This window comes from Sminthopsis crassicaudata, chromosome 2 (assembly GCF_048593235.1).
Source record: "Sminthopsis crassicaudata isolate SCR6 chromosome 2, ASM4859323v1, whole genome shotgun sequence".
Taxonomy (NCBI): Eukaryota; Metazoa; Chordata; class Mammalia; order Dasyuromorphia; family Dasyuridae; genus Sminthopsis; species Sminthopsis crassicaudata.
In genome coordinates, this window is record NC_133618.1 from 674,037,478 (window position 1) to 674,145,268 (window position 107,791).

General features: G+C 53.3%; 2 protein-coding genes across 6 annotated transcripts in view; one reads left to right on the plus strand and one right to left on the minus strand.

Moving 5' to 3' along the window:
* Window positions 1-917, plus strand: part of LHPP (phospholysine phosphohistidine inorganic pyrophosphate phosphatase) — a 145,271-nt gene extending 144,354 nt beyond the window's left edge. Inside the window, exon 7 of the mRNA XM_074297121.1 lies at window positions 1-917. This exon is cut by the window's left edge and continues 305 nt beyond it. The gene's annotated coding sequence lies outside the window, so the exon portion shown is untranslated.
* A 5,007-nt stretch (window positions 918-5,924) lies between these two features.
* FAM53B (family with sequence similarity 53 member B) lies at window positions 5,925-92,955 on the minus strand. 5 transcript variants are annotated; one of them, XM_074297118.1, is made up of 5 exons: window positions 92,812-92,955; window positions 47,494-47,712; window positions 39,501-39,555; window positions 22,034-22,788; window positions 5,925-10,525 (listed from the first exon to the last, which is right to left on the minus strand). In XM_074297118.1, exons 2-5 carry the CDS (start codon window positions 47,572-47,574, stop codon window positions 10,163-10,165), a joined length of 1,254 nt encoding a protein of 417 aa, XP_074153219.1. In that variant the 5' UTR covers window positions 47,575-47,712; window positions 92,812-92,955; the 3' UTR covers window positions 5,925-10,162. The 5 variants fall into 5 exon arrangements, with proteins under 5 accessions (XP_074153219.1, XP_074153221.1, XP_074153218.1 ...); XM_074297120.1 differs by lacking the exon at window positions 92,812-92,955 and adding an exon at window positions 91,889-91,985; XM_074297117.1 differs by lacking the exon at window positions 92,812-92,955 and adding an exon at window positions 91,315-91,637.
* Between the last annotated feature and the right edge of the window lie 14,836 nt (window positions 92,956-107,791).

The following is a 107,791-nucleotide window of genomic DNA, read 5'->3' on the forward strand; positions in this document are numbered from 1 at the left end:
CACCCACCAGGGCTGTAGTCGGCATGGCAGAGATTGCTATTTGTCCTTGGCGGGCTTTTGGTTGTCTGCCCCCCCAACCTTAGGCTCTCCGGGGCCTTCTCCAGGAACTCTCCCTGAGACAGTCCACGGGCCCCTGGAGTCCAGGCCTAATGGGGGTGGGAAGCACTTCCCCCGTGCTCCCTGTCCTGGCCCCGATCCCATGAATCCTGGGAGGACCCACCCCCCACGCCATCAGATGCCCATGGTCCTCCCCTCCCCCCCAGCAATCATGGCCACAGGAGGGATCTACCCTCAAGCTCTGGGCTCCCAGGCCCTATTCTGGAGGCCCCGGGGGGGGGGGGGGGGCTGCGCGAGGGACGTGCTCCCTGGTGACCAGGCTTCCCCGGTGCTTCCAGGCCTCCCGGACAGGGCTGGCCTGGCCTTCAGAGGCCCTGCCAGGCCGCTAGGCCTGGGGCTCCAGGAGTCAGCCCAACTTGACCTTCGCTGACCGAACCAGCTCGGGCCGATGATTCCCTTGGGCGACTCCAGAGAAAACCAGGACCAATAAAAACCTCTTTGTGCTTCCTGCAGGCAGCTCCTAAACTGCTGGGATGGCTGCAGTGGAAATGGGGGTGCCATTCCCAGAGGGAGGGAGCTCGGGGGCCATGGGCCCCAGAAAATAGGGAAGAAACACCTTTATTACGGCGCGGACGCGGGCTCATGTTTGGAAAATAGGGCTCAAGCTGTGGGCAGCTTTGGGGCGCTGGGGGCCTGCTCCAGGTCCGCTGAGGCGGGAGCCTCGGGGAGGGTCTCGCTGCCCTTTCTTCTCTGAGGAAGGGGCCGCGCAGCAGGTGAGAGGCAGCGGGAAGAACCGCGCGACCTCTTGGATTTGCTCCTACCCGAGTCCCAAGTTCAAAAATAAAGCACCCGGATGATTATGGGATTGTTCTCTTTTTTCCAAAATCAGTTCATTTGCCACGGATAAATCCTGGGAGACAGCGCCTGATACAGGAGCCGGGGGCTCCGATAGCAGGATTTTCTCCGGACGGAGGCAGGCGGTGATCGGCTGGGGAGAGCCGGGAGTCCCTGGAAGACCCCGGGCCCACTGCCTCAGGCTGGCAGCTTGTTAACGAATGGGGGCCCACTCAGAAAGGTGCCCGCCAGGCTCCGTAACCAATGGGAGGCACGATTCCACCCGCCCGCTGTCATTGATCTCTGTTCTTCCTCTCTCTGTCCCTGTTTCTCTGTCTCTCTTTCTCTCTGTCTCTGTCTGCCCCTCTCCCTTTTCCTCCCTCCCTCTCCCTTTCCCTCTCTCCCCACTCTTTTCCTGTCTCTCCCACACTCTCAGATGGCATTTGCATCCAAGGGAAAGGCCCGGTTCGGCCTCAGATATGAAACACGACATCACTTCTTTCTTCCCGGGGTCCCCCAACTGCAGCTTCTTCACTGCCCGCTCACTGGCGCTGCCCCTCCCCCGGGCACCTCCCTGGAAGCTCTTCCTAGAAGAGGGCGAGCTGTGAAGAACCCACAGCTGTGGGCATCCATCACTCGTCAGTGACAAGGGGCCGCCGTCATCCCCAGACTCCTCAGTCTACAGACGAACGGACCGGGGCTCAGAGGGGAGGCTCTTCCCCAGTTTCCGGCCGGGGCACGCCCTGCAGGGGCTTTGGCCACCTCTGCGGGCGGGGAGGGCCCGGGGGCCGCCCCTGCCTCTGCTCGGTGACTTTGGGCCCATCTTGGCCTTTCTAGGTCCTCAGATGAGCCCCAAGACCCCCCCACTTCTAAATCTGAGCCCACGTGTGATGAGAACCTCTGAGCTGCCGGAGCCAGAGGGGTCCTGGGCCCTCTTCTCCCCCCGCTTGTGGTTAGGAAGACCTCTGACCCACGGGGAGTCCAAGATGGCAGACCAAGGGGTCAAGAGCAAATCGCTTTGTCTCAGGGACAGGCCATCCTCCGATTGGGTGGGGGCGGGGGAGCCCCTGAGGGGCTGTTAGACTGGGAAGGGCCCCCAGAGGTCACTTGTCCAACCCCTCAATGTCCATGCTCCCAGCACAAACGGTGCCCAAGTCATTAGGGAGGAAACTCACCCCCCCTTACAAGAGAGACAGCGCGGGTCAGGGGCCACAGCCCCCCACGTCCACCTCTCGAAGCGGCTCCTGAAGCCCCTTCTCCCCCCCAGGCAGCCCTCGGTCCCGAGTGCTTCCCCACCCCATGAGGTCACAGGTCAGTGTTTGAAGTACGGTCCTCCGGGAGGAGACCTCAGAGCGGGCCGCCCAGGCTCCGAGTGGCCAAGGTCCTTGCCCACGCCAGTGACCGTGAGGGCCGGGGTCGGAGCTCGCACCGGTGACCTCCCTGGCAGCTGAAGGCCTCCTGTTTCCTCTCCTCCCGACCTGAGATGATGGAGCCCAGCTGCCCCACCCCCATTCTCTCCTACTGGCCATTCACAGCCCCGACAGCAGCGTGAGGTCAGCCCTGCGGCTCCCCGGCTCTCCGTCCCTTCCTGCCCACTTGGGCAGCTCCTCCCAGACCCCAAGGAGAAAAGAACAGCTCCCTTTAAACCCCTGGAGCCTGCGAGGAGCCCCCGGGAGAGCCCAAGAACCAGGGCTGCCCCGGCCGGCACGCCTCGGAGAGTGTGGGCTGTCCCTTGGCTGGCGCTCCGGGGTTTCCCATCCAGAAGGGCCAGCGGGATGGCTCCGACAGGGCCCGGGGGCACCGAGGGACCCCTTTCAGGCCAGCATCACGGAGCCCTTCCCGCTTCCCGCCGTCCGCCGATGACCTCCAAGAAAGCTCCTGATGAAGAGGAGCAGAGATGCCAACTCACTAGATGGCCCCCATGGCTCGCCGCCGTGGCAACCAAACCGCCACGTTCCCACGACCTGGTTTCACAGCGGAGGCAAACACAAGGGGAGCGGGTCTCCCCAGCCCACGCAGCCACGGCTCCCTCGCACCCCAATCCCCTCTCCATCCTGCTCCTGACAGAAGTCCAGCGTGGCGCCCACGTTCTTGCCCTGAGTCCAAGTACTTCCGTGCAGAGAGGCAGCTGGTGCTATGGAGGGAGGGCTGGCTTAAAGCCTGATACTTGAGTTCAAGTCCCAGCCTTGTTTATTTTTAGACCTTCAGAGAGCACGTAAAAGGACAGGCCCACTGGGAGGAGATTCAGAGCCAGGATTCAGTGGGGAGACTCAAAGTCCGAAACCCACAAGCCCACTCTGGGAGGAGGAGTCGAGATTCATTCCCACTTCCACCTTTGTGCGGGCTGGAGACAAGAGCTCTCGGGAACCAAGGAGAGAGAGGGGCCTCTGCTGAAGCCCACCAGGCCCAGGAAAAGATTCAGGATTTTGAAGGACACAATAGAGGATCTGGACTTTAACTCCCGGCTGCATTTTGGGATTATGAACTGAACTAAAGCCAAGGCTGCCTCCAGACGTTCCCCAAGGGATCTGCTCACAGAGAACGAACCCAATCTAGAGAAACAGAACATTACAGAAAAGAAAGCTGGGAGAAACTTTGCAGCCAGGGGTTCTGATAAGGGCTCATTTCTAAAACTTGTAGAGAATGGACTCAAATTTATAATGACTTATACAAGTCATTCCCCAACTGATAAGTGGTCAAAGGATACAAACAATTCTCAGAGGATGAAATTTAGGCCGTCTATAGTCATGTGAAAAAAAAATGTTCCAAATCACTATTGACTGGAGAAATGAAAATTAAAACAACTCCGAGGTAGCACCTCCCGCCCGTCAGATTGGCTAAGATGTCAGGAGAAGACAATGACCAGTGTTGGAGGGGCCGTGGGAAAACTGGGACACTGGTGCATTGTTGGTGGAGTTGTGAACTGATCCAACCATTCTGGAGAGAAATTTGGAACTATGCTCAAAGGGCCATAAAACTGCATACTCTTTGATACAGCAGTGCCATTGCTGGGTCTGTATCCCAAGGGAATCATAAAGAAGGGAAAGGGACCTGTATGTGCAAGAATGTTTGTGGCAGCCCTCTTTGTGGTGGCCGGAAACTGGAACCTGAGTGGATGCCCGTCAACTGGAGAACGGCTGGATGAGTTATGGGATATGAATGACATGGAATGTTATTGTTCTATAAGACATGATGAACAAGCTGATTGTGGAAAGGCCTGGAAAGATTTACACGAGCTGATACTGAATGAAACGAGCAGAATCAGGAATACCTTGTACACAGTAACAGCCAAACTGTGCAATGATCAACTGTGAAAGACTCGGTTCTTCTCAGGGGTTTGGTGATCCAAGGCAACCCCAATAAATTCTGGATAGAAAAGGCCATCTGCAGCCAGAAAATAAAGCAACACGTGCTGTGTTCATTTTTATTTTTTTCTTGTTGTGCTTTTTCCCTTTTCTTTTGATTATTCTCTCCCAAAAAGACTCAAAAAGAAATGTGTATTTTAAAAGTTAATATTCTTGTTAAAAAATACATATGTGGATGAGGGAAGAGAAAAACGGGGGGCAGAAAGGAAAGATGTTATGAAAGGAGGAAATCAATAAGAATTGCCTACATCTCTTAACCTTTGTACCATCTGTATTTGGAGAACAGAGTTCGTGACCTCTCCCTCCATGGTTGCAAAGGGTGACCAGCTTCTCCCCATGTGTGATTCTTGGCCATGTTCCTCCACAGGCCCCGCAGAGAGGATCTTAACTGCATAGAAATTAGCTCTTGACGCCCACTTGGCCAGCGGGCTGAGGATCCGAGGTCCTCTTAGCCCGGCCTAGGGTTCACAAAGACAAATGTTTGGGGCTCGTGGCTCTCCCACAGTGGGGAAATTCGGACAACCAGCTCACACAAAACCAGTTTTCCACTTGGTCTTTGTGAGAGAGCAGGCTCGCCCCAGACTACTGGACATAGTGACATTCTGGGTCATTCCCCTGCCTTCTCCCCCCTCCCCTGCCAGGAGCACCCCCATCTTTGCCAGGATGCAGCCCCCAGGCATGGGGAGGGGTCAGCTTGTGTAGGAGGAGGGCAGCCCAGCTCTGCTCCCATGGTGCCCCTGGAGATGACCCGCAGACATGAGATACACAGAACCAGGGCAGGGCCTCAAGGGATTGAACCAGGAAGCTTTATTTACATAGTAAAAGTAACAAGCAAATTCCTGAGAGGCTGCTCTAGTGCAACCAAGGCAGAGAGAGCGTGAGTGGGGCCTTTCTGGCTCGCGGCCTTCCTGGCGAGGCTCCGTCTGACTCTGGGGCCGAGCGCCGAGTCCCACACCGGGCTTCTGAGTTTTCCCAAAGGCTTTGTGGCCTCCACACTCCTCCCAGTTCTTAAACATCAAGAAGCCTACGCCTGGCAAAGCTGCTGCCCCCTGAGAAGAGCCGCCCGGCTCCACCATCCCGCCCTACTCTGCCATCCCACTCCTCGCAATTCATAACTGAGGTGCCGAAAACAAGACTTCGTTTGCCAAATAGACTAGGCTAGAATGTGAAGAAATACAAATCTATCCTACAAATACTCGACTTGTGGGGTTTTCCCAATTTTTTCTTAAAAAAAAAAATAAAATAAAAGGACACACGGGTTTTAACCAGTGGCAATGCCAGCTTGAGGTTTCCCTTGGGATTTTAACTGTGGGAGAATCTGTCCCTTTAAGCATCTCCTTGGGTGGCCGTGCCCACCTTCAAGGGCTAGTGTGGGTGGGTGGATCCCAAGTGAAGCGGCGCCACTGTGTCATTCAGTAATAATCCCCCGCTGTCCTGGGTGACAAGGCAAAATTCCCAGAGTGTGTGTCTTGCCCCCTCCCTACCAGGGCTGGCCTTCGCTGTGTCAGGAAGTATCCCCAGAGGATGCAAAAGAAAAATGGGACTTGGAAGGAGGGACAAGCCTCCCCAGCCTTTCTTTGTGTAAGTTGGTGATTTCAACCCAACATTGCCATTTACCCCAAACACATAATTCCCAAAGCTGAGACCCATCTGCAACTTCAGCACGGATTTGTTTTCCTTCTTTATTAGCACATTTTCTTATATATATATATTCATATATATATACAAATTCATAAAAGTTACCAACTACAAAATTTTTTTTTGAAAAGTAAGGCTTTTGAAAACTGAAAATTGGTACACAAATCCCAAACGAGGAATGCCCCCCCCCTTGGCCCTGAAATCTCCATTTTTGTCACTGTGGTTTGGGGTCGTTGATGGAGCCCCCAGGCCAATGCCCATAGCGCCCGCTTTCTGAATAAGGCAAAAGGGTTCGTGGTATGTAAACTGGACATTCGGGTGATCTCATCCGGCAGGGCCGCTCTCCTCCTGCCTGGGGCCAGCCCCCTGGGGTGAAGGAACCCTTTTTCAGGTGTGTGAGTGTGTGTGTAAGTAAGTGTGTGTGTGTAAGAAGCCCTTTGGAATTCCAAGTGGATGATATGGAAAGATGATGTCTCTTTAACAGGAATCCCCCCCACAAAAAGCACCAGCGGCTTCTCCCAAGCTCTCCTAGGTGCTCTCTCCCCCAACAGGGAAGCCCCTGGCTGATTTTGTTTATGGGAAAGGAAAGGCCACGGCCAGGGGGAACTGGGGTCCCTCAGAGGGAAGCCCTCTCTCTAACCCCTGGCATTTGAGCTCCTCCCTGTGTGGGAAAGGGGATGGGGGCAAAGGAAGACCTGCCCCGGCTGTTTGAGTGGGTACATGCAGCCCCACCAGGGTAACGGGGCAGGGCATGGAGGACCCAACTTGTCAAAAGGTACACTGGGCAGGGGGTGGGGCCCTGGAGGGGACGGATGGGCTGGGACGGTGCTGGGAGCCAGCATGCAGACAGAGCAGCCTGTCTCTAGGCCCGCATGCTGGGCCCCTGATTCTGTTAGCCCAGATTATGCCCCTCTGCGTGCCAGGGAGATGCTCGGCGCCCACTGAGATGCCCTTGGACCTGGTTCACAAAACGCTTTCCCAGTGGCTGCTTTTTATCTCTTTAAAAAGGTCCAAAAGCCGCCTCATATCACGGGCATCATCTGGGAGAATCTTTCCCAGGCAAGGACATCCTGCCCTCACCGCCCGGCCTGTGGCCCAATGGCCGACTCCAAGTGCCCCACGGCTCCGCCAAATGCCCACCCTGGCCCAGTCCGGCCCGCCTCCCTTATCCCCTCACCCCCATCCTCTCAAGCACTTTCAGAAAAAAAAAATAACCTGTGAAGTTTGGAGGATGCCCTGGGACAGCCTAAAAGCAAAAAAGCTGAGCTAGCTGCGAAGGCCGAGGAGGACAAGGAGCAGGGCAGGGAGGAAGGAGGAGGGCTGGCCCCCAAGGAGGACAGAGGAGAGGGCCAGCCCTCAGGGAGGACCAAGGGGAGGGCCGGTCCCGGGAAGTTCAGTCCCATGCATAGGATCAGACCCTGCCGGCTCATGGCCACTTCTGAAGAAACCTTATCACCAGCAGAGCCCGAAAAAAGCCGGGCCGGGGGCAACAGAAAAGGCAACAGAGGACATGAGTGGACACTGCCAGCCGGTACTGAGCACGGGGCCTGGGAGACCCACCTCCTTCCCAGCCCTTTTGGACACTGAGCACGTGGCCTGGGTGGGGGGAACCCAGCCCTTCTGCTTGGTGAGAGCAAGATCAGGGGGGACCCATTCGCCAGCAAGGGGCAAGGGCTTTTCCAAATGGCCACATTCCCCCCACCCACAAGGCCTCAGGTCGGGACAATGGTCACCTTCCTCCCGGGACTGTCACAGGCCAAGTCCAGCTGGCGTACCTGCCCTTGAGGGTCTTGACTCCCTGAGCAAAGGCTGTTGGGCCCAGAGCCGGTGTCCCCCCCAAAGGTAGAGCTGGGAGGCCCGGACCAGCTGGTTCTGGAAGAGCCCCCACTGACTCTGAGCCCAGGAGGCCCTGGGGCCCTCATCCCCTGGGTGGAGTGGGAGTCCTGGCTCTGGGGAGGGGGGAATGCGACCCCTTGGCTTGTGTCCCCTTTCAAAAACCCCAATCTTCCGCCCTGACATTGCACTATTCTTCTGGCCCTGACAACACGGGTGGGTCGGCGATTCTTGCTTCCTGGCTGAGGGAGGTGAGCACCAGTCGGGGGGGGAGGGGGGGGTCCCCAGGTCCCTCCCAGCCACCAGCCTTTGCCACCCCTCAGGGCTTCCTCCTGGGCCAGGCCCCAGCCACTGACCCCCACAGCCCACCTGAGGGTCTGAGGAGACGGCGCCGGCCCAGCCCGAGTCCATCACAGTTGGCGACAAGAGCCAAGAGACTGGCACCTGCCACTGCACAAGCTTCCCAGAGCCAAGAGGAAGGGCAACCATGGGCACTCAACTGGGAAAAGGAGCCGTTCCCTCCTCGGGGAAGAAGGAAGCAAAACTGCTCCCAGGTACCTTCCTCAGGTGAGCAAAAACTGCTCCCAGGTGCCTTCCTCAGGTGAGCAGGAAGTCGGCCCCTCCTCTCAGGAGGAGAAAAGCCCATCCTCGGTGACATCACGCAGGGAATGCCAAACAGGAAGAGGAGGGGGGTGGGAAGAGGAGGAGAGACAGGGAGGATGAAGAGAGGAAGAAGAAAGAGGGAGGATGACGAGGAGGAAAAGAGGAGGAGCAGGGAGCATGGAGGGGGGGATGAAGAGGGGAAGAAGAAAGGGGGCAGATGAAATGAGGGAGAAAGAAGGAAAGAATAAATAGGGGGAGGAGGAAGAGGAGCAGAAGAATGGAAGGAGAGGAAGAGAAGGATGAGGAGTGGGGAAGATGAAGAGGGGGAGCATAATGAAGGGGAGAGAGGAAGAAAAGGAAGGGGAGGAGGAGGGAGGATGAAGAAAGGGAAAAGGGGGACACAGGGACTTGAGATTTTGGAAGACTGGGGGGCTTGAGTCCCTCCCCATCACTCACTGACTGGGGGGCTTGAGTCACATGGCCTGGGCACAGGGTCTGAGACTTCAGGCAGGGGCCGGAGCTTCCTCATCTCTAGAATGGGAACCTGCGGCCCAGATTGGCGCTGGACTCCAGGCCCCTGAAGCATCAGGCACCAAGTGCTCGTTACCATGGTTGCTAGGAGATGGAGAGGGAAGGGGGAGGGGGACAGGGGTGGGAGAGAGGGAGAGGGACATCCTGGGGCTGTCCAAGGCTGGGGGAGCAAGGGGCAGGCTGGCCCCCGTACGTGCAGGACCGAGGGCAGCCTCACAGGCCGGGCCGGGTGCCCCCAGCCCTCGCTTCCAGGAAGCGCACTTGGCAAACTCGGTAAGGAAAGCCACTGGGAGTTTCTGGCTGAAGGGAAGCTGCCTTTGAAACAAGATGGGGGCCCTGCTGGGGCCTGGGAGCAGCCAGGAAGCCAGGAGTGCTTTCTGATGCCCCCGGGGCTTGGATTTCCCGCCCTTACCCGGTGGTCCCGAGTTCCCCTTGTGCAGGCCAAGAGTTGCCATTCGGGCACAGTTGCTCAGGTCGGGGCTGGGAGCCGTCGGCCCCGAGGGGTCCTGTGCTGGCTGCTGGGGGCCTTGGCTGCTCTGCGGCCTGACCACCTGGCAGGATGGGAGCTGCTCAAGGCTGGCTTGGGCAAACCCCCTCGCCTGTGGGCACCATGGCCCCGCTGGGACTGGGAGCAGAGCTTTGTGAATGGGCCAAAGTCACTGGGACCCGACCTGGAGAACCAGGGCCCTCTGAGGGCCAACCCAGACACTTCCTAGAACTTCTTGTCACTGAACCGGACCCAGTGCCTCCCACGTGCTTCCTGACCCCGCCCGGCCCCTTCTGAAGCAAGAACTGGGAAACTTGTGCAGGGCGGACATCCCCAGAACCGCCGGCCCCCTGCCCCCCCCAGACTCACACTCAGGCTTCCTGCCCTTTCAAAGCCCGAGGTTCACCCTGGATCGGCCTCTCCTCTGGGGCTTGGGGGTGCTGACCAGTGCCTGGTGGCATTGACAGCGGGCACCCCCGGGCAGAGCTCCCGGTGGCCCTCACTTTTCAAGTCTCATGAGAAAATGAAGAGGAAAAATGAGCTGGTGTATGGCTACAGTAGTCAGACAGAACTCCGAGCTAGGAGGTGCCGGCCAAGGCTACCCACCCCAGCCGCCGCACGGGACTCGCCCACTGGCCGAGAAGGGCCCAGGGACGCCCAGGCCGCCAGCCGGCTCTTCCCGGAGGCTGGGGGAGGAGATCCAGGAAGTGGGGCCCAAAGGGGCACTTGGGAGCCCAGGGACACTGAGCACCCCTTCTAGGCCCATTCCCAAACCTGATGCAGGCGGGAGCTAAGTCATGTGGCCTGCACTCCCCTAGTTGTTTTCGATTTGTTCAATGTCCAGTTCTCCGTCCAGGGGGAAGATGCCGGCTCCGTCGGCCCCGGCGCTGCGCCAGGCCGAGGCCCGCTCCTCTTCCCGCCGGCCGCCCTCCTCGTCGGGCAGGCTGCAGTCCGGCTCCTCGAAGGACGGGTCTTCCTTACTGAGCGTACGTTCCTCGGAGGCGGGAGGGGGCTCCGGGCCGGGGGTCCCCGTGGGCTCCCCGCCTTCCGTGCCGGTGGAGGCCGAGAGCAGCGCTGTCCAGGACTTGGGGTTGTTCACGGCGGCAGCAAAGGGGCCCTGCTGACCACAGTCACCCCCTGTGCTAAGGCAGCTGAGGCTGTTGAAGGTCTGACAGTTCTGCAGAAAAAGAAAAGAAACAGATTGCTGCTGAGCCCACCATAGACTGGCAGTGAGGAGGACAGCCCCCGAGGAGGGACCACGGGCACCCGGGCCTTCTGGTGGGCAGCAGAGGCCGAGGACCTCTGGCTCCCACGTGACCCGGGGTCTGCTGCCCAGAGAAGAAGGGCACAAGCAGCCGGGCAGGGAAGGGCACAAGCAGCCGGGCAGGGAAGAGCAGGCCCAGGAGCCTGACAGGGGGTTGGGGGGGAAGATTATAAAGTAAAGCCACAAATAGGCCTGAGGCCTAGAAATCAGCTCTGCAAAACCCAGAGTCCGTGTAGAGACAAGGCCGGAAAAAGGAAGTAGTGGAAACATGGGTCAGCCTGCAGCCGGCCTCTGGGCAGGCCATGAGCCCCCATGCCCATGGCTGGCTGTGCCAAGGGTGCCCGCCCTACCTGTGGGCACCCCCTCTCCTGCCAGGCAGCCCAGAGCTTCCTGACAGGATGGTGTTTCTGGAAGTCTGCCGGCCTCCCTAGGAAGCCCTCTCTGGAGACCTCGTGGCCTTCCCTTTCCTGGCTGGGGACTCTGAGGGGCTGCTGACGAGGGGCCCGTCCAGAGAGGGCCTCAGGAAGACTGAGATATGTCAGAGCTGGGAGCCAGCGCCGAGACCTCCCCGGTACGATTCTAATGCCCATTCCCTCCTGCCCTTGCCACATCCCAGACATTTGGGACAGATCCGGGCTGACACAGGAACAGAAACTTAATTCAGAAATTCTATGCTCTAGTAAATTCTATGTATGCTCTGATTACCAGAAACAGAAACGGGGTCTTGTGGGCCTAAGGGAGCGGGAGCTCCCCAACATCTCCCCGACTGAACCCCAGCCACGTCAGACACACGGTTCTCCTCCCTGGGAGCCGGCGAGGGGGCCGCTGAGCTCCCTCTGCCCATAGCCCGCTCCCAGGAAGCAGATGTTCTCGTGTCTCCTGTGTCTGGAGCCAGGCCAGGGGATGACCTGGTTTTTCCATTTCCCCAATGGCTATTTTGATTTTTGCTCTCGTCCCCGTTTCCGGAGGATGGTTTGGACGCTCGGAGCCTGCTTGAGATTGCGGTCACCAGGCCCCATGGCCAGAAGCTCCCGGGCCTGGGAAGGTCAGCTCAGAGGCCCGGCCCAGGGAGCCTTTGTTCTCTGCAGTGTTGTGCCCAGGCAGGACCATCGCTGAGCCAACCACTAACGGGACAATACCCAGCAACCCAAGGTGTGTCCACTGGCTCCCAAGGGCCTCGCTGCTCTTTCGCAACTGAAAAACAAACACTGCGCCTTTGCGGCTGCATTCCGGCGAGAATCAGCCAGGAAGGGCCAGGGAGGGATGGCAGCTCTCCTCCCCAGCCCTCTCCCATCAATGGGACTCCACATCACAAAAGCCAGGGTACACGAGCTGCTGGCACGGGCCCAGGAGACCCAGCAGACTCAGGAGGCTCCCGTGGGCCAGGCTGCACAGGCCCAAGGCGGGCCCAGGACGGGCCCAGCAGAGCCAGGAGGCTCCCGTGGGCCAGGCTGCACAGGCCCAGGGCGGGCCCAGGACGGGCCCAGCAGAGCCAGGAGGCTCCCGTGGGCCAGGCTGCACAGGCCCAGGGCGGGCCCAGGACGGGCCCAGCAGAGCCAGGAGGCTCCCGTGGGCCAGGCTGCACAGGCCCAGGGCGGGCCCAGGACGGGCCCAGCAGAGCCAGGAGGCTCCCGTGGGCCAGGCTGCACAGGCCCAGGGCGGGCCCAGGACGGGCCCAGCAGAGTCAGGAGGCTCCCGTGGGCCAGGCTGCACAGGCCTAGAGAGGGCCCAGGACGGGCCCAGCAGAGTCAGGAGGCTCCCGTGGGCCAGGCTGCACAGGCCCAGGGCGGGCCCAGGACTGGCCCAGCAGAGTCGGGAGGCTCCCGTGGGCCAGGCTGCACAGGCCTAGAGAGGGCCCAGGACGGGCCCAGCAGAGTCAGGAGGCTCCCGTGGGCCAGGCTGCACAGGCCCAGGGCGGGCCCAGGACTGGCCCAGCAGAGTCGGGAGGCTCCCGTGGGCCAGGTGCACGGGCCCAGGACGGGCCCAGCAGAGCCAGGAGGCTCCCGTGGGCCAGGTGCACGGGCCCAGGACGGGCCCAGCAGAGCCAGGAGGCTCCCATGGGCCAGGCTGCACAGGCCTAGAGAGGGCCCAGGACGGGCCCAGCAGAGTCAGGAGGCTCCCGTGGGCCAGGCTGCACAGGCCCAGGGAGGGCCCAGGACGGGCCCAGCAGAGCCGGGAGGCTCCCGTGGGCCAGGCTGCACAGGCCCAGGGCGGGCCCAGGGCGGGCCCAGGACTGGCCCAGCAGAGTCGGGAGGCTCCCGTGGGCCAGGCTGCACAGGCCCAGGGTGGGCCCAGGACGGGCCCAGCAGAGCCGGGAGGCTCCCGTGGGCCAGACTGCCAGGGCAGGATGTTTTCTCCACCCGTGCTAACTGGACATGACTCCGGCTGCTGCCCTTTGGAAGCATTGGTCCAGCTCCCTGGTCTGAAAGGGATCTTAGAGATCCCCCAGCCTGGTCTCCTTGGACAGGTCTGCCGGCCAGCAGGGGCCCATCGAGGCTGGTGGGTCACGTGATCCCTTCAGTCCCATGTTCCAGCCAGAATCTCCCGTGACAGACGTGGCAGCCATCTTCCTCCCCTGTGGCTGGAGGCACCCCTCGCCCTCTCCCTGCTCCCGGGTACTCATGAGCCAGGAGCCATGTTACTGGACACTCTGGGGCAAGCGGGGCCCCAGGGCCAAAGTCTGGCTGAGGATCCTGCACTTCTCTCACAGGAGGGGGCAGCCCCCCAACTCCCACCCACAGGCTCTCGTTCTTGTCCGACTTCACTTTGGGATTCATTAGCGGTGACGGGGTCAGTGTAGCTCCAAGAAGAGCTAAATGTTTTATCTGGGGTTCACAAAAATGGGAGGGCGGCCGCCCCACCCCAGCCCCCCCACAATCATCGCCAAATGAAATTGGAGTTTCAGGGAAGCACCATGTGCAAACCCGTCAGGAAACAAACCCCCCAAAGTGGCAAACGGTCCGTCTGCCGAGCATCTCTACGGGGCCGGACAAACCCTCTGTGTGGCCATGGGGCCTTCCACGGAGTCGGGAGGGGGTGGGACATTCCCTGGGAAACACTTCCCTGATTGTGAGATGGCTACAAGGGCCACTTCAGAGTCCGGCTCAGGGGACTGGACCAAAGGGAACACGGCCTTAGAGGGACCCCCAAAGGAGCCGGGAGCCCCTCAGGCCCTGCGGGGCTGTTCCCGGGCCCGAGCCAGGGGAAGGAAGGGCGGGCTGCCCGGTGCCACGAAGCCCCGGTCCTGGGCCTGCCCAGCTCCTTGTGGTCGTGCATCGCAGACACCCGGGCTGGCTGGGGAGGGAGGTCCTGGCGAGGGGGGGTGTGTGAGTGAGAATGTGTGCATCTATGTACAAGGGTGCGAATGTGATTGAACGTGTCTGTGAGCTCCCTCGCCCGGGTTCCTTCTCCCTTGCCTGACTTGTCTCAGGGGAGTCCCAGGGAATCGCGAGGACCAGAACCCTCGGGCTGTACTTCGCACTCGAGCCCAGTGCCGAACAACCCGGGGCCTTGGGCCCAGAGCCTCACTGGGGTGTCGGGTGCGGGGCTTGGCCCCCGTTTGGGCAGCGGGTCTGAGCGGGGAGAGCCCAGCAGCACTCTCAGAGGAGAACCGCGTGGGGTCTGCGAGGATGAGCCCGCCTTTTCCTAATGCCCGCTGGAGCACAGAGAGCGCAGTGCAGGCCCCGCACCCTCCTCCGCCGTCCAGAGGAAGTTCTTCCCCCCAGCCCAGGCCCAGAAGTCAGAGCGAGAAACATCTCTCCCTTTCATGAGCTAATAAAATCGGGTCCAGGAGCGTGAGGTGCAGGCGATGGCCCTTGTTCAGCTTGTCTTTTGACAAAGTTCCCCTTGAGTCTGCTCGATCGCAGTGATTCAGAGAAGAAATGACCCCTGGAAAGTCCGAGGGCGCTGCCGGACACTCCCAGGGCATGCTGGGACAAAGCAGTCTTTCCTATTTTTCCCTCGGTCAGATGACCAGCTGACCTCCCTCCACGTCTCTGTGGGCCTTGCACACTCGGGGCTCTGATCAGCCCCGGGGGACAGAGAGTGACTGCATGTGCCTGGCGCGACTGCGCCAGAGCCACGCAAGTGCCCCATGGACTGTGCTCCCCTGCTCTGGGGAGGAAGGTTCTGAAAAGAAGGCGGTCGTGGGGAACGCGCAGGGTCCTCGGGGCCAGGGCCGCGGAAAGACGAGCCTGAAGGGCCCCGCTGGGCTGAAAGGGCCGGTTTTGTCTTTCTGAGCCAACAAAGACACTCTTCTTCTGCCTCTCATCTTTAGCTCGCGGGCACGCCTGGGCATGCCTGCCTGCCACAACTGTCCATGGGCCATTCTGTGCCCACGTGCTTGCCCTCACATTCTTGGGCAGGAACTGTGCCAGCTGGCCCCCAGGCCACAGTCCCACTGGATGCCACCCAAGAGGCTGCGGGGGCTGTGCCGGGAGCTCGCTGAGCCACCAGGGCTGAGCGTGAGGGAAGAGGGAGAAAGGTTCCCTGGAGCCCAGACATGGCGATGGGGCCTGGGCCTGGGCCTTGAGGAGCTGGGTTTATAAAGGTCACGCCCCAGACCCAGTCTGGACTCCCCGCCCAAGCTAGCACTTTGCTGGTGGACACTCGCTCCTCACCACTCCCGAGGGGACCCCTCATCTCCTCAGCCAGACCGGAAACTCCTGAAGCAGGGGCTCCTCCGTGCTGAGCTGGAGGGCCGAGCTCAGTGCTGGGCATGGGGAAGGAGCTGCGCCCAGCTCTCCTTAGCCACCTGGGACTGCTCAGGAGGGACAGATGGACTGATGGGGGAGATGGATGCTCGCCCTCGAGGAACGCGGAACAAGGGTGAACCGCCACCTTCCTCTGAGCAAATTGGTGCCAGATGAAAACAAAAAGCCCCACGGGCACGGGCCGGGGGAGAGGAAGGCGAGGGTTCGGAGGGACGCCCAGGCTGGGACAAAGCTCTCCCAGCCTTTGTCCATCACCCATCCGCCACGGCCCAAGGATATCGAGAAAAGGGAAGACTTACAACCCTAATGGCCTTAGAGCAAAAAACGAAAAATAACTCCCGGGCCCAATACCCAGGGACTGGCTGAAGGAAGGAGGGCGCCGGGCTGTGAAGGGCGCACAGTAACTGCGACATAACAAGAACTACGAGGAAGACGAGGAAATGCTGAAAGGGAGGCCTGTGAATAAAAAAGTCCCACATGGACCGCAGACGTGCCAGCTTCATAAACGCACAGAACAATTCAAGGGCACACCCGGAACATGTGCTTTTACTCCACTAAAATTCTACTTACTTTACTGATGAATTTCAATTTATGAATTTATAAATATAAGTTTTATCTACAAACACATAAGTAACACGTGACTTGACGTTATTTATTTTCTTTTGAATCAACATATAAATAGTTTAAAGATTCTTTTCTAGACTTGAATCTCTTTGTGTGGCTTATCTGTTAGTTTTTTTAAAGTTTATAATAATCTTAATATGTCATTCTGATACTAATATATAAATCTAGCACGTAATTCTAATATAATAAAAGAAGTGCACATGTTTAACGTCTATCGGATTCCTCACCATCTTAGGGAAGTGGGAAGGGGTGAGAGAGGGAGAAAAATCTGGACCACGAGGCTTTGCAAAGGTGAATGTTGAAAGCTATCTGTGTGTATTTGGTAAAACAAATAAAAACTTTCAAAAGAAAAAACTGTAATTCTATTCTTTAATGGACTTACAATTTCATCAGCGTAGATGCCCCCTCCAGTGACGATGAACATGCCGAACACGAACTCCGCTAAGTCCCGCACCCAGAGCCCCCAACATAAGGGCGACTTCCTCAAGATCTCCTGACATGAATGGGAATCGGGGCAGGAAGTTTGTTCTAAATTTCTTTCTTTCTTTCCAACTCGTAATATGTTTGTGGATGTCCGTGTGTGAGCGTGTATGCACGTGTGTGTTTGTGGATGTCCGCGTGTGAGCGTGTATGCACGTGTGTGTTTGTGGATGTCCGCGTGTGAGCGTGTATGCACGTGTGTGTTTGTGGATGTCCGCGTGTGAGCGTGTATGCACGTGTGTGTTTGTGGATGTCCGCGTGTGAGCGTGTATGCACGTGTGTGTTTGTGGATGTCCGCGTGTGAGCGTGTATGCACGTGTGTGTTTGTGGATGTCCGCGTGTGAGCGTGTATGCACGTGTGTGTTTGTGGATGTCCGCGTGTGAGCGTGTATGCACGTGTGTGTTTGTGGATGTCCGCGTGTGAGCGTGTATGCACGTGTGTGTTTGTGGATGTCCGCGTGTGAGCGTGTATGCACGTGTGTGTTTGTGGATGTCCGCGTGTGAGCGTGTATGCACGTGTGTGTTTGTGGATGTCCGCGTGTGAGCGTGTATGCACGTGTGTGTTTGTGGATGTCCGCGTGTGAGCGTGTATGCACGTGTGTGTTTGTGGATGTCCGCGTGTGAGCGTGTATGCACGTGTGTGTTTGTGGATGTCCGCGTGTGAGCGTGTATGCACGTGTGTGTTTGTGGATGTCCGCGTGTGAGCGTGTATGCACGTGTGTGTTTGTGGATGTCCGCGTGTGAGCGTGTATGCACGTGTGTGTTTGTGGATGTCCGCGTGTGAGCGTGTATGCACGTGTGTGTTTGTGGATGTCCGCGTGTGAGCGTGTATGCACGTGTGTGTTTGTGGATGTCCGCGTGTGAGCGTGTATGCACGTGTGTGTTTGTGGATGTCCGCGTGTGAGCGTGTATGCACGTGTGTGTTTGTGGATGTCCGCGTGTGAGCGTGTATGCACGTGTGTGTTTGTGGATGTCCGCGTGTGAGCGTGTATGCACGTGTGTGTTTGTGGATGTCCGCGTGTGAGCGTGTATGCACGTGTGTGTTTGTGGATGTCCGCGTGTGAGCGTGTATGCACGTGTGTGTTTGTGGATGTCCGCGTGTGAGCGTGTATGCACGTGTGTGTTTGTGGATGTCCGCGTGTGAGCGTGTATGCACGTGTGTGTTTGTGGATGTCCGCGTGTGAGCGTGCATGCACGTGTGTGTTTGTGGATGTCCGCGTGTGAGCGTGTATGCACGTGTGTGTTTGTGGATGTCCGCGTGTGAGCGTGTATGCACGTGTGTGTTTGTGGATGTCCGTGTGTGAGCGTGTATGCACGTGTGTGTTTGTGGATGTCCGCGTGTGTTCTCTCATAGATCTGGAAGCAAGGTGGGAAGTTTCACTGGGATTTATTTAAATGTCATTAAAAATGCGGGTGGGTGGCCGGGCGGCGGCAAGCTTAGCTGTCTTTCCCAGAAGAGATACTTCTCTGTTGGAGATCCGACTGAGTGGCAAGAGGCCGGCAGACCAGTCATTTCAGTAAAAGCGACTGGACCAAACTGGGGCGTGGTGAGCAGGGAGGGTCTAAGGGAGCTGAAGAATAAAAACTCATCATCGAATCGGTATTGAGCACTCTATTAACTCACTTTACCCTGGGAAGAACGTGCTATTACTGTCCCTATTTTACAGATAAGGAAATGGAGCCAGGGGTTAAATGACTTGTCCAAGATCACGCAGCCCACAAGTGCTACCTGAGGGCAGATTTGAATCCAGGTCTCCCTGATTCCGGGCCCAGAGCTCTGTGCACAGTCTAAAAACGTTACTGAGTTCTGCTCGTGACCAGCATCATGCTCGTTTACCTGGACAATGGAAAAACCATTGCTGGGCAAACTGATTTCCGAGAGCACCAGTCGTGGGGAGTCTCAGTCTCCCATGTGCACGTTCCTCTCGGCCCAACTGCCCCCCCCCCCACAAAATGAAAGGCCCGGGGTCCTTTCTCGCTCGTAAAATTCCACCTTCCTCTGAAGTGTGACCCCGAACGATCCTGCCCGGCTGGCTCTGGCCCGACCACACTCAGCTCTGAGAGGGCCTGGGAGGACCACAGCCCCTCCTCTTCCTTGGCTGGGCCCTGTCCTCCCCCGCTCCCACTCCTGTGGCCTTAACCGCCCTTCCCCGGCCAGAATTCTGGCGATTGCGGCATTCCTAAACTGCATGTCACTTACAGCACACACACGAAAGACACAGCAGGGCCCAAGATGGCGGAGCTCCCGGCGGCCAGGGCTCCCCGGGCGCGTGAAGGAGCCGCCATTCTCCTTCCGGGGCCCAAAGGAAGAACACACAGGGCTCCTTGGCCTGCAGCGTCACTTCCGGGCTCCGGGGTGTGCCCAGATGGCACCGAGACCCACCCCTCACTCATTCTGGCCGAGCCGCCCCCTTAGGCCACCCCTCTTCCCGTTAACAGCGTCCGGGGCTTTGGCTAAATCCGTTAGTCTCCCATTGACGTCTCCGTCACTGACCACAAAGGTCACTTCCCAAAGGTTCCCGAGCGGCTCTGGACGCTCTGCCCACTGGCGGATCCTACCTGGCAGTGACCCTTAGCTAGACCTGATGGGAGGAGGGGGAGAGTGAGGGGCAGGGAGTGTGGTCAGCTCGGTAGTGCTTCCTTCTATCCCAGGGAGCCCTCGTCTCCTCTCCCTGCAGGGAGGGCTAGACCTTCCAGGCTCCGTGCAATCCCTCCCCCTCCCTCATTATTCCCGGCCCCACAATGACTTTTCCAGACCCTTTATGGCCCCCCTCCCCAGTCAGAGTGAGATTAGAATGCACGCTGCTGGGGCTTGACTTGCTGGGGGCAAGAGTGGGAGGTGGGCCATTTCTGTGATGGGCCGGCTCTGAAGACTCAGTTTACAAGTCACCAACTATTTATGAAGTGCCTACTGTGCGCCCACACTAAGCCCTGGGACAGTCCCTGTGCTCGTGGGCGCGTCGCCTATTCTGCCAACAACTAGAATAAAGAGAATTTGGGGTAAGCGGAGCCCTCGCCCCGGGGGAGCCAGCAGCACTGGGGGCCCCCTTCCTGGCCTGTCCTTTCCCTCCTCCCTCCATCTCCTCCATGAGCCCCCAGGGCTCCGCCCTCCTTCTCCAGCTCTCCCAGCCTCCTCATCGGGCCCCACCAAAGCCAGGAGCGCTCGCCCGAGCCTGCCCCATCTTGCTGCTGCCTGACGCTCTTCCCGCCGACGCGCTCCTGCACTGGAGCAGGGACCCCGCCAGGGCTCTTCCCTCTGGGAAGAGAGCAAACCTCGGGACCACAGCCTGGACACGAGTCGGCACGCCGTCCCGGCACCTCGGGAAGCACTTCCCTATCTCAGAGACGAGGGGGTTGAGCCCCTCCGGGAGGACCACAACCTCTACGTCTCCTCCCTGGGCCCTCGGCCTCCAGAAGGCACAAGAGGAAGGTCTTCTTATTGTGTGGAGGTCCCAGAGTCACCTCAAAAGGCTCAGTCGGGCTCAGGTGAGGCTGACTGGGCGGCGGGGGAAGCCCAGAGCAGGCCTTCTGTCAGGAGCCAACAGGGAGACATAGCTGGTCCTGGAGAGCAGCCCCGAGGGAACAACAGCATTTCTGTGGGTCTGGAGAGGGAGAAACAGACTCACCCCAGACCCTCACAGACCCGAGGTCTGTTCTCACAGATGCTATCGGGAGAAATTTGAATCCAGAGCATTCTATCAACACTGCTGCCGAGAAAACGCTATTGGAAAAAGCGCTTCGGGGTCTGAGGGAAGGAAGAGGAAACGAATGGGGGACAAATAAAATACTAAATAATTAAAAAAAACATAAACCGAGGCCCCAAGCCAGGGGTTCCCAAACTACGGCCCACGGGCCAGATGTGGCCGCTGAGGACGTTCATGCGCCGGGCGGGTTATGGCCAATGGGCTGAGGGCGGAGACAGTGGGAGCTTTTGCTTTTACTCTAGTCCGGCCTCCAACAGTCTGAGGGACAGGGAGCTGGCCCCTATTTAGAAAGTTTGAGGACCACGGCCCTAGGTCACACGAGGCACCTAATAAATGCTTGTTGACTGACTGGCTGACTATGTGGCAGTCCTTGGTCCCGACTCAGAGGTGGCTCCAGAGTTAGGGCCTCCCCAGGCCTGAGGGTGGACAAGACAACGTCTCACCCAGGGGTTCTCTGAGGCTCCCGACTAGAGGCTCTGAGCCTCGGCCTTTCACTGGGAGGAGCCCAAGCTGCCGCACTGGCCACAGAGTGAGCCACACCTGGCACCGGAACTCGGCTCCAAGGGCAAGAGCAGGGAGCGTCCGATGGGAGCTCCCAGGGAGGCGCAGCCTCAGCAAGGGGGCAGCGGCCCTCCCACAGTGTGACACCGGGCCCAAAGGGGGCAGCGGCCCTCCCACAGTGTGACACCGGGCCCAAAGGGGGCAGCGGCCCTCCCACAGTGTGACACCGGGCCCAAAGGGGGCAGCGGCCCTCCCACAGTGTGACACCGGGCCCAGAGGGGGCAGCGGCCCTCACACAGTGTGACACCGGGCCCAGAGGGGGCAGCAGCCCTCCCACATTGTTATACCGGGCCCAAAGGGGGCAGCGGCCCTCCCACAGTGTGACACCGGGCCCAAAGGGGGCAGCGGCCCTCCCACAGTGTGACACCGGGCCCAAAGGGGGCAGCGGCCCTCCCACAGTGTTATAACAGGCCCAAAGAGAGCAGCGGCCCTCCCACAGTGTGACACCGGGCCCAAAGAGGGCAGCGGCCCTCCCACAGTGTGACACCGGGCCCAAAGAGGGCAGCGGCCCTCCCACAGTGTTATACCGGGCCCAAAGGGGGCAGCGGCCCTCCCACAGTGTGACACCGGGCCCAAAGGGGGCAGCGGCCCTCCCACAGTGTTATACCGGGCCCAGAGGAGGCAGCGGCCCTCCCACAGTGTCATACCGGGCCCAAAGGGGGCAGTGGCCCTCCCACAGTGTTATACCGGGCCCAAAGGGGGCAGCGGCCCTCACACAGTGTGACACCGGGCCCAAAGAGGGCAGCGGCCCTCCCACAGTGTTATACCGGGCCCAGAGGGAGCACGGCCCTCCCACAGTGTGACACCGGGCCCAGAGGGGGCAGCGGCCCTCCCACAGTGTGACACCGGGCCCAGAGGGGGCAGCGGCCCTCCCACAGTGTGATATCGGGCCCAAAGGGGGCAGCGGCCCTCCCACAGTGTGACACCGGGCCCAAAGGGGGCAGCGGCCCTCCCACAGTGTGACACCGGGCCCAAAGGGGGCAGCGGCCCTCCCACAGTGTGACACCGGGCCCAAAGGGGGCAGCGTCCCTCCCACACTGTTATACCGGGCCCAGAGGGGGCAGCGGCCCTCCCACAGTGTTATACCGGGCCCAAAGGGGGCAGCAGCCCTCCCACAGTGTGACACCGGGCCCAAAGGGGGCAGCGGCCCTCCCACAGTGTGACACCGGGCCCAGAGGGGGCAGCGGCCCTCCCACAGTGTGACACCGGGCCCAAAGGGGGCAGCATCCCCCTCTGTTTCAGGCCTGAGCCGTGGCAGCGGCCCCGGGGGAGCTTCCCGTGAGGGAGGCTCCTGGGGGCCGAGCTCTGGCCACTGACCGCCGGGGAGAAGGGGGCCTTACCTGGGTCATCTTGGCGAGGTCGAGGGAGGGCCGGAGCTCCTGGGGGTCCTCGGGCCGCCGGCGCTTCACGCCCACCTTCTTGTCGTTGAGGACGCAGGGCTGGGAGCGGCTCCGGGACAGGCCGCTGGAGCGTCGGGCCGGCTCGGGGGTGGAGGCGGGCGTGCTGCTGGCGGAGGGCGGCCAATACTCAGAGAAGGAGAACTGCTCGTGGGAGCACGAGAGCGAGCGCTGGATGTCCGCCCTGCGGCCCCCGGCAGCCCCCGAGTCGCCGGCCCAGAGGTCCCCCCCCGGGGGCCCGCAGCGGGGCTGCCCCGCCGATCTGCCCTGAGAGCCGGCCCGGTCGGGGGAGGAGGGGGAGGGGAGGGCGCTGGCGCGGGAGGGGAGGCTGAAGCTGGAGCTCCGCTGCATGGGGCAGGGGCCGCCCGAGAAGCGCTGCACGCTCCCGCCGCTGTAGCAGCGCCGCTTCTCCACGGGAGTCCAGACCTTGGAGCCCAGGGGCCTCCAGGCCGTCCGGAAGCTGGACATCTCGTCCGAGAAGGACAGGGAGCGGCACTGGCGCTTGCTGGGCGGGGCCGACGCGTGGCCGCTGCGGTCGCTGAGGCTGAGGTCCTTGATGAGGTTGGTGACGGCGCAGGCGGCGGCCTCGCGGGGCCACAGGGGCCCGTCCTGCTCGGGCAGGCAGTCCCAGATGCTGGCGCTCGGCTGCTCCAGCCGCAGGGGGCACTTCCCGTCCAGCTCTCTCCACCGGCCGTTCTCTGGTTCACAGACAGACAAACAGACGGGCGTTAAGGAGCGTCCTCCCCGGGGCCCACAACCCAACAGCCGCGGCCCTGAGGGAGAGTCCGGCTCGAGGACTTCACGCCCCGTGAGCCCGGGCACCCGGGAGGGTCACGGCGGGAACGCATGCGGCTCTCGGGGCAGAGATGCCCAAGGATCTGCCCCTCGGTCGCTTTGTGCCCCCTGAGCACATGCTCAGGACCTTAATGAGCGCCCGGGAAAGGCGAGCCCAGAGGCGCGAGGTGGGACCCCCTCCCAGAGCTGGCAAAGCTCCCCCGGCCCCTCAAGGCGGCTGCCTCAGCTCCCCCCCCCCGCCCCTCAGTGGCTGTGGCCAGCGCCCAGTCTGTGGGGCAGGAAGCTCCCGGGGGCCGGGGGGAGGAGGGAGAGGACTGGGAAAAGGGCTTCACAGGAACCGTGTCCAGCGGGGGACGCCTGGTCCTCAAGTCCGGGAAGGAAGCTCCAGCCCCCTCGGCACGGGCGGCGTTTACCGGCCAGGGAAGAAAAAGGGACCAGAGGCGGAGACGTGGAACACGCACGTACGAGAGTGCGGGGAAACTGAGGAACCGCGGCCTCCGCTCGGCCTCCGCTCGGGCTCCCGGGAACCGCGGCCTCCGCTCGGGCTCATCTCGTCAGATTCCCACTACCCCGGAGGTATCTGTGAAGTCCCTGGTTATCCAGCGGCCGGCCTGCTCTCGCCCTGGGGTCACTTGGCTTTACTTATTAATGCTCAGTCTGTGTCTCTATCACTCCAACACTCTCTCTGTCTCTCTCTCTGTCTCTTTCTCTGTCTCTGTCTCTCTCTCTGTCTCTGTCTCTGTCTCTGTCTCTCTCTCTCTCTGTCTCTCTCTCTCTCTGTCTCTGTCTCTCTCTCTGTCTCTGTCTCTGTCTCTCTCTCTGTCTCTCTCTGTCTCTCTCTCTCTCTCTCTTTCTCTCTCTGTCTCTGTCTCTCTCTCTCTCTGTCTCTCTGTCTCTGTCTCTCTGTCTCTCTCTGTCTCTCTCTCTGTCTTTCTGTCTCTGTCTCTGTCTCTGTCTCTGATCCCCAGCAGAATCCAAGCTTCCTGAGGGCACAGACCCATTTTGTCCCCAGCACTAGGCCCAGGCCCGCCATGGAACAGGAGCTTCCTAACTGTTTGCGGAAGCACCCCCGCTTACACACAGGGAAGCCAGGGCTCCCCCAGGCTGGGTCCTCGTGCCCCGCTCTCCCCGTTTTCTGGACGAGGGAAGAGGCTGGGGGCGTTCTGGTGACTACCCAAGATCACACCCGGATCACCCGGAGCTGGGACAGACCTCGGGGAGCACCGCGTGCAGGCTTCCCATTTTACAGAAGAACAAACCAAGGTCCACAGATCCCCAGCCTCGCCCGTGCTCACAAAGGCGGTCAGTGCGTGGGCAGGATTCTCGTGGGGCTCCCTAGGCCACAGAGGCCGTGTCCTTCCCGTTGCACCTCCCGAGATCCCCAAAGCCTGGGCCTGGGTCCCGCATGGAGAGCGAGCTTCCTGTTCTCCTCCGGGCCCTCTGGGAGACTTGGGCACCGGCCTCTCCTTCCCAGCCCCTCCTCAGCCTAGAAGGGGGAGCCGGAGCCGGCGGAGTCACAGCACCGGAGGCGAGGGGCCCGTGGGGACAGGCGGTGACCTCGGGCAGCGGCAGGAGGCCCTCGAGGGCCGGGACACGGGGTGGGGGGACCAGCCCAGCTGAGGGCGGGAGGTCACCCCCCAGGCCGAGTCGGGTCTCCGACATCCCCTCGTCTAATCCCTCCTTTTCCAGAGCAGGAAACTAGGGCCAAGGGGGGGGGGTGACTCTCCGGGTGAGAGGGAGAGGAGGCGACCACGCCGTGTCCAGCCACAAGGAAACGTTCACAAGGACAAGCCCCGGATCTCATGCTTCCCGCTGCGCTGTGGTAACGCACGGCCAACAAGGAGGCTGCGCACCCCGCGTCCGGACTCTCCGAGCCTTCCCCAAGCACCCCAGGCTGCCTCCAGGCCCCTCCTGCTGGCCCAGGGTCCTGAGTCACGGAGCTCAAGCACTCCCTTCTCCGGAGAAAACCCAGAGGGTCTCCGAGGCGAGACTAGAATCCAGGCTTCCCGACCCCCACGCAAGGCCTTTGGACACGGCCCCCCGTGCCTTTTGCCCCTCAGAACGTGAGCTCCCCCGAAGAGAAAGGATCGGGCCAGAGAGGGCTCGCTGACCGATAGCTGACCACCCGCCCACTCTGATGCAAGCTCCTCTCGGCCCTCTGGGCAGCCCGTCCCCCTCCCTCCTCAGCCCGGTTCTTCCTCCTTTTGGAAGCTGAGGCACCCCAGAAGGACGCCCGCTCTCCCTGCCAGGATCCCCCCAGCCGGTCCCCCCGCCCAGTCCTGTTATTAGGGTAATTTCTGGGAGCCTTTGGAAAGGAAAATCGTTGCCACGTGTGCAGCCTAACACTTTCGGTGTTTCTGTCTTTGTCTCGGGGGGCTCACAGTACAAGGCACAGACCGCGCCGGGTTCAGGCCGCCCGCACCCCCGCGCTTAGCGACCAGACAAGGATCTGCTGGCTCGGCCGCCAGACAAAAGAAACACAAATAGCACTGATGGGTAACGGCAAAGCGGCCTGACCCTCGGCCCAGACGCCATTGTCCGGAGGGCCTCGGGGGAGAGTGGGGACGCGGGCTCCCCCTGCCCTCCCAGAGGCCGGGCTGGCCCCGTGCGCCCCATGTCCCCACGGGGATGCCTTCCTGTCGGCCGGGGAGCCTGCGGGCTGCCCCGTCGCCCTCCTCTGTGACGGTAACGCCCGAGGTGGGTGGAGGGCACCTACTATGCACCACGGGCTTTTTACCGGGATCTAACAGCGCAGCTGGCAGGCCAGGGAGGAAGGCCACTAGACAAGGAATCTGGGGCCCGGCTGGGACACGGGGCTGCTGTTTGTCAGCCTTCCGAGCCCCGCCATCTGCTGCCACGGCTTCACTGTAGACAAAGTTACCCTGGGGAGCTAGAAGCTCAAAAGGGAGAAATGAGGCTCTTTGGGGTCCGGCAATCATCCCGCATGCTCCTCCATGCCGTTCGTTTTCCAGGGGCAGAGCCGGGGTCAAAGAGCAAGAGCGTTTCTGTCCCCCCGAGACCCCAGAGAGGCAGGGCCCTCTTTACAGATGAGGAAACTGAGGCCCAGAGAACGTCAGCGCCTTGCCTGCTGCCTGGGAGCGCGTCCCACAGAGGGCAGGACGTGGACCGAGCTCTTTCCGATAAGCGGCAGTCAGGGGTCCCCGTGGCGAGGGTCGCAACTACGCGATGCGTTTCTGGGGCGTTTTAAGGTTCGTGAGGAACTGTCCAATAGTAGCGGCTCCTCCCAAGATTCAGAACCAGCGGCCTGGATCTCTGGGACCTCCCAAAAGCAAGCCCCCGCCATCGAGATTCACTGACATCTAACAGACTCTGGGGCATCTCCGGGCCCTGCTGCCCATCGTCCACACGGAGGCTTGGAGTCCGCTCCGGGGCGCCAAGCAGGGGGTCTCCCCGGCCTCCTCCCCGCCGTCTGGACCCGGGGCTCACCTCTCTCCGCTCCTGTTTCTCCCTCTCTCTCGGGCCCACCTTCTCCCTAGGATCTCTCCATCCCCATCCTGCGGGCAGCAGCGCCCGGCGGTCTGGCTCGCGTCATGCTAACCAGGGCCACTTCACCCGCGGGTCTGTTCGTGTGACTTCATTTCTGGGCGAGGCTGTTGGGGGGCGAGGACCTGGGGGTCCTGGCTGCTCACGGGACCACCCAGCTGAGTCAGAGGCAGCCAGAGCCGGGACCCCGTCCGGCCTCTCTCCTCCGCTCCTCGCTCCGATCTGGGTTCTCTGGCACTCGGGTCCCCCCTCATGCAGCTTTCCTCAGCTTGCAGAATGAGCCAAAGGTGTGGCCGTGTCTTACGGATCTACATCTACACAGTCTGTATAAGGAGCGGGGAATATGCGCACCCACCGGAGAGAGGGAGCGGGACACAAAGGAAGAGCAAAACGGGGGCAAGAGGAAGAGGGGGGAGGGAGAGAAGAGCAAGATGCAACAAAGGGTGTTGGCTCTGACATCGGGGACCTCGGTCCTGGCCCTTCCCTCTCCGGGGGGGGACCTAAGGGCCCCATCCTGCCCTGCCCTATCCCCGGCATGCCTCCTGACCCCCGACCTCGGATCGCTGCCACCTTTGTAGAGAGACTCACACACCAAGTCCAGAGGAAAACTGAACGTCTCGACTGGGCCCTCCCTGCTGCTCGGCAGTCCTTGGCAACTCTCCCTCCCAGCCCAGAAACGCTTCGGAGCCTCGTCCTTCCTCAAACCTCCCAGGCTCCTCCTCCCCCCTCTCTCAGCTGAGAACTCAGAAGTTACAGAAAAAAACAGGGTTGTCCACCACAAGCCCCCCCCCCCCCATCCCTCCGGCCCTCTCCCTAACTTCCTCTCTTCTTCCAGGAAGGCTTACTCCTCCCGAGGCTACCCCCTCTGCCCCTCAAGCCCCTCCCCCGCTCCATCCGGGGTCCCCCAAGGTCTTCCCCGCTCTATTTTTACCCCCCACCCCCGGCTCATCCCTTCCGCCCTGCAAACACGCCCATGGCTCCAAAGCCCTCACTTGATCTCCCCCCCCCCCCAATCAGCCTGGGCTTCTTCTGCCCTTTGTGGATAAATGTCAAAAAAAGGGTGGGGGCCTCCATTCTGTTTCTCTCTCTCTGTCTCTGTCTCTCCCTAACTTTATCTCTGTTTCTCTGTCTCTGTCTCTCCCTATCTTATCTCTGTTTCTCTGTCTCTGTCTCTCCCTATCTTTATCTCTGTTTCTCTCTGTGTCTCTGTCTCTCCCTATCTTTATCTCTGTTTCTCTCTGTGTCTCTGTCTCTCCCTATCTTTATCTCTGTTTCTCTCTCTGTGTCTCTGTCTCTCCCTATCTTTATCTCTGTTTCTCTCTGTGTCTCTGTCTCTCCCTATCTTTATCTCTGTTTCTCTCTGTGTCTCTGTCTCTCCCTATCTTTATCTCTGTTTCTCTCTCTGTGTCTCTGTCTCTCCCTATCTTTATCTCTGTTTCTCTCTCTGTCTCTGTCTCTCCCTATCTTTATCTCTGTTTCTCTCTGTGTCTCTGTCTCTCCCTATCTTTATCTCTGTTTCTCTGTCTCTGTCTCTGTCTCTCCCTATCTTTATCTCTGTTTCTCTCTGTGTCTCTGTCTCTCCCTATCTTTATCTCTGTTTCTCTCTGTGTCTCTGTCTCTCCCTATCTTATCTCTGTTTCTCTGTCTCTGTCTCTCCCTATCTTTATCTCTGTTTCTCTCTGTGTCTCTGTCTCTCCCTATCTTTATCTCTGTTTCTCTGTCTCTGTCTCTGTCTCTCCCTATCTTATCTCTGTTTCTGTCTCTGTCTCTGTCTCTCCCTATCTTTATCTCTGTTTCTCTCTGTGTCTCTGTCTCTCCCTATCTTTATCTCTGTTTCTCTCTCTGTGTCTCTGTCTCTCCCTATCTTTATCTCTGTTTCTCTCTGTGTCTCTGTCTCTCCCTATCTTTATCTCTGTTTCTCTCTGTGTCTCTGTCTCTCCCTATCTTTATCTCTGTTTCTCTCTCTGTGTCTCTGTCTCTCCCTATCTTTATCTCTGTTTCTCTCTCTGTCTCTGTCTCTCCCTATCTTTATCTCTGTTTCTCTCTGTGTCTCTGTCTCTCCCTATCTTTATCTCTGTTTCTCTGTCTCTGTCTCTGTCTCTCCCTATCTTTATCTCTGTTTCTCTCTGTGTCTCTGTCTCTCCCTATCTTTATCTCTGTTTCTCTCTGTGTCTCTGTCTCTCCCTATCTTATCTCTGTTTCTCTGTCTCTGTCTCTCCCTATCTTTATCTCTGTTTCTCTCTGTGTCTCTGTCTCTCCCTATCTTTATCTCTGTTTCTCTCTCTGTGTCTCTGTCTCTCCCTATCTTTATCTCTGTTTCTCTCTCTGTCTCTGTCTCTCCCTATCTTTATCTCTGTTTCTCTCTGTGTCTCTGTCTCTCCCTATCTTTATCACTGTCTCTGTCTCTCCCTATCTTATCTCTGTTTCTCTGTCTCTGTTTCTCCCTATCTTTATCTCTGTTTCTCTCTCTGTGTCTCTGTCTCTCCCTATCTTATCTCTGTTTCTCTCTCTGTGTCTCTGTCTCTCCCTATCTTTATCTCTGTTTCTCTCTGTGTCTCTGTCTCTCCCTATCTTTATCACTGTCTCTGTCTCTCCCTATCTTATCTCTGTTTCTCTGTCTCTGTTTCTCCCTATCTTTATCTCTGTTTCTCTCTGTGTCTCTGTCTCTCCCTATCTTTATCTCTGTTTCTCTCTCTGTGTCTCTGTCTCTCCCTATCTTTATCTCTGTTTCTCTCTCTGTCTCTGTCTCTCCCTATCTTTATCTCTGTTTCTCTCTGTGTCTCTGTCTCTCCCTATCTTTATCACTGTCTCTGTCTCTCCCTATCTTTATCTCTGTTTCTCTCTCTGTCTCTGTCTCTCCCTATCTTTATCTCTGTTTCTCTCTGTGTCTCTGTCTCTCCCTATCTTTATCACTGTCTCTGTCTCTCCCTATCTTTATCTCTGTTTCTCTCTGTGTCTCTGTCTCTCCCTATCTTTATCTCTGTTTCTCTGTCTCTGTCTCTGTCTCTCCCTATCTTTATCTCTGTTTCTCTCTGTGTCTCTGTCTCTCCCTATCTTTATCTCTGTTTCTCTCTGTGTCTCTGTCTCTCCCTATCTTATCTCTGTTTCTCTGTCTCTGTCTCTCCCTATCTTTATCTCTGTTTCTCTCTGTGTCTCTGTCTGTCCCTATCTTTATCTCTGTTTCTCTCTCTGTGTCTCTGTCTCTCCCTATCTTTATCTCTGTTTCTCTCTCTGTCTCTGTCTCTCCCTATCTTTATCTCTGTTTCTCTCTGTGTCTCTGTCTCTCCCTATCTTTATCACTGTCTCTGTCTCTCCCTATCTTATCTCTGTTTCTCTGTCTCTGTTTCTCCCTATCTTTATCTCTGTTTCTCTCTCTGTGTCTCTGTCTCTCCCTATCTTTATCTCTGTTTCTCTCTCTGTGTCTCTGTCTCTCCCTATCTTTATCTCTGTTTCTCTCTGTGTCTCTGTCTCTCCCTATCTTTATCACTGTCTCTGTCTCTCCCTATCTTATCTCTGTTTCTCTCTGTGTCTCTGTCTCTCCCTATCTTTATCACTGTCTCTGTCTCTCCCTATCTTATCTCTGTTTCTCTGTCTCTGTTTCTCCCTATCTTTATCTCTGTTTCTCTCTGTGTCTCTGTCTCTCCCTATCTTTATCTCTGTTTCTCTCTCTGTGTCTCTGTCTCTCCCTATCTTTATCTCTGTTTCTCTCTGTGTCTCTGTCTCTCCCTATCTTTATCTCTGTTTCTCTCTGTGTCTCTGTCTCTCCCTATCTTTATCACTGTCTCTGTCTCTCCCTATCTTTATCTCTGTTTCTCTCTCTGTCTCTGTCTCTCCCTATCTTTATCTCTGTTTCTCTCTGTGTCTCTGTCTCTCCCTATCTTTATCACTGTCTCTGTCTCTCCCTATCTTATCTCTGTTTCTCTGTCTCTGTCTCTCCCTATCTTTATCTCTGTTTCTCTCTGTGTCTCTGTCTCTCCCTATCTTTATCTCTGTTTCTCTCTCTGTGTCTCTGTCTCTCCCTATCTTTATCTCTGTTTCTCTCTGTGTCTCTGTCTCTCCCTATCTTTATCTCTGTTTCTCTCTCTGTGTCTCTGTCTCTCCCTATCTTTATCTCTGTTTCTCTCTGTGTCTCTGTCTCTCCCTATCTTTATCTCTGTTTCTCTCTCTGTCTCTGTCTCTCCCTATCTTTATCTCTGTTTCTCTCTGTGTCTCTGTCTCTCCCTATCTTTATCACTGTCTCTGTCTCTCCCTATCTTATCTCTGTTTCTCTGTCTCTGTTTCTCCCTATCTTTATCTCTGTTTCTCTCTGTGTCTCTGTCTCTCCCTATCTTTATCACTGTCTCTGTCTCTCCCTATCTTATCTCTGTTTCTCTGTCTCTGTCTCTCCCTATCTTTATCTCTGTTTCTCTCTGTGTCTCTGTCTCTCCCTATCTTTATCACTGTCTCTGTCTCTCCCTATCTTTATCTCTGTTTCTCTGTCTCTGTCTCTCCCTATCTTTATCTCTGTTTCTCTCTGTGTCTCTGTCTCTCCCTATCTTTATCACTGTCTCTGTCTCTCCCTATCTTATCTCTGTTTCTCTGTCTCTGTCTCTCCCTATCTTTATCTCTGTTTCTCTCTGTGTCTCTGTCTCTCCCTATCTTTATCTCTGTTTCTCTCTCTCTGTCTCTGTCTCTCCCTATCTTTATCACTGTCTCTGTCTCTCCCTATCTTTATCTCTGTTTCTCTCTGTGTCTCTGTCTCTCCCTATCTTTATCTCTGTTTCTCTCTCTCTGTCTCTGTCTCTCCCTATCTTTATCACTGTCTCTGTCTCTCCCTATCTTTATCTCTGTTTCTCTCTGTCTCTGTCTCTCCCTATCTTTATCTCTGTTTCTCTCTCTCTGTCTCTGTCTCTCCCTATCTTTATCACTGTCTCTGTCTCTCCCTATCTTTATCTCTGTTTCTCTCTCTCTGTCTCTGTCTCTCCCTATCTTTATCTCTGTTTCTCTCTGTGTCTCTGTCTCTCCCTATCTTTATCTCTGTTTCTCTCTGTGTCTCTGTCTCTCCCTATCTTTATCTCTGTTTCTCTCTCTCTGTCTCTCCCTATCTTTATCACTGTCTCTGTCTCTCCCTATCTTTATCTCTGTTTCTCTCTCTGTCTCTGTCTCTCCCTGTCTTTATCTCTGTTTCTCTCTCTCTGTCTCTGTCTCTCCCTATCTTTATCTCTGTTTCTCTCTCTCTGTCTCTGTCTCTCCCTATCTTTATCTCTGTTTCTCTCTGTGTCTCTGTCTCTCCCTGTCTTTATCTCTGTTTCTCTCTGTGTCTCTGTCTCTCCCTATCTTTATCTCTGTTTCTCTCTCTCTGTCTCTCCCTATCTTTATCACTGTCTCTGTCTCTCCCTATCTTTATCTCTGTTTCTCTCTCTGTCTCTGTCTCTCCCTGTCTTTATCTCTGTTTCTCTCTCTCTGTCTCTGTCTCTCCCTATCTTTATCTCTGTTTCTCTCTCTCTGTCTCTGTCTCTCCCTATCTTTATCTCTGTTTCTCTCTGTGTCTCTGTCTCTCCCTATCTTTATCTCTGTTTCTCTCTGTGTCTCTGTCTCTCCCTATCTTTATCTCTGTTTCTCTCTGTGTCTCTGTCTCTCCCTATCTTTATCTCTGTTTCTCTCTCTCTGTCTCTCCCTATCTTTATCACTGTCTCTGTCTCTCCCTATCTTTATCTCTGTTTCTCTCTCTGTCTCTGTCTCTCCCTGTCTTTATCTCTGTTTCTCTCTCTCTGTCTCTGTCTCTCCCTATCTTTATCTCTGTTTCTCTCTCTCTGTCTCTGTCTCTCCCTATCTTTATCTCTGTTTCTCTCTGTGTCTCTGTCTCTCCCTATCTTTATCTCTGTTTCTCTCTGTTTCTCTGTCTCTCCCTATCTTTATCTCTGTTTCTCTCTGTGTCTCTGTCTCTCCCTATCTTTATCTCTGTTTCTCTCTGTGTCTCTGTCTCTCCCTATCTTTATCACTGTCTCTTTCTCTCCCTATCTTTATCTCTGTTTCTCTCTGTGTCTCTGTCTCTCCCTATCTTTATCTCTGTTTCTCTCTGTGTCTCTGTCTCTCCCTATCTTTATCACTGTCTCTTTCTCTCCCTATCTTTATCTCTGTTTCTCTCTCTCTGTCTCTCCCTATCTTTATCACTGTCTCTGTCTCTCCCTATCTTTATCTCTGTTTCTCTCTCTGTCTCTGTCTCTCCCTGTCTTTATCTCTGTTTCTCTCTCTCTGTCTCTGTCTCTCCCTATCTTTATCTCTGTTTCTCTCTCTCTGTCTCTGTCTCTCCCTATCTTTATCTCTGTTTCTCTCTGTGTCTCTGTCTCTCCCTATCTTTATCTCTGTTTCTCTCTGTTTCTCTGTCTCTCCCTATCTTTATCTCTGTTTCTCTCTGTGTCTCTGTCTCTCCCTATCTTTATCTCTGTTTCTCTCTGTGTCTCTGTCTCTCCCTATCTTTATCACTGTCTCTTTCTCTCCCTATCTTTATCTCTGTTTCTCTCTGTGTCTCTGTCTCTCCCTATCTTTATCACTGTCTCTTTCTCTCCCTATCTTTATCTCTGTTTCTCTCTGTGTCTCTGTCTCTCCCTATCTTTATCTCTGTTTCTCTCTGTGTCTCTGTCTCTCCCTATCTTTATCACTGTCTCTGTCTCTCCCTATCTTTATCTCTGTTTCTCTCTCTGTCTCTGTCTCTCCCTGTCTTTATCTCTGTTTCTCTCTCTCTGTCTCTGTCTCTCCCTATCTTTATCTCTGTTTCTCTCTCTCTGTCTCTGTCTCTCCCTATCTTTATCTCTGTTTCTCTCTGTGTCTCTGTCTCTCCCTATCTTTATCTCTGTTTCTCTCTGTGTCTCTGTCTCTCCCTATCTTTATCACTGTCTCTGTCTCTCTTTCTCTCTTTACCATCCAGCTTCTGACTTTTCTCATCCCGCCGAGTCCGCTCGGTCCACAGTGGCTCTTGACCTCTCGTGCCCTTTCTCTGGCCTTCAGTCCCCAGGACTCTCTGCCACCCACACCGTTGCTCCCGGTCTCCTCCTTGGTGCTCTCCTCTCTTGAAGAACACTAGGACCCCTCCCCCCCCAGTTCTTCCCCATCTCTCGGATGGCTCCTCCCTGGATCTTTTTCCACCTCACACCCTCTGGCCAGAGAGACTCTGCCCTGGACCCTTTTCTGTCCCCTTACTCGGTCACTTGCTGATCTCACCAGTTCTCGTGGATTTAATAATCATCTGCAGGAGAGGACAGAGGGGGCAGAATAAGATGGAAGGGGCAGGAGGGGTAGATGGGCAGGATGGGGCAGGAGGGGGCAGGATAGCAACGTAATAGTCTCCTCTCCTCCACCCCTTTCCAAAGAGCTATTTTTAACTGATCACACAAAAAGGGGGCGCCTAAGACGGCTGCATCAGGCCCAAGCAGAAGCTCTGCTGGGGACCCTTTTTGGGGACCGACCCCTCACTTTCTGGCTGGCTTAGATTCCGTCCCTGCAGCCCGTGGGGCTCCGACCTCGAGCAGACTGGCTGCAGGCCTCGGTGGGGCCCTCCCCGAGCCATCCCGCCCCCTCCCCACCTCTGCTTCCTGGCTTCCTCCAAGGCAGGAGGCCTTTCCCTTCTCCCCCGGCCCTCACGGCCTCTGCAGCGCGACCGAGTTCTTACCTTCCCTCCTGGACATGGTGGCCCCATCACAAAGGGAGCTCGGAAGGGCCCGGCTGTTCCTGCCTCTGTTATTCCCCACCTCCCTCCGCGCGGAGCTCCCACGTACTAAGCGCTTAATAAATGCTTGCTGGCTGACCCCCAAGCAGCCCATTCCTCCCGGGGAAGGCGCTGATGCCGAGGAGGAGCCGTCTCACTTTCCGACCCACTCTCGGCTGCTATTTCTGCCCTCTGCGGCCAACTGCAACGGGCCCCGACCCCTCCTCCGTCCCGAGTCGAGGTGGAAACAAAGTTCCGCGACGGCCATCCCCACGTCTCGCGCTATAAAAGAAACACTGAAATTTTCACTAATTCCGCTCAAATTGGAATCCCGCCACCTTCGGGGAGACCAAGAGAAGTAATCACCGAGGGGATGCTCACATTTAATTTCTCTTTGCAAACAGCAATTACGTGCGGTGTTAATTTTAATTGTTTCCATTTCTGTCTGGAGTGCAGGGGGGGGAGGAGGGGAAAGGCTTAAAATAGAGATATGCCCCAAGAAATCCTTCTAGCATAGGAGCTGGAGACAAACGCGACATGATTTTAAAGGCCTATTATTTTACCCCTTTGACTGAAAATGAGGCTCCTGCTAAGCAGTGAAATCGGGACAAATCTGAGCTCAAAAAGTCTCTCAACCAGGTTCCGTGCTCACATCAAAAAGCTGTCTGTCTCCTTGGGAAAATTCATGAATCATTCACTCCAAGAATCCACGAAAGGGAGGCCGGAAACTCGCTTTGGAAAAGGCCTCAGAAGTTCCAAATGGCAGAGTTGGTGCTGACCAGTGGTCCCCAAGGTGGGCCTGGGCCCTTCTCTGCCAGCTCCCAAAGGATGCTGGGTGATGGTCCCAAGCTGGACCTGAACCCTTCCTCTACCGGCTCCCGAAGGATGCTGGGTGATGGTCCCAAGCTGGACCTGAACCCTTCCTCTACCTGCTCCCGAAGGATGCTGGGTGATGGTCCCAAGCTGGACCTGAACCCTTCCTCTACCTGCTCCCAAAGGATGCTGGGTGATGGTCCCAAGCTGGACCTGAACCCTTCCTCTACCTGCTCCCGAAGGATGCTGGGTGATGGTCCCAAGCTGGACCTGAAGCCTTCCTCTACCGGCTCCCGAAGGATGCTGGGTGATGGTCCCAAGCTGGACCTGAACCCTTCCTCTACCTGCTCCCGAAGGATGCTGGGTGATGGTCCCAAGCTGGACCTGAACCCTTCCTCTACCTGCTCCCAAAGGATGCTGGGTGATGGTCCCAAGCTGGACCTGAACCCTTCCTCTACCTGCTCCCGAAGGATGCTGGGTGATGGTCCCAAGCTGGACCTGAACCCTTCCTCTACCTGCTCCCAAAGGATGCTGGGTGATGGTCCCAAGCTGGACCTGAACCCTTCCTCTGCCAGCTCCCAAAGGATGCTGGGTGATGGTCCTAAGCTGGACCTGAACCCTTCCTCTACCTGCTCCCGAAGGATGCTGGGTGATGGTCCCAAGCTGGACCTGAAGCCTTCCTCTACCTGCTCCCAAAGGATGCTGGGTGATGGTCCCAAGCTGGACCTGAACCCTTCCTCTACCTGCTCCCGAAGGATGCTGGGTGATGGTCCCAAGCTGGACCTGAACCCTTCCTCTACCTGCTCCCGAAGGATGCTGGGTGATGGTCCCAAGCTGGACCTGAAGCCTTCCTCTACCTGCTCCTGAAGGATGCTGGGTGATGGCCTCCAGGGTGGGCCGGGCCCTTCTTACCCACTTCCAACTGCTTTCCCTTCTAGAAACTAAGGCAGAAAGTGCCCCGAGGCCCAACTCCTTTTATACATGGAGAGTAGAATTTAACAACAAAGTAATTAAACACTGAAAATAAGAGTTTATAATTAAAATGCTGACACAAACTGAACCACAAATGGGCTGCTGTAATATTTTTACAGTCCCTTTTATACATAATGTATGATCCTTCTGCTCAAGTTTCCTCTATGTTCTTTTCCTGTGAAATAATTTACATTAATAAATAATTTATTACAGCAACTCCAAAGGTAATTATAGTTTTCCTCCTCCCCCTAACCTTTTTTTTTTTTTAAATATGAATTCTACTTTGTCCTCAGCCCTCTGCACTGCTGGGTGAGTTGCTGGGACTCAGTTTGCTGTTGCAGGCGGCCTTTCCCTTCCAGAGACGGGGCCCAAGGGGAAGGCCCCCCCCAGTCCCACTGTCCTCAGTGGCAAGGCCCAAATGGCACAATCCTCAGCGGCAGAACGCCTCCATTTGATTATATATATTTGAGGGAGTCCATGCCGTGGACCCAGGCCCCGGGCCTCCTTGGCAGTAGGCTCGTGAGCGGCTTCCAGGGGCTCGGGGATCCCGCAGCCTCAGCCACTTTTCTACCAGCTGAAAAGCTGAATGATGAGGGAAAGTAGGGGTTGAGCGGGGTAACGGGTGGGCAACGTAGGAGAAGCTGTTTTCGGAACAATATTTCCTGTCGCAAGAACACAATAATTAGTCATGTAAATGGAAGTGTGCAGAGGAAATTCCAGGGCAGAAATAGAAGGCGGGCTGCGGATGGGCCGGGAGAGGGAATGGAAAACAGAGGAGCAAAAGCCCTCGTCCCACCTCCCAAAGGATCAGGGCGGAGCGGCCCCTGGCTCCGGAAAGCTCTGGGTTCCAGCACGCAGAACCGGCAGGCCCGATCCCCCTCTGCTCTCTGGTTAGAGCCTCCCTAGCGCTCCCAAATGCAGCCCTGCCCAAAGGGACTGTGGGAAGCCGGCCGTGCGTAGGAGAGTTCTGAGTCCTGAGCGCTTACTTTTATTACTCACAAACTCTGACCAGTGGATCCAGGGGAGTGCCCCAGAACGCAGAGTCCACCGCCCCCCAATCTCTAGTGGGATTTTCTTAAAAGTATTTATGAAATTCGGACCCTCTTGGATCCCCGCTAGGACATTCATCCGGAGACTGAGCCAGAGTCACAGAGGGCCCCGCTGGCCCCAGTTCTCAGGAGGACCCCCCGGATTAGGAACAGAATGTGCCTCTTATTGCCAAGGGACGGGGGGGGGGGGGGGGGGGCTGGAGACGCTCATTACAGCACCATCTTTCCTCTGACCATCGTCCTTGGAAAGCCCTAAAAGCTCCTTGTAAAGGAAGCCCACCCAAGTATCCCCGAAACCCCGGTGCACCCAAGGTGCCGGCACCTAGCAGGGCACTCCGCGGTGCTCTGGGCCTTCGGGGAAATGGAGGAAACCATCCGGGGCTCAGCCCCAATGCCCCTGCCCGTTTGAGCTGCTCCAGGGGCACGACGGGGCCCGTCTGGAGACCGAGGGGGCTCGGGCCCCAGTCCTCACCGTGCGGGCCTGAAGGGGTACGGCTGGACGCTGGCCTTGCCCCGACACACACCCTGGGAGCCGTCCTTGGCAGAGAAACTCCTGCCATCCCGCCCCCTGCTCTCTCCTGACTCGCCCATTTCCTTGCCAAAAGCAAAAGAAGAGATACCGAGTTTGGTTAACAAGGGTCCCGGTCTCTCGGGCTGCTTAACCGAGCTCTTCCTGCATGAAGTCAGGACCATTTCCTCCCAGCTCAGGGAAGCCAAGAGACCAGGTACCCGCTGCAAAATGCCTCCCACTGACTCCTCCCTCTGCTCATCCACTCAGCGCCATTCGTGGGGAAACCAAAAAAGTCTAGGGGCCGGGCAGGAAAATGAGGAAAGAAGGAATCAATGGCCTCCCTATCCTTCCCTTCCTTCCTCCATGGGCAGGGCTGAGACCCAGGAGCCCTCCCCAGATGGCAGCTGCCCCCGGCTCCCTGAGGTCCGAGGCCCTGCATGGCGAGCCGGGCCGGGGAGGGCAGGAGCCCAGGGCCGGGGAGGGCAGGAGCCCAGGGCCAGGGAGGGCAGGAGCCCAGGGCCGGGGAGGGCAGGAGCCCAGGGCCGGGGAGGGCAGGAGCCCAGGGCCGGGGAGGGCAGGAGCCCAGGGCCGGGGAGGGCAGGAGCCCAGGGCCGGGGAGGGCAGGAGCCCAGGGCCGGGGAGGGCAGGAGCCCAGGGCCGGGGAGGGCAGGAGCCCAGGGCCGGGGAGGGCAGGAGCCCAGGGCCGGGGAGGGCAGGAGCCCAGGGCCGGGGAGGGCAGGAGCCCAGGGCCGGGGAGGGCAGGAGCCCAGGGCCGGGGAGGGCAGGAGCCCAGGGCCGGGGAGGGCAGGAGCCCAGGGCCGGGGAGGGCAGGAGCCCAGGGCCGGGGAGGGCAGGAGCCCAGGGCCGGGGAGGGCAGGAGCCCAGGGCCGGGGAGGGCAGGAGCCCAGGGCCGGGGAGGGCAGGAGCCCCAGGGCCGGGGAGGGCAGGAGCCCAGGGCCGGGGAGGGCAGGAGCCCCAGGGCCTTGTCCTGGGCTGGGAGGGCCTCCTGGAGGCTCGAGATCCCATGTCCAAGCTCCGAGGTGGGAGGCCTCCCCCAGTCAGGCTGCTCTGCCCCAATCTGGAGCCGTTTCCTCAAAATCCAAGACTGGCACCCAGGAAGGAGTAATGGCTCTCGGCTCCTGCCCCTCCCAAAGGAAACTGAGGCGGCCCTCTGTGTTTGTCCAGGCAGGGAGCCGGTGCCCGGGAGAGCCGGACTGCCTCCAACAGGCTGAGAGGAGTCCAACAGGGCGACCTGTGGGGCCTGGCACTGGCCACTCCTCGGGGAGCTCCTGGAGGGAGACAACTCCGATTTAAAGTCCTGCTCGTTGCTGCGCTTCCTTAAAACAAAGAACCCGCTGAAGGCTAAGTGGGCTGATGACCGGCCCGGTCCGGAGGGCCAATGACCCCACACCAGCCCCCAAACCAAAGAGAAAGGAAAAAGCCGAGCCCCAGCTGGCAGGGGCACGAAGACTGACGCTTCCTGAACGGGGAGGACAGAGGGGCCGAGGTTCCTTGAGAAAGGGCCCAGGGGCTGCCACAGCACACTCAGGCCCCAGCCAGTCTCTCGGAGCACCGGGACCCCCAGCCACGCCCTCCCTCGAGGCTCGGGGGCTGTGGGCCCTTCCCCTGTTGCCCGAGTTCCCAAGTCAGGGAAGGTGACCCTCTGAATGCATGAGCCCTTTCTACCCAGAGGGGCAGTCCACTTGTCCAAGGGCCGGGGGATAAGGGGCAGAGACTAGTGCTCTCCACACACGCCACGCCCTCTCCCCCAGAAGGGGCTTTCCTAAAGCAGCTCTGCATCTCCCAGCAGAGTGGGCGCTCGCCAGCCCCAGGCGCGAGACCTTCCCACGGAGACGTTCAGGCTGAGGGAACGCCTGCCCACGAGAACCCCGCCTCCCGTGCCCAACAGGAAGCAGAATGCTTTGCATGCCCATCCCATCCCTGGCAGCCCTGGGGGGCAGGAAACTCCCCCCAGCAGCAGAAGCACTGACAACTACGCCCACTGCTGTGCCCACCCGCCTCGCGCCTCCGGGGCATCCCCGTGCACACACCCTGCCCAGGGCAGACGTCTCTGTCACTTACCCATCATGCCGCAGGAGAACAGCGTGGGTCCTTGACTCATCTTCCTTGGAGTGTGCTGAAAACAACCAGAGAAGCGGAGGATGTCTCACGGCCTGAGGAGAGCCCCTCTCCCCAGCCCCCGCTGGCCCTGCCCCGCGGGGACGGCCTTCCGCAGCCCGAGCCCTCCGAGGGCATCAGGGCAGGGCGCGCTGCCCGGCACCTCCCGGGAGCCGGGGACTCCATCCTTTCACCGGGCTTAGAAAAGCCGCGTGACCTCTCTCATGAGGGGATTTTTCCATGTGAGGATGTGGAGGAGGGCGAGGGAGGAGGTGGGAGAGGAAGCAGCTCTGCAGTGGGCCCGGGGGCCGGCCGAGGGGGGCAGGGCCCCGCTGGACAAGGGACCCGTGCCCCCGGCCCGGAGGGGCCTCTGCCCACCTTCCTCCGCGGGAACACCCCACAAAGTGGGCCCAGCCCGGCTGCGCTATTCCTGTCCTTCAGGACTGCGCTACCCAGTCCCGTTCAGGGTCCGAGCCGGGAAAACCAAAGGTCTGGTGCAGAAGCCCCGAGCTCCCTGGCTCGGGCACCCCCGGCCTCCCCCGCCGCCAGGCTTCCCCTTGGACCCCAACCGTTCCCGTCGCCCCCCCACCTGCCGGGCTCCTGAGATCCCAGGCCAGGAAGGACCTTCCTCCTCCGAGCCCCAGATCTATGGGGAGCAGACTCTGGAGCTCCAGAGGCCGTGGGGGCTAGCACAGGCCCCCACGCAGAAGCAGCAGAGCGGGCCCGGAACCCGGGCCCCGCTGACTCAGGAGAGTCCTAGGCAGCCGTCCCAGGCGGGTCAGCCCGCCTCTCTGAGCCTCGGTTTGCTCACGGACCCAGGGGCCTGCGCCGGGGCCGGGGACCCCCAGGGGCTCCTCAGGTGACGTGCGCCTCAGAAGCCGAACTGGCGAAGGACGACCCTGTCACTCCTCTTGCCCTCCTCGGACGGCTTCAGACACACACGGTCCTTGGGAAGGACCCTCGCGGAGCGGCGCCGTTCCGGCAGGGAGCCCCGGCAGAGGGGAAGCCCGAGGCTCCAGTCCCGGCTTCTGCCGCCCCCCGCTTGGTGAGGAGGGCGGCCGTCCGTGGGACACCCGCCTCCTGCCCTTGGCGTTAGGGTGCTGTGATTCCCGGCTAGTCTCACTCCCCAGACCGAGGCGTCAGCGGGTTCCAGGCCTCAGGTCTGAACGAGGCCGCGGGGACCCAGACCCCGACTCCACCGGGCGGCTGGGGGGCTGAGCCGAAGCAAAGGGAAGCTCCCGGACCCCTGGGAAGCCCGCCCCCACTCCCCCCCTCCCCCACCTCGCAGAGCCACGCTTCCCCCCCCGGGCCCGGAGGCTGCGTTTCCATGCACCTGTTCCTCTCCGGAGCCCCTTTCTGGGGCTGCCCACTTAAGGGACAATAGCGCCGACTGCCAACAGCCCACTTCAGCCACCTAATGAGACGGAGGCCGATAAATACGCAGCGCCGGCAGGCGCGAGGGCGGCCGGCAGCTGTGCCGAGGAAGGGGGCCGGGCCGGGCGATGCTCCGGGCCTCAGTGTCCCCAGAAGCCCCCGATCGAGGCCCCCAAGGGCCCGGACAGACCCCGCCGCGCCCAGAGGATCCCCCAGACACCACAGATCGGGCCCTGGATCAGCCCCGGCCTTGGGGAGAACTGAGAGGCAAATAAATGAGCCAGAGCAAGGTCACCCTCAGAACCAGGTCCCCCAGCACCTGAGGGCAGCGGGGGTCACTCCGAGGGGGGCTCAAAGAGGGGGCGATCTTCCTCCCTCCCCAGGACAGTTGGCTGCAGACAGGCAGGAGGCAAAGGCGGGAGCTCACCCGATACTGGAGAAGGGAAACCCACCCGGCTGAAACCGTCTTTACTTTTAATCCGGGGGGTGTGGAGAGCCCCGGAGCCAGAGAGGAGCCCGGCCTCCCTGAGCGAACCTCTCTGCCGGGAGGCTCATCCCCCCGCTTCTGAGAGGGGCAAACGCGAGGCCGCGTGACCACCGAGCTACCTCAGGCCCTGACCTCCCTCCCAGACCAATTTCACAAGTCTCCCCAAGGCAGCAATTGCAGAAAAACTGGCAGTGTGGCCCACCTCCCACCTCCGGACCTTTGTACAGGTGGTGTCTCACACCTGGGGCACCGTTCCTCTTAGAGCACCCCAGCCTACAGCATGGTCTCCCGAGGGCCTTCCCCCCCCCCCCCCCCCCGGTGCCTCTGAAATTATCTTATATTTTCTCTGTATGTGGGCTTTGCTCATCTAGGTCTCCACGCCTGGAACTTTCTCCCTTCCTCATCTCCGTCCGCTGGGCACACTGGCTTTGTACCATCGCGCCCTCCCCAAGCCCCTGGGCACGGGGCCCGCCTCTCTCCGTTTCCTGCTTGCCTCGGACCCGCTGCCCCCCCAACGTGCTCCCTCTGAGGTCCCTCCCGGGAGTCCGGACACACGCACGGGGCCCGGCCCGGCCCCGCTCCGGCTCGGTGGTTCGGCCCGACGCCCTCAAGGCCGGGCCTAGGACAGGGCCCAGAGCTGCGGGCAGTGCCGGAGTCCCTCCCAGGGCTCTAGGAAGCGTCCCCACGACACCCCGGATCAGGACTCCTCCTAAGTACCGCAATGACCAGCGGTGGCGACGCGCCTTTCAGCTCTGCCACGGGCTTTCCACAGGCTCTGCTGCTGTTCCCGTTTTACAAATAAGGAAACTGAGGCTGCCCAGGATAACACAGCTGGCCAGGGCCCGGCAGGACTTGAACTCGGGTGTGCCTCACTCCAGCCTAGTGATCTATCTGCAGTTCTCCCAGCTGCCTCAGCAGGAAGGGAGCCTCCAGGGAGTCCGAACCCTGCCAGCCCCACTACAGGAAAGGGCCCTGGAGGAAGACCCTGCCCACTGCACCACCCCGCCCCAGGATTTCCAGACGACCCCGTGTGTGTCACAGCACACGGTTCCTGCGCCCAGCGCCGGTTCCTAGAGCCGCTGACCCTCGGAAGAACAGCCTCCTTTCGGCGTCCCCGAGGTCACTCGGGCCCAGAGCGTGTTGGCTCCGAGATGCGGCCGCTGGCCCGGCCGGCCACGGCCCCGGGGAACTTCTCTTCCCGCGGGCAGTGACCCCAACCCTTGCGGGCCTTGGGCGCGCGTGGGCGTGCAGGGAAGCCTCCCTGCAAAAGGGAGAAGACGAGAGTCGCACATTTTCGGGGCGACAGACGGCAACATGAGGAAGGGAGAGTAATGAATTCATGGCACCGGAAAGCAGAAGGAGGACCCAGAACGGGGGCGGGGGAGAAGTAGCTGCAAGCCGGAAAGGGGCTGGAGCTCAGGGCTGGGTTTAGGAGAAGTCTTCCTGGGGGACAGGGAACAGATTGGGGGGAGGAATGGATGGAGGGAGAGGGGGAGGGCTCCCCGCCAGCTCAGGAAAGGCAGGGTCCTGCGCAGGATCCTGAAAAGGCCGCTCTCTTGGGCCGGGGTTGAGTCCTTTGGACCCTTCTGGGAGCCAGTGCGGTGGGCTCCGCTGAGCCCACCTTCCCCACCTCTCTGCCCGGGGCTTTGGCTCACAGAGTGTCCCCTACCACCCGGGCCTCAGTGGCAGGCGGCCTGCTCTAGCCCAGCACCAATGCGCCTTCTCCAGTGTGCCGGACTAGGGTCATCCAGCCTCTCTGGGCCCGAAAGCCTCCAGGGGCAGGAAACCCGCTCCCTCAAGAACACCCCCCCCCAGCTTGTGCTCAGCTCTGGCTGTTAGGAGGCTGACGAATAAAGCAAATAATAAATGTGAAAATCTCTGAAACGTGTTCCCTGCTGTAAACTCGAGGGAAGCATTTATTAAGGGCTTCCCAGGTGCACAGCACTTCCTTACACTTGGGGGGCGGGTGCCAGTTGGAAGTCTCTTGGCCCTTGCCCTCGAGGAGCAGCCATTCCAACTGGGGGGGGGGTTCTCCACAGGAAGGCTCCAAAGCAGACCCCTTTCACGGCATCTCCACCTATACAAATCCCGCGGCTTCTGGATGTTGTGCCGTGACAGGGCCAGAGGCTCAATGAGACCTTGGCTTCCTGAGCCTTCTTCGACGGCCGTGGCTGCAGGAGCTGCACAGGGCAACAGTCCCACACGCTAGGAAGGAAGCCTGGCTGCCATTTGTTCCCAAGGTGCACAGACTCAAAGTGGGGGGCTATCTCCATCACGGTGGTGGGCTATCTCCATCAGGGTGGTGGGCTATCTCCATCAGGGTGGTGGGCTCTCTCCATCAGGGTGGTGGGCTATCTCCATCAGGGTAGTGGGCTATCTCCATCAGGGTAGTGGGCTATCTCCATCAGGGTGGTGGGCTATCTCCATCAGGGTGGTGGGCTATCTCCATCAGGGTAGTGGGCTATCTCCATCAGGGTAGTGGGCTATCTCCATCAGGGTGGTGGGCTATCTCCATCAGGGTGGTGGGCTATCTCCATTGGAGTCATGGGCTATCTCCATCAAGGTGGTGGGCTATCTCCATCAGGGTGGTGGGCTATCTCCATCACGGTGGTGGGCTATCTCCATCAGGGTAGTGGGCTATCTCCATCAAGGTGGTGGGCTATCTCCATCAGGGTGGTGGGCTATCTCCATCAGGGTGGTGGGCTATCTCCATCAGGGTGGTGGGCTATCTCCATCAGGGTGGTGGGCTATCTCCATCAGGGTAGTGGGCTATCTCCATCAGGGTGGTGGGCTATCTCCATCAGGGTAGTGGGCTATCTCCATCAGGGTGGTGGGCTATCTCCATCAGGGTAGTGGGCTATCTCCATCAGGGTGGTGGGCTATCTCCATCAGGGTAGTGGGCTATCTCCATCAGGGTGGTGGGCTATCTCCATCAGTATGGTGGGCTATCTCCATCACGGTGGTGGGCTATCTCCATCAGGGTGGTGGGCTATCTCCATCAGGGTGGTGGGCTATGTCCATCAGGGTGGTGGGCTATCTCCATCAGGGTGGTGGGCTATCTCCATCAGGGTGGTGGGCTATCTCCATCAGGGTGGTGGGCTATCTCCATCACGGTGGTGGGCTATCTCCATCAGGGTGGTGGGCTATCTCCATCAGGGTGGTGGGCTATCTCCATCAGGGTGGTGGGCTATCTCCATCAGGGTAGTGGGCTATCTCCATCAGGGTGGTGGGCTATCTCCATCAGGGTGGTGGGCTATCTCCATCAGGGTGGTGGGCTATCTCCATCAGGGTGGTGGGCTATCTCCATCAGGGTAGTGGGCTATCTCCATCAGGGTAGTGGGCTATCTCCATCAGGGTGGTGGGCTATCTCCATTGGCGTTGTGGGCTATCTCCATCAGGGTCAAGAGGATGGAAGCGGTCTGACTGCCTGGGAGAAGCGGCCTCCTGTCTCTTGCTTAAAGCCCCCCATTCTTTCCACCCAGCAGCCCTGTGTGCCCTTGGGTGGCAGGGATGGCAGTTGGGAGGATGGCTGGCCCCTGCTCCCCAGGAGCTGCTTCCCCAGATAAAGCTCGTAAGGGCTGAGCTGGGCACAGGACTGGCGGCCCGGGGCAGCCCCTGTGCCAATCTGCCTGGAGGTGGCAACTGGTCAGAGGTTATTGGTGGCGACAGTGAGGAGGGCGGGCCCCTTCCACGGAGCTGGAAGTCAGCTTGGTAGATGGGCCATCCCCAGGCCCAGGAGCTAAGAACACCAGGCTGTCTCCATCAGACTCCAGGGGAAGACGATGGTCAAGTGGAGGTGGTGGGAAGACAAGTGAGACAGATGCAAAAGAACTGCTGGATTCTGGGAAAGGGAGTGGTGGTGGGAGCCCGGCCCAGGAGGGTCTGGCCCAGGGGAGCGGCTCCTCAGCTCCCAAGCCTGGGACCTCAGCTAGCCTGTCACCAGATGGAAGCCTGGGAGAGGCAAGGAAGGCGGTCACTATGGAAATGAGAGAAGAGGCCTTGAACTTGGCGTGGGCGGCAGAAAGATGGCGGGAAGCAAGCCCTCCAAGGTCAAACGTCTGGGCTGCCTTCCAGCTGCAGCCGTTCAGGGGAGAACGCTTGGAAGAAAGGTCCCTCGGAAGCGGGAGAGGAGCCGGGCAGGGCGGGGCCCGGGCCGGGCGAGGGAGAGGCTGGCTCAGCTTCAGGCTCGGGCCCCGAGCACCAAGACCTGGGGGACATCAGGGTCACAGCGGCCATCGCCCAGGCTGCCGTTCCTCGGGTGAGGAAGGAAGTCAAAGAAGCGTCATCCAAGGGCCGCTCAAAGGACCGAGAGTAAAAGGCAAGTCCTGGGACAAAGAGCCAGACTGGACCCGCAGGTGAAGTCCCTCCCCCTCCATCAAGCAGGATCTTTACAAGCCCGGGGACTTGGCCCCGAAGTCCCCCCGAGGGCTGTGCCAGGCAGAGGGCCATAACCGTCCTCCCGCGTCCTCTGGCAGGCCGGGCTCCGGGGCGGCCTCACAGGCCTGGGTCCGAGCTGGGGGTGTGGGCCGGGGGTTCTGGGGAGAGGAGAATGACTTTCCCCCATCCTGGTTATCTCCATGGCATTTCTAAGCAGGATAAGGTTACCACGCCCGCCCCCATGGACTTCCTGCACCTCTGGGCACCTCCAGCCTGGGCTGCAGCTGTTTGCCTTCTCTGTGTGGTCTGGAGGAGGAGGAGGAGGAGGACGAGGAGGAGGAGGAGGAGGAAGAGGAGGAAGAGGAGGAAGAGGAGGAGGAGGAGGAGGAAAAGGAGGAAGAGGAGGAAGAGGAGGAGGAGGAGGAAGAGGAGGAGGAGGAGGAGGAGGAGGAGGGGTGGGCCCAGAAGCTGGAGGGCCGAGGCCCAAAGTCCAACCTTGGGGTGGTACGAGCTGGAAGGAGCTGATAAGCTGCCCAGATAGGTCCCAGAAGGGCTGATCCTCCTCCTCCTCCTCACGGAGAGGGAGGATGGGGCCGGGATAAAGGAAGACAGCGGCATTTCACTCCCGGGGACAGAGAGCTCCGCCTCCGCCCACTGTCCCCTACTTCTGCCTCACTTTGGGGGGTCCCTTTTCCTGAAATTCCTCCTCTGAGCTGACAAGAAAGCGCTCCTGCCTCCCCCCCAGCAGGGGCCGGCGCCCCCGGGGTGCCCCCTCCAGCTTCCCTCCTGTCCGGCCCCAGAATCAGGTCTGAGGCACGGTGGGCACATGGGCCACTGAAAAGCCGGGCCCTGATGCCACAGAAGCTGCCTCTCATCCTGGACCCTGGCCCTCCCTGGGGGTCCGGGGGGGGGCGCTCCCCGGGGGCTCAGGAAATGCCTCCCAGCAAGGTCACTGGACACAAGAGCAACTTGCTCAGGACCGCGCCGCAGGGGTCAGCTGCTGCTGGTTTACAGATGGGAAACCGAGGCACAGGCTCTCACAAGGGCCAGAGGTGGAATCCAAACCCAGTCCTCTGACCCACCCAGCCCGCTTTCCAGATTTCAGAAAGGCCCTTTCGGTTTCGCCCTGAGAAGGAAAAGCCTCCCGAGAAAAGCAGCCCCTTAAAGGGCAGCCTCGGAAAGCAAAGCCAAGAGCAGGAGAACCGGGGGGGGGGGGGGAGCCTCCGATTCGAGTCTCCTCTCTTTCCTTTTGGTCGTGCTCCTGCCCCCGCGCCCCACGTGGGGATCCAGAGAACACAGATGGGATGGGGCGGCCCAGTGGGGGGAGTGCGAGCCCACCAAAGGGGTGGGAGAGTCACCTCTCGGGGTCTCAGTTTCCTCATCTGTGAAATGGCGGGGTTGGGCACGGGAGCCTCAAGGGCTCTCCAGCCTTAGATCTGGGGTCTGTGAAGGGCAGCCTCCACCCTCTGGAGACCTGCTGGGGGCCCTGCCCCTGCCCCCACCAGCCGGCACCCCCCCCATATCCATCATCCCGGGGCACTGAGACACCTGGGACGCCCGTCTCCATCCTGCGGCCGCAGCCTCCCGCGGGCTTCGGGGCCTCCTCCAGGCCAAACGACTCCGCCTCTGGCCCGCTGTTTACAGCCACGGTTACCCGAGCTTGGGCCGAGGTGGAGCGCCCCCCGAGCCGCGCCGCCCGCCCCTTCCCCAGACTCTTACCAGCTCAGGGTGTAACGTCGTGCATGTTATGGAGTCGGCAGCGCCTTGGTTTTCGAGGGGCCGGGTCAGGATCATCGCCATGGCCAGGGAGTCAGGCCGGGAGCCATCCCAGGGCGGGCCAGCCTTCTAGCGCCAGGGCATCTTCTGGGCCAGCGGGGTCAGCCCGACCCGCTCTCCATCGGCAGCCGGCCCTCGAGGCGGCCCGGAGTGCTCAGTGCCCTGGAACGACAAAAGCAAGAAAGGGCCCGGCTGAGCACCGTGCTCCTCACCGGGATCCCACCCGGGCCCTGCCCACAGGCTGGCGACGTCTTGGAGCCTCGGCCCGCAGCTTGTGCCCAAGGCCAGGAAGAGGCCGCAGAGGGGTCGCCGGGGGCAGCAGAATCCCACTGTCCCAGCTCCACAATGGCAAGTCCCATCCGTGAGCGGATTGGGACCATCTACCCAAATCCAGACTCTGGCTTCCTCCCGCAGTCGCCCGCTCAGAGCGGGCCTCCACGTTCGGCCTGGACGGAGCCAACCCCCTGAGGGTGTTCTCCAAGATGGGGCCGAGCCCCGGCACTCGGTGCCCGCTTCCCAGCGGGTCTTGTCCCGAGGGCGACTCCCCGTGCTGGGCCCTACCACGGGCAAGGACAGACGGATGGGGGCGGGGGCGGTCCTGCCTTCCCACCACTGCTCCCTCCAGCCGGACGCCATTTGGCTTTCTTCTCCTAGAACCAAACTCGCCAAGCCCGGCTGGCTCTGACCGCGCTGAGCTTTCTGCAACAACGGCCCATTGACGCTCGGGCCCCTGAGGTGCTGCCCGGATGCAGCCAGAGACCATGTGCCGGACCCAGCCAGGGCTCAGCCGGGCCAGGCGACCTCTCGGGCCTTTGGGCGGGAACGTGTGCTTCCCCACCCAGTCCGGGCTTCCTGGCCGTCCCACCTGGGCAGCATCAGGCAGCACGGCGGCCGCCTCCTTCCTCTCCTCCACCAGCCCGCGCCGGACGGCCTTCCCGTGAGCCACACGCCCCGGAGCTGAATGCCTCCCGACCCCCCCAAACAGGGGGCTGGGGGGAGAGACCGCTCCTGTTATTGGGCGACGGCCAGGTCAGGGCTGAATCTCGGGCAGGGCCCATGTGCCGTGTGTGTGTGTGTGTGTGTGAATGTATGTGCGTAGATCTATGTGCACACGCATGTGTATATGTGTACATACATACACTGTGTGTGTTTAGATGTATAGTGTACATATACATACTGAGAGCTCAGTCTCCTTCCAGGCAGCCCTCCCCCTGTCCTGCAGGTCTTCCTCCTGCTGAGGAGCTCAGAAAGAGGCTCATGGGGCCACTCGGGCCCTCTGAAGACCCAGACGGACCACTCGTCTTGTCTTCAGTCTCTGCCATCCAGGGGCCGAACCCCAAAACCGCACACCCGACCCTGAACAAGAGACAGGTTCCTGAGGGTCTGAGCTGTCCAGGGGCAGAGGCAGAGGGAATGGCGCACCTCTGGCAATGGATTTTCAATCTCTGGGTATTTTTAAACACCAGTGACTTGGACAAGCAGCACACTGCAAACAGCTCACAAACATCACATGGACCTTGCATGGGGCTGGGCCCGCCAGGGCACCGTTGCCCGTGGAGACCGCAGACGCCCGCAGTTAGCCCAGGGCTCACAAGGCAGCTTTCTACCAGATGCTGTGATGGAGGCAACTACAACATATGACAGGGGGCAGGGATTGGAGGCCCAGCCAGCGGAGGCAGAAACATTCATGTCTTGCCCATAAATGTCCATAAATAACTTGTCTTGTCCATAAATAGGGGCAGCTTCTGTCATCCCTACAACGCAGGCCTTTAAGCTGCACCAACGGGCTTTGTCAAGAACTAGGATGTTTCTGAATGAGATGGATACTTACTAGAGAGATGGCATAAAGTTTAAAATATGGGACGTTCACGAATATTCAATGGGAAGAGCATGATCCAAAATCAGCTCCCAGTTCTGAATCCTGGTGGTGATAGACACACTGTGTGACTGTGGACAAGTCCTACTGTGTGTCATTTTCCTCATCTGTGATGGGAAGGCCAAATTCAGCAAACCCCAAAGCCCCTGCCATCTCTTTACCAAGGATCCTAAAGAGGTTTCCCATAGTATGAAAGACTAGGGAAATCATTTTTATAACCCAACTGGATCCATGAAATCCAATCATGAAAAACCCAACTGGATCCATAAAATCCAACCATGAAAAACTAAACTGGATCCATAAAATCCAACCATGAAAAACCCAACTGGATCCATAAAATCCAACCATGAAAAACCCAACTGGATCCATAAAATCCAACCATGAAAAACCCAACTGGATCCATAAAATCCAACCATGAAAAACCCAACTGGATCCATAAAATCCAACCATGAAAAACCCAACTGGATCCATAAAATCCAACCATGAAAAACCCAACTGGATCCATAAAATCCAACCATGAAAAACCAAACTGGATCCATAAAATCCAACCATGAAAAACTAAACTGGATCCATAAAATCCAACCATGAAAAACCCAACTGGATCCATAAAATCCAACCATGAAAAACCCAACTGGATCCATAAAATCCAACCATGAAAAACCAAACTGGATCCATAAAATCCAACCATGAAAAACCCAACTGGATCCATAAAATCCAACCATGAAAAACCCAACTGGATCCATAAAATCCAACCATGAAAAACCCAACTGGATCCATAAAATCCAACCATGAAAAACCCAACTGGATCCATAAAATCCAACCATGAAAAACCAAACTGGATCCATAAAATCCAACCATGAAAAACCCAACTGGATCCATAAAATCCAATCATGAAAAACCAAACTGGATCCATAAAATCCAACCATGAAAAACCCAACTGGATCCATAAAATCCAATCATGAAAAACCCAACTGGATCCATAAAATCCAACCATGAAAAACCCAACTGGATCCATAAAATCCAACCATGAAAAACCCAACTGGATCCATAAAATCCAACCATGAAAAACCCAACTGGATCCATAAAATCCAATCATGAAAAACCCAACTGGATCCATAAAATCCAACCATGAAAAACTAAACTGGATCCATAAAATCCAACCATGAAAAACCCAACTGGATCCATAAAATCCAATCATGAAAAACCCAACTAGATCCATAAAATCCAACCATGAAAAACCCAACTAGACCTATAAAGTACATTCATGAACAAAATTGCTCAGAATAAGGACAGGCAAAGAGGAGGTGGCAAAATAATTTCCATATGGAGATAATATAACGATTTACTTAGAGAATCCCAAATATTCAGTGGGGTAAAAAATTACTTAAAACAATAACTTCATTCAAGTAGCAAGATATCAAATAAACCAAGAAAAAACTATTAGCCCACACCAATAACAAATAAATAGCAGAAAGATATAAAATCAATCAACATTCACTAAGCACCTACTACTGCCAGGTACTGCTAAGTGCTAGGGACACCAAACGGGCCAAATGACAATCTCTGCCCTCAAAGATAGATACATTCCATTCAAAAAACTTCAAATTGTACTAAATATCTGGGAAGTAACCTCCCAAGACATATATCAAACATGTTATTACCTTCAATATATAGGTGAGGAACTGAGATAAAGTGACTCATCCAAGGTCACACAACTGGTAACTATGAGACAAGATTTGAACTTGGATCTTCCTGAACATCCAATGTTATGTCCACTATGCTACTTAGGTACCTCTACAAAACAATAATGAAATTGGGGAAATATTCATTGTTCAAAATTTGACTATACTAACATAAATAAAACAGTAATATTAATTAAGTAGATTATGTTTCCCATTTTTGTATGTCTTTAACATAATATTAATGGAGGAAGGGAGGTAGCTCAGAGGATAGAACATGGTATTTAGAGTCAAAAAAACCCGAGTTGAAATCAGGCCTCAGACACTTGCTGATTAAGGGAATCTGGTCAAGTCATTTCATTTCTGTCAGTCTCAGTAAAATCGGGATAATAATATAAATAAAAACCTAAGTCCCAGGGTTGTCACAAGAATAAAAATGATATAATATTTGTAAAGCACTTTGCAAACCTTTAAGCGCTACACAAATGCTATTGTTAATGCTATCACACCAGACTCCTAGGGCTTTATTTTATCAACCTAAACAAAATAATAACAAAATCATCTTGAAGAACAAAAAGACAAGAATTGCAAAATAAATCATGTTTAAAAGCAATGATAAAGCCAGACATGATGGCTCACTCCAATAGCCTCTCTTTGGGAAAGATTCAGGTAGATGGCTAGCTTGAATTTGGGAGCTGTGATGTTTGAGTATCAATAGGCTGAGGATCAATAGGCTGCCTCCACATGGGTGAGCTGGCCCAAAATGTGACTTAGATTAAACTAGTGTTGGAATCAGGCCCAAGAGGAGTTGCTATACTTTCAGCCTGGAAAGATTTAGTCTCTAAAACAATTGTTTTTTTAAAAGTAGGATTGAGGGCGATTACCCTTATTGGATGTCAAACTATTTATGATACATTATCAAACTATTTTGTACTGGAAAGGTGATCCATAGAAAAAATTAGGCTAAGTCAATTCTAGATGCAATCAAAGTAAGCAAAGATTCCCCATTCAACAACAACTCCTGGAAAATAGGAAGTTTCACAGAAATTAGGTTGGGGAATATCTTACATCATCCGCAAGAATAGTTCCCAAATGGATATACAACCTCCAGATAAAAAGGTCATAGCTTTAAAAAAAAAAAAAAAAATCAGAGGACAATGGGAGGAGGTGTTTTTCACAACTAGAGCTGGGAGGGAATTATTAAACAAACCATTTTGTTGTTTTAAACAAAGAATTGTTTTGTTTTCAAAATGGACATATGATTTCATTTGTATTGGGAAGTCCCAGAGAGGAAACACCCTCTGTCAATGCAGATTGGAGGCTACTCTAGACTCTTATAAGACTCACCTGGTGATCATAAAAGACAAAAGGCAATTCCTGACAGATCAAATTAAAAAGATTTTGCACAAACAAAATCACTTCAGCTAAAATAAAAAGAGAAGAAATCTTTCCTTCCCATCCCCTATTGCTGATAAAGACTTGATATCTAAGATCTATGGGAAACTGAGGTAAATATCTAAGAAGAGCCAGTTCCCAAGAGACAAGGGCACAAACAAATGGAAAGTATGAAAAATCATGTCAAAGAATGCCTTCGATCATCAACAAGAAGAAAAATGCAGACGAAAAGAAGTGAAGGTTTTACTCCACACGTGTCACACTGACAAAGATGACCAAGGACAAAAAGGACCAGTGCTAGAGAGGCCATGGAAATAGATCACCTGATACCTTGCTGTGGAACTGTCCACCGGCCCAAATGCTCTAGAAAGCAATCTGGACAAAGTTATTATGCACATTCAGCATCCTAGCCACGCAGGTAAACACCCCCATGGAGTTCAAGAATAGAAGCAAAGGCCTCAAGTAAACTTTTTTTGTCACAGAAAAAAACAGAAACCAAGAGATGGACCATCAAATGGGGAATGGCTGAAAAAAGGCTGGGATTTGAATATAATGGAGCACCCTCCTCCCCCAAATCAAGAATTCACATCAGACTCTGCCCTCACTTCCTCTCTTTCCTTTCTTTAAAGTCACAAACTTTAGGGGGGGGATGGTCACTTTCCCCTCAAGGTTTTCATCATTTCCACCCCAGAAACCAGCTGTCCCTTGTTAGATCTAAACTAGAATTTCCCTTTGCTGGTTCCAGGTGCTGGGAAAGAGAGAACAAGGCGGCTTCCTCTTCTTGCCCCTTCCATCTTGGCTGACGCCTTTCTTTCTAAGTGGGCCGTGGACGGATCCGGCCTTCTCCTCACACCCAGCACCGCTCTCTACATGGCAAACTCCAGAGCAACGCCTCCGGGAAGCCTTTCTTGCCCAAGTCCACTCTCTCCCGATCACGTCCTTGTTCAGCATTCACTCAGCTCTTTAAATACTTTCAATGGGGCATCATAAATTGGCTTCTCTTCTTTAACTGAGCCCCAATCTGGATAGCCAATGGGCATTTAGTCAATGGTTATTGATGGAGATTTATTCCCTAAGTAAATTATAAACGATGGGCTGACCAGAGCTCCAGATTGTTGGAAAGGATATCACTGTGAAAACCACCAAATGTTATGTAAATTTGAGTTATTATCATCCCTATCATCCTCATTATAGTCTTGTCATACACAGGCTGTGTGATTGTGGCCAAGTCCCATTCCTTTTTCTGGGCAAATGAGTGTCTGGTGCCTTCCAGCTCTGATAACCTGGGCTTCTAGGATTTTTCTAGGTCTTTTCTGTTGGGTCCAACTCCTTGTGACCCCCCACATTCGATGTTTTCTTGGCAGAAATACTGGAGTGGTTTGCCATTTCCTCCTCTAGCTCATTTTACAGATGAGGAAACTGAGGCAAATAGGATAAAGTGACTTGCCCAAGATCACACAGCTAGGAAGTGTCTTGAGATCAGACTTAAATTTATGATGAATTTTCCTGAGCTCGTATAGGTCTGACCAAGCAGGCAGATACCCTGTACCTTGACCCTGACATCGTGATGTCATTTGGTCCTCCTCAAACAAGAACCACCCAGGTAGGATTGAGTCAGACCTCTGTATGGTCTGTAAGGGGCACACAGTCCATCAATTCCGATTCATCAAGTGATTATTAAGCACCTGCTGTTTAAAGGGCACTGTACACAATGCTGACAATACAAAGAACAACCTGACACGAGATCATATCTTAGAGAGATTAGACACATAAACAAGTAACTATGATGCAAAGGGCAATGAGGAAGTGCAGAGTGAGGCATAAAATGTAAGAAATTTAAGTGGGGGAACAGCGGGAAGTGCTAGGGATGAAACTTGGCAGGGGTATTTTGTGCGTCAGGCTTTGAAGGACCAGAGGGATTGACTGGAACAGAGAGAGAGCATTGGAGAAGCCCGGGGACAAAGAGACACATTAAGCAGGTGACACTGGCAACCAGAGAATTCCAAGCTCAGCTCTGCTCCCCCGCCCTACGTGCCCTTGGCCACGGCCCTCTCCATGCCCGGGACTGTGCGGTGAGCAGACCGGACCAGGCCGCCCTATGGTCCCTTCAGCTCTAACTCCCCTGAGCTTATTGAGATCTAAGTCTGGGGGGCAGCTAGGGGGCGCAGTGGATGGAGCACCAGCCTTGAATTCAGGAGGACCCGAGTTCAAATCTGGTCTCAGACACAACACTTCCTGGCTGTGTGACCCTGGGCAAGTCACTTAACCCCAGCCTCCAAAAAAAAAAAAAAAAGAAAAGAGATCTAAGTCTGGGAAGAGACAGAGTCACTGGGCAGCCTCCGAGAGCTGACAATCTTATAGGCTGGAGGAACGGGGATGGACAGACCAGCAGCCAGCTTCTGAGAGAGCGTGCACACACACACACACTGACACACACATATACACACACACACACACACATATACACACACACTCACATATACACACACACATACTCACACACACTCACATACACATATACACACACACTGACACACACATACACACACACTGACACACACACTGACACACATATACACACATATACACACACTCACACACACACACTCACATGTATACACACAGACACACACATATACACACACAAACTCACATGTATACACACTGACACACATACACACACACATACACACACTGACACACATACACACACACTCACATATATACATACACTGATACACATATACACATATATACACACACACACACATACACACACACTCACACACATATACACACACACTCACACACACACACTCACACACACACACTCTCACAAAGGTGAGGTTACTTCATCTATATGTGTCTGAAGTGAATCAGCAGCGGGACGTGCTCTGTGAGTCGTTTTCCGATGGCAAGGAGGGAGGCGTCACCCCCTGACCTCATCAACGCCCCACAAAAGCATGGCCGGGTCAGGAGTTCAAGTTTACTTGTGGGAGATTGGTCAGTCATGCTCTGGCCCATTAGACTCATTTTCTCTCTAACTCACACAGAAGGAAGGACAGAGAGAAATTAGCCGGTGAGCCAACTTACGACTCGGGGACCTTTTCCACAATAGCCAGTGCCCTTGTTGTTTTTAAGCAAACAGCATTGCAAGGGGAGGAAAATGTCATTTTTCGGAGACATGAGAGGCGCCGAGTCCTGGGACACAGAGACGGGCCGTGTTGTTTCTCGAAACCGTTGCCAACGTCATGCATGGTTTGTCAAAAGCTTGTTTATCAATGAAAAGGAGCTGACCCGAGAGTTCTCTGGGAGTGACTGGGTGTTTCTGCTTCTGCCGATCTCTCACCTGCTGAACCATCACCGCGGAACGTGAGACAATAACTGGCCTGCAGACTTCAGCAGAGTGCGATGGGTCTCAAACCGCTTTCAAACTCCCGCCCGGCCCGCTCTCCCCTTCCCGTCCCATGACGCACCTCTCCACGGTCAGCTCGGTCACGTCGCCAGTGCGCATGGGAAGCCTCTCCAGGTCAAAGGGCCCACGGCTCGGGCTCCCCTGGCCAAGACTTGGATAACCCGGAAATCCTTCCACATCACGTGGAAGGAGGAAACGGGTCCATAAAACAGCCATATGCTAATGGCAGCATTATCGGCTCAGCAAGACGCTCCAACATTGTGAATGAACCCTGACTGCCAGTCAAAGGGGTTGCCCAGCATGAAAACCCACTTTCTGCCTTTCGATAACTTTAACTTACTTCATTTCTAAGGTTTCTTCCAGCCCTCGACACCAGGAATTCCCCAGCTCTTGACCGAACCCTTGGGCCCTAACAGGAATCTCGGGCGCTCCATTTTGTTGTCCGGCCCTGGGAGGGGGCTTCATGAAGAACCTTTCCAGATCCTTACCAGCCCTTCAATACAGTCACCTCCTGGTAGCCCAAGGTCTGTGGGGAAAATGTGCTTATCCCCATTTTACAGATGAGGAAACTGAGCCCCAGTGAAGCAATGTACCCAAGGAGATTACAGTGGGTCCAGTCCCCTGGAGAAAATCTGCCTCATTTCATTACCTTCAGAGCTCACGTTCGGTGAAAACGTGTGCCGTGTTCCACAGCTAGAGCTTTTTTCTCCTAGGGACGCCGTTTGGGAAAACCAGCTGGGATGAGCCAGGCAGCCCCCAGCTTTGGGAAGGGAGCTGGGGTCAGTGCTTAGCCATGTGCCCAAGGAGACGGTGAGCCAGACTCCACGGAGACATTACCCAGGAAATAAAGCTAATAATCCCATAAGCTAACCCCTACTCAGAGAAGAACACACCTGAAAACGGATGATGAACGCAGATACAAATAGGTTCAGGGTCTCATCCCAGCCCGGCGCCAGGAGGATCCCAGAAGCTCGGGGTGGGAGGATGGGAAGGGCGCCGGAGGCCGTCTGTCCGGCACAATGTGCGCCAGGACAGAAAGACGCCGACGTGACTTGTGTTACCGTGGGAGCCCCTCTGCCTGTATGGGTTGACAGCCTCTGTCATTTCTCCATGGAGAGTCCTACTCCACCAGCTGCTAGCGCTCCCTTCCCCCCAGAAAGTCCTGTCTGTCCCTGGTAGGTACTTTCAGGTTTTTTCCCCAAATAGGCTGGCAGCGCCTTACCTTTTTTTTTTTTCCTTTCTTTGTATTTGCAGCACTTGGCACAGTGCCTACATACAGTAGGTGCTTAATAAATGCTAGCTGGTGACTGGAAAATGACCTGGAGTTTGAAGAGAATAAGTGGCAGGCATAGCCTTCCTGCAGACTGGGCGCAGCAGAATTTAATAAGATAGGCCCGTTCATAGGAAGGGGAAGGAGAAAGCATTCTTCTAGCACCTACTATGTGCTGGACATTGGGCTCAGTATTTTACAAAAATTATCTCAACCTGGAGAGCTATCATTATCCCCACTTTACAGATGAGACAACTGAGGCAAGCTTGCCCAGGTTCACCCAGCTGGGAAGTATCTGAAGCTGGATAGCAGCAGCTGCCACCCAAATCCCCGGCTGACCCCCACCCAGATCCCCGGCTGACCCCCACCCAGATCCCCGGCTGACCCCCACCCAGATCCGTGGCTGACCCCCACCCAGAGAGTGTCTGCCCATGGCAGGATCACTAAATCAGACCGGCTCGTGCTCCCACAGAGTCAGCTCGCCGCCCTCGAAAGCCGAGCCCCAGCGTCTCTCTTTGCCAGCGCTTGCCCAGGAGCCGCCGGGTTCCTGATGGAGGCAGGACGGGACTGGCTCACTCTCGGATTAGCATCTTCTTTGCTTAGCACAGCGCCTGGCATAAGGGAGGCACCCACAAATGCCTGCTGACTGACTGATGGATAAGAGCAAATGATAATAACTGACCTTTCCACAGAGCCAAAGGTCAGCGAAGGACCAATGCAAATGTGATCCACTGGAGCTAGGGGACAACAATCTTCCAGAAAGTGCTGGCAGTATTGGTAGCCCCATTTTCCAGATGAGGAAGTTAAGGCTTCCCTGGGTCACATGGCTACTAAGGTCCGAGGCAGGTTTCACACCTGACTCCACATCCAGCCACATGCCCTGAACAAATGAACAGGCTCATAGGGGTCTCAGAAGCCACCTGTTCCAGCAGCCTTGTTTCAGAAATCCAGGGCCGGGGGAGGGGTCAGAGACAGTGACAGAAGCAGCATTTGAACCTAGTCCTCTGGCTCTAGATAAATCCCATACACTTCTCAGTGCCCAGTGCAGGGCTGAGGTCTGGTGTGTTCCCATAAAAGAAGCTCAGGCCAATAGACAAAGCCCAGAGAGACACGTTTGAGGGGGGCAGCTTTGGAACTTGAGCGTTGGACTTGTCGTATGCTGAACAGAGGAATCTGATATTTCCCATTTATATCCCTGGGTTCACAGATCACTGCAGACGACACCTGCAGCCGTGACATTCGAGGCCCTTGCTCCCTGGAAGGACAGCCCTGGCCCCTGGGGACGGCAACTGCAGGACAGAGTCGTCCGCTCGCCCACAGAGGCCCGCTGGCTCTTCCTGTGGCGATGTCTGGCTGCGAGTCAGACTAAAAGGAAAGCTGAATGCCCAAGAATCAAGGCTTCGAACTGTGGAGCTGGAGAAGACTGGGGGGGGGTGGGGAGTCCCCTGGGCAGCGAGGAGATCAGTCACTCTTAAATTAATTCAGGCTTTCACTGGCCCGACACTCACCAAACTGAAGCTTAAATACTGGGCTCCATGACGGGAAGATGGGATTCAGTGGGAAAGACCCTGAGGTCGGGAAGGATCGAAGGCAAATGGAAAAGGGGGCGGCAGGGGACGAGAGGGAGAGTGTCACGAAAGCAGCGGCAATCTGGATGGACTCAGAGAGATAAGGGGGGACGGAGGGCTTTGTGGCCTTCATCAAATGTCATCCACGTGACACAGACTCTGGGGGCCCACAATCCGCCGTATCACCTGGTGATTCCCCGTAAGTCACAGACCTCCCTCTCCAGAAGGCTCCAGCCAGGCCCCGCGGCACGAAGGGCTCCTCCTGAGCGAGCCCGCCGCAGAGTCAGGGAGGCCCTTATCAGCACCGAGGAATGAGCTCATCCTAGGTCAGCTGCTCCGCGGCTTCTGGCCCCACATCCTGCCCATGGCTGCCCCCAAGAGAACCACTCGAGAAAAGGCACGCCAATAACTACAGCTAACGACCGAGGGAAGGGGGGGATCTGAGGGAATCGCACGTGCCTGGCTCTCAAGCAGACACTTAATAAACACGGATTGCAGCAAGTCCCCAGGGTTTCGGCCCTGCTGATAATCCAAGGCTACCTGCCCGCCTTGATGGGGCCACGGCAGATGGCGAGCCAGAAGTCAGCACGATAGTGTGTCTTCCTCCTCCGAAACTGCCGGGGTTTCCAAATGGGTCCAAACGGGTCCCAGCCCCAAGAACAAAGAAAAAATATCTGTAAAGCCAAGAGCCTCATCTTGGGGCCTGGAACAGACAAAAGTCTGATCTCTCTCTCTCACACACTGTCTCTCTGTCTCTGTCTCTCTCTCTCACACACACACACACTGTCTCTCTGTCTGTCTCTGCCTCTCTGTCTGTCTGTCTCTCTCTCTCTCTCTCTGTCTCCGTCTCTCCCTCTCTCCCTCTCTCTCTCTCTCTCTCTCTCTCTCTCTCTCTCTGCCTCTCTCTCTCTCTCTGTCTCTCTCTCTGTCTCTCTGTCTCTGTCTCTCTGTCTGTCTCTCTCTCTGTCTCTCTGTCTCTCTCTGTCTCTCTGTCTCTCTCTCTCTCTCTCCCTCTCTCCCTCTCTCCCTCTCTCCGTCTCTCTCTCTCTGTCTCCGTGTCTCTCTCTCTCTCTCTCTCTCTCTCTCTCTCTCTCTCTCTCTCTCTCTCTCTCTCTCTCTCTCTCTGTCTCTCTGTCTCTCTGTCTCTCTCTGTCTCTCTCTGTCTCTCTCTCTCTCTGTCTCTCTGTCTCTCTCTCTCTCTCTCTCTCTGTCTCTCTCTCTCTCTCTCTCTTTCTCTGTCTCTCTGTCTCTCTCTGTCTCTCTCTGTCTCTCTCTGTCTCTCTCTCTCTCTGTCTCTCTCTGTCTCTCTGTCTCTCTCTCTCTCTCTCTCTCTCTGTCTCTCTCTGTCTCTCTGTCTCTCTCTCTCTCTCTCTCTCTCTGTCTCTCTCTGTCTCTCTCTGTCTCTCTCTCTCTCTGTCTCTCTCTGTCTCTCTGTCTCTCTCTCTCTCTCTCTGTCTCTCTCTCTCTCTCTCTCTTTCTCTGTCTCTCTGTCTCTCTCTGTCTCTCTCTGTCTCTGTCTCTCTCTCTCTCTCTCTGTCTCTCTTTCATCTTTCTCTCTCTCTCTCTCTCTCTGTCTCTCTCTCTCTCTCTCTCTCTCTCTCTCTCTCTCTGTCTCTCTCTCTCTCTGTCTCTCTCTGTCTCTCTCTCTCTCTCACACACACACACACACACAGTCTCTCTCTCTCTCTCACACACACACACACAGTCTCTCTGTCTCTGTCTGTCTCTCTCTGTCTATCTGTCTGTCTCTCTCTCACACACACACACACACACACACACACTGTCTCTCTGTCTCTGTCTGTCTGTCTCTTTCACACACACACACACACACACACACACGCACTTCTCTGGATCCTAGAGCAGGGCCGGGCACCCATGCAGTTCAGCAGCACAGAAGAGAGAGGTAGTGTATCTGTGGTTTCTCCTCGCACTTGGCCCCAGTGACTCAGATGCACACGTCTCTTTGTGGCTGGCACCCGGCCAGACTCCTCTGGCCTCTGACTCACAGCCCAATTAGCCAGCGAGCTCCAGCTGGTGAAGGCCTCAGGTCATCCCAGAGAAGCAAATTATCAATTTGGTTCCCCGGCACAACTGGGAACTGGACATGTGTCTACGTCTAAATATAGAGCCCCTTCTCGGTCCTCCACCCTGCCATTATGTGATTGTATCTAGTGCTGTCCTTTGTATCAAAGATCGGTTTGTTAAGGGTGCGGGGTATCCGGGGATATGGTCAAAGGGGGAGAGGATTCTGGCTCCTGCTCCTCCAAAGGCTCCCCTGAACAAAGCCTCCTCCGTCAGTGCTGCAGGAGGAGATGTGGATCTTCCGAGGCGCGGCAGAGCGCTAGGGCCCAAGGGGCAAGTGGGGCCCACATGAAGGCCCCAGCCCCGCCAGGCCTGGGGAGCCAGCTGATGCAGTTACCACAGGGGATGAATCTCCTGACCCACAGAAGCCCAGAAAGGGGCTCAGTCATGGTGAGACTGCGCAAGCTTGAGGTTTAGGTACCTGAGGCCGTGCTTGGGTTTGCAGCCGTAGTCCTCGAGCCTGCTGCTCTGCTCAGGGGGCCTCCTGCTCCAGAGGGCCCGGGACAGCTAGGCCCTGTGGCAGGCTGACCTTCACGCCAGCTGGGCTCGCCTTGCCAGCCTGCCCCAGCCAGGCTTGCTTCCAGGGGCCACACAGCCAGGCTTTTTCGCCCACTGCCACCCTTAATCCCATTCCTTTCAGGAACCGTGTGCCAGCCCCCGGGGATGGCACGGACAAATGTGGCTCCCGGGTCACACACACAAAACCATCCCGAGAGCCCGATGGGATGGAGCTGATTGGGCCAAGCCTCACCCCCACTAACCGGCTGGTCCAGAGCTCGAGCCTACAGAGACGCCATGCCGCCCACCGTCCTGAGATTTCAGTCTCTGTTTCTGCCCTTGTCAGACGAGAAGGTCTTGCCGGGCACCAGCGGGACGGTGACAATTAACAGTAAAGGAACCTGGTACAGGGAGCCCCAAAACAGATATGTGTAAAGTGCTTAGCATGGTGCCTGCAACAAGCTAGATATCAATAAATTTATTTCTCCTTCCTTTCTGCCAGAAGAACTGGAATTTAAACTCAGGTTTCTGTGTTTTTTTCTAGAACCCGGGTGCCCTGACTCATCATTTCATTCCCTCATGGACTGCTGAGTGCTTTAAGTAAAGGGTGGATGAGGCTCCTTCATGTTTATCCTGCCAACCCCAAGCATCATGGTGCCACTGCCAAAGCTTGCTTGTGCGGCCCAGGGCACGACATCGTGCCTCCAGATGGACTTCCTGCACTCCCTCAGTCACCAGGGGGCTGATGGGACCCCGCCCCCGCCAGACGCTTTCCGATGGCAATTTTGACACGGACACACCTCGAACAGAGATACTCCTCACAGACGATTAACTCATTTTACCTTCTCCATCTAAACTGGCGCCTGGACCTCCAGGCTGAGGGCGCCCATCTCCTTGGCTCTGCTGACTCCCAACGTGCTTCACGGAGTTTCCCTGCGATCCCAGAGCCCAGGGCCCATCCAGGGCACGAGGACTGACCAGGATCAAGCGTGTCCTCAAAGAAACTTACAGCGTCCTCAAGTAAAGACACCTGCACCAGCGCCATCTCCAGGCTGGCTAACTCCCCAAATAAGCTCGGGAGAGAGCTGCAAGGCTCCCGACCTTTTCAGTGAGCAAGAAGCAACTAGCTGCAAAGCAAAGCGGCCAGGCTTTCCCCTGAGCCCTGCTGCTCTCTGCCCTGTAGCTGAATCTCCCAGATGGGATGGAATTGGAAGAGAAGCTGCTTGGGAGCCTTCTCTTGGTATCCCCCGTGCTTGGCACCCGAACAAGCGCTTAATAGGTGCTTTTCCATTCTATTCCTATGACCTCGTTGTGGTTCAGCTTCCTCATCTCTTAAATGAAAAGTCTGTGACCTTTAAGGGTCTCTTCCAGAATTCTATGACAAGGAAGACAGGAGACTAGCAGATGGGAAGCTCCTCGAGGGCAGGGCCTGGTTCTGCCCCTTTTTGTATTCCCAGCCCAGTGCCTGGCATACAGTTAGTGCCTAATAAATGTTTGCTGAATGAACTGAATCAACCGATCAAAATCGATCATTCAGTCGAATCCATCCGTCAAAACAAGGGTTTATTAAGTGTCTCTAACAGCCCAGCCAGAGATACACAGACAAAATGAAAGCGTTCCTGCTCTCAAAGGGCTTCCCCTCTATCAGAGGTCGGGGACGTGGCCTCCAAGGCAGAACGAGGCAGAAAATTCTAACCCCTTCGCTTGAATTGGGAAAACAGAGGCCCACGAGAAGGAAAGTGACTTCCCAAGATCTCTGTGAGAGCACAAAGCATATTTAGAATGACAATTAAAGGAAATTGCAATAACCCAGCCTTCAGCTGGCAGGAACCCAAGATGACTCTGCCTGCCCCACCCAACAGAGCAGCCCCACCTCGAAGCTCTAACAAGAAGTACTTGGTTCAGTCTGGCAGCCCGTCTGCTCAGCGCACACCCAGGAAGCTCACCTGTTACTCACGGAGTCGCAGACTCCCACGCCGGGAAAGAACCTGTGTCTAAACAGGAATCCCCTCCAGTATGTCGGGGACAAGAAGCGTCCAGCCTCGACTGCAAGACCTCCAGGGAGGCTGCAGACAACCCCCCGCCCTTTCGGAAGGTCCTCTTTGTTAAGAAGTCTTTCCTTACACGGAGCAGTCATCTTTTCCCTCTTCGAATTCCAGCCCATCTGCTGCTCCCTGGAGCCAAGCAAAAGAAATATAATCCCCCTCCCATGGGGGAGCCCTTCAACTACTTAAAGGCTGAGATTGGATTTCCCCTGAACCTTGGCTTGCTCAGGCAACGGTTCCTCCGACCAGCTCTTGTGCAGTTTGGGTGCCCTCTCCATCCGGGTCGTCCTCCACAGCAGCCTCCCTCAAACCCGGGGCACACCAGGACCCAAGTACAGACGTTCCCGTCTCTACGCTTTATTCACAAAAGATATTCACACTTTGGGCTGCCGTGCACACTGCGGCCTGCCTCACACTGAACTTGCAGTCCCATAAAAATCCCATTTTACAGAAAGCATCGCACCCCCACATCCCTGTGTTTTTACAGTTGGTTTTGTGATTCCCTCATTCTATCTAATGTGCTGATATATATTTGTAGCTCGCAGTTCTGTCTTCCAATACATCAAGAAGCTAAGGGTTATCTGAAAATTTAAGCAGCGCAATATCCATGTTTTCATCCAAGTCCCTGATGAGATTATTGGAAAGAAGACGGTCAAAGGGGGATTCTAGAGACGCTCCCCTACAGAGAAATCCTGCCAACGAGGCTGTTGTTTGGATCTTCCCGACCATTACTGAAACACCTTTCGATCTTGTCCACAAGGGCATCATGGGAGACTTGAACAAATACCTTGCTGAAATATAGCATCCCTCTCATCCGCCATATCATAACCCTGTCAAAATTGGGGTCATCCTTCTTACTCTACAATTTGGTGTATTTAGTGAAGGGATTAGTGGAGCACAGAGGGAATGTTGTCACAAGCCAATAGAAAATGATAAAAAAAGATGGCGAGACCCACTGGGATCCGAGAAATTAAGAACAAGTCAAGTCCCCAGTCACCTCTCAAACCCACACCACACAGAAATCCAAATGGAAGGTGTCAGGAGGGATGGCGCTTTCAAAGGGGGCCTGAAAGATCTGTAGAGGAACCTTTGACCTTGGGTAGCAGTTGCAATGCCTTTTTTTTTTTTTTAAAGCAATGGTATTTGTAACAAGAGCCATCTGTCTACAGAAGGATCAAAACCCCGGCAGCCTGCTGTCCACCCGCCCAAAGATATCGTGCCAAAGTCATCTTTAAGGTTGTGTTTCAACATTCGTCTCATTCATTCTTCCAAAGCAGGAGACGAAATCTCGACAGAAAAACTCAAAAGGAGAAGGAGGAGGCAACTGTGGGCTACAGTGGAAAGAGCCGGGTATTTGAAGTCCACAAATGAGGGTTCAAACACCCGCTGATATTTCCTCGCTGGGTAACCTTGAACGAGCTGTTTAGGCTCTCTGACCCCGTTTCCTCGTCTAGAAAACACAATGACAAAACTCGAATTTCCAAGTCAGTTGTGGGAGGAAAACCCTTTGTGAACCTTAAAGCAATGTAGAAAGAGAAATTTCTTTACTTGGTTTGAGTTTATTTTAATATGCAAATACCCTAATATTTGAATGTTGTAGTATTTAATCCAACAGTTAGATATTATGAGAGTTAAATATTCTCCTAAACATACAGGAAGGGCTGGGGTCGCCCTGCCTCCCGACTCTAACCCTAAATGCCTCCCGCCTCCCGCCTCTAACCCTCACCAAACAAGCCACCAAACTGCTATTCAGAAGCTACATGGAGGCGGCCACGGCGCTCCCTACACAAAAATCTTCAGTGGCTCACCGTAATTCTAAGATAAAATAGAAATCATTCCCTGGACCTTTCGAGCTGTTCTGCCTCTCATCCATCTTTCTGGCTTCCTTCTTCTCACTCCCATCGCACACACATCCGCCTCCCCTATCTGTAACTCCATTGGGGGGCTTTGACCAGGGGGTTACCTCACCCCCACATCGAAAACGAACGCCCTCCTCATCCCCCAGCAGCGGGATTACAGCTACCAGAGCACTGGGCCCCGAATTAGGAAGAGCAGAGTTTAAATCCAGAATCAGAGGCTTCCTCACCTCGTGCATCACTCCACCTTTGTTTCCCTGTCTCTTCAATTCTAAAGTAGGAATTATAGCCCCTGCTTTGTGGGTTGTTGTGAAGATCAAATGAAATACTGTTTGTAAGCACTTAGCGGAGCTCCTTGCCCCAATAAGTGCTGTAAAAATGTTCAGTCTTCCCTTTCCTAGCTTGGAGAACCCCTGACTTCCTTTAAAGCAGCCTATGGGCCGCCTCCCCAGGAAGGCTGCCCTGACCCCCAGGTGAGAGTTCTCTCTGTCCTAAAATGACCCAGCACAACTTTCTTCATACAGCACGATTTCCTGATGTACACTGTGCATCCCCTCCCTGCAGGAGGTAAGTTCCTTCAGGAAGAACTGTACCAGACCTTCCTGTTCCAGTGCTCTAGGTAAGGGGCAGAATGACAGAATGGGGGGGGCGGTTCCAAGAAAGGAACGGGATTCTCCTTCTTCCAGTGTTTGCCCATTGTGTTCAGTCATTTCAGTCATGCCCGACTCTCTGTGACTCCATTTAGGGATTTCTTGGCAGAGATACTGGAGTGGGGGGTTGCCATTTCCTTCTCCAACTCATGTTACAGATGAGGAAACTGAGGCCAGCAGGGTTAAGGGACAGGCTCAGGGTCACACAGTTCATTAGTGTCTGAGATTAGACTCAAATCCACACTCTCACATCAGCTCACACTCCTAAACCAAACGAGCTTAGGAGCCCCCGGCAAACATCAGGGAAAGTGCTTCAGCCCCAGTGTTGTCAGTCAAGTGCGTCTCGTCCCAATCTCAATCACTGGCAGGTGCTTTCCTTGAGTTTGGGAAGTCCCAGAAGGAGGATAATTACACACCAGGAGCCGCTGAAAGGCGTTGGCTGCCCAAGAGAGTGCTGGTCAACCCAGAGCTGCTTTCAGGGACCCGCTAGTCAGCTGGGGGGGCCACAGTGCAGAGCGCCAGGCCTGGAGGCAAGAAAGTTCATCTCCCTGAGTTCAAATCTGGCTTCAGACACTTTCTAGCTGAACAAGTCACTTAACCCAGTTTGCCTCAGTTTCCTCATCTAGAAAATGAGCTGGAGAAGGAAATGCAATACCCCACTACCACCACCCTTGGTAGGGTCTTCACTGGCCTATTGCCCCTCCGGGCCACCATGAACAGCGGGGCCTCACTCATGTTAAAATTGCTCAAACCATGTCAGCTCTCTGCTCCCAAACTCACAGGGCTCCCCGGTGCCAAACTCCTCAAGCTTGGCCGCCGCCGAGGTCCTTCCCAACATGGCCCCAGGCTGGCTTTCCAGCTTTACCTCGCCCTCGTCCCCTTCCCCCACTCTACTCCTCTCTACCCCAAACACTCTGAGAGATGCTTCCAAGACCCCAGAGCCTCTTCTCAACTCCGAGAAAAATGGGGGCTCCTGTTACCATCCCCTATTTCATAACAGCGTTAATTAGGTGCAGTGCAAGGCTCCCGTTCCGGCTCACTTCCTCTGGGAGCCCCCTCAGCTCTGGCGCGCTGCTGGGTACAAAGTCCACCCTCGGATGCTTACAGTGGGATGTGGAGATGGGCACCGGACGCCTCGGGAGCCCGCTCTGCCCCAAATCTGGCAAATCTACCCAAGTCCTCTCCAGCCCATCCACTGGGCTTCTGCTACGCAGATTATATAGAGCGGCGCTGCCATCTTCTACAGAGCCAAGAGGGCGCACAAAAGGCGCGCGGAACAGTTACAAATGTCAGAGGTGGGGAGGGGGGCCATAAAAACCTTAGCTAAATGTCACTTGATCTATAAAGCAAGAAGCAAATTGGTTTCTAAATGGATAAAACCAAGAGATAATTTGGTTTGCTGAAGACAGAGCCACAGAGAGAGGGAGGGAGGGAGGGAGGGAGGGAGGGAGAGGGGAGTGGATAGGAAAAGGGAACGGATGGAGAGGGAGAGAGAGAAGGGGGAGGAAGAAGAGAAGGAAGGGATGTTGGGAAGTAAAGGGAGAGACAGAAGATAAAGGAGAAGGAGGAAGGAGAAGAGAGAGAGAAAGAGACACACAGAGAGAAACAGAGACAGAGAAAGAGAAAAACGCAGCAAGAGACAAAGAGACAGACAGAGAGACAAAGAGACAGGGCTGGGGGGCAGGGGAGAGAGAGAGAGAACTCACAGTATAAATAAAATATCCTGATTTCTCTGGAATTGGCGGCTACATCTGAAGTTCCTCTTGCTGAAGCCGAGGTTTCCCTCATTATCAAAAGCGAGGTTTTCCACCCCACAGCACAGTGCCTCCTGATGTATCACTAAGAAAGCCCGAATATCACGGGTAATAAAAAATTGTGTCAATTCGCCAGAACTTGTAGTTTCGAGGCTTCCCGCTTCTGACAGGAGCAACCCTCGGCCCTGCTCTCACACCCTCCATGTGACTCCTCCAAACCTGGAGCAGAGATCGAAGGAGGCAGCCCCACACTCGATCATGGCAAAACTTCAATTAAATAGGATGATTTAAAACTAAATAATAAACACCGATGGCCATTTGTCTGCTTCCCGTTTACCTATTTCTCTTAAAATCAATAGAGGAAAAAACATGATGGTGGTAGGGTGGGGAACAACTTTAAAGGCCAGCTCCCCGCAGGCATCCTGGCTTCCGGAGAGGTTTGGTCTGTCCAGCAATGAGACAGCCAGATGCCATAAAGGAGATAATAAGGGGCTTAGAGCCAGGAAAACCTGAGTATGAATTCTGACTCAAACAATGATTAGTTGTGTGACCCTGGGCACACCTGTTTGCCTCAGTTTCTCAGTTTCCTCATCTGTCAATGGGGATAATAAAAGCACCTACCTCCTAGTATTAAGATAATAAATGCAAAGTGCTATAGAAATACTATATCATATATATATACATACATATGTCTGCAAAAATAAATGCTAAAACTCTTTGGCCCGGCAGTGCCATTCTGGGTCTATATCCTAGGAAATCATAAAGAAGGGAAAGGGACCTGTATGTGCCAAAATGTTTGTGGCAGCTCTTTTCATAGTGGCTAGAAACTGGAAACTGAGTGGATGCCCATCAGTTGGAGAAGGACTGAATAAATTATGGTATATGAGTGTTATGGAATATTATTGTTCTATAAGAAAGGACCAGCAGGAGGAATACAGAAAGGCCTGGAGAGACTTAAATCAACTGATGCTGAGTGAAATGAACAGGACCGGGAATGCACTATACATAATAATAGCAAGAATGTGTGGTTATCGACTGGGAAAGGCTTGGTTCTTCTCAGTGTCACAGTGATCCAAAGCAATCCCAATAGACTTTGGACAGAAAATGCCTTCTGCATCCAGAAAAACATCTAAGGAGGCTGAATGTACATCAACACATGCTCTATTCACTTCTTTTTTCTGTTTTTTTTTTTTAATTTCTCCCATGGTTTTCCCCTTTTGCTCTGATTTTCCTAGGATATAGACCCAGAATGGCACTGCCGGGCCAAAGAGTTTTAGCATTTATTTTTGCAGACATATGTATGTATAAATATATGATATAGTATTTCTATAGCACTTTGCATTTATTATCTTAATACTAGGAGGTAGGTGCTTTTATTATCCCCATTGACAGATGAGGAAACTGAGAAACTGAGGCAAACAGGTGTGCCCAGGGTCACACAACTAATCATTGTTTGAGTCAGAATTCATACTCAAGTTTTCCTGGCTCTAAGCCCCTTATTATCTCCAACATGATTCATAAAACAACGTGTATTAAAAAATAATTTACTGGGGCAGCGAGGTGGTGCAGTGGATAGAGCACCAGCCTTGAATTCAGGAGGACCTGAGTTCAAATCTGGTCTCAGACACTTAACACCTCCTAGCTGTGTGACCCTGGGCAAGTCACTTAACCCCAGCCTCAGAAAATAAATAAACAAACAAACAAATAAATAAATAAATAATTTACTAGAGGCAGGGAGGTGGTGCAGTGGATAGAGTACCAGCCTAAAGTCAGGAGGACCTGAGTTCAAATCTGACCTCAGACACTTAACACTTCCTAGCTGTGTGACACTGGGTGATTGCCTCAGCAAAAAATAAAATAAAATAAAAATAAATAATTTACTAAAAGAAAAGGCAACACAACTGGGGGGAAAATAAAATACTATTTTAGAAAAGACAGCAACTCAAAAGCACTTTATTCAAATACGTTCATTTATTATCCCTTTGCTCTAGAGGGAGGATAGTGGAAGGGGATCAGCATCCTGACCAACCAAGGCAGAGAATGAAAAAGGGGGATGGGCTCAAGCTTCTCTCTACCTTCACTATTCCATATAAACCACGAAGACCTTTCGGATTCCCTTTTGACAAGGAGAGAGAGGCAAAGGAATGGGGAAGGCAGAAAGTTAGCTATCTGCCAGGGCCGCCACAGGACAACAACCCCACCCCAAGAAGCCGTAAAGGGAAGAGGTGTCCAAGTAATCCGTCCCTGCTAACTGTCCTAGTGACTGGTTGTTGAAGTCACCTGTGCAACGAGAGGCTTGGGCGAGATCGTCTCTAAAGACCGTTCTGGCTCAGGACTCCAGGACAATCAGAACCATCCGCTCCCTCTCTGGGGATCGGTTCCCTCAGTTGCACCATGTGGGATAGGGCTGGCTAGGCTGAGGGGGTGGATCTGAATCTATGTCCCTGGAGTTGTCAGAGGTCCCTCTTGGGGACTTCTACCCTTGGAAAAGTTAGAGGGACGAGCTTACAAGGGAGCCAGGAAGGGACCCGCCTGCCCATCTGGTGGGAGGAGACAGAGACTCAAAATTAACTCTTCTTTTAATATCAACTGGCATTCAAGGCTTCCTTTTCCATCTTGACTTCCCTCAAGCAATCTCCAGCTGATAGGAGACACTCTGTGCTCATCTCTTTTATTTCTTGAGAAAAACGTTCCCTCTTTTCCAGCAAGGAGACATCTGTCTGCTACATGCAAGCCTGGCTGCTGACTAAATCTTTTATTTCAAAATGTCCCGGGCCTCTATTAAGTGATGAGAAGAGACAGGGAGAAGGGGGCACTCCAAAAGGCTCCCAGGGAGGGCCAAGGGGCCGCGCCTGCAGGGCTGGGCTCCAAAACAGGCGGCTCGGCATCGGGAGCATTTCATCAAGCGATCACTTTGAATGGCCTACCGGGCTAACACAGCGAAGCTTTTACAGAGACGGTCGGGCTTACTTCAATCAGCCTGCCAGCAGGCTCACTACCAGGCCCTCGCACAGGGTAATGCAGGTGGCCAGAAACCGAATTGTGAACCCCTTGGGTGTCTGTGCCGGGAAGTGACCTCTAAGAGCGAATTCATACGACTCCATCCATCTGGAGGAAAGGAGTCTCTACGTCAAGTTAAGGAGGCAGGGGTCTAAGGAGCCTTCCAGGCAATCGTGTCACTTCTCTGGGACTCAGTTTCTACGTTTTTAAGATAAAGAATGACCTGCTTCAGAGTCTTCTTGAAGGAACGCACTTTGTAAACTAACCTAAAAGCGTTACCAAAAAAATGAACTTCTCTTTAACGCAGCCACGTCCCTGCCCTGGTTTCCACAGGGGCTTTCATGCAGCCCACCCAGCTTGCACAAGTAGGGCCAAGTGCCTTGGTTGGGCTCAGAGAAGCCCACACTGAACAGAACCGAGAAGCTCCCCAGAAGCCTCCTGGGAGACCTGCATCTGCCCCAGCTAGCTCCTCCAGACAACTATGGGGTGTTGAATGGCCCCCACAAGGCAGCAACATCCATTCTACAGGAGGAAGAAGGGCCGGGACAGAGGGCAGGCCATCTAGGTGGGGCCCACATGCTGAAGAGGGTCTCCACTGTCTGGGGCCTCCACACATTCATGCTCTCACAGCAGATAGCTCCTTACACACTCACGTGGTCCTCCATCCTTTGGATGGACACCACAACGGCTTCCTCCGGCAGGGCTCCTAACAGAAGGCAGGGGAGTCTGTGCAGAGACCTTTCTGTCTTTCACGAGACGCAACAGTCTTTTAGGAAAGTGCCCTAACGTGACCTCTGCCCACAACCCATCCACTAAATAAAATCAGAGGCCCCCTCTGATGAGCCAGGGGGTCCCTCCCATGAGGGGCTGGACTAGCAACCTGGTAAATGGACGGCTTTGGATGCAAATATTTCTATTTTTCACTCACTTGTCCCAGTGTTCCCCCAAGTCTTTTGGGGATGAGCCTGTGTTTTCTATGAGTGTGAGAAAAAGGTCGTAAATCAGCCCCAATCCCCGGGCAGCAATCCTTGGAAAGCAAGATTGTTCCCTCTCTGACTCCATTAGTGAAAAGTACCAACGGGCTATCCCACAGCAACGCCTGAGATGGGGCTGAGTTCTGACTCCCCAGAGAACATAATCCTCTCTAGAGAGAGCTGGCAATATTGTGAGCATGGCAGACCTTGACATTATATTTTATTTTATGCAAAATACTGGCATTTCTGCACGATTTTCCTTTTAAATCAGAAGAGCAAGAAAAAACCCATAGAACTTTAAGGAATAGTTCTAGCCTAACCCCAGGCTTGCCTCATAGCATCTCGTGGGCTCCTTCACAACTTAGAGAGGGAAGGAAACCAAACAACTAGTTTAATCCCTCAATTTATAAATGAAGGGCCTTGGCTCAAGTCCCCAGCTGGTGAGAGATGGAGGCAGATCCTGGCCAAGCCTAATGCTCTTCTCCACCAAACTCTGCCGGGCTTTTCGTGGCCCTGTTGCTCGTTGCTGTGTTCTTTGTTTTTAAGATTTTTGCACTTTCCTCACCAGGTTCAAATTTCCACTCTGCAAATTTGGTCACAGGAATGGAAATGGCACCAGATGCTTTTCAACCTCAGGGTTTGCCTTGATGTGGTAAATGCATGAGAGTTTCTAAGAAAAAAAAAATCACTCAAAAGATCACCTCGACCGCTTCAAGAGCACCAACAATAAGTCTGTGGCACGCACTGGCCTTCCCAAGACTGGCTGGGTCTCCACAGCCAAAGCCATCTCCCTGGAGGCGGCCATGCTGGTCCACCAAGAATAAATGGCTTCTGCCCTTCTCCAAAGCCTCTTGGGTGGCCTTTGCTCACTGCCAAAATGGTTTCAGGCATTTTCTGGCCCAGGCCACTAAAGCAAAAAGCTGCCTTCTCTAGTGCTCCTCCCTCCATCTCCAAAATAACTCGGCTCCATCTGCCAAGAAAGAAGTGCTCTTTTATGGCCCTCAGAGCAGTCCTCCAAGAGTATCTGTCCTACATGCATCAGAGTTCAAGTTCATTTCTGAGTTTCATTTGAGCCAACGTGTTGCTTCACTGTATAAAGCCAATTGTATTTTAAGGAAAAAACAACACGAACAGTGCAAGCCAGAAAGCCGGGGCCTTGTTTCACTTCCCCCTGACCCGAAACGGGTGCCATTTTGGATGGACAAAGTTCACAGCTCTTCCATCAGTCAGAAAATTCTCCTCAGTCCTATGGAAAGTGAAGTTTCTTGGAAATTCATTCTGACCCTACCCATCTGAACTACTGAGAGAATGTGACTGGAGCCCTGGAAGATATGGGGAAGGGGGAGCACCACTTCTTCTGCAACTTCTGGGATGGCCATAGAGCCTGGGACTGAAAAAAAGGCCAAGACCCCCTAAATCAGGGAAAACACTAGAGACCACTTTAAAAATGATCACGCAGATGAAGAAACATGTTCTGAAAAACAACCATGTACCCACAGCAGCTCAGCTAATGGCAGAGCTGGCACCCAAAGCCACACCTCCTGACTTCCAGTACGTGGCCTTGCTGTGGCACTCCTAATCGGCACTGCCTCGAATCATTTTCAGTGGTGCTTTCTGAGGGCAGGGAATTAAATGTGCTCCGTAATTATGGAAATCCTTTTCTACAAAGGACTGGCTCCTTAACCAACCCGAAATAATATTCTGAACATGATGGATCTTTATATCTCATTTTATCTCATGCAAACACTTCGGCAATTCTATATTCCTGGTCTATATCAAAGACCTGAAGACGTCCCTTGACCCAGCTTACTGAGGTAAACTATTTTTTTGTAAATTTGTAAAATGAGCTGCAGAGAGAAATGACAAACTATCCCAGCACCTTTGTCAAGAAAACCCCAAATGGGATCACAAAGAGCCGGACAGGAGTGAAAATGACTTAACAACAACAAAATTCAAGGCCACGCCATCTTCAACAATGAGATGAACCAAATCAGCTCCAATAGAGCAGTAATGAGCTGAACCAGCTACACCCAGCGAAGGAATTCTGGGAGATGACTATGAACCATTACCTAGAATTCCCAGTCCCTCTATTTTTGTCCGCCTGCATTTTGAATTTCCTTCACAGGCCAATTGTACACTATTTCAAAGCCTGATTCTTTTTGTTCAGCAAAACAACTGTTTGGACATGTATACATATATTGTATTTAATTTATACTTTAACATATCTAACATGTATTGGTCAACCTGCCATGGGGGGGGGGGGAGGGGAAAAATTAGAACAAAAGGATTTGCAATTGTTAATGCTGTAAAATTACCCATGCATGTATCTGGTAAATAAAAACTATAATTAAAAAAAAATTCAAGGCCACTTCATTTTTTAAAAGTTTTACTTAAAGAAGGAAACCCAATGCCCTGGGTTGTTACTTGGGAATAAAAGACCCATGCCAATGAGAAGTACTTTAGATCCTCGAGAGAACACATTTTATTCCAGACAACAATGGGCAAGAGATGGCACACAGGGAGATAGAGGGAAGAATAAAACACAACAGCCAACCAGATGATGAAGGGGGATCAGAAGATCATAGCTTTCAGTACAGAGCTCAAGGGAGAAGGGACTTTCTAGTCAACTGGTCTACCCTATTCAGTTACAAGGAGCTGTCCAAGGTCACCCAGATGCTCACAGCTCCAGAGCCATATTGAAACTAATTTACCCGTTATAATTCATCAGAGTGAAAATAATATCATTCTTAAACAAATTTTATCTATAAGGGACAGAGTTGGAACAGTAGATAGAGTACCAGTCCTGAAGTCAGGAGGACCCAAGTTCAAATCTGGTCTCATACACCTAACATTTCTTAGCTGTGTGACCCTGGGCAAGTTACTTAATCCCAATTGCCTCAGCAAAAATAAGTAAACAAACAAACAAACAAACAAACAAATAAATAAATAAATAATAAATAACAAAGATATAGACATATATATAAATATATAAGGGACAGAGTCTGTGGTCAAACCTGAGTATTTGAAGCTCCCAAAAGGTCCATCCTTGTCAACTTTTGGATTCTACCACAGATTACTGTGCTACATGTATTGAGAAGATCCAAATTTCAGTTCCAGCTTTAACACTACCTTGAATATGTGACTCTGGCTAAGTCTCTTAACAAGGAGATCTGGATCAACTATGATGGCCTTGGCTCTTCTCAACAATGTGGTGATTCAAGGCAATTTCTATAGACTTTGGAGGGAAAATGCTATCCAGGCCCAGAGAGAGAATTATGGAGACTGAATGTGGATCGAAGCATAGCATTTTCACCTTTTTGTTTACTTGTTTTTATTTCTCATGTTTTTGAGCTAACTTTTCTTGCATCACATGACAAATATAGAAATATGTTTAAAAGGATCACACTATTTACCCTCTATCAGATTGCTAGATGTCTTGGGAAAGGGGGAGATAAGAGGGGGAAGGAGAAAAATTTGGAAAATAAAATTTTACAAAAATAAAAACAACTCTTTATATGCATTTGCAAAAATAAAATGTTATTCACAAAATCCAGGAGATCTGCCTTGACAGGGGCTTGTCAGGAAAGCACTAAGTACACCTTTAGGTAGCTACATAATCCTGAGTAACTGAGGCATTTTCACTGTCATGTATTTCAATGGCTCAGAGACAATGGGGCATATCCTCCAAAGATGCAAATCCCCACACATGTGATTCTGTGCTAATCTACCTCAAACAACCTCAAAGTTCTCCTCTAGGATGTCCCCAGGGCAGCAGCCAGTAGGATAGCATCCAGGCGGGTAGTTAATAAGTACTTACTATGGCCCAATCAATCAAAAAACATTTATTAGGCACTTCCTAGGTTCTAGGATACACAAAGAAAGTCCAAAACACAGTCTCTTCTCCCAAGAAACTAAATTTCTAGAGTAGGAAGCAATGGGTAAGGAATTAAGTACATATAAGAAATAGTCAACAAGTTAAGTAAATAAGTATTTATTAAATGCCTACTGTATGTCGGGCATTATAATAAATTCTGGATTTACAAACAAAGACCAAAAAACTCTGTCCTCAAGGTACACTTTAATGGGAAGAAAACATGCAAACAACTGTGAACAAAGAAGCTACACACTGGAGGCAGTTTCAGAGGGGAGGCACCAAAGGAGTCTGAAAGAGGCCTCCCGGAGAAAAGGGAGGTTTCTAGTGAATGAAGTCAAAAGGCAAAGGAGGGAGAGAGTTCCAGGAAATGGGAATAGACACTGAAAAATGCCTGTTGCCAAGAGATGGAGAGGCTTGTGGGTGGGAAGGCCAGGTCCCTAAATCACAAAGGACCTGCGGATGAGAGGGGTGTAAGAGGACTTAGGAAGGGACTGGTGAGGGAGTGCAGGAGCTGAGGGGGAAGGGGGGCCTTTCAGTCTGGAATGGGCAAGGAAGGGTTGAGGTTGGGCCGGGTAGGCCATTCAATTGCTGGAACCCGAACCACTCAGAGTTTATCCCAGTTGAGAGCTGCCATGGTCTAAGACATTCTCGCTGGGCCTTCTGTTGTAGAACCTGAAAATGGAAAATAGCCCCTTTTGGCTTTCAGGAATCCCAGTCCAGAAAGCGAGAGAAGGGAACCATGTGGTTTGGACACAATGGGAAGAACACCCACGGCTGAGAGTCAAAGGCCCAGAGTTCAAGCCTCTCCTCTGATATTTCCTAGAACAGGACACACTCTCGGGGCCCTCACGTGCTTTAAGAGTCCAACGGAGGGAAGGGGAAATGGGGAGAGGAGTGGACAGAAGGGAGGCGCTAGATTGGCCCCGGAGAGCCCAACTTGATCCCCGACAGTTGGGGAATCACGGAGCCCCTGAAAGGAATCGGAGGTGGCATCTAGCCCAGCTTTTGGGGGGCAGGGCCCTAACTCTCGACTGAAATCCGATAATTGCTTCCCCCAACAAATCTGGTCAAACAAAAATTCTTACACTTTCACACTCCTTGTCAGTGGAACAGAGCCAGTCATGGTCAGATGGTCAGAGACCAAGTCAGGCCACAAACACGGGGGGCCGCAGAGAGGCGAGCGGCTCCAAGTCAGCCAGGGAGGTGTGGGGCAGTGGGGGCTCGGGGAGGGGGCAGGAGAAGGCCGGGCAGGCGGCCGCCGCTGGGTGGCTGCCAGGGAGCTCTGGGCTTTCCAGCACCCGTGGCTCGGTGTCCTAGAACAATGCATTCCAGGGAGTCTTGAGCAAACAAGGACATGCCAAAATCTCTGACAAGTGGGGGGGAAAATGATTTTTTAAAAGGCGAGTTAGAACACATTTATCTGCGTATCGTACACCAGCAACACCCACAGCACCCGATTCATGGGGGCATCGCGGCTCATATTTCTGGCCTTCTCCTAGTTCCTGTCAACTTCCCAGGTCACCTTGCAACCTGTTTCGACTTGGCAGGACCAGCTTTATCCCTTTCCTTCTCACCAGCGAGGGCAGCTACTAAACTCCCGGAGAATTCACTGTTTTGTGAGGACAGAGACGTCTTTCCAAAACCAAGACTCTCTAGCTTGAACAGCCGCCTTCTCCTTTAAGCAAAAGCCCCAAGAGCCAGGCCTTGCAGCTGTCTTTCCTTTTCTGACATCTCCCCTCACCTTACACTCTCCTGCTTCCTGAGGCTGGGATCACTGCCCCATCAGCCCTCAAGAATCCAATCCCAGTGGCAGAGCACACGGGGCTGGCAAAGCTTCGGACAGTAGGCAAGGGATCGCAGGGGAGTCCGAGGGAAGGACGGATGTCTCTGATGTCCTCGGAACCAGCCCCGAAGCTCCAAGGAAAAGGCACTTGGTGCTGCACTGACTAAGGGGAATTACGCCAAAGTTCTCGGGTGGGTTGTGAGAAGCAGCCTCGAAGGTTCTGCCCTTCCTGTGGGACTCCTGGCCAGCCCAGCTCCCTTCATCCTTTTAGGGCTGCAAGGAGACTTTTCAGGAATCCCAAGTCTTAACCAGGAGAATGGGAGGCCTTCAAAAGCAACAAAACCCAGATCCAGTTGGCCAAATCCATTTCAAATCTCCACTAAGCTGGGCAAGATTATCCAGTCTGGTTTACTTCTATAGAAACGCTCTGGATCTGAAGCTGGAAGACCCCGAGAGCTGATCTGGTCTAATCCCTCCATGGGACAAAAGGAAAAACGGAGGTCCAGAGAACAAAAATGGCTTTCCCATGACCATAAAGCAAGGAACCAAGCCAGGATCCATGACCACTTCCATAGCTCTTCCTATAATACCAAATTAACTAGCTAGACAGCTGAGGGATGGGGGCTGCAGTGGATAGTGCACTGGTCTGAGAGTCAGGAAGACCCTACGTTCAGCTCAAACCTCAGAAAATTACTAATTGTGTGACTTTGGGCAACTTACTTAGCTTATCTGCCTTAGTTTCCCTTTCTGCAATGTGAATAATAGTTCCCTCCCAGAGTTATTAGGAGGATAAAATGTTTGCAAAGCAATTTGAAAACCTTAAAGCTCGATTTAAATATTAGATATTATTACTATTTAATTCAACAAGCACTTAGTAAGGGCCTACTATGTGCCAGTCAGTGTGTTAGGTGCTGGAATTATAAATCACACACACACACACACACACACACACACACACACACACACACACACAAATCTAACTTCAAGGAATCTATTTCCATTGTACCTGCTAGCACCCCACCTACTACAGAAGGGAGTGGGGCACACATAAAGTGGCTTTATTTTGGACTTCTTCCAAGGAGGGTCATTAAAGTACTTTTAAACAGAAAAGAAAGAAAGAAAAAAAGCAGGAGGGGGAGGAAGGCTTCATTACAGAGCAATCCCATCAAAGAGACCCATAGGGCAGCCCAATACAGGGCTCGGAGACTCCCCGTCACTTGGGCTTCTTTGAAAGCCGGGGTTTGAGCCAACTGTTCTATCAGGAACTTTCCATCTCAAACCTCCTAGAATCCTGTGATCTTGTGATTTTGTACAAGTCGCTTATCTCTGAGTCTCTAAAACAGAGAAAATGGTCCTTGTGAAACTCAAATCACAGGATCAGTGTGAGGCTCAAATGCACTAATACCCACAAAACACTTTGTAACCACAAGGCTATCATCATTGCAAGCCAGGTGACGTTGCCAAAGAACTGCTTGCAAAGGTCTCTGACCAGACAGACCCTTACTCTGACCAAGGGAGCATGGGCGACTCCACCTCTGTCTGTTCTTCAGCCAGCATTGCCCCAGCTTGGAGTCTCTGGCAGATTGAGGAAGACTCTCTCGTGGAAATATCACTCTGCTCACAATTCCTCCCAGAGGAGTTTTGGATAAAGTTGTGTTCCAATAAACAAAGAGCCCTTCTGTCCCAATACTGACCAAAGGCAAAGTTTGCCATCCCCTGTCACAAAAACAGAAGATCTCTAACGGCCGAGTGTCCCAATCCCAGCTACAGACCACCATGAATCAGAGTCAAAGGTCACTAGAGGCTGTAGCATCCAATGGGTAGGGCACCCATAGTGTTGGGCAGCATGCTCCCAGAATCCTTCAGTGGCACGCAAATGAATGTAGCTAGCTACCGAGGAAACCAACCCAGTGGACTTCCCAGACTGTCGGTTCTCTGGATGCAACAGGCAACACGGCAACAGGGCCAAACAGGGAGGCCTCCATCGGTTCCCAGGTGACCCGTCCCAATAGGATGCAGATTCTAGCAATGAAAGAGGCGCTTTCTAGCTTTAATGGGATTTTTAAAATTGGGACTACAAATAAAAAGAAAGATTTGATGTGCAAACATAAAAATCTCGCAAGTAGAAGCTTTATTATTAGCCCAAGCAAACAGGGGACTGCAGAAACCCTGCCAAAGGACTGCTGAAGGGAGTGTTCAGATCAAGGCAAAGGCAAGATTCGAGTGACCTCATTAAACTTACCTGCCTTTCATTTCCTACATTCAGGGCCAAACCAAGTCACTCTGGTACAGACAGATCCAGTTTCTCCAAGTGAAAGCTCGAAAGATTTAACTCACTCTGCCTCTTCTGTAGAGCTGCAAACTAACTTACAACATGAGCTTTCCAGTCTTCCTCTGGAAAAATAACAAGACACCGGAGACCGCTAAACATGAGATTTGGGGAGTCCCTCACCAACAATTCACAGGATAGTTCAGCTCTCACCCTGCTCCGGGCACCTCGATGCTGCTGAAATGGTTCCGATTTGCCTTGCTCTGCTAAGTCTCCAAAGCAGCATGAGAATCCCTCACACATTCGAAGCTGAATGGCCCGAACTCCGACACAGATTGATGAAATCCTTACAAAAGTATTATTTGCAAAGAAGCAGAATCATTTTCGAGACACTACACCGGAAATAAGTTATCCATGTAGAGAAACTCCCTAACGGTGTGAGGTATGGCAAAGCAGCCTGGGCTCTCTGGAGACACCAGAGGCCCTCAAGTCAGACAGGTGATGGCCATGATTTTCCTCATCCAAGTACAGGTTGAATTCTGTGGCCACTGAGGAACCTTCCAACTCCCAGAAGCCACCAGCAGGGACTTGCAGTGCATTTTCTGCTTCCACAGCCATTTGGAATTATACAAATAAGTAACCAAAATGTCAATACCTCAGTGACTCCACTAGCAGGCTGATATACCATGGAGGTCATTAATAAGATAAGGATGGCACAGTCAGCGAATGTCTGAGGCTGGATTTGACCTCGGATTCAAAAACTCCAGGCTCCGGGCCTGAACTCGGAAATCTCTGAACAAAAACCAGAAGGAGGATCCACACTCAGGGCTCGGGGGGAACTACTGATCCAGGACAGCAGACAGGGAAGAAGAGGGGCTGGCAAGGAGGAAGCCAGAAGGCCCCAAAGCAGCACAAGGCAGCTGGGGCCAAAGGGAGAAGGGCAAATATGGCCACCTCAAGCCTGGCAAGCTGTCGGCACAAAATCAAGCCCAGGCTCTCCTCTGGGAGAAATGAGCTGCCAGCACTTGGAGCCTAAGAATCGGCTCCAGAATCCCTAAATGGCTTCAGAGAGGGCACCCTGAGCAGGCTTATAGCTTATTTTTAAAAAATAAAACCAACAACACTGAAATTCCCATGAAGAGCTGAACAGGCAACATTCAAACCAGCCGCTAAAAAGGCCTGGGTGGGAAAACTAGCTACGCATCGGATAGACAAACGCCAGGGCTTCTTCCTAAAAGGACGCCAGTGGATTCGTCTGGGCAGCTGGGTTTTATTTTAAACCCAGCAACAAGTTTTCTAGTGAACAAATCCGCGACCTGCCAAGCACCTCTCACGTGGAAAGGTCTTCCAAAATCCACGAAGAGAAAGTCCCGGCTCATCCCTCAGCATGGGGGGCAAGACTCCAGCTACCTCCTTCATTGAGCCCAGAGCAGAGAAGCCATCTGTCTTTCCTCCTCCACACCCAAGAAGCAGAAAATGCCCCATCTCCACAGAGACCCAGCAACCCCCATTTCAGACCGCCAAACTCCACGGAGTCCACGCCAACAATATTTCGGGTGGGTCTTAAACTTCCCCAATCTTTCCTGCACTCTAGTGACTAAGGTAGGACTTTCAAATGGGGAAACTGAGTCATGGGGTAAATAAAGGGATTGTACTGTCAGACAAGCCAAAGGGATTCAAAACCCCAGCAGGAATTTCTTATAAAAATTAGTGGTCAGAGCTAATTAACTCAGAAGCCCTCTAGGGCATTTCACAGGCACTTTGGCCCGGTTTAAAGCATCCTGATTTTTCTATGCTAATGGCAGGGAGGGAGGGGGAAGAAAAATCTATCTAAAAAGTTTCAATTCACTTCCAGGTGCCCAAAGCCCTTCCCTAGGAGGCTAAAAAGTTGCCAAAATAAGTTACAAATCAGAGCCTGCACTTTCTTCTGTGCTACACTCACCACTGGGCCAGCCCACCGGAAGCGCGGGATACAAAGTAACCTCCAGAAGGACACACTGGTTCCTGGGGCTGACGCAGGGCCGCAGCATCCAGGGAGGAAGCTGGGCACAGGGGGCCTTCCAGACTAGGGGGTCAGGCGGTGTTTCCCAGGCTGCCGTCCCCTCTCTTCCCCCTCACCGCCCAGAGACCTTCCCCTCAGCTACCTTCTCCTCTCACCTCCTCCATCCCCATTTACACTGGAGGTAACTGGCTTGGCCCTAATTATGTCCGTGTGGTCTCCCCCTTAGCAGCTCCATGAGGTCAGGGGCTGTTTTTTGTCGGTCTTTGAATTCCCAGGGCTTAACCCAGGACCTGACACACAGTAGGCACTTAATAAATGCTCGGCCAGTGACTGATGATGAGCAAATACTCAAATACGGTTATTTCAGGAAAAATAAGCCAACCCTCTCTAGGCTAAGGCCCTCCTGCGTGACAGAGGGGAGTATAAGCACTTGGGGGAGGTTTAGTGTTAGATTCTCCCCCCAAAGGCAGGCCCCAGCCCCACGTGCTGAGCTGCTCAGAGGAGGACCTGTGCTCCATCACCCACAGGCTGCTCTGGCTCAGAGGGAGAAGACCAGCATGGCAGCAGCCTCCTGGTACAGAGAGCCCAAGGCTGCCCAACTCAGCTGGGCTTGGAGAATAAGGAAAGGCTACAATGCAGTTAGTAAGCACCTACTATTTGTAAATCTACCATTTGCCAGAGAGCAGGTCTCTGCCCTCTGACCCTTAGAATAGAGGGACAAAAGTGGAAAAGGGGGATCCCAGCCAGTAATCTACAGCACAGGGCTGGCTGGGGGGGCTCGGCCTGCCCTTACAAGTGTGCGGCCCAGAAGGAACTGTAAGCAGTCCTGTGAAAGCTGGCCCTGGTCCAATGTGTTGGGTGGGAGCTCTAGTAACAAGGCCACACCTAAGTGAGAACAACTGGAAAGAAACCCAAGGTACTGTCCTCCTCTTAGCCTGCCATCCTGCTCCGGGATGTGCCAAGCAAGGCATTGTGGGCGCTGCTTCAAGGGACCAAAGGGGGCAGAAGCCCGTTCTTTTTAGCAGCTTCAGGATGCATGAGTTCATCCGGGAGGGTTCTTACGGCAGCCATTCTCGCTTTATACTCTCTCCCTTGATGACCTCACCAGCTCCCAAGGGTTTAATTAAACTCTCTCCCAGCGGCACCCAGACCTCTATATCCAGCCCCGGGCTTTCCCCAGAGCTCTGCGCCTGCATCACAACCTGCCTCCTGGACATCTCAAACTGGCTTCCTAGAGCTGCCTCCCCCTCCGCATCCAAAACAAGACTCGCTTTCTTCCCCCCCAACCTTCCCCTCCTCTAGACCTTCTCCCTGTCAAGTCCCCTCAACCCTCCCAATCTCCCGGGCTCCCGATCTTGTCACATCTTCCGATCTCCAGCCTCCGTCACCACCTGTCCCATCAGTGAGCCGACGGTCCTGCTTCTAACCGCAAATCGGCTCTCCCACCCAATCCCTTCTCCCCACCCACGGGGCACTCCCTTATTCAGGCCCCCATCAGTTCTCACCTAGACTATGGCAAAAAATGCCCCCTCCAAGGCTCCTTCCATGACAGTCCATCCTCCAACCAATCTCCTAACTGATTCCCTGATTCGACCATGTGGCTCTCCTAATCAATATCAATTTCAGTGGGTCCTTGCGTCTCTAAGATAAAGCCTTCTGTTTACTTTCTCAAATCCTTCACAACCTGGCCAAGTCTGCCTTTCCGAATTCATTTATACACTGGTGTCTACTCCCCCCCCCCCCCCCACGCACTCTGCAATTCAATAAAACGAACCTTCCTTCTGTTCTTCCCACATGGCCCCATCTCCCCCCTCTGCTTTTGCACTGGACACCCCCCCCCCCCCCGTCTGGGAGGTACGTCCTGCTGAGCTCCCCTTCACAGAATCCCTGCTTGCCTTCCCAGCAAGGCCCGAGCACCACGTGGTGCACAGACCCAACTGCCAGTGCTCCCCAATTAGCCTGTATTTAACTATCCGGAATTTATTTGCATTTATTCTTTATACGTTTATTCTCTCTGTGTGTGTATGTATATGTGTATATATATATATATATATATATATATATATATATATATATATATATATATATATATATATATATATATATAAAATCTGTGTATATAGACATACATACTTCTTGGGAGTGGGATGTTTCATTTACTATATTTGCATCCCCAGCACCTACTCTCATGTCCGGTACACAGTCGGTGCTTAATAAAGGCTGGTTCCTTGCATTTATCACCATGTGGCCAGCTGGGTGCCTCTCTAAATTTAGCCTTCCCAATGTTCTCCCCTCATGGGGGCTGCCCTAGAAGCACCTCCACTCAGCTCAGAGCTGGCAGAGCTCCCAAGGACCCGGAGTCACTCCCAGGCAGGCAAATACAACTCTAAGCTCAAAAAGCACTCGGTTCAAAAGAAGGGTTTGTTCAGTCCCAAAGGACAGATTCCCGACGGGCCATGGGGAATCTGGAGTTACCGAGCATCAGTGCTAACCACGATGGCAGCGGCCGTGGCGGGCCCTGCACCCACCTCACTGAGAATGTCGGAGAGGGAAGCCTGGGCAGGCAGGCTGCTGGGCTGTTCTCGGGGACCCCCCGGGAAGTGGCTCCTCCAAGACTACACACTCGCCCCCCCCATCCACCTCTCGCAGATCTGAAACAAACCAGGGGCTCCCTCCTTTTGTGCAGCCCAGAGCAGGCAAAGTCCCCAGCTGCTGAATGATTGCATCTATTATTAGATTACTTCGAGCATGTAAACAAAAGTTGATATCGAACAAAATTGTGGGGAAGGCATCCTAATGCAATTGACTTTACAAAATGGGAACCGCAACCAACAACCCCAGAGCTGGAAAAGAGGAGACTTGGATGGGCCTAAGGACGGGGGCAGGAGGCAAGCACTGGGCTTTGCTCCTGGTTGCCGACAGGTAAGGAAGAAGCATTTTTTTTTTTTTTTTTAAAGAAATGGGTTTCTTTCTTTTTTTAAATAAAAGGTGCACCAAAGCACTCTGAACGAGCAAAAGCTTTCAAACAAATTACCCCATCTTCAGATCAGGAAGCCCAGATCTCCAGAAACCCCCGGACTGACATTTCTCCATCTGAGCTGAGCATTAGCAAGACTAAACAAAATTCCCCCTTTGAGATAAAACAGGACCCAGGCAGGGCCTCCATCTAGTAAACACAGCAACCTTCACTTCAGGGCAAACTCAGGAAAAACCAGGACAACCACTGACAACCATTTTGGCTTCAGCCTTCCTGAAGCCATCTTTTCTGTCCTCAGCCCACAGAGCCGGGCTGGGAGGCAGGGGGCAGGTGGGAGCGGGAGGGGGTCTATTTGGAAGGGAAGGAGAAAAGAAAACTCAGCGGTGACCTAGTGATCCATTCTGGGGCCAAAAGCCTGCCACGCTTTCAATCTCAGACGAATGAAGTGATGGAAACATTCCCTCCATTCACCCGGCCTCCATTACACTCAAGGTCCCCGGGGCTCTGCCAGAAGGGCCTAGGGGAGGCTACAGTTTCCAGGCTAAGTCTTCGGGGCCCTGGAGGCCCTGGCCACGGGAGCTGCAGCTTCCCCAGGTCGGATTCCCATCCCACTGATCCTTAACCAAGAGGAAATTCTACAAGGTGGAATCTTTGAAATGCAAACTCCTCCGAGGTCCTTCCAGAGCTTTCTCCCTCTGCCCCTCCAGACACCCCTGCAGGGCTTCTTTCCATCTCTCCCTCCTCTGTCATTCCTAAGCCTTCTGCTTTCCTCCCCCCCCCCCCAAATAAACAGGCCTGCCCTTCAAAACTTTTCCAACCAGTGAAACATTTTACTTTCTCCAGATGCTGCTGGGGAAAACTATCCCTCCTCTCCCTGTCTCTCTTCTCCTCCCTCTCCCCCCCCTTTCCTTATCACTCCCCCACATCAAGATGTGTTTTCTAAGGGACCTTTCTTCCAGCAGAAAGCTGTTTGACCATTTCTTGCTCTGCATTTAATTGTAGATCTCAAAGCAACTTTTAGACAAGAACTAGTATTGCCACAGACCAAGTTTCAGCAAAGTTCAGAAGAGCGACGTCAAGAAAGGGGCCTGCAGGGTCAAAGGGCTTATGATGGAGAGAGCCATCTGCACCCAGAGAGAGGCCTGGGGCCTGAGGGTGGCTCACAGCCCAGCATTCTCACTCTTTCTGTTGTTGTTCGCTTGCATTTTGTTTTCTTTCTTGCTTTTTTTTTTTCCTTTTTGTTCTGATTTTTCTTGTGCAGCAAGAGAATTGTACAAATATGTGTACATACATTGGATTTAATGTGTTATTGGATTACCGGCCATCTAGGGGAGGGGGTGGGGTGAAGGAGGGGAAAGTTTGGAACACAAGGTTTTGCAAGGATCAATGTTGAAAAATTATCCATGCAGATAGTTTGAAAATAAAAAGCTTGAAAGAAAGAGAGGGAGAGGGAGAGAGAGAAAGAGTGAAAGAAAGCAAAAGAGAAAGAAAGGAAAGAAAGAAAGAAAGAAAGAAAGAAAGAAAGAAAGAAAGAAAGAAAGAAAGAAAGAAAGAAAGAAAGAAAGAAAGAAAGAAAGAAAGAAAGAAAGAAAGAAAGAAAGAAAGAAAGAAAGGAAGGAAGGAAGGAAGGAAGGAAGGAAGGAAGGAAGGAAGGAAGGAAGGAAGGAAGGAAGGAAGGAAGGAAGAAAGGAAGAAAGGAAGAAAGAAAGAAAGGAAGAAAGAAAGAAAGAAAGAAAGAAAGAAAGAAAGAAAGAAAGAAAGAAAGAAAGAGAGAGAGAGAAAGAGAGAGAGAAAGAGAGAGAGGGAGGGAGGGAGGGAGGGAGGAAGGAAGGAAGGAACAAAGGAAGGAAGGAAGGAAGGAAGGAAGGAAGGAAGGAAGGAAGGAAGGAAGGAAGGAAGGAAGGAAGGAAGGAAGGAAGGAAGGAAGGAAGGAAGGAAGGAAGGAAGGAAGGAAGGAAGAAAGAAAGAAAGAAAGAAAGAAAGAAAGAAAGAAAGAAAGAAAGAAAGAAAGAAAGAAAGAAAGAAAGAAAGAAAGAAAGAAAGAAAGAAAGATGCAGAAGACAAGCCTGGATCCCAATTTTTCACAAGAAAAGACTATGCTCTAAAATTGAGTTTGGAAAAAAGAATGACTGTGACAAGAAGTTAAGTCATATTCCAGGATCAGAGACCAAGAACTAAAAGGGACTTCAAGGCCATCCAAACCAAGCCACCATTTTACAGATGGGTAAACTGAGGCCCTGAGAAGTCATCTATAACAGGGAGTAAGAGGCAGAGCTGGATAGGACAGACAGGCAAGGTCTCAGCCTCCAAACCTAGCTCCAAAGAGAAGAACAAACTGCTTTTTAATTCAGGCATGTAAGCAGTAGGACAGAGTGATGTAAACCACCCTGCCCACTCTGGAAGGAAAGGTCTCTGGGCACAGATCTCTGGCTCGGCCCCAACCTCTGCGCCCAGCACTGCCGAGGCCGGGCAGTCCAGGCCAGCCCCTGCCACACAGGACACAAGGACTCTATACAGACGGCCCACACACGCTCCAAAAGAGGCAGGGGAAAGGGAGAGAAGGGGACAGCAAATCTGAAAGGTCCCCCTTCGGGCAAGTACTTCGGGGCCTCTGGCCAGGGAGTGGGAAGCTTCTGAAGGGCAGGGCGAGCTTTTCAGTGCCCCCTATTCAGGAGGGGAATCATGGCCACCTCAGGAGTAAGCAAGGCAGCAGCAGAGCTGGGCAGAGCAGGATGGACCAGACCAGGCCAAGATGAGCCAAGACAAGATAAGCTGAGCCAAGCCGAGCCAGGCTGGGTTTAGTAAGCTGGGCCGGACTGAACCGGGCCGAGCTGGGCCATACTGAGCTGACTCGAGCTAGGCTAGACCAAGCCAGATCAAGCTGAACTGGGCTGAGCCGGGCTGGCCCAGACTAAGTCGAGCTAGACCGAACCGAGCCAGACCGAGCTGAGCCCAGCTGAGCCGGGCCAGGCCGGGCCAACGTAGCCAAGCCCCGGGCAGGCATGAATGCTGGCAAGGAAAGCGCTCTTTCAACAGAGATGAAGAATGTGAGTGAAAACGGAGGCACGGCCAAAGCAGCAAACCCAGAGCACCTCCAAGCTGCAGATTTCTCCCTCAGCCCAGTGCAAAATAACAGCACCTCTCCGGGCTGCAGACGCTGGTGATTTCACCAAAATGCCCGCTTGCTGGAACAATTAGAGAGGCTCTCTCCACATCTGGTTTCCATCTAAACCTGGAACTTGTTTTATCAGCTTATTACATAACAAATGATGCCGCCAGGTTTCTTTTGTTACACACTGGAAAGGTGTGCGGTGGCGGCCTGTTTTCTTTGGCCATTCTGACTTGTTTAGACTTTTGTTTCTGCTTTGCGGAAAATGCTCTTTTAGGCTACAGAGAAAACACATTTATTGAGCTTGAAATGATCATTCAGCCGCCCTACCTTCAGCTGTAGATAATATTAAAGAGGAAGCAAAATCTTTTTCGTCTGGATTTTGAGTCAGAGAAGCCAGTTTAGAAGTGGAGTCTGGCATTTACTCCCCCGGTGACTTTCTGAACCTCAGTTTCCCCATCTGTAAAAAGGGAGGATGAGACTCAATGACCTCCAAAATCCCTTTTCAGTTCCAAAGCCTCATGTGGACGCCACGCTGCTCTCCAGCATCCTCTGCTGCCTAATCCCAGAATGGTCTCCCAAGAAGGCCCATCTCTCTGCTGCCTCCCGAAAGGAAGTTCAGCCCCAGACTGAAACAGATGGCACGGCAACGCCAGAAGTCGGAGCATCTGAGTTTTGAAAGACATATTAGAGAGAATCCACTCAAAGCCCCCACTCTTGAAAGCACCCGAGGTAACGTTTCAAAGAGACGCCAGGTTTTCTCGATTCAGGGTTGGATAGTTGCGTGGTTTTATGCATAAGGACTGGAAGGAGCTGTTCTATCACAAAAGCCGATTCTCTCTTAAAGGGAGGACAGAGAAACTGAGTCACAGATCTCTTGGCCAAGCCAGGGATAGGTAGGAGAGCTACTGTTCGAATAGACAGACTTGGCTCATCCAAGTGAATTCTAGTTTCAGCCAGCAGTTGTAATACCAGCTGTTATCACCAAATTGTTTTGTTTTAAGATAGAGATAAAGGCAGAATATCACTCCAACCTCCCGGGAGGAAAAAACAGACTCTGGCAAACACATCAAGGCTTCAATCTTAAGATCACCTTGTTGCAAGGAACGTCTCTTCTCCCCCACTCCTCTGGGGGGGGGGCAGCAGAAAAGGCATTGGCCATTGTGGAGAACGGCCCAGATAACTGTCCTTCCCTGTTTGGTTTTAGAGAAGTCAATGGGATCAGGACTCTGAGTTCCACAGACCTGGTGACGGCCCCGGCGCCCACCCCTGGGAGAAGAAACACCGGGCCCTGTGGGATGAGGCTGAAAGGCTGAAAGAAGAACTAGCCTTAAGGTTCTCTCCCACAAAAAAGGGTTGCCCAGATAGACAAATGTTGCTGGTTCCTGTTGTTCTCCTGACCAAACTGGCGCGCGTGTGTGTGTGTGTGTCTGTGTGTGTGTGTCTGTGTGTGTGTGTGTCTGTGTGTGTGTGTGTGTGTGTGTGTGTGGTGTGGAGGGGGATTAGGAGTCCGGTGAGGTTTCTTAAACAAGAGCAATTCCGGCTCACAAGTTACTGCTGAAGTGCTCAGCATAAATGAAAGCAGAAGTTGGTCAACTTGACACGCTTTTCCCGCAATCTCTCAACTTTGGTTAACATGTAAACGTCTCCCCGGAGGGAGATTTCGGAGCCTGGCAATTACTTCCCCCCTCCCAGCCACTCGTGCTCCAGGCCACAGGCTGGGGATCTCGGGGGATCTCAGGGATGGGTTTGCCCTGGACTGCTTTTCCTCCCTGGCAGCTTGGAGTGAGATCCTGCTTTTCTCTCGGGCTCAGGCCAGGCGGCCTCTGGCTTCTCCAAGTTGGGGCCCGGGTCAGCACCGGGAGCCGGCAAGTTTCCCCACGGGCTCCAAGCACCCCCCACCAGAAGGAGCTCCTCCGGGGAGGGGGACGGTGGCATTCCCACCACCTCAGCAGTCCATGACACACACATACACACAAGCTCATAGTCACACACTCACTCAAACTCACAGTCACACACTCACACACATACACACTCACAGTCACACACTCACACACATACACACTCACAGTCACACAGTCACACACACTCAGTCTCACACTCTTACACAGTCATACACAGTCACACACACACAGATACACACTCAGTCACACATACACACTCAGTCTCACACTCTTACACATTCACACTCACACACTCAGTCTCACACTTTCACACACACTCAGTCTCACTCTTACACACATTCACACTTACACATACAGAGTTTCACACTTTCACACACACTCACACACACACTCAGTCTCACACTCTTACACACACATACACACACATTCACACACTCTTACACACACCCTCACACACACTCTTACAGTCTCACACTTACACACACACACTCATACACACACACTCACACACACTCTTACACACACACACACACACACACACACATACACACACACAGACATTCTCTCTCTCTTTTCTAGCTGTCCCCAGCTGGGGGCGAGCCTCGAGCCAGTGCCGGGCCCACCTGTGGGGGGAGGCGGCCGGAGCCCCTGCGCCGCCAGGGCCACTTTTTCCCCACTCCGGACTCACAAAGAATGCAATGTAGCGAGTGGAGCAGGGGCAGCGTAGCCTATAGGAGGCAGAAGAGCATCCGTCAGCCGCTGCGAAGAGCCTTTCTTTGTTCCCCATCTTTCTAAGTACAGTATGTGCTAATTAGCCGGCTCCGCTCGGGGAGCCCTTGAAGAGTTAGCAGAGAAAGCCGAGCCTCCCCCGGCCAGCTGAAGGAGCCCGAGGCAGCACCGCCCGCGGCCGCCCGCCCGCCCTGCCCCCTCCGCCCCCGCTCCTCGGCAGCGTCGTCCCCCGGCTCTGCGCCCGGGGTCCCGCGCTACCACGCGCGCCGGACCCCCGAGACCGGGCAGCGCCGCCGCCCACGTCCTCCGCGGCCCGCGGCCACTCCCCCGGGCGCTCCCCCGGGACTGCCAAACGCAGGAGGGACGGCGAGAGGGGCTTTCCCCCGGCCGAGCCAGGGCAGAGCGTGCGAGTCGCCGAGCCGCCCCCTCCCCCAGCCCCGCCTCCGCCGCCCCACGTCCCGCGTGGAACCAAAATAAATGCACGAGAAGCCGGGGCGGCGAGCACGCCTCCCGCTCCCCGGCCTCCGGGGCGCCGCCGGCAGCCCCAGCCTCCGCTGCCCCCGGCCCGCCCCGGGCACGCGTAAACTTGGGCAAACAAAAGAGTTGTCTGCCGCTGAATCGGAAAGTTTGGGGCGCGCTGCCCCGCGCCGCGGCCGGGCCCCTGCCGGGCTCGCTCGGCACCGTCCGCCCCCCACGGCTCCCCGGCGGCGCTGCGCCCGCACACCCCGAGAGGGAGCGAGCGCGCCCGGAGCCGGCCCGGAGCCCGTCCGCGCGCCCGGCTCTCGGACACATTGTAACCATATCTGTCTGCCCGGCAGGGCCGGCCCGCTGGCGGCGGCGGCGTGGGCCCGGGCCGCGGGGCGCGGCGCTCCCGAGCGGGTCTTACTCTGGCTCGGGCGAGCTCCCGGCGGCGGCGGCGGCGGCGCGGATCCCCTCGGGAAGTTGGCGGCGGGAGGCGAGCGCAGCCTGCGCTTTGTAGCGATCTGCGAACGGGGAGGAAATAGACTTGTCACTTCCTGAACTGTTCGCAACTAGTCCCTTTAAAAGGCGCTCACCCAGAGGGCAGGGCCGGGCCGCGCCGCGCCGTGCGGAGCCGAGCCGCGCCGCCCCCGGGCTCCGGCCGCCGCCGCCGGGGGTCCCGCTGCCGCTGCTGCCGCTCCTGCTGCTGCCGCCGCTGCTCCTCCCGCCGCTGCGGCTGCCGCTGTCGCTACCAGCACCTCTGCCGCCGCCGCCCCCGCCCAGCCCAAGGCAGCCCGCTCTCGGCCGGCCCGGGGCTCCCGAGCCGCGGCGGCGGCGGCGTGTGGCCCGTGCCCACGGGGGCGTGTGTGCGGACGCGTGTGTCGGGCTGGGCGCGTGTGTGTGCGCGCACGGAGCCTCCAGTGGGCGGGGGGCGGGCGGGGAAGCGGCAGCGCGTGGTGTGCTGGGGGCTGGCTCTGCTAGAGGGCGTCCTGGGAAAGGGGCCGGCGGCTCGGCCGCCCCGCGGGGGAGGGCGCGGGGCCCACCGACGCCGTCCCGGCCCGCCTGCCGGCCCACCTGCCCAGGTGGGAGCCGCTCGGGCCGCGGGATGGGCCCGGGCCCCCGCCCTCCCTCGAAGCCGCTCGGCCCCCGCCCTCCCCCGGAGGGACTGACCTCCTCGGCCTCGGCCGGCCGGCTTCGGGGGCTCAAGTCGCCGCGGATCCCAAAGTTTATTTCCGTTTGGGGGGGGAAGGGGAGGGAGAGGGAGTGTGGGTGCATTGTTCCTTTAGAAAAAAAATGGCTCTTTTCCTAACCTAGAGGGGCTGAAATGAAATAAAAGAACATCCCCAATCCACACAGCTGCTTACGGAGGCTGGGCCGTTGCTAAGCAGAGGCCGGCGGGGTTTGGCTCGGCAACTCGGGATGTTGACTTTAGTTCAGGAATGCCCCCCCCCCCGCCCCCCTGGAATAAGCCATTGTGCGCCTTACCTGGGGGACTTGGCTTGTGCCAGGATTTCCTCTCTCCCCTTCCCTTGGGCCAGGTCATTTCGGTGACCTTCACTTTCTCCCCCTTTGCTCCCCCCCAAAAGACTTCACATCTCTAGAGCTTCCTGAAAGTGGCAGATCTTTCAGCGTCCTCCCCCTTCTTGCTTTGTTCCCTCGTGCCAAAAAAACAAAACACCTCATTACTTCGGATGGCCGCTGTCTGAGCCCCTTGAATGGGCCTATTGATAAACCAAGAAACTTTTTTGTTGCTTCTAGGAACATTTAATTGGTCTTAACCCAATGTTTCAATCCCCAGCAGCAAACATCCTTGAACTTGTTGAGTTTGGGTGTTTCATGGAGATATTGAAGTTTTTGGTCACACTGGGCCCATTCCTCCCAGAGGGCCTCAGCCCATGTCCACTTTCACACCGAGCATGGCCCACTCCAGCATGGCCCACTCCCGCGGTTTCTCTTGGGAGATCAGGGTGGACTCCCGATCCCTGGATCTACTCATTTGGAGTGGAGAGGGCCGGAAGAGACCCACCAAGCTTAAGAAAGCCAAGACCGGTTCCTGTTCTTCAGGCTCCGATCTCTGCGGCATCAACACTTACCTATATCCCTTTGCATTAGAAATGTTCTCGGAACCCAAGCTTGGGCTTGGCAGGTGCTTCCATGTGTGGAGCCCAGAACATGGCCGGCAGCTGATCCACCCAGGAACATGAGCACTTATTGACAAATGTCAGGGCTTCCTTGCCGCTGCCCCATCGCCTCCCTGCTCTGCCACTCACTGCCGGAAAGAGCCTTTTCATTAGGAGGCTGACAGTGACTCCTGCTGGCAAACAACGGCCATCAGGTCCCCTGAAATGGGCGGCTTTGGGAGGCCTGCAAGCATGAGTAGTCTTCCTGCTTGTTTGCTTTCTTCAGAGCAGTCTTGTTTTCACACATCTGCAGAGGGGCCATAGCTCCTCCCGGCACACACCCAGTTGTTCTGCACTTTCTGGAGAAGAGCTCGTGGGTCCCACTGCACTAGCTAACAACTGTATAAGATGGGTCACACAGAGGATGATGGGTAATTCCTAATTCTGGGGGATCTAAGCCCTCTGCTATCCAGTGTTCCCCTATACCACAAACCTCTGTGGCTGCCTTGTCACATGGCATACCTCCTGTGAAGTCCTGCTCAGATGTAGCACCCACGCTCAGAGGTGGGCCTGGGGTGTGCTAGAAAGCTTCAGAAATGGGCGTGACATCAAGTAGGGGGGGGTGAGCATCCAATCAGCTCCAGGGAAAGAGGCTCTCCTCTGGCAGTGAGGGGATTTTTTTCAGCCACGACAACTACAAAAGCCCAGAAAAATAGGAGTTCCAAACTATCAGCGTCCAGATGGGAATTCAGTCCGTGTCTACATGTGGAAGCATTAGAAACGGCATGGGGATCCCTTCGAAGGACAAGGCCATCTGTTTCCCTTAGGCCCATGGCTTCCTCAAAAAGTCAAGCAGCAGAGCTAAGATACAGCTCCCAACCTCTTAAAGCAAGTTGATAGAAGAGATCCTTAAGACACTTTCCCCTCTTTATTATGAATCCATACTCTTGTGGGTGCATTGGGGTGATCACCCGAAATTGCACCTTCCCAGTACAATAAAGCAGGGTTGTTCAATCATCAGACCCCATCCTGCCTTCCACCCCTGGGTGAAGATGAAGGGACCATCACAGTCTTCACCATAGCCTCAGAATACGATTTAGAGTTGTGGAGGAAAAAAGAATTTAAAAAACAAAACAAAACAAACAAACAAAAAAACATATAAAAATATCCTGAGAAACAGCAGGCAATGAAATGTGGCCATTCTGGAGAAAGGCCCAACCAAGTGACCTTGTATGGACAGGCTAAGTAAAGGTTTACCACAGGGTCAACCTAAACTGGAGGGGGGGGCAAGCAGAGCACTGAAAGGCAACAAAAGGGGCCTTTTTTTGTAGCTGGACGGATTCATTTCTGTTTCTTTAAAAGAAATAAATCCAAAGCTCTCGAAGACAGAGAGCCAGATCTCTCCATGTTCAGTTTATCCCCCATTATTAATGATCCAGACTGACCCCTGCAGCCTTGGTCTGGGAAGAAGCTCAAGACCTCTTGTTCAACAAGAGGAGTTCATCCCAGAATCGAACCCCGGGGGCAGCTAGGGGGCGCAGTGGAGAGAGCACCAGCCTTGAATTCAGGAGGACCTGAGTTCAAATTTGACTCAGACACTTAACACTTCCTAGCTGTGTGACCCTGGGCAAGTCACTTAACCCCAGCCTCAGGGGGGGGGGGGGGGAATCGAACCCTGAATCCAGGGATCAGATGAGCTGGATCTTCAAACCAAGGACATGCAGGTGCCTGAGAACTGTTGAACCCTTCGCCTTCCCTCCATCACTGCCGGTGTCAATCCCATTTCACACACCACTTTAAAAAGGCTGAGAGGGCTCTTTTTCAAAAGCAGAACCTTGATAAATGGCTCATGATGGATTATGAGATGACAGACACAACCCAAGCTTTCCGAGACATTTTCTGTGATAACCAGCTACTGGAAACAAAGCTAACTTCGTGGAGGGAAATTGGAAGCACGGCTGTAGAGAGAACTTGAAAATCAATTTTATGGGAAAGGCTCTATTTTTGGAGTTGGCTATTCAGGAAGGAAATGTTCCCAGTGGAGCCTCCTGAACCCTGTGCTCCCCACTCAGGTGCTTAAGCCCTTCACAAAGCACTGAGCCCCATTTTTCTCGTGGCCTTTGACTTGTCACCAGAAGGGAATGAACTATAACCAATATAGTTGCTCTATAATCGGTGCGTTGAGCCTTATAATTCAGAGACTGAATCCCTTGCAGCACAAACTAGCCAAGCCAGGGAGTCTAATGACTCCCATCTAGCTCCTTTGGCAGAATTGAGAATAGAATGCAGCTTGAGGGGGAAAGCACCATTGAAAGCCCCGCAGTCTGGGAGCTGCCTGCCCAGCCCCACTGAGTAAGAAAGCCGGGCAGCTGGGACAGCTTTGTGTGCCTCAGAGTGGGGCTTGAAAGCCTCCAGGCCGGGCACAGACCTCGACTTCCAAGTTGGCAGGTGTTGGAAACACCACAGATGTCATGTTTGCGGCTCATGGCACAAGAGTGCCAGGGGTCAGGAGATAAAGGAGAATGAGAGCAGCTCACGGCGAGGCTTTGGGGGGTGAGAGATTCCATTTTGTAAAGAACGGCCTAACGTTCATATTTACTGCCGGTCACCAGGGGCCCTCCCAGAGATAACACAGGCAATGGGTATAAACTGTCCCCTAAGTCTTTGTGCCATTTTAAGCTATCAGGGCCCGATATCGCCCCAAGACTTTGGCAGCCTGTGTTATAACATGTTATATTTGGACACTTAGCTTCATATTAGGCTCAGTTAGCCTTTTTGCGTGTTTAGATTTGAGGGCACAATTAATACTGGCTTGGTCTTTGATCTCTGTATATCTTTGCGGGGGTTGCAGGTCATCCCTGAGGTCGATATAATGTCAGATTACAGACAGAGGCTTGCTGGGTCTACTGCACATGTACATCCAAAAAGATTTTATAAAAATCAAGTGTTAAAAGATGTTCAGAAGATTCAAATTCAATCAAAAGAATGATTCACTCACATGAATCTGAGTGAAACGTCAGCTTGCGCATCACATTCAATCGGAAAACAAAAATAGTTCTACAGATTGGTAAAATAGTCTTTCATCACAGAAATATATGAAAGGGACAGAATCTGGGGATCCAAGGAAGGCTTGTATGAAGTGATACAGAACTGGGACAATAATTTAGACAGGATAACAAAGAAAAGGAAAACAACTCTGAAACATTTAAAAGCATAATCATGCAACGAGCAGCCATGATTCCAGAGGGCTGATAACAAACCTGGGAGAAAGAAGGTGGGAAAGTACAGAGTAATGTGCATTTTGGATGTAGCGCAGCTGTGGTTTGCTTTTGTATGGTTATGGTTTTTTTTGTTGCTAGGATTGAGGTAGTGGTGGTTTATTTGGAGTGGAAAGGGAGAAAGAGAGAGGAAGGAAAAGGGGGAAGGAGGAAGGGAAGAAGAAAAAGAAGAAAAGAAGGAGGGATTTTTAAAAGGAGTTCCCTACAGCTCCTACATGTGCAAAAATGTTTGTGGGAGCCCTTTTTGAAGTGGCAAGGAACTGGAAACTGAGTGGATGCCCATCATTGGGGAATGGCTGAATAAGTTATGGTATCTGAATGTGATGGAATATTATTGTTCTGTAAGAAATGATGAGCAGGATGATTTCAGAAAGGCCTGGAGAGTCTTACAGAACTGATGCTGAGGAAAGTGAGCAGAACAGGAGATCATTGTACATGGCAATCGCAAGATTATGTGATCATCAATTCTGATGGACAAGGCTCTTTCCAACAATAAGGTGATTCGGGCCAACTCCAATAAACTAGTGCTGGAGAGAGAGCTATCTGCACCCAGACAGAGGACTGTGGGAACTGAGAGTAGATCACAACATAGCATTCTCACTCATTTAGTTGTTTGCTTGCTTATTTTTTCTCTCTTTTTTTTTTTGATCTGATTTTTTTGTGTGTGTGCAGCATGATAAATAAATGTATTTTTTTGAATTTTTCTAAAATAATTTCACATATTTACCCTGTATTAGATTATTGCTATCTAGGGAAGGGGACAGGAGAAGGGAGAAAAAATTGGAACACAAGGTTTTGCAAGGGTGAATGTTGAAAACTATTTTCATGCATTTAAAAAATAGATATTTTAAAAATTTTCCTAAAGGAATAAAATCACAAGTCCAGACCAATAATAAGTTAGAAAGAATCCTTTCTAAATGTATCACAATCTTTACAAAGTGAATGATCCTCCCAACAACTCTTTGAGAAAAATATTATCATTCCCAGCTAGGAAATGTTTGAGGTAGGATTTGAACTCAAGGCTTCCCTTATCCCAAGTCCAGGGCTCTGTCCACTAGGCAGTACTGCCTCTTCTTTTTAAATTTTCACATATTTTACTTTGTACGAATCCCTAATAATCATCCTCAGCTAGGAAGTGTTAGAGGTAAGATTTGAATTCAAGGCTTCCCTTATCCCAAGTCCAGGGCTCTGTCTACTAGGCAGTACTGCCTCTTCTTTTTAAATTTTCACATATTTTACTTTGTACGAATCCCTAATAATCATCCTCAGCTAGGAAGTGTTAGAGGTAAGATTTGAATTCAAGGCTTCCCTTATCCCAAGTCCAGGGCTCTGTCTACTAGGCAGTACTGCCTCTTCTTTTTAAATTTTCACATATTTTACTTTGTACGAATCCCTAATAATCATCCTCAGCTAGGAAGTGTTAGAGGTAAGATTTGAATTCAAGGCTTCCCTTATCCCAAGTCCAGGGCTCTGTCTACTAGGCAGTACTGCCTCTTCTTTTTAAATTTTCACATATTTTACTTTGTACGAATTCCTAATAATCATCCTCAGCTAGGAAGTGTTTGAGGTAGGATTTGAATTCAAGGCTTCCCTTATCCCAAGTCCAGGGCTCTGTCCACTAGGCAGTACTGCCTCTTCTTTTTAAATTTTCACATATTTTACTTTGTATGAATTCCTAATAATCATCCTCAGCTAGGAAATGTTTGAGGTAGGATTTGAACTCAAGGCTTCCCTTATCCCAAGTCCAGGGCTCTGTCCACTAGGCAGTACTGCCTCTTCTTTTTAAATTTTCACATATTTTACTTTGTATGAATTCCTAATAATCATCCTCAGCTAGGAAGTGTTTGAGGTAGGATTTGAATTCAAGGCTTCCCTTATCCTAAGTCCAGGGCTCTGTCTACTAGGCAGTACTGCCTCTTCTTTTTAAATTTTCACATATTTTACTTTGTACGAATTCCTAATAATCATCCTCAGCTAGGAAGTGTTTGAGGTAAGATTTGAATTCAAGGCTTCCTTTATTCCAAGTCCAGGGCTCTGTCCACTAGGCAGTACTGCCTCTTCTTTTTAAATTTTCACATATTTTACTTTGCACCAATTCCTAATAATCATCCTCAGCTAGGAAGTGTTTGAGGTAAGATTTGAATTCGAGGCTTCCCTTATTCCAAGTCCAGGGCTCCATCCACTAGGCAGTACTGCTTCTTCTTTTTAAATTTTTACATAATTAGCTTCGCAGCAATTCCTAACTTTCACAAAAGAAAAAGCTTTCATCAAGACCAGGTAATTCAACCACCAGGTTATTAACCTATTTTAAAAATAGTTTGCCTTAAAGATGTACATGACTTATTGATTATTTTTCAGAATGTGCTTGAGATGGCTGGGATGAAGCTCTTTGGAGAGTTTAGCACAGTTCCTGGCACAGAGCGGGGACATAAATGTTTCTTGACGGATTGAGCTAACCAGAATAAAACCTTCATGTCATGTCTTCATTTCTAGTATCCTAAGAGTAGTCCATGTGTTGAGTAATTCACCGCAATGATCCAAGAAAAAGACTAAATAAACAAAAGCATCCGGGAGGCTCCCCCAAGCAGGTTTTATTCACTCTATCAGTCCCAGGATCTACTGAAATGCAGCCAGACTAATCAGTGGTACTCTCCATGACATTGGACCCCAGGACGAAAGCCAAGAAGGTCTAGGGATAAAAAGGCAAGCAACAACGCGTGGACAAGATAACGTAAATCTTATCTGGACATGGTTTCATTCATCAGTTTGATTAATAATAATAATAATAATAATAATAATAATAATAATAATACCTCAATGTGGCTCTTTTTCACTGATTCAAGACAGTTCCAATAGATGTGGGATGGAAAATGCCATCTGCATCTAGAGAGACAACTCTGGGGACTGAAGGTGGATGGAACAGTATTTTTGTCTTTTTTGTTTGTTTTTTAATTTCTTGTGGCTTTTTTCCCTGTTGATCTGATTTTTCTTGCACATATGACAGTTATATAAATACATTTAAAGGATTGCCTATGTTTAAGCTATATCAGATTGCTTGCTTCTTGGGGGTGAGGGTAAGGTAAAGGGGAGGAAAAATTGAACACAAAGTCTTATAAAAATGAATGTTGAAAAACTATATGTATTTGGAAAAATAAAATCTATCAGGAAAAAAGAAAAAATACACAAAGTATATACATAACTACATGTGTGGCCAAATATAGTGATGTGTGTGCATGCACGTGTGTGTGTTTATAGATCCATGTATTGTGTGTGTGTGTGTGTGTGTGTGAGGCTTTTAGTCACAAAGCATGTGGAACGGGCCCATCTGACTGGACTTTTCTGATCATTCCTGGGGCAGACTAGTGTGCACATGGGCTGGCAATTGTCTCCATTTTACAGACGAGGTACCTCCTCCATCTGCCTAAGGTCCCACGGGCACACTGTCCTACTGCTAGGTGCCTCCCTAGGGCCTCCTTCCCAGCCTCACTGGGCACAGGGACAGGCCAGGAAAGCGTGGGCGCTGAAGACCAGAGCGAGTACAGAACTGAAGCCAGACTGCCTTGGCAGATGGAGTTTTCTTACTGAGAGTTCCCAAAACCATAAAATCCTGGGTCTGGGGCCCCCTAAATCAAACCCTGCAGAGACGCTGCTGCCTGATGTCCCCATGTCCGTTCATCCGGGATTACCAACAGGACCGGCATTCTCTGAATGGGGAAGCTCACAGTCACCACCGACTTCCTTGTGGTACCTGTTTCTTACTGAGCGGCATTGACCCCCGCCGGCCCAGCCCCCTCTTCTACTCTCAGAGAAATGTCTGCCACCGAAGGAAGTTGGCCTTCCGTGCCCTCCCCCACCAGGAAGGGACAGACTGGCTAGCCCATGAACCTGAGACTCTGGAGCTGGGTTTCCTGCTTCTATTAACGGTCTCAAGTTCTGGGCCATCCACTTGCACGAAGTCGGCAGACACCTATGTGGTGTGAATTCTTATTTAGGAGCTCTGAAAGGAGCTGCCTGTCCCCAGCTCTCTCCCTCACTGGGCTGACTAACTTCCCACCATTAGAGTTACTCCTCTGACCTCTTGAAATGCAACTATCTCACTGGAGAGCCCGACATTTTGAGGTCATGAGTGTGAATTGATCTGCTGCATTCTAGTAAAAGTGGGCTCTGAGGCTGGATGCCAGCCTCCCTTCCAGGCAGCCTTCCCCTGGGGCTCAGCCAGGTGTGTTTGATAAAGGGGAAGGTAAAGGAACAGCTGGGGAAGGCAGAGACCCAAGCCCAGGGGATGCTCTCAAGGTGGGGAAGCCAGAGGGAGCTGCAGCTGGAGATGTTAAACCTGCTCGGGATTTTACCCAGTCTGCCCTGGCCTGGCGTGGTACCCACGCAGTGTGGCTAGAGTACCAGCTCTGGATCAGGAGGTCCTGAGTTCGAATCGGCCTTAGATACTTATAGCTGTTACTCTGAGTAGGTTCCTTAAACTGGATTGTGGTGAAGACAAAGGGAAGAGGGAAAACTAAAATGCAGCTGGACATTCAGTCATAAACCAGGTAAAAGTGTGGATAAGTAACCCCGCCCTGTCAGAAATATAGTGTCAATGAATGAAACAAACGGGTGTGATGGAGGCTAAGGGGCCTTCTGTACTCTAAGGTTTGCCGAGCGCTTTACGAGTATCTCTTATCCCCTCAGAAGGCCCGAGAAAGGACATACTGTTAGGCTCCCCTTCTCGGGTCACACAGCCAGAAAGTGTTAAGTGTCTGAGGTTAGATTTGAACTCAGGTCCTCCTGACTTCAGGGTTGGAGTTCTAATCCACTGCGCCATCTAGCTGCCCCCAGCAGTGGAGACTTTTTAAGTAGGCAGTATCTCCTGCTTTCCTCCTGGGCATCCTCCCTCCATACTCTGTGATTCCCCCAGGCTGCTGGGTAGTACCAGAGTACACAGCATGGGGCTCAGAGATAGGAGCACCAGGAGTTCAAATCCAGCTTCAGACACGCACTAACTGCGACTATGGGCAAGTCACATCACCTGTCTGCCTCGATTTCCTCATCTGTAAAATGGGGATAATAACTATACCTCCCACCCAGGGTTATTGTAAGATAACTATAGAATACTTAGCACAGGGTCTGGTCCAAAGTAGTTCTGTATAAATACTGATTCTCTTTCCCTTCCCTTCCCCATAAAAATGATTTCCTCAAAATTTGCTGCTTAAAAAGTCAAACTTTAATTTTCAGGAAAATCCCCTTAACGAGCTCAGCAAGGCTGAGCCTCCTGCTTGTGCCCCAGCATCCACTTCCCTCCTCCAAGGGAACCCAGCTTCCTCTGGAGCATTTCTCTCTCCACTAGCTCATTTCCCTCACAAAAATGATCAGATCTGCCTTATATTAAAAGCATTTTTGGACATCTCTTGGTCCTGCTTCTGTACTCTGTACTCATCTCTTCTAGGCCTCTGTCTGCCTTCTGGGCTTGGCTTTTTCTTTTTTTTTAATCTATTTTATCCCCACTCCCCCATTTACATGCTAAAACAGTTTTTAAACTTTTTTTTTTTTTAAAGTGAAAAATCCTATCCCTCCCTCTCTCCTCCCCAAGACAGGAATCAATCAGATGTCGTACATGTGTAATCATGGAAAACCTTTCCACGTTAGTCATTTCATCCAAGACGACTCGAGTAAAAGAAAAAGAATGAAAGAAAGTGGGAAAACAGCAAGCTTCAGTCTGCCTTCGAACAGCATCTGTTCTTTCTCTGGAGGCCGACACCACGCTCCTCCGTGGGATCGACCTAGATCATCAACGAAGGAGACTCACTGGGCTAAGTTCTAGAGGGATAAAGGGAACAAGAAGAGGGTCCCCGCTTTTGAGGAGTTCCTGTGCCGCACTGGGGAAGGTTTCAGCTGCACAGCTCACAGGAAGATCCCAATGGTCAGGCCCTTCTCTATGTTGTTTGCACTAAGAAAAACGGTATCGGTTTTCTGTGACAAGGCCAAGGCCTCTGGTGGGACTCTTGCTTTGCCAAGTCCTTAGTAGCGGGGGCTGGGGCTCCTGCAGAAACCACGTCCAACCTCCAGAGGGGCTGCTTCCCAGCACTGAGGCTGTTCCCAAGCCTCAGAGCCTTGGGAGGTCTCCACTGGGGTCTTCAGGGAGAGGGTGGCTAAGATGGCAGTAGTGGTTTGTCCTGCTTCCCCTCTCCCTTTCCGGGTACCCGCTGCCTGGCTTGCTGTGTAGATATACGCCATTTCCTGATATGTATGTAAAACAACTGGATTATTCTTTGCCAGATATAATTCTGTGTTTCTCTCTGGCCTCCATGCCAGTCTCTCCCAGAGACCCCAAGTTTTGGTCCCAACCCTCAGTTCCTCTACTCCAACCGGCCATGCTTTTGTCTTGCAGCTTAACTAAAGGCTGGGAACTATTATTTCCTCCTGTCTCCTGAAACAGGTGACCTCTGAATACCATGACTTACCTGGGTGGAATTGGGCTTTCTCAGGGCCTGCAGGTCCCTCTACCCCTCACCTTGACTCTCTACCAGGCCTGACAGTGTTCTATTAACCTGTCCCCTCTGATCCATTACATGCCCCATTCATAAGTGGTCATTTTCACTCACATCTGACTCTTTGTGATCCCATTTAGGGTTATTTTGCCATTCATTTCCTTCACCAGCTCATTTTACAAATAAGGAAACTGAGGCAAACACAAAGGTGACTTGTCCACTTATTATTCTCTTACCTTCCGATGTCTGTGAAGAGTAAGTATCTGAGGCCGAATTTGAACTCGAGGGCCACCGTTCTATCCACAGTGAGACCTGTCTTGGAAAAGTTTCAAGTCCAGATCCAAGGATGGACACACGTACAGCCTGAACTTAGAAATCCCTCACCGCAAAGCTGACACAGATTAAAAAAAAGGTTTTTAAACTACAGTAAGGTCAGCACTAGATGGGAACAAGTTGTTCCATCATCCTCTTATCAAACCATGCTGTCTGTGAAGAATTACAACTCACATTTGTGTGGAGCATGAGGATCTGCAAGGACTTTAGCCATCATCTGGTTAATTATAGAACTCACCTACAATTTATTAGGGCCTACGTGTGAGATGCAGCCGTTATCCCCAGACAGCAGTATTTGCATCCAGGCCTTGCCTCTCCAAGCCCAGCTCCCTTATGGCTCCGAGTCATGTGACCATTGTAAGACAGAATTCACCGGCCCAACGGCATCACTTTGGAGAGCTCAGACCCAGAGATGCTGCTGGATGCGGCCCTGTGTGTCCCTGGTAAGAAGTGCCAGAGCTCACGCCCCACCCGCTGTTTCAGCTGGGACACCCTTAAACTTCTGACTCGCTTTGATGCATAAATCAGCAAGAAGCCCACGCTCAGCAGAGGGGAGGTTCTAAGGAGCTGGGAAAGGAATCTCTTTAGGTTTTGTTTCTTGACTGAGTCTATTTCCTTAAATCATCATGGTGCAAGAGACCGCACCCCCCCCTGCAACTTCAGTGAAATGACTTGGCCAGGGTCACACCGCCCCTTGGTGCTTGAGTCCGGGTCTTCCTGCTACAAGTGCCCCTCCGACATATTAAAAATGATTTACCCTAACCCTAAATGCTTATTAAAACTGGTGGGATACAATCTCTCACAAAACTGAATCTGCCTCACACTAGTTTATTCCGACTTCATCTCTTCTGCCGATTTCTACACGCAAAGCTGTGCCTCATACCTACGTTACATTAGCCCTTTCCCTCCCCTGGTTCCCAAGTCCTTCCAACAACTGTATCTTTCAAGCCGACAAAGTACGTTCCTGCCGCCTCCTTATCTCCACCTTTGAAGTTTCCCTCCAATCCCGACATCTGGGGAATTCAGGCCATCTTTTCAAGCGGCGCTTCCTCCTGCCTGTCGTGGCCGAGAGCACACGCACACACTGACAGATGCGGGCCCCCAGGTCGCAGCCCTTTGAAGGATCCGGCCCGCCACGGTCTACAGGGTGGGAGGCGCTGCCTTCTTTGGGCTCCTGGAGCTCTTCTCGACATCTAAGCTGGAGATGAATGATCTTTCAAGAGCGCTCCGGGGATTTTGTGCAGGTCCGAGGCAGAGCGTTCATTAGGCCGCTTCTCTTCCCCCGGCTTTCTGAGCTCCATTGTGCGCCCGTTTCATTCAGTGCTGACGGGGCCTGTGGGCCTGCCTGGCTGTTTGTCTCCTTCATGTGGAGCCTCATTTCTATGCTTCTAACACAGGGATCCATCAACGGAACAAGGAATTCCAAACTATTCTTTTACCGGCCTAACAAATTGCATGGTGTAGATGAAGAATAAATTAGCATGAATTTTCTTCTGTTACATATTAATAAAACATGCTCATGAGCTCCTTCTTCAATTAGGGCCACCTCAGCTTCCTCCCTCAGCAAATGAAATCCTAAGGATTTCCTCATTTTTCCCACTATGCAATTGTGCTCCAACCTTCCCTGCGCCTCACCTCCCACACACTAAAGCCCTAGGTCAGGGGCCCCATTCTTCCAGTGAAGTGTACTAGACAGGGCTCCTTTCAGATCCCATCAACACCCCTCCTTAATTAGCCAAGTGATGTCGACTGTGAAATACAAGGGGCTTGCTCCATCGCTCACTTGCTCTGTCTCTCTCTCCCTCCCTCCCTTCTTCCTTCTCCCTCTCTCTCTGTCTCTCTTTTTGTTCCTTTCTCTTGCTCTCTTTCTCTGTCTCTTTTTCTTGCTCTCTTACTCTGTCTCTCAGAAGCAGAGAGCTTTCTTTCTCTGTGTCACATTGCACCCACAGAGCCAGAGGCAAGCAATCAAAGTCAGGCCTTTCTGCTCGTGGCAGGATTGCCCTGGCCCGGGCACCAGCTGCTTCTCCACAGCCTTTGCTCTTATTTTCCTTGTGGGCCACTCAAAATAGACGGGAAGACAGACATTAAAGTTCTTTAAGAACATGGCAAACCAAGTTTCTATTAATGTGGAAGGGAGCATGTTCTGACTTCTTAGCATACAAACTGGAGGAAAGCAGTTCCGATGCCAAAGAAAACATCATGACTGATACCAGTCTTTAACAACTTCCATTTTTTAGGGGCTCTCCTTGCATCTCAATTTCCTTCGGGGCAGAGATTTGCATTATGGTACTGTTTTGTTTTTTTTTTTTAATCCAGGAATTCAAACGTACCAAATATACAAAAAAGGGATTTGTTTTTGTATTAAACAATATATGATACAATGAGAGAAATCAAAGATGACATATTGAGGGTGCCAAGGAAAAGCAAATTCAAATCTACAACAATCAGGGGAAAAATCACTCAGGAACAGTTTGTCTGGATTTGAAAATGGCTTCAGTGAAGCTGCCAAGGTCAGTGTCAGGTTGGCTTCTCAGCTGCACAAATGCCCGTCTCTGAACCCGGCTCTTGCTCGTGCACCTGGCTTAAAACAAAATGTTCTGACAACTTTCTATTTGTTAATTGGTGCGGCCTGCCCATTCAGGGCTCAGATCCCTCTGGACTTCCATATGCACTTCCTGAGCACAGAAGCAGCCTGTTAGGCAGCAAAAACATCATAATGAAAAGCAACAATTCGGTAAAGTCTCATGCAAGAGCCTCGTTTGCATTTCAAACAAGTTCCCCCCAAATGAGAGCTTCTTTTGATGAAATAAAATTACAATTCCAACTCCTTCCCCACAGAAAGCAGCATTCACACACAAAAACTGCTGCCGCCCAGCAATGCCCTGTCGTTCCTTCCACACAGTCCCACACCCCGTTAGCCAATTGAAAAATGCCCAAAGACTTGAACGACGAGGAGGTCTGCTCTGCATCTCGCATCTCACTCACCAAGGGCCCTTTACTGGCCACGTTCTCAATGCCTTGTGGTGTGATTTCCAAGTATTAATTTGTGGGTCAGATTTTGCAGAATTTCCCCATGCTCAAACAAACCCCTGGGGTCTGCTTTGCGGCCAGATCATCTGGCAAGAGGAGACCCGAACTGCCACGTCCTGCTCCTTTGTCTTGTGTCATCAATGGTGTCCCTGTGACAGTGTGCCCAACAGGGGATTACGGAGCCGTGTCCTCAGCACAGTGTCCCTGCTAGCCAAGGACCCGGGAGGGCAAGAGCATCCTCAAGAGGGCCAGTGTTTGGTCAAGGGGCTATTGAAAACAGATAATACATCCATAGTTGTGAACAGCAAGAAATCCTTTCATTTTCCTACTTTTCCATCTGAAAGCCAAGAAAGTTCACATGAATAATTCTCAGTCAAAATCAGCGGACGCTACAAGGGTCACAAAGCCTTCTACTTATCCAGGTGGGTGACATGACCCAGAGGAAATAGGCTTCCTTGACCTTCTCTTCACGCCAGATCCTCAATATCTCTGCTCCCAGACAGAGCCAAATCTCTGGTTCCTCAACCTCTTCTCTCACTTCTCAGCACCTTGAAATGTGGCTTCCAAATCCCCAACCACTCTTTAAACACTCAATCCCATCATCCTTTATCCCTCTCCACTTCTAACTTTTGTCACTATTCTTAGGACATTTCCCTCCCCCATCCCCTACTCCTGCCCCTTTTCTCCTGTGTTCTTTCTGGGTGTCCTATGCATTTAGGTCCCATTGAAAAGCATAAAAATAGGAAAAAAGGCCCCTCTTCTACCAATTCTCTCACTCTGTCTCCTCTGTGGCTTGTCTCTCTACTCTTTTCTTTCTCTCCCTCTCTCCCTTCCTCCCTCCCCCTCCCTCTCTCTCCCCCCCCACAAATGCCACCAGGGTTATTTAAAATGAAATCCATTCTCCATCCCACCCCCCCAGCCCAAGCTCTCCTCCCAAAATAGCCATTTATTTATCAAACACCAGGATTCTTCCAGTCTCCCAGTTTTGAACCTCAGACTGGTCCTTGGAGCCCTTCCCCTCCCAGATCCCATTGGTTGGTAATTCTACTTCCTAGCACCTTCCCACCTTTTCCCTGCTCCCCGCTGTCATGCCATCCCTCTGGTTCAAACCCCTGTTGCTCTTCATTTAACCCAACTGGTCCCTTCTGTTTCTCTTTTCTCCAACCTATCCTTCAAAGTACAGGTTTGACTACACACCTCTCAGATTGTCTAAGATGACAGGAAAAGGTAAGGATGAATGCTGAAGAGGATGTGGGAAAATTGGGACACTGATACATTATTGGTGGAATTGTGGACGGATCCAACCATTCTGGAGAGCGATTTGGAACTGTGCCCAAAGGGCCATAAAACTGTGCAGACCCTTTGATCCAGCAATGTTTCCCCCCAGCCCCCAGTAAAGTGAAAACTCTTTCAGATCAAGGACCATTTTTTTATCTTGGTGGTTCCAGTTCACAGAATAGGGACATCATAAATGCTTGCTGGATTTTTAAGTACATTCATCAAATTTTCAAAAATGCCTAATAAAGTTAAACACATTTCAACCTAATTTCTTTTTAAGTTTTTTTTTTTTGTTTGTTTGTTTGTTTGTTTTTTTCTGCAATACTAACTGCTTTTCCAAGCTAGGAAAGGCTCCAAGGGATAAGAAATGTCTTGGTCAGATTATCTCCCCTTCCCCTTCCCTCACTGACAAGCTGAACCAAAGGAAGAGTTCTCAATCTTCATATTGCCCATGTGCAAGGCAAATGATGTACTCTCAGTGTAACCTTCAATGTTCAGCTCAAAAAAAAAAAAAAAAAAAAAAAAAAAAAAGGGAAATTTCCTCAAGCAGCAGAA

Excerpts from the sequence above, each read along its gene's own strand:
- FAM53B (XM_074297118.1), bottom strand. The coding sequence starts at position 47,574 with ATGGCGATGATCCTGACCCGGCCCCTCGAAAACCAAGGCGCTGCCGAC. Across the intron at positions 39,556-47,493 it reads CGACGTTACACCCTGAGCTG|CACACTCCAAGGAAGATGAG; the intron begins GTAAGAGTCTGG and ends GGTTGTTTTCAG. Across the intron at positions 22,789-39,500 it reads GTTCTCCTGCGGCATGATGG|AGAACGGCCGGTGGAGAGAG; the intron begins GTAAGTGACAGA and ends TCTGTGAACCAG.